Source organism: Calypte anna, chromosome 21, assembly GCF_003957555.1.
Source record: "Calypte anna isolate BGI_N300 chromosome 21, bCalAnn1_v1.p, whole genome shotgun sequence".
NCBI classification, from domain to species: Eukaryota; Metazoa; Chordata; class Aves; order Apodiformes; family Trochilidae; genus Calypte; species Calypte anna.
Window position 1 is genome coordinate 660,790 of NC_044266.1, and position 136,466 is coordinate 797,255.

A 136,466-nucleotide genomic window follows, 5' to 3' on the forward strand; every position below is an offset into this window, starting at 1 on the left:
GCTCCTCTCCTGCTCAGCCTAAACCCTCCAGAATGTCTGCAGATGAACAGGTCTGCAGGCACCCAGCCAGGCTGTAGGGCTCAGCCAGTTCCAGTGGGTTGTGGATGTTGCCGGTTTGATGAGTGGGACTTTACAAAACTGTTGTGAAACTGCAACCCCTAAACAACAAAGCTTCCCCTCTGTCCCCTTCTAACCCCTTCCTTCCCTCAGTCTTTTTCAGACTCTTGGTTTCTTGACAGCATTTACATAACCTGGCTGAAAGCACTCCCACAGCCCATGAAATGCCTGCTAGGAAATCCAAAGCTCTGATTAAAAGGATGAAGCTTTCCAGGGCTGCAATATTTGCACAGATGGTTAATGCTCATGGCTTGCTCTACAGAGTTTCAGAAAGTGGCATTTTCTTTAGAAGTACATCGAGCCTGAGCTCTCCCATGGGAATTGCTTGTTTTGTTCAGATTATTATTTTAAAGCTATCATCTGATGTGATCACCCATTGGATTAGAGGAAGCTAAAGGAGATGATCAGATAATCCCTGAGGCACAAAGCATTTTGAGTTGGATTTGGAGGGAGCTGTCACCTATGGTCAACTTGTTTAGCTCAGGGTGCTTCTGTCCTCCCCTGCATCTTTCTGGAAACACTTGTTGTCTAGTGGCTGCAGACCTTTAGAGATGTGAGGCCTTGTAGTAACTTGAACTGGCTGATGTGGCATCTCCTTTTCAGAAAAAAAAAAAAAAAAAAAAAAAAGAGATAGAGAGAGAAAAATGCAAAAATGAATAGTAGCAGGTAAATATACAAACTCAGCCTTGCCAAATCATCGAGACATCCCCTTGTCATCTGCTGCATGGAAATCTTTGGCAAAGAGAACATCTGGTCCATCCCAGTCAGATGAGCCTAAGGATCTAGTCAGGCTGAAAGCAAATTACTAGATGGCAGAAACTTGGTCAAATCTTTCTCAACTAGACATTCCCATATTCACTATTTTAACCTTCTCCAGAGTCCTCACTGTCAAAACCTCAGAAATTGCCAATGTTCCTCAGGCAGGAACAAGCACATGAGGAAGTAATTAATGAGAGCAGGAGAGAGAGAGGAAAAATAAAAGAATGTGCTGAATAAAGGCAAAACTGAGACTCAAATCCCTCATCCCACAGGCTGCCTCCTCAGTCCTCCAGATGCCACCAAAAGACATTCCAGCTTCTGACAAACAGCCTGAAGAGATGCTGAAGTATGTAAAAGTATGTAAAAAACCAGCTGGGCAGGGATGCTCCTGATGCACACCTTCTGTGGAGTGTCCTGAGCACAGGGTATGTGAGTCAGCAACAAGATTACCCCTGGTCCTACAGGCAAAGAGTCCATGGCAGACAAAGGCTGCCCAGAGCATCATATATTATTTTTAAGGACGAGCTAAGCAGTAAGTCTGCAGTAATTAGTTAATTCATTAAGGAAAGCAATGTTTTCTGGAAGCTGTGCTCAGAGGCAGGACTGTTGGCCAAATCACCTGATTTCCAGTGGGCTGTCTCACCCTTGTTCTGGCAGGCACCTCAAAAACCATACAAAATCCACTTAAAATGCTTGAAAAAAAAAAAAAAAACCACCACAAAACCCAGCATCAAACACTTACTTACTTTGGATAAATCAGAACCTCATAGGAATGCTGTGCCTCAGTTTCCCCAAGTTAAGGAATGCCATTCAGCTATTTCCCACCAGTACTGTAAAGCTCATTTGATTAATATTTATAAACCTGTGCATGACTCTTAGAGGGGAATTGCTGAAGAATTAATTGTTATGGTTGCTGCTTATTCCCCAGATGCCTGAAATATGGAACTTGGCAGAATTCTGGAGGAGCTGAGATAAGAGATGAGCCAACCTGACAGTTGGGCTGCTGGTGCAGGCAAGGGGTCTTAAATAGCAAATTTCAGCTCAGAACATGGGCAGAGCTCCAAAGGTTCTGAAATACTGAGTTACAGAATGGTTTGTGTTGGAAGGGACCTTTGAAGGTCACCGAGTCCAACCCCCCTGCTGTGACCAGGGACATTTCAGCTCCCATCAGGCTGCTCAGAGCCCCATCCAACCTAACCCTGGATGTTTCCAGGGCTGGGGAAATAGGATTTTTCCCTCCTGTTCCTGGCTATTTGCTAACAACAGGGCTGTGCATCACACACCTGGATGGAGGCAGATGGGCTCTGCCAGAGGACCACAGCCCACTTCAAGGGCAGAGAGGCTCTGCTGCCTACAGCACTGGGAAAACCCTAACTCATCCTGCAGCCTTCTCTCTGTGCTGTCCTCATGCCTTGATCGGCTTTCCCAAAAAGAAATTCCTGCTTTTTAAAAGAAAACAAAAATCAAACAACAAAACAACTCCCTGAGGTTTTAATTTAATCATTTGAAGAGCTCAAGGAGGGTGACAAAGATGATGAGAGGGCTGGAGCACCTCTGCTATGGAGACAGGCTGAGAGTTGGGGTTGTGCAGCTTGGAGACCTCCGGGGAGACCCTCGAGCACCTTCCAGAACCTAAAGGGGCTTCAGGAAAGCTGGGGAGGGACTTCTGACAAGGATTAGGATCGATACCAGTTAATTAGGAAGGAATTCTATGGTGTGAGGGTGCCGAGTCCCTGTCCGGGGCTGCCCCATCCCAGCAGTGCTGCAGCTCGGAGCAGCCCGGGCTGGTGTGCGGTGTTCCGGGGCTCCGTGGTGTCCCCGGTGTCCCCGGTGTCCCCCTGCCCACCGGAGGGCGGGCTCGCCGCAGCCCGGATGCCGCCGCCGCCGATTTCCTGGCCCGATTCCCGGCCCCGGGGCCGCCGCTTCCCCTCGGGCTGCGGGCGGGGAGGGGGCCCAAGGGCTGCTTGTCCCGACGGGTTATTTTTTCCGGTCGGTGCTGCCGGGGGGGTGAAAGGAGGTGGGCAGAGCCAAAGGCGGCCGTACCCCCTTCCTGCCCCCCCCAACTCCCCTCCCCTCCGCTGCAGCACATGGGAAGCAAAAGTTTTCCTCCTCCTCCTCCTCCTCGCCTCTCCCCTCGCCCCCCGGTCCCCCGGAGCGGTTGGCAGGCGGAGGATGCGGCTGCCGGTAGCCGGGCTGCTCCTCCCCGGACACCGGGGGTTGTGTTGCTTTTCTCTCCGTTGGGAAATGAGGAATAAAATCTTGCTGGAGCGTTTTCGGCTTCTCTGAAGGCTGGGAAAGAGAGAAGGCGAGACTTTGATCGCATCTTGCGGGAGGGATCTGCCAATTTGCGGAGGAAACGGGCTGGTGGGTAACAAGAATCTGATGGTTTAGCCCCGGCGGGGAGGTAGCGCCCACCCCATCGCTTTGCTCCGGCCCCAGCATGGGCACGGGAATGTGTTCCAGGAGGCAGAAGGGGCTTCTGCAAACCGGGTTTTGTCTGGTGACTGTGGCGTGTTTGGGCTCGGGAGTTTTCATGTACAACCACTTGCAGCAGAAGGTGCGGAACGCCGAAGCCCTGGCCCAGAAATACAAACAGCAGCAGGAGGCTCTGTCTGCCCAGCTCCAAGGTAAGTGATGGGCTCTGGGGTGCACCCACTGTCCCCCTCTCCCCCCAGCATCACCTCCCGGGGGGTTTGCTGCACGGCCCCACCACGGGCAGGGTGCCTCGGTGGGGTGAGGTCCAGCTTTGGGCTTTTAAAGGCTTTCAGAAGATGTTGTGGCCAATTTCCTTCCCCGTCTCCCCTTTGCTGCCTGAAATTAGCACAGCCTGGAATCGGAGGTGCTGCTAATTGCAGGATGGGGACTGTAGTGTGCTGGGTTGGTGAGCTCAGCTGCGTCACATCGAGTCCATTGCTTCTCCCTGTACTTTCCCTTCGGTCGTAAAGATTAATCCCATCTCATCCTAAACGTGAAGCTGTAAAAATGCAAATAGGGCTGAGAGAGGCTCCCAGCTGTGGCTCTGCTCTCCAGCCTGCCGGAGCATCTGTCTGGGAAGGGAGCAGAGAGAGAGACAAGAGGTCCTGGAGGAAAGTTTGTTGTCATGTTGGCCACTGCCTTTGCCTTTGATCTTCTCGAGAGAGACTGATCTGTGACTAAAAACTGGCCTCTGTGGGGCTGATAGGTGCTGCAGCACAGAGCTAAAAAAAAAAGGGGGGGGGGAGGAGGGAAAAATGGCTTTTCTGAGCCCACTGACCAGCACTTGGTGCCTTTGGCAAGTGCTGCCAGCAGACCAGGAGGCAAACATCATAGGGATATTACCCCTCTCCCTTTCCCTCTTCACTTGTCCTTCTTGCATAAATGAGGAAAAATGACATTTAGGCCCATGGGAAGGCTGAGGACACATTACTGCACTGCTGAACTCTTACTTTCTGGTTTATCATTCTGTCCTCCCTTCCCAGCACCTGTCACTAGGTTTCCAGTCTCTAGAGGGATGTGCAGAGAGGTTTGGTGGGAATCCACTCTTGGGTAGTCAGCAGCTGTGTGGGTAATGCTGGAGGACAAGTTGGGTCTGCAGGTGCCCACAGAATGGTTTTTATGTGGACAAAATATTGCTTGCCTGTGGATTCGGTGGCTCAAGGTCAAAAGATTAATTTGACACTTTTTCTTCAAGGCAATGGGTTTAGATGATGGTGTTTCAATCCAGAGCTCTTTCTCAGGCTAAAATCAAACCTGGGATACCTGTGCTGACCTCTGGTGACATCTCCAGCAATGCTGATTCTGGGGAATTCTGCACATCCTTGACTCAACGTATTTAGGGTTGAATCTTCCCTGGTGGTTTGGTGTGATGCAAACCTAACACTGTACAGAGGTTTCTTGTGCTCAGGGCAGGGCATTTCCACCTGTAAACCAGGAAAGCAGAGTGTGGGGTGTTTTGTCTCTGAAGGAAACATGCTTTAGGAAAAAAAATCAGTCTTGTGAATTGATCTAGTGTGTGTAAATATTTATATATGTATATAGGTTCCCTGCCACTGTGTTACAGTTTGTTTCCATTTGTTTTTAATCAGTGCAGTCAAACAGCTCCTGGTGTGTTGCAGTCCCAGGCACTGGGATTTCCACCTTTGTCCTGTGGTTCTGGGATGCAGGGATCAGCAGGGCAGAACTTAGCCCACATTCCTTTCTGGTGTGTCAACATCTCTTGCTTCTCTGGGAGAGAGGAGCTGGTTCTGCAGAGTGGGATGACAGTGGTGGCCTGAGGGAACCCCAGTTTGGGGAACACCAGGCTCAAGCAAACAACTGGGACAGCCTCATAATACTTTTGCCACCCAAAACATTTGAGTGTCAGAGCTGTGCCTGTTGCTGGGGTTTCTAACCCTCGTGTCAGTCCTCCCATTCCTAAATACAGTTGTTTCCATGGATACCCATTTTATTTTGAGAAGACACTTACTTGTCCAACAGTTCTAACAGAGGCAGAGCTTCTTTTTGGGTTTGGCTGGTGGAGAACCCTGGCCACGGGTGGGCAGGAGCCATGGTCATGGCAGTGTCAGTCACCCCAGTGCTGCTGCCAGTTCAACTGCTTTGGTGCTGAACCCAGGAGAGGTCTGAGCTCCATCCCTGCCCCTCTGCTGCATGCCTGGAATTGGCCTCTGCAAATACAGCCTGGAAGTGAAGAGCTGGGCCAAGAGCTGAGTGAGCAGCACTGCCTGTCCCATCTGCTGCTACTGCTGCTTGTGCACAAGGCAGTGGATCTCATCTTCTTCTCTCATCTGCTCCCTGCAGCCAGGAGGTTCTGGATGAAACTAGAGAGATTTTATTTTGGTCAGTTCACAACCAACCATCACTCTTTGAAGTGATGGGAAGGAAGGGTGTGTTTAGAGTGCCACCCATGTCTGTCTGAGGCTCCTGGTGTGGCCTGAGAGTGGCACATCACCCTGGAGTCTGGGATGGAGGGGTGCCTGAGCGTGAGGATGCAGCACTCCTGTCCTCACCATTGGGTGTCTTTTACCCAAAATGTCTTTCCTTTGCTGTCTCTCTGGATCAGGAGGGGGAGCTATGATGGGTCTGGTGTTCATTCTGCTCCTCTTGTCCTTTGCTCCAGATGATTCTTGAGCCCTGGTGCCAGGGGTGATTATCTGTGCTGTGACAGGATGGAGACTGGCAGGAGGGTTTGATGTCTCTAACATGGAGAGAGACAGGGGAGCAAGTTTTTTGTGGGTGATTATCAGTGAGGAGCACAGTGCAGTCAGTGTTCTGTGCCTGGCTCATCTCTGTGCCTGGAGCTTTAGGAGGGGCAGAGCAGCAAATGACACCTCTGCTGCCTTGCTCCATGGAAGCTGGGAGCCAGCATCCACCCCTGGCTTTCCCAGGCAGGGGTAAAGTGAAACCACTCCAACAGAAAGAGAATAAAACCTGGGACTTGGCAAGACTGGAATCACTCTCCCTCTATGGATCTCTTAAACTCTTCCTGGAAGATGTTTATCTTGGTACTCTGGGGGTATATGAGGCAACACCTTCCCACAATCACCCTGTGTTCTGATCTATTAAAAATGAGAATAAGTCTGTGGATGGCCTGACCTGTTCTTTTTTTCCCAAAGGCCAGGCACTGCCAGGGATTCCATTGTTTCAGCAGTTCCAGTTCTGTGTTTTTAGCTCATTTGGCAGCAGGTGACAGCTCTTGAGTTCTGGCTGAATTCCAGCCTGGATTTAGACACTGACCACCCTCCATTCTCTCTTGTAATTGCAAATTGTTAAAGACTTCCTGGCTTCTTGTCCTCTGCAGCTCTACAGGGCCATTTTGGTCTGCTAAGTTGTTGCTGTATTCCACACAAAGTAGGGTCACTTCTTCATTGCAGCACTTACTGACTGCTTTGTGTAAAGCTGAACCCACCTTTTCGGGGCTCTGGAGACCTGGAAAAATGGCAGGAGAGATTACAACTTCTCAGTTTCTAGTCACTGGAGGTTACTTCAGCTTGTCTTAAAAAAAAAAGTGTCAGGAGAGCCAGATCTTGTGGGATAAATTTGGAATAAACAGCCTCTGCTATGGAGCAGTTCCTGCTGTGTGGTGCTTGTGTGGGATTTGTGGTTCTGGGTGTCAGCACCAGCCCATTGCTAGAGATGCTTGGCTGTGCTGTAGCTTCCCCTTTACTCTGTGAGATCAGCAGCATCCCCAGCAGCCAGGACTTCTCATTGCTGGGGTCAGGTTCCCATCACATCAAAGCCTTGTCCTCAGGTGCTCTGCTAAGATAAGGCTGCAGGAAAGTGAGATGCTTGTGGCAGAAACATGAGTGCTTGGAGCTCACAGATCCTGTAGGAAGTAGCTGATGTTCTTAAGATGACAGTTTTGTTCAACAAGGCTTTTTAGCACGTAGTGAAGAAGCACCCACAGTCTCTTTATGTGCTTAGCTGGGCTGGGGAAGCCCTCAGGGTGACATCTGAGTAGTCAGTTGGGAAAAGTGGTTCTAAAAATAAAGCTGTTATGAAGTAGACACTTGGACAGCTGCAGTGAGGGGCTTGCTGCTTACCAGTGTGCTCAGCCAGGGAAAACGTCCTTCCTGATTGGAAACAAATATTTCTACAGTAATGGTTTGGAGAAGATGGTAGTTTCCTCACTTCAAAGGAAAATATTGAAGGGGCCCAGCCCAGGGGAAGCATCTTCACCACTGGGATGTCTGTGGTGTTCAACTGAGATGGTAACAAAGAGAAGGAAGGAGGTAGCAGGGCTGGTGACAATAGGAATGCCTGACCTAGGACACTGCCCCTTCCTGCTCCCTGAGGGAGGGCAAAAGTAACAGAGGGAATAAGGTGGGTGAGGAGAGACAGCCTGGAGGTGTGTGTGCCTGAAAACAGCTCCTCAGGCTGGGCTGGGACTGAGCCCCAAACAAAGTCTTTGTACCTGCAGTGTTTAAAACAAGCCTGGTCCAGGAAAAACAAACTTATCTGTTTGTGCTTTATTTCAGTACAGGAGGAGGCACAGGAGGTTCCTTTTCTCACCCCCCTGCTCTTGCCACCCCACTCACTCCCTGTGCAGAGGGGCTGGAGGAGCCTCTTGCAGCTGGGTGCTGGACCTGGGGAAAGCTCTTGGTCAGCATTCAGGCATCAGGGTGGATTAAAATCACCATCCATCAGGAAGCTTCTCTGGCACTTTGATTTGTCATGTGGCTGCTGCCCAAAGCAGCCTCATCCCTCTCCCTCCTGGCTCCTGTGCAGAGTACAGATGCTCTTTTGTGTGCAGTGGCTGAAGGAGCTGCTCATCTCCTTTGCCTTAGTGGCCTGAGGGGCCAGTTAATGGTTGGGTTGTGAAAGAGGAGAAAATGTCTCTTCTGTGTCCTGCTGATGCCTTTAAAGAAGAGGTGACCTGGAAAGCTTTGGCTACCTTGAACCTGGTAATGGCCTTAGCCTGCAAATACACAGCTCAGCCACTGGCATCTGCAGCAAGCCCTGAGTGCAGATACTCACAGGATGACAGTCTGGTGTGTAATATCAGGAATATCCCTTGTCTCCTGTGCAGCTGTCCCAACCCTGCTCCAGACCTTATCTCTTCACAGCTGACAAAGGAGTACAGAGAGCTTGTATCTGGCCCTGGCCCTTTCAGTGCTCAGGACATCAGGTATCCACAGGTATTTTGGGACTGTTGGTTTCTTTGTACTGGATTTTACCTGTGAGCTCCTGTGTCCTTTAGCCTAGGAACCCAGAGTGCTGCAGGCATTTTAAAGCAGAAAGGGTTCTTTTTTCCCAAATCTGCTCTCTTGGGTACTTGCTAGCCAGGTCCACAGCAGGATTCAGGGTCTTACATGTCCCCCTGGTGGCATGACCTGCAAGAGGCCTGTTTTGGGGAAAAAGTGGGCAAAAATGTCAGGGTTTATCTCATGCTCTGCCTCTTTCTGCTTCCCAAGTTGTGTATGAGCACAGGTCCCGGCTGGAGAGATCCTTGCAGAAGGAGAGAGGGGAACACAAGAAGACAAAGGAAGGTGAGTGCTGACAGCCAGCTCCTGGGGGAGAGGTGGGTGTTGTACCCAAAGGCTTTTCTGCCTCCAGGGCCATGTGTGTGTTACTGAACATCCCTTCTGCTTAGAGGACAGTTACCTGACATGGGCACTGCCCAGAAGGTGCTGGGAGGTGGGTTCTGTTCCCTTGTGTTCCTGCACAGCTCCTCAGCCTACTCTGTGAGTAACAGTGCCCATGATGTGGTATCTGAGTTACCTTAAGTGGTAACTAAAGCTGACAAGAGACCATGCTTTTTTCTTGTAAATATGAAAACTTTCTAATAAAAGTGATCTGCAATGCTGTGCTCTACAAGTGCTTCATGATGTGAGCATCACTGCATGGACAATCCAGACTGCCAGGTCTTTTAAAGCTGATGTGCAAAAGCAGATCTAGACATGCAGGATATTTTAAGACCATGAAGCATAAGAAAGTGGAGCTGTTTGTGTGATAAAGTAGGAAGTCCCCAATGGATTTGCCTGTAGAATGGGAAGGGAAGGACATTTGGGCCTAGATGGGTGGACAGTGCTCATGGAAAAACTCAGGACACTGAGTAGTGAGTGTCCTAGCAGCATCTGCATTTCAGCATGTTGAGCTCCAGCCTTCTGCTCAGCAAGAGGCTGGTTTCCTCCTTCCCATTCCCCCCCTCACCCCAAATTATAAACCAGATCCTTGTCAAACTCCAGCTGATTCAATTCTCTTCTCTTCTTCTGTGTCTAGATTTTTTAGTGTATAAACTAGAAGCTCAGGAAGCTCTCAACAAGGAGAAGGTAAGGTATGGCTTGTTCCTCAGAGCCTGTGGGTGTAGTAATGGTAAAGATTTTTCTGGTACCAGCAGAGTCAAGAGGCCAGGGCTGCTGTCTGGAGGGCATGAAAGAGTACAAGTGTGTATGGCAGGAGGTGAACTTTGGCTGACACCACCTTGCAAGGCTGTGGTCTGTGAGGATTTGCCTCCTCTTAAGGAAAGACTGTGTAGTGCTAGAGCTCTTCTGAGAGCAGGGGGGCCTGTGCTGCTGTCAGAAAAGAGAATTTCTGTGTCATGGTACAGAAGGGTCCTGGGGAAACTGGGTGCAAGGCACATCACAGGGGACAAGGAGGAGAAAGGCCTTGGGGAAAACATATCTATTGTTTTCTGTCTCCAGGGATTGTCAGATGGCTTCCACCAGCCTGTGAGTGGCAAAGTTGAAAGGGAGTGTGTTCAGGTGATGTGTCATGAATCCTCCATTCAGCACTGTCCTGGTCCAGGGCCAGGGGACATGTCCCTGCTGGGATGCACACTCACCAGCCAGCTGATGGCTCTGCAGGGCCCTGTGCACTCCAGGGCTAAGGGAAGCTCTTCCCAGGGCCCTGCCTTGTGACAAACTGGCTTGTCCCCATTTCTGCAGCTGAAATGGTGTCACCTGGCTGTGTCCCAAAGGCTGAGCTCCACTGCTGCTGGCCCTGGGATGTGAAAAGCCTGTGAAAGACAGGCACACAACTGTCCCTCCTCATTAGGTGGCCTGGCTGGAGTTTGCCTCCTGCCATTTACCCAGTAGCACAGGGAACAAAGCAGAATGTTTTTGGTTAAACAAAAGTATTGATGCTGAAATTAGTGAGGATGGGGCACATTTGAACAAGAGCAGTATCAACAGTCAAGCTGTGAGGTGGGAAATGCCAAGGCTCCTGGCTTCCCATTCAGCAGGGAAAAGGACCCTTCAGCAGAGGTGAGGAAGGAACATTTTGTCCCAACCTGGGACAACCTGGGAGTTATAATGCTGGTTTTTTTCCTTTCTCAGAGCATCTCTTGATGAGGTGCTGGAGCTGAGGAACTGCTCTTCCCCTGCTCATCTGTGGGTGAATGTCACCCAATTACAGAGGAAACTCATGGGTGAACATCTGAACACTTGATGGCTGGGCAGCTCCCTTGCAGCTTGTGCTCATTTGCTGAGTCCTTACCACATCAGTTGACCTGTGGGTTGGTTTTTTTTTTTTGTTAAGTGGTGCAGCTTTTGTGTGTAGGTGAAAGCCTTGGCTCTGGTGCTGCCTGCCTCCTCCACAGCTGCTGCAGAGTGCTCAGCTTGCTGGGGGGTTCTGTCCCAGTCCTGAGCCCCTCTTAGATAGAAAAGAGAAAGACTTGGGGAAAACTCCTGTGGATGTGAATCAGGAATGCTGTTAAGGAGCTGGTGGCTGGGTTATTCTGAAAGAGTTCCCCTCCAGCTGTGCTCAGGCTCATGTCCTGCTGGTCACCTTGGTGGGCTTGTTCCCAGTCACCCTGTGTGTGCCTGCCTGGGAAGGGGTGGTTGGTGGGACCTTGCTGGTGATGCAGTGCTGGTGAGGTGCTCCTCTGTGTTCCTCCCTGCCTTAGGTTTTTCTGAAATCTAACAGCACTGTTCAATCTTTTTCTTCCCAGCAAGACTCCATGAACAGATATGGAGCCCTCAGTTCCCAGCACAAGATCCTGAAGGTAAGGGAGGATCTGGTTCCACATACTGACCATTACAGAAGGGTCCTTGGAAGGAGAGTCCCTGTTTTCTATTACCAGGGATGCCCAGGAGAGACCCAGGGCTTCCTGCACCCTCTGCCAGCAGGGAGGGAGGGAGGGGACCACCCTGAGTGTTGATCTACATTCCTTCCTGACTATTCAGGTTCATGGGAGTTTCCTATTTATTCTGCTGGGCTTTGTATCAGGTTACAGCCTTCACCTATACCTCCTTTCAATGGCACCCTTTGTGCAGTTTATCACACAGGACTTCTCTTGTTCAGCATGTTCTATTCTGGGTCTCTCAGTGTGAAAATAGGTCTATTCATTGTAGTTTGCCCTTTGGGCTGATACAATATACTCCAGTCCATGTAAGTGGCTTGGAGGGGGGTGGCTGAGAGCATTTTATGGCTTATCACATGCCCCATCTGAAGCATATCTTGATGTTGGAGTTTGCTGTCATTAGAGCAGTGCAACTGTGGCTGGTGATGGTGGCTCTGAAGTGCTTTTAGTTAGAGGGCTGGCAGTGAAATGGTAATTTAATTCTGGGATGTAGAAAGAGGGCGAGGTTCCAGCAGCCCTCCTCACCACTGGGTTCTATTTCCTGAGCAGAGCTGGACCTCCAGCTGCCTGGCTTTTGGATTCAAACTTCGGGAAAAGGGAAGTACAGTTCTGTCTCTTGGGTATTATCCAGCACTGTGGATTCTGGGAACGTTTCACAGTTGTAATGTTCCTCTTCATGGCAACTGCAGTCTGAGCAGAATGCTCTGGTTTGCTTGTCTCAAGGGGACAGGGAGAGCATTTCATCCCAGCTCCCTTTCTCCTGCTTCCTTTTATTGTGAGGGGAAGTCATCTATATTTTTAACTGCATTTACAGCTGCTGAAAGACAGCACAGCCCTTGGGACTGCAGACTGGTAGATTTCAGTCCCCCCCCTCCTCAAAAAAAAGCAGTATTTAGCTCAACTTCTAACTATTTCTGAGGCTATGAGAAACACTTCTGTGTCTGGAGTAGGGGGGGAGATGTGTCCCAGGAGGCAGATTGCTGCCAGCCATGGTTTTGAGGTAGTCTTTTATTTTCTTCTTTGTCTTCCCCTGACCTAAATCCACACAGCTGAGTTGAAGGACTCCTGGTTTTCTCCTGGTTTTCAGAACACCAGCTGGCTGGCTTCCTGAAGGATACAAATTCCCCAGTTGCAGATTTGGGTGTGAAGGGTGAGGACCCTCACCAGAGTTAAGTTGCTTCTCTGAAAAACAATCACATGTAGCATGTTCCAGACCTCCTGTCCTGCAGCTACAATAAACTCCTACAACAACTACATCATCTTTAGACTCCTCCTGAGGTTTGCATGCATTGGTCACAGCCTTCCTTAGAAACCAGCAAGGGTGCTCCATGTGCTTCATGAACCAGGCTGGGCCTCAGGTGCTTTCTGTGACCTTGGTCAAGGCTCTTATCTCTCTCTTCAGCTTCCTGCTGCCATCAGAGGGTGAATATTCCCCCCCTTCCCCTGACTGTGAGCAGTCTGGGGACAGACATGAAGCACGTCATCTGCCAGACAGAACATGGGCTGGAAATTAATAGACCTGAGCTGATGAGGAATTAAAAAAAATCCTTGAATTTCTTAGAATTTCTAGCTAAAATAATTTCTCACTTGCTAACTTGGTGCCTTCTGAGGTGTTTAATATCAACATTATTTTAGGGATGTGGCTCCTCTGCAGTGCTTTTCTGCTGGTGGCTCTAATGAGAGCTGTAAGTACCTACTGTCTTTGCAAATCAAAGAAGCAATCTTTTATTTTCATCCTTTCCCTTCTGGTCTTGTGATCTGATTAACCTGACATCCTTGTCTCTCCTCTTTGTTCTGTCCCTGGGACCCCTCCATACTGATAGCTTTTCCCTCTACATTACATGTATTTTTTGAGCACAGTTACTGCTCTCCTTTGAGTGGAGGATAATCCCTCCAGGGGACAAAGCCTGGCCCACAAATGCATTTTTTTATGCTGGGAATAAATGCAATCATCAATAGCATCTAAAGGTTTGGGGATTTTTTATTTGATTTTTTTAAAAAAGATGGTTTTATACAGGAAGGCTGTTTGAAATTGCTGCCTGAGTGCTGAAGAGCTATTGTGTGGAAGGGACAGAGTTCACCTGGGAGCAAATCAATCTGCATACATAATTGGTGTTGACAAACCAAATGGGAAAGGACTCTCTGGGTTACCATGGGAACAAAAAAAAGGAGGTGAATTCTGGTTCATCAGGTCTGAGCAAAAGGATGCATCAGCATGTTTTGTTCTTGGGCTCTGCCAGAGGGGAGAGGAGAGCATCTCTTCAGCCCACTTCTATCTGATGAGGTTTTGTCCTGCTTGTAACAGTCTGGGGTCTGCTGAGAGGATTTGTGCAGTGTTCCACAGGCACTTGGTTTGCTACCAACAAATCCTACAGCCTGTCCTGCTCACACTGCAGGGGCTGTGCAGGGAAGTTGGGAAGGAGTCTCCATCAGGCAGGAGTGGACTTGCTACCATGTTCTGCCTCCTGTTTAGTGGCTTCCAAGGAGACCAGAGTTTAATTGGCATTTCACATCCCTCCTGAGCCACTGAACATGAGGAATATTTCACTGTATCTGGGATTACCAGCCTCATTAGAAGGCCAGAAATTTCTTCTATCTCCCCAAGCAGCTTAGTAAACAGAGGCACTAGAGTAGCAATTGCCAATAGTTACATTCTTCTGCTTGTACTGACTCTTTGTCACTTCTTTTGATGTTCAGAACCAGCATGAAGATGTCAAGAAGCAGCTGCTTGACCTGCAGCTGCAGCACAACAGCTTGAAACTGGAACATCGTAAGACACTGGAGACCCACAGCCAGAAATATGCCCAGCTGCAGCAGGAGAAGGACAGTGAAGTCACCAACTTGCAGGGTGAGTGCAATGGAGAGCTGAGAAAACACCTGGCAGAGAAAGGGGCAGAAACAACAGGCTCATCCATCAGATGATCCTGCCTCACCCTCTCCTTCCCCTGCTGAGTGAGTGTCATGAAGTCAGCAGGGATGCTTTTTGTGGCAGAGGTAAAACATCATGACATTTGGGCAGCCCATCTATTTCAATGCACATTTTCCACTTCTCTGTACACTTCTGACATTGGAAAACAATTCCTATACCACTGGAATCCTGCAAATTCTAGCACTTAGGCTTGGGAGCAAATTAAACATGCTTTTTGTAATTAATGATGTAGGAATATAAAATGCATTTAATGGTACAAGTATTACAAGGAGTGTTGATCCCTTTAATTTCCAAAGAGTAGTTGCTACTTAGCCTGCTGCTTAATTAGATTGTGGGGTTTTTAAGGTTCACATCTGTTCTTACTTAGATTAGGTCTGGGAAAGGGAAATCTGCTCTTGGTTAATTTGTTTTTTCCCCTCTTATCAACACAACCCTGGTGTCTGATCAGCACTCCTGGTTAGGAGGGGGGAATGGAGCACAAGCAAGTGAAGCTTAAATATTTCATTGTCTCTCTTCTTGAAATCAAATTCTGCCAGAGGAAGGGGAATAATGATCAGAACACTAATGCAAAGAGGAGAGCTAATCAGGAAGATCAGCTTAAAGCTGAGATATTAATATTCTCTGTCCCTCTTCCCAAGCTGCTGCTCACTTGCTGCCATCTCTCCCCTGTGCTTTAAGCTCAAAGCTGGCAAGTAAATCTTCCCTGAAGTGCTGGTAACCAGCCCACACAAAAAAGAGCAATACAGCCTCAGGAGGGGTGGCAAAGCAGGGAGCAGCAGCATTGCTAATGCCTCATTTTCTTTCCATGGTCCCACCAGTGCTTCCTAGAAATAACCTGTCCTCAGGAGACACATGTTGGAAGATGTGTCTGTTGGTGAGGGGAACAGAGAACAGAAGAGGTATCTGAGCAGTGGGCAGTGCTCAGGGCTGATAAAATGGGACTGGAGGAGTTTTTCTAGGTTCAGTTGCAAAAATGAAAGCATCACCCCAGGGTGAGGAAGCAGAAGCCCTCTGAGAATCAAGAGGGATTGCTTTACCAGGTGCAGCTGGGAGCTTCTCTTGGCTGTCCCAGTTGCTTTCCAGCTTTGGGGCAGCTCTCAGGGTGGTGACCCAGCTGTGAAGATGCTGGGGACAATGCAGCTGTGCCTTGTGACTCCATGGCTGGGCTTGGAGAGATCTACAAGGTCACGAGGAATTTATGGTAAGGAGAGGAGATACTACACTTGTGAAAACAGCTCTCCTATGCAAAGTTCTCCTTTTCTTGCAGACACAGTGTTTAAACTCAGAGAAGAGAGCAAGCTCCTTCGGAAGGCTCACCAGGAGGTCCACTCTCAGCTCCTCAGTGCCCAGGTAACCAGCACAGGGCTGTTAGTGGCCAACACTGGCTAGTGATGCCCAAGCCTAGGGAGCCAAGTGCTGCATGCACAGCTTGCCATGCTGGCCTACAGACAACATGACAGGTTTTTGATGGGTACCAGTTCTTCTTTCATCTAGCCTGTTCTGACTGGAAGCAGCCTCCTACTTGCTAGGGCTGTATCCCATGAACTGTTCTTGGCTTCCTTTTCCTCATTCCTTTTGTGTTGGCTTTGCTGAGTCGTTTTGTTGAGGTTTGTTTTGTTTTCTTAATGTTAATTTAAGGTCAAATTTCAGGGGAAGAATTGAAATCAACAGAGCCTGCTCAGGAATTAATTTCCTGCTAAACTTTCCTTGCTGCTTGGAAGCTTTCCTACTCTGCTCAGTCCCTAATTTGGTCCATTTCCAGGTACCCTGGCAAGCATACGAAAAGCTCTCGCCCCTCACTTTCCTATAAATAACAGGGGTAAGATTGGGAGCTTTTCCTAAGTAGCTTTTTCAAGCCTTACTTTTCAGGGTGGGAGATGGAAGAAATTAAGCTGCAGTAGAGAGAAAAGTGTTGCATTTGCTTAGCAGTCCAGGAGAATCAATTTTCATTTGCCTTGCAAAGTAAACTGAATTGTCAAGTAGGATTATACCAATTATTGTCAGCCCTGCTGAGATGAGCACATGGGTGGAGAAATGGCCTCCACAGGAGGAAAAAGCTGACCTCAAAGGTATGTGTGTGTGAGGCCCAGGAGGAGAAACCCAGCCAGAGCCAGGACACAGTTCTTGGGCAAAGGCAGGAGTTGTGTCAGTGGCTCATGCAGTCAGTAGCATCAGGCTAAGAATCAAAGTCAAATTCCAGCATTCAAATGAGCAATAAAATGAGATGTGAGACTGGCAAAGAGGGAATGCAGAAGATCCATGGAATCTGGAGGGAAAGCTGAAGACCAGCTTGGTCTTAGTGTGGTGGATTATCTCCAGCCTTTCATATCCATGGAATATGTATCTCCTTTAGGAGCTGGCCATAAGAGTGGTTGCTTCCAGCAAGGAGTTGTTTGACTGTGTTGCAGTGTGTGGTTCCTCTGTACCCTCTTATCCCCTCAGACCCAGATGGAAGAGTTCAGGCAGTTCAAGGAAGCTCTACAGAAGATGCCAAGCTTCAAAGCAGGAGCTGGGAAGGGGCAGCAGCAGCCTCAGGTGCTGAAGGAGCAGCCCATGGCACCACCCAACAGCCCATCACAGCTGGCAAGGCCGAAGGTGTGGTAGTCCCAGGAGACCCCCAGGAGGAGAGTTCTGCAGGGCTTCTGTGGGTCTTCAGCAAGGGGCTTTGATCTGGAGGGAACTGAGCTTGTTCCTCCAGCTTGCTCTTGTCCTCTCTTCCCTGCAGGCTCTTCCAGTCAATCAAGAGAATCACCCTGCTGGGAACCTCTTGGCCTCGCAGGTCTCTGGGCTTCAGAAGCAGGCAGATGGCCCTCAGCTGCAGGGCCACCAGCCATACAGCAACGATGGCCCAAGGCCACAGCCCAAGGTGCTCTTTACCCATCCAGCCCCACTGCAAGACACCAACTCCCTGCCAGGGGCTCTGCCAGCCTGGCCAGCAAGACACGGGGATGGCCACCTCATGAGATTCACCCGCACCATGAACAGTCTGCCAAATGGAAACCCAGTAAGCTCTGCACCCTGCCTGCTCTGGGTAGCTCCTGCTTTTCAAGCTCAAAAGGATGATATTTGTAATGGTATCACACTCCCTGGTGTGGAAACTCCTGGCCCGTGTTCTCTCTGAGTTTGTGGTTGAGCAGCAGACTGAGGTTCTTGTCCTGGGTCCTGATGGATCTGCAAAGAATAAATAACAGAAGAAGCTCCTTTGCCTCCTGGGGTGACTGGGAGTGAGCTTCTGGAAAGCAAACCTCTGAAAAAATGGCAATAATTGCAGCGTGGTGAGACTGTAATTGCTGTAACTGTTAAAATAGCAATGTGTGGGGTTTTTTTAGAAGTGGCTGTGTCGTTCCTCTTTTTATGGAGATTCATCTACCTTAGACAAGCTTGGGTCACATGAGATCCAAGTTATTTCCTCTTGGCTTTGTGGAAAGAGAAGGACATGTTTGACTGCAGGCTGGCTGGACAGGATTGTGGGTTTGTTCTGGAGTCCTTCTGAGTCTGTTTTTCAAAGGATCCTTCTGGTCCATGAGGTTGTCCAAGTGCAAGGGAGATGTGCAGGTAGCTGATAGGATTGGGAGCCTCATGTATGTCCTTGTGTGTACTGAGTATGGATGTGTCTCCTCTGCAGGATCTGAAGATGGTGATGCACATTCAGGTGAGGAGCAATGAGGAAAGCCAGGCTCCAGGATTGTCACCATCTGACCTGAAACAACCCTCTGAGGCAGAAAACCCTCAGATGCCAGACAACCACCATGCTACAGGGAGCAGAGAGGGGCAAGTGCAAAGGTTGGTGACACAAAACTCCCTTCTGCTCTCAGTGTTCAGGCTCAGAGGTATGGTACAGGCTGGCCCCTGGACTCTCTCTGAGAAAGCTTTTATTGTTCTTATTAACCTTTTGAGATTAGCTGAGACCTTGGTATCAGAATTCCCTGCAACCCAGGATCAGACACCCTCAGCACAGTGTGTTCTCCAGACCTGATCTGGGGGTAGAAGGGAGAGGAGAGCTGAGGGAATTCCCTTGAAAGTGCAGAGGTTCAGAGAAGGGTGTGAACCTGCCTGTTCCATGCAGCTCACAGGATGGATAAATTCTACAGAATGTTACTTGTGCTGCTGAAGGAGTCTAGCTGGGGCCCAGGATCCTGTTGCACTGGGTGCTGTGCAGGCACAGGAGAAAGTGTTCACTGCCTCAGCAGTGCTCAGAGGGTGGTTTGCAAAAGGAAGAAAATGTCTTTGTGGGGCTGCAATTCATCAAAGCCTGGCCAGAATCCAAAACCTGGCTCTGAAAATAGTGCTTCCTCATTTAACTTATTTATGTGTGTCTAGGTCATATCTGCTCAGTTTGCTGGAGCAAACAAATCCACTTTGTTTGAGCTGTAGAGGAGACTTCTGGATTTCATTTTAAACTCAGCCTCATTCTATCCATTCTCTCCTGCCATATTTGTTTGTTCTCTTTACCCATCATTTTCCAAGGTCAGGGATTGTGCTTTGCTTATTTAAAGGGCAAAGTCTTGCCCATCCTGCCCTGGCAGGTGACACCTGCATGGGCACACAGAGCTGCTGCAGGGGAGTGTTTTGGGGGTGTTCTCCCTCTCTCCCAGGGTTGGGATTTGTGTGGGTGTAAGTGAAGGTGAGGGTTGAAGTCCTGATGACCGAACAGCCTTTCCTCAGCTACAGGAATCAGTCTGCTCAGTGACAGGATGGTGTCACTGCCCTGTGAAACAGCAAATGCAAACCTGGAGTTGCTTGGCAAATGGTTTCTGCAAGGACAGAGCTTATGGGATGTTTGGTGTGTGCATTGTTTTTCCTTGATCTGTCATCAAGAAATGACTGAGCAGCTGGAGACTGTTACTTACACTGCATGAGATCTGTGATAAGGAGAGCAGAAACCAACTTTCTCTGGGAGGTGTCAATGCCAAGAACAATATCAGAGCCCAGCAGAGCACAGAAGAGGCTGAGCAGCTGATGCCAAGGGCTGTTGTGCTGGGTGGCTGAGACCAGCAGATACCAGATGAGCTGTCTTATGTCCAGTTTGCATTGTGAGGGTTTTATAATGGGGAGACCTAAGATGAAGGCTGAGTTACCATTTTTCTTACTTAAAGTTCCCTGTGGTGGCAGTATTCTGGCTTTAAAAAGCTTCAAGTGTTGACTTGGAATGCATTGTTGTGTGGATATGGTTTGGTATCATGGAAGTTATGTTAAAGCAGTTCTACAATAACTTGTGTTTATAAAGTAAAACTCATTTTGTACTGATGGGGCATGTTAACTGTTCTGTTTCAAGCAGATAACCAAAGCAATCTGCTAGTTTTGCCAAAAAGTTAAATTAGGACAAACTTCTTCATGTCTTGGCATTGTTCTTTTTTCTCTGCTTGCCATTATGAAACCTCTCCTGAGGGGGGTGTTCTGTTTTGTTTTCTACCCTCTCTGCAGCTGGAAAGACATAGTTAACAAAGCGAATACCCAGATGGATGAAGAACAAGTGCACAGTTACCCACAGAGCCTTCATCTGGACCCCAGGCCTGGGCAGGAGCTGCAGCGTGGCAGCCCCCAGCCTGCTGGTCAGAGGAGAGGGGAAGAGCATCTGAGAGCTCCTCAGGAGGGTGAGAAGGACAGGACAGATGATGAGGAGCTCGAAATGGGTATGATTTCCCTGATCCCGTGCTAAGAAAGCAGGGAGCAAGAATAGCTTTCTGCTTGTGTTGATGGAAACTTTGCAGCTCTTGGAAAATCCTTGTGCTTTTGTTCTCCTTGGTCATGTGAAAAGCCTGGACTGTTTCCCATCTTTGTTCCCTGTTGTCCTGCATCCTCACATTTCCAAGGCAGCAGGCTCAAAATCTGTGGAAGTTAAGGCAATTCCCTTTTCTTTCCAATGGGGCAAATATCCCTGGGTTTTGCCAGACTCCATCTCACCCTCCCATTGGAACTGATTTCATTTTTTTAGAAGTGTTTTTTTTCTAACTCGCTCAGGGCAAAAAAATTTCCAACTCTCCTGAGGAGGCTAAAAGCAAATGAATGAGAGGGCAGCTGGAGGTACTTTCCAGTCAGCCAGCAGAGCACTTAAAGCTCTCCTAAAGCCTGGTAGAGGCTGCATGTGGGCAGTGGGAGGCCAGCTCTTGCAATGAGGTGTTAGGATTCCTCAGATCCCTCAGGTCAGGAGAAACCTGTGACTTGCTGTAGAGTTCATCCATCCCACCATGAAACCAAGTCATGAACAACCCACCTGATGATGCAGGTGATGGCAGAATCTTGTCTCTGCCTCCTTGTCCAGTGTCAACATTTAGTAAACACATTTTGTTGCAGGAAGCAGCCTCTACCATCGATTTCTCTTGCACACACGGGCACAGCCTGTGAGATCCTTAGCTATTCCTTTGTCAAGAAGAGACACTGCAGTGTAAATGTGACTAATGCTGATTCTGTGTGTTGCTAGACTGAGGTGGAATGTTAAGTAGGTGGCTTTTCAGGTAGCTAATCCTCTGCTGTGGTCGTGGCTGCAGTAAGGCAGGGGGAGCTGGGAGCTGAGACTCCTGCAAGGATCTCATCTGAAATGCTGACTTGCATCCTATTTAACATGAATAAGATGGTCTCAGCCTGTTTCTTGATAGTAGATTTTTGGCTCTGGATTTGGAAGAGAGGAGGGACATCTTGGGGCAGAGATTAAAGTCCATGATTCTAAGTGCATCTTGGATGAAAAGGCTGAAATTGCCCAAGATGGGAGATTTCCTCCTGGGCTGTTGGCTCCATTCCCTCTCTGCAGGTGAAGTGCTCCCAGTTGGATAACACAAATAACTTCCATGCAGGTGCTGGCTGGAGAGGAGGTTTGGTGTGCCTGTGCTTTCCCACAGCTATGTTTAGCTGCTATTTCATGTTGTGCTTTAGCTGTTATTTCATGTCTTGCTGACCTGATTTTCAGCAGCTCCCCTTAGAGGAACTGGAATAATTGATTCACATCAAAGTGAATCCTACCCTGAAAAGGCCTCGTGGCAGGTACAAGGGGGGAGCCTGAGGACCAAAAGCATTTTTCTCTCATGCCACTGCTGAGCTTGGGCAGTGTTACAGCACCTTGATCTAGATTAGGGACTGAAATCAGAGCTGGGTTTTGTCTTTGTATCATCTGTGCTGTTCTCTGTGCTTCAGCACATGCTTGTGCCCCAGGCTGGGGGACAAGGAGCAGCTCTGGCAGCTGGGGGAGCTTGGTGCTGCTGTGCTGGGAGCACCCTGGGAGCCTGCAGGAGCTCCAGACAAATCCCCACGGGGCATGGAGTTAATGCAGCTGCTGCCCACCAGCAGGAATCTCAGCTGATGACACTGGCTGTTGAGAGCATGCACTGGTGACTCTTCCTTTTCCTGGCAGATGCAGGAGTGATTGAGAGAGAGGAGAACTTGGGTTCCCAGAAAGAACTTGTTGCCCAGGAGCCCATGGTAAGTGCTGCTGCCATCTGGGTGCAACCCCAGCTTGGAACAAGATTCCAGCTGTTCCTCTTGGGTGGATGCTTTCTCAGAAGTTTCTGTCACATCCTGGAGGGATGTTGTGGAGGGATTCAGAGGGATAACAAAGACTCAGGGGGGATGGTTGTTTTTAGAACCACTAACATGCTTGAAGAGAGGTGTGACTGGAGGGCTACAAACCAGCACCTCCTGCTCACTGGTGAAGGCAGACTCACCTTGGGGTGCCTCCTTGGTATTCACAAGAGACTTTTCTTGTCCAGATGCCAGATGATGCTGCAGATCCTGCCCAGGATCCCAATAACCAAGGTGAGGATGAATTTGAGGAAGCTGAGCTGGAGAGACCTGACTTTGAAGAGAAGGTGGAAGGTCTGGAGAAGTTCAAGGAGCCCAGCATGAAACAAGACTCTAAGGAGAAGCCACTGAAGGTGATTGACATGAGGGCGACCAGAAGGGGCCAGAGAGAGGTCCCCAGCTCTGAGTGGGGGGAGGCAGAAAGCTTAAGGACTCAAAGGAAATCCAGCCATGGTCATGGATGGATCCATAATCCCACTGCATGGCATATGGCAGGGCAGGAGAAACCTTCTGAGAATCAGTGGGTTGGTCAGTACCAGAACTTGTTCTGGCCCTGTCCTCTCTGCTTGCTGAAGCCAACCCTTCCTGTAGCATTTGCAGCACCCATCTGGCTGAAGAGACAGGAGCTGGCTCACCCCACAGCCCTGCCTGCTGTGTCTGTTCAAGCACTTGAGGGACCAAAACCAGAGCCAATAAGCCAGGGCTGTGCTCAGGGTCTAGTCAGGGCTGGGCATGCAGCAGCTCTTGGCAGCAGTGTCAACACGTGAGGATTCAGCCTCCTGGTTTGCCTGCTTGCAGATGGAATCCATTTAATTTGTAAAGTGCTCCTTGCTCTCTGAAGCCAGCCTGCATCAGGGAAATGTTAGCTTGTTTTGACAAGCAGCTGAGTGTTGCTTGTTTTAAAAAGGGGTGTTTTATCTGTCAAGCTCTAAAAGCATGGTTAATAGTCAGGTTTAAAAAATATATATATTTTAAAAATCCAGGCCAATGGAAGCAAACAAGAAAGAGATGCTGGCAGCAGCAGAGCAACATCTCCTCAGGAGGAGAGAAAATGTGGAAAGAATTAGTGACATGAAACCTGACTGTCAGATAGGGCTCCCTAAAGCTCTGCTCTAAGTAACTTGTAGATTCCCTGCAGCCCCTCTCTCCACTGTGTAAGGAGCTCTGGGTGGCTGCTGCCAGCAGGTGGGAGGAGAGGCTGGGTGGATAAAGGACAGATGGAGTCAGGGTGTCCTCATTGTCTCTCCACTGTCCCTCGGTTCCCGATGTGTAGTTCAGACTTGTGGCTCTAAGACCAGAGAGCTGTGTCCCTGGCATGGGGTGGAAGTGGGCTGGGGCACTGCCAACAGGGTCTGACTTTTGGTATTTTTCAGGATGCTGGCAGAGCTGCCAAGCCCAGGGAAGAGCCAATGGATGACTATCAAGAAGATCAGGAGCAAGAAATTGTACGACACCAAGGTTCTTCCTCTTTCCCTCTCTGGTGTGGTTGTTACCTGGGTGTGTTGGTAGCCAGGAGCTCAGTGTGCTGCAGCTTTTAGGGAGCCAGATGTGAGCAGCAACTTCAGTTTTGTCTCTGCCTGCTCCATGAGGTCTAGAACAAACCTGGAGCCCACTTACTGCAGCTCCCTTTTATTTTTCATGCTCTGTTCCCTCTCCTCAGTCCTTTCTTTCTGGGGCTGTTGGGTTACAGGCAGCAAGTGGAATAGAAGTATGGGGAGAGAAGAATGAGTCCCAGTCCTGAGGGAAGGGTTGGAGGTGGTGTGTTGGTTGGGCCACACTTGCCAGGAAGGAACTGCTCCTGTTTGGGTGCAAGCAGGTCCAGCTGCTGTGTGCCAGAGCCTCAGGACTTGTGCAGTCAGTGACAGGCTGGCTTTCCTCTAGGAGAAAAGTGAGAGCATGAGCACTAGAGAGGATCACCCTGGTGCCTTCTGGGGCATGTGGATAGAGGTGAAGGATCCTCTTCATCCTCTCCTTGCCCTTTTTGAGTGATGTTGCTCTTTTTTCTCTGCAGTTTCAGCGTGCTTGATGAGGAATGGAGAGTTGGGGCTGTCTGCTGGGGTGGGGACACAAGGGGTGGGCAAAGCTGATGGCAGGACCTGCCCTTGTCCTGTGTGTAGAACTTGGCTTGTACAATATTGGACCAAAACGTGCCAGTGGAGGCTGTGCTGGCTGCTGCAGGTCACGGGTGGGATTTGTTGCCCTGTTTGTGGGGGGTGCAGGGGACCTGCTGCTCGTGTGGCAGTGGCAACAGGGCTGCAATGTTAGAATTGCATTGTAGTGCCAGGGCATTAAATGTGCTTAAAGGAAAAGGCTGACTGTGGCAACACAGGCTTCTCACCTCTGTGTCTTGTCTTGCCTGAAGGTCCTCAGCAGAGATGGATTCTTCCCTGTTTTCCTAAGTTTCCAGGTGTGCTCCTAGGTAGTGTCTCCTCTTCCAGGCCTTGCTGATTATTTTTTTTTTCCATCCTGGCTGTTCCCTCTGCACTCAGGAGGATCATGGAGGTGAAGTGGATGACAATGATGACCTGGAACTTGTCCAAGACCAGCAGGACCATGCAGGCATACAGGGTGGCAAGAAGGATGACTACTACTGAAAGGTGCTGAAGGAGAATGGGATACACTAGGAATGAGGAGATGGGAAACTCCTCCTGGGAACTGGGTCCTGGATTCAACACTGCCCAGAACAGGCAAAGGCAGGAGGAGATGTCTGAGCAGGGTGCTTGCAGGTGTGCAGGACACCTACATTTTGGGGGCCATTGCTGCCTCTCCAGCCCATAGCATAGAAGTGCTCTCAGACTGTAGGAAAGATTTTATCCTTCTGCTTCTCTTAGAAGCACTTTTTGATTTACTGTCTTCTTCACCCTCTTGTTTTCCCTATCCCCTCCCAAGCTGGAGAGATTTTCTTGTTTGTTTAGTTGTTTTTTTTAATGCCTTGGTCAGCAGGGGGGTGCCTGAACTGATCCCTGCCCTTCCTCGACTGATTGCTAATACAAAGGAATCTGTCTTCATAAAGTATTTTGCTTAGTAGTGTTTCTTTAAAACATCTTTTGCTCCCATTGGAGTAAGGTGGAGAGGAAGTTACCCTGCTTGTTGTCTGGAGCTATGCCAGGGTGGTGGCTAACCAGGAGCACCAACAGAAATCATTGTGTGCCACCCAGTGTACGTGTGTGTGTGTGTATCAATTCCTGGATCCTCATCCACTGGCTCAGAGTAGAGTTCTCCTTTCCTTGGCTGTGAGCTGTGACTGTTCTGCTGGGCTCAGAGTCTCCCCTCATGCTCTGCATCTTGTCCTGGCATTGCTGGTGCACCCTGGGTTCCTGGAGGCATGGCTGGCCTGAGCAAGATTGGTTCTTCTGGGCTTCAGGGACTGCCACAGAAAGGATCACCCCATGGTGCACCAAGCACTCCATGGCACAGCTGGCAGTCCTTCTGCTGGGATTTTGTACTTTATTATTTCTACTTTCAGTATTTTGGTGGTGTGGATGCCCCCTTAGCTTTCTTCTGAATCAGAAATCCAGGAGTGACCCAGCTCCTATTGAAATGAAGCTATTTCATTTGAGAGCTTCAGCAAAACCCCAATTTGTGACTAGTTTTCAGTTCTTTCAATCTGTATCCCTCCCTAGAACAGACTACTTCAGGGGTAAAGCTCTCCAGGCCCCAGTGTGCACACAGATCTCCAGAGAGGACAAATGCTGTTCTGGGGGCTCTACACTCTTCATTCTGCTCAGTATTCATGGGCACAATAAGCCAAGAGGTGTATCAGAGGCAGAACAGCAGCCAGAGGCTGTTCCAAGGGGTCCAGGGAGAGGTCTGAGAGCCAAGTGCCACAGCTGCTCCTGTAGCCCACTAAGGAGCTCCCTGCAAAGCTCTGAAGGTGTGTAAGATACCCCAGGTTACTCACAGTGGTTAATGCTGCTTGGCTCTCTGTATCAGCACCCTTGCTGGGTGATGCAATGCTGCTCAGCCTCCACTGGCTGCTATAAATAGCAGTTTCAGAACAGATCAGCTGGAGTTGCAGTCACCAGTTCAGATGCATCCTGGTCAAAAAACGTCTCCAGGTCTCAGCAGTTCTGGTGAGATGTCACTGTCCCACAGTTCAGTGCAGGCTCAACAACCAACACATCTGTGAGCTGCAAACCTGCAGGTCCAAGCTGCCCTGCTGAGATAGGCAGCAGTTATCTCTGCTGAATTGCATGCACGGATGTTTCCCTCAGCCTGTGACTGGCCCAGCACTGAGGTTCAGACCTTACTGGAAGTAAAACAAGTGCTGGAAACAGAACCCCAGTGGGGGTGAGACTGTGCTGACTCAGAGGCTGCAGGAGCTATCTAAATTAGGAGGCAAATTCTCTGCTTTTGCATGGCTGGGGTGAGTAATCCTCAAAGTTATGACTTGGAGGGAACTGTAACAGCTCAGCCCTGAATGTAAAGCTCCCTGCTAGGAGGATGCTTTAGCAACCATATGCCACATGGTGCCCTCAGCTGAGAGCTGAGCATCTCTGCTCTGGGGATCGTCTGCCCTGGCTCCGTGCAAGACTAAAATTAGCAGAGTTGCATAAACTGTTAGCTGCAGGGTGGTTAATGCTCCCTTGTCTTGTCCCAGGGCAAGTTGCCCCCATTTTAATTCTAGTTCACCATTTCCTCTAACAGGAGATGAAACAAGAGACCATAAATCCAGTGGAGGAGAGCTGGAAAAGCAGAAAACCTGTAGTGCTGGGTCTGACTGGAGGTCTATAAAGCCATCTGGGGTGTCTCTGGGTTTGATGTGCTGCTCAGGGTTCACTCCTTAAAGCAAATACTGGTGTTTTGTCGGAGGGGTGAACTGCTGAAGTGAAATACAAGAGATGTCCAGGCTGAGATTTGTTGCCAACTGAGGCAGGGAAGAAGATCTTAGGGAACAGCTGGATTACCCAGAGAACTGCACAAAGTTTAAGCAGACACAGCTTGCTCAGTTTGGCTCCAGCCACCCCCTGACCCCTGCACATTTCTCAGGAAGGGCTGTCAGCTTTCTATCCTGGCTGGAACCTCCACAGGTAAGTTTGCCTCAGCCCCCAAGAAGTGCCTTCAGCAGCACAGCCCCTCCTTTTGCTGTGTAAGCATCACCAAGTGTTTTCTGAGGAGAGCAGCCATTCCTACAGCCTTACCATCCTCTTTCTGTGCTGGTCCTGGGTTGGTTTGTTGGGGTTTTTTCCATGGGTTCCTTTTGGTATCAAAAGAGATTTCTAGCAACTTTCTGTAGGCCAGCAGACACCTGCTCAACACTAAACTTGGTCAAAAGCTAGATGTGGAAATAACGTGAGATTTACTTGTTAAATGACTGTAAAGATTTTCTCTAGAAAGCATATACTTTAACAAGGCAAGTCTGTGAGACAGGGAAAGGTCTCCTGATATGAGACCATTCAGTCACATCCATGTTCAGTGCATCCAGAAGACAAAATATTTCAAGGAGTTCCATGTTGCTGCAAATTACACTTTGTATATATTCAAGTAACACCTTCAGTGAAGACCAAGGTGTATTATTTGGGTTTGTATTTTGTTTAGGCTGTGAAATAAAAACAAGTTTCAGAATCTTATTTTTGTTATTTTTAAACATATAAGACAATAAACTCTTATAAAGAAAACATATTGTCATCTGTAGTTCTTGTATTTCCAATTAGGTAACACAGTGAAGAAAAACTAAACTGATGTGTTTGGCACATTTCTAGGTTTTTAACATGATAATTGTACTACTCTCAGATGCTTATGTTTGGCTATTAAAAACCAGAACAGGACACCACGGCAAATCTGATGAAAACACAAAACAAAACAAAAAACCCACAATTGTTTGTGGGGGATGAAATCTGCTACTCAGAATAGGCAGGACTGAGAGCAGCCAGTTTAACTGTTCAAGAATCTCCAAGGATGTGTTTTGATCAGCGTTTCCTTAGAGCTCCTTTGTTTATGCATTTAGACAAGTTTGCACCTTAGGGTGAGTCCTTTCAAGGTCGCTCTGAAGGCGTTCTGGTGCAGCGCTGGGACTGCTGTCTCCTCTAGTGCTGTGCTGCCAGCCAAACAGCTGGCTCCAGATCAGATGGATGGACAGGGACTCGGTCCTGCTGCAGAGACACGAAAACAGCTTTTGTTCCGAGGCAGGAGGAAGACGAGGATCTTCTCCTCTGGTGTCCCAGGCGGGGCTGCAGGGAAGCCCCGCAGCTCTCGGCTGTCTCCCTGCACCGCATCTTTGCCGAGTTCTGAGTCTCAGCTCCCACGGGGTTAAAGCAGCTGAGAACCATTTAAAAAAAAATAAAATAAATCCCCCTAACTCTCATTTCCTCTGCTTCAAGTGGAGGGGAGCACTGTATCTTTCCACAACGCTGCTCCGGACCAAATCTCTGCCGGGGGCAGCAGCTCCCGGTACTTCCCAGCGGTGCCGGGACCCGCTTTGGCTTCATACCCCTCGGGACGCGGCTCCGGAGGCCCCGGCAGCGGTGGGACCCGGGGGAGGCGAGAGAGGGGTCTGGGGCAGCCCCAAACCGGGGGGGCTGCAGATCTCGGGGAACCCGAGCACCGCCTCCCCCGTGCCCCCCCCTCCGCAGCCGTGCTGTGCGGGGCTGGGGCCGGGTGCTCCGCAGCCCAGCGAGAGTTAACGGCGGAGCCGCCTCTCCATTGGCGGCCGGCGGAGCGGCTGCTGCCGAGCCCCGCGTTTATAACGGGCGGACGGGCCCTCCGCAGCCCCTCCGCCGGCACCGCGGCTCCGGCTCCATGCCGGGGGGTCCGGCATGCCCAGCCTGCTGCCTCCCTTCCTCGCCCTGCTCTGCTTCGGGGCGCCGGCGCCCGCCCTGAGCGCTGCGGCGGGGGTGACCGAACCGCCCGACAGGGCCGGGACCGGAACCGGGACTGAGGCTGGGACCGGGAACGGGACCGAGGCCGGTCCGGAGGCGGCAGCGGAGGATCCGTGGTGTCCCTACAAGGTGGGGGCCGAGGGGGCTGCGGGCGGGCGGCTCTGCTTCCGCACCCCCGCCCGCGGTTTCCAGTGCTCGGCCCGCTCCTGCCGCGCCCACCGCTCTCCCGGGGGGGGTCTGGTGGCCAACGTGCTCCGCAACGGCAGCGTCCTGCTGCAGTGGGGACCCCCGCGCCCCGCCGCCGGCCTCCGCGGATTCTCCCTCAACTGCTCCTGGGACGGCACCTACACTCGCTTCCCCTGCGACAGCGTGGAGCTGGGGGCGGCCTGTCGCGACTATCTGCTGCCCGAGGCTCACGGCAGCGTCCGCTACCACCTCTGCCTGCAGCCCCGCTTCGCCCCGCCGCGCCCCGCGCCCCCCGCACAGTGCGTGGAGTTCCGCGTGGAGCCGGCAGCCATGCGGGACATCGTCGTGGCCATGACGGCCGTGGGGGGTTCCATCTGCGTCATGCTCGTCTTCATCTGCCTCCTGGTGGCTTATATCACCGAGAACCTGATGAGCCCGGCCCTGGCCCCGCGCCGTGCCTAAAACGGGGCCGCCCGGCTGCCTGCCGCCTCTCGACAGAGAAGGGTTGGGTGGCTCGGGTCTGACTTGCCCGAATATTCCGTGATTTGGGAATACCTCAGGATTTAGAGCTCTTCTTCCTCCTAAGGTGGCTGCTCAGCCTGAGCCCGTAGGTGGTTGCTGAACTCACGGGGTCTCCGCAGATCAAAACCAAACCACGGCGAAGGTCCACAAGTGCCAGAAAAATGGCTGTTTGGACAAGGCCTGCTCCAGGAGACTCTCCAGAACACTCTTACTTCAAGCCTCTGTCGAAGTCGCCTTCCTCTAGACCTGAGCTTGATTTTTTCCCCGAGAGAGAAGGCTGCTCAAAGTCCACGGGAGAGCAGAGCGATGGAGCCACAGACCCCGCAGCTCCGTGCGTGTTGATCCAAAGCCCACCTAAATCTGACGACTTAAGTGGGTTTTGTATCGTGCCTTACGTTGTTCTCAAGTTCTGGGATCTAGACTGGTCACTGTCCAAAACAACGGGGCATCTTCTGGTCAGCTACCAACATCCTACCCCGAGTAAACTCACTTCTCCCTGTAGGACTGTTGTGTCCGTAGTTTCCACAAAGAGCAAGGGTAAAGGGACATAGTCTGAAAATTCCATATTGTTGTGCAAGTAGGAGCCAGTCCTTAATTTTAAAATCAGTGCAGTGTGGATGAGCACCATCCCTGCCCTCTGAAACCCCATCTTTTAGGCATGCTCTGTGCAGCCACACTGAGGTAAAAGCATCCTCAGCACAGAACTCGTGTTGTAGCCAAGTGTTTTGAGCCTAGAACACTCCCCTTAGCTGCTCACTCGATGCTGTAGTAAGGTTTTAGCCATAGAGTTTTAATTCTCTTGTGCCTTAGTGCTGAGAACTTGTCCCATTTATATTGGTTTAGCTGTTCCTGTAGTCTTCATAGACAACTGTACCTCCCTTCGTGGTTTTGTCTCTGAAATCGGTGGTTGTTGGTTTGGTTTTCCTTTTTTAAAACCCATAAACTTGGTCATTACTTGAACTTTAGTATGGGCACAAAATAGTCACCATCCCAGAGGTGTTTAGTTAGTAATCTAGTCTGTGTTTAGTGTGTTTGTGTGTAGCTGACAGCTGTAAGAGAAAATGACTTTGTGTCACTTAAACTGAGCACCTAGAGCAAAACAGGGGAACAGCTCTGCTGGAAAGGGGTGTTGGTACTGGAACACTTCAGTTTCCTCTGTGATCTGTTTGTGTAAATGTTTGTCACTGGTGAATGACCCGAGTGCATTCCTTTGTGGAAGTAGTTAGTGACGTGTGAACCTACTAGTAGAGGATAAATATAGAAAGTATTTGGAATTCTTGATAAAAGGCAGTATTTGTACTTCTAATCCCTCCCATCGTTTGAGAGTGGCTGGGAAGCTGAAGGTCTGTATTTCATCAGGCAGAAATACCTTTTATTTGTTTGTAATTCTTGCTTTTTCCTTTGCACATGCTGTCATTGCTCACATGACTCTAAAGTGCTCCCCTTTTATTTCCTTTCCTTCATACTTGATTTAAGCAGCCTGATGATCATCACAGGAGCAGAAAGCTGCTGTCAGTCATTGATACTGAAGGACAATGTCATCATTTTTTTATTTTTATTTTCTCCCTGAGGTGATTGACTGCTCGAACAAAAGGCAATCAGTTTTTAAGAATATTAAGATAACTCACACCCTGTAGTTTGGTTCAGTGAACTTGGATACAGAGTAAATTTGGGTCACTAATCTTTCAGAGGTTTCAGATCAGTCCCTCCTGTAGCCAGTGTTGGAGTGGCACTGATTCTGTAGATCTCTGTCAACCAGTGTTACTGTTTTGTTCCTCATCTTGTTGTGAATTGCCAGATGTGAAAAATCAAATGTGTAAATAATAAACCTTGTGCCACCTTAGCACTGACCTTAATAAATTAAGAGAATAATGAAAACCACAAATATTTCATGGTTTGAGATCTTCTTTGAGTCCAAGTGAGAAAATCTGCCCAAAGACTGTTCATAATGATCCTACATCACCTCCTGTGAAACCATGACATTAATGGGGAAATGTAAAGAGATTTCTTCTCCCAGTACCTTTTTGTTTTGTTTTGTTTTTGGATCACAGGGTAACTGAGGTTAGAAGGGACCTCAGGAGGTGATCTAGTTCAGCCTTCTGAACTGGACAACTTTTGTGCTTGGAGCCTATGCACATTCACATTAAAGGTGTTGGTTTCCTTTGTATTCTGCACTGATTACAGAGGTTTCCTTGTATACTCCAAGAGATAAACCTGGGAGTTTACTCCTAAAATGAAGAATTCCATGAATAACCATCACAGAAAGCATCATCACTTCTTGGCAGAGGGTTCTGGGCACAGAGGAGGACATGGGACTGATCCCGTGTCCGTCAGACACAATTCACTTCTCTTTAAAGGTGAAGGCCCTAAAAAGGGTCTCATCCAAACGCTCTTCTGATCTGCATGAGCTTCTGAGCTTCAGGGCTCGGTGGACCCACTCCAACATTTGGCTGCCACCTAGTGCTGAGAGAGAAATCTAGCAGGGAGATTCTGCTTTTCAGGAAAAAAATCCCTCGTTTCAACCACATTCTTCTGAAAACAAACTCATGGAGGACATGGCTTACCTTGCCAAGGAAAAAGGAATTAGGTGGGCGTGAAATCTGAAAGTGAGGCAGAAAGACTGAAACCTTACATTGTAATGTTATTTCCAGATGATGAAAACTTGCCTGTCTGTTAAATAAAAAGCCTAGCAGTGAAATGAGGAGCTTGGGGGCCATGAGACCGTATCACTGCTTGTGGTCACAGAAATATTACATTTGTCTTCTGTTTGGGACACATAGATTAGACTTAATAACACATATATGTGTCAGAACCCTAAAAGAATCACCCAGAGAAGCTGCTCTTGGCCCTGCAGAACCTCCGAGCTACTGAAAGAAGACCTAGAACCAGCACAAGGCCCTGTTTAGCTGTGGCACAGCTCAGCTGGCCGGGGATCTCATGGTTTATCCTCTCCATGCCTCTGAACTTCTGCTGGTATCCCCAGGTAAGGTCAATCAATAAGCTGATTGATAAGGAAGGGGTAACACCCAGCCCTGCCCAGAGGGAGATAAAGGGGTGTGAAGAGGAGCACCAGTGACCTGGAGCGTGGTGAACAGGAGCAGCAAACAGGGCAGGGCAGTTTGTGAGGCAGTTGGCACAGGCAGGGCCAGCAGGAGGGGCACAGCAGATGGAACCCCTGAAGAGGGACAGCAAGAGGGACGTAGCTGTTCAGGCCTCTGGCTGTGTAGAGTGTCTGGTCCTGGTGTTAGCACCTGAGGACAGTGTGAGTGGGGTCTGTGTGTGATGCCAGCAGGTGAAGGACTTGCTGTGCCTGGTGGCAGAGCTCAGGGAGGAGGTGGAGAGACTCAGAAGTATTAGGGACAGCGAAAGGGAAATTGACTGGTGGAGTCACACCCTTTCTGACCCAAAAGAAGTCCAGAAGGAGATGGTGAAGCCCTGCCCGTCCTGCCATCAGGCAGTTGGAGCAAACCAGGTGGATGGGAGGGAATGGAAACAGGTCCCTCATCAGAGAGGCAAAAGAATCCCCTGGCAACACCCAGCATCCCCCCGGGTGCCCTTCTTGAACAGAGATGAGGCCCTGGACTCAGAGAATCAGGCAGAGGACAGACAAGAGGAAGATCTGTCTGGAAGGTCTCCTGGTCACCCCCTGTCTACCAGACGGGTTACAACTCCAGCTACAAAGAAGAAAAGAAGGGGAGTTGGAGCTGGTGACTCCCTTCTGAGGGGAACTGAGGGCCCTGTATGTCAACCGGACCCATCCCACAGGGAGCTCTGCTGCCTTCCTGGGGCCCGGGTGAGGGATTTCAGCAGGAGACTCCCCCAGCTAATCCAACCCTCAGATTTATTATCCACTGCTGGTAGTCCAGGCTGGCAGTGATGACATTAATGGAAGTACTAAGACAACTAAAAAGGACTTCAAGGCGCTGGGTTGATGAGTTGATGAGCTGTGACAGGAGCACAGGTGGTGCTCGCCTCAGTTCCTGCAGTAGCAGAGAGGAATGAGGGGTAGGAAAACCTATCATATCAATAGGTGGCTGAGGGATTGGTGCCACTGGAGGAACTTTGGGGCTTTTGACCATCAAACCTAGTCTCTTCAAACCAGATGGGCTTCATCTATCTAGCAAGGGCAAAAGGACTCTAGCATATGAGATGTTGGGGCTGATAAGGAGGGCTTTAAACGAGGTTTGAAGGGGGATGGGGTTCAAACCAGGCTCTCCAGAAAGGAGCCCCAGGGTGGACAGCCCAAGCTAAGAGCCAAATCAGCAGCCCAGCTGAAGTGCATCTACACCAATGCACACAGCATGGGCAACAAAGAGGAGGAGCTGGGAGCCATCGTGCAGCAGGAAAGCATCGCGGAAACGTGGTGGGATGACTGCCATGGCTGGAGTGCTGCCATGGGTGGCTACAGGCTCTTCAGAAGGGACAGGCAGGGCGGGAGAGGTGGAGGGGTAGCTCTGTATGTTAGAGAGTCTCTTGACTCTGCAGAAGTTAAGTCAGTAACGATAAGGTTGAGTGCCTGTGGGTCAGGACCAGGGGGAAGGCCTGTGCCCAGTTCTGGGCCCCTCAGCTCAGGAAGAAGACTGAGGTCCTGAGCGGGTCCAAAGGGCAACTGGGCTGGTGAAGGGACAGACCTACAGCGTTTAATGGCGATTAATCACAACTTCTTGTCGGCTTTTCTCTCTCAGGCAGCGGCTGACCGAATCAGGGCGTATTTAACAGCCCGAATGAGGGGTCTGGACCCTTTGCGGAGGACAACCCTGGGCCTGACCATCCCTGCGCCATCCCGCCACAGCCCCTCGGAGCCCCCCGGCCCGCCTGTGGGGACCCCAAAGCCTCCAGAGTTGCCCCGGGATCCCCTTTCCGGCTGTCTCCGCCCTTCCTCTCCTTTCCTCCGCCCTCCCGGAGCCGGCTCGGGGGTTGGCGGCCCGGCCCTGTGACTCGGCGCCGCCGACACCTCCGGGCCCCGCCCGCCGCCGCTCTCCCGCCGCCATTTTGTGCGAGCCGCGGGCCGGGGCCGTGCGGGTTTGCGGAGCCGCGGGGAGGGAGCCGGGCTCTTCCCCACCCCCAGCCCCCCCCGACATGCCTTCCTCACCGCTCCGTGTGGCCGTGGTCTGCTCCAGCAACCAGAACCGCAGTATGGAGGCGCACAACATCCTCAGGTAACCGGAGATGCCCTCCCCTCTCCTGCCTGACGCGGGCCCCGCCGCTGCCTCTCCTCAGGCCCCGGCGGCCGCACCCCGGCCCTGAGCCCGCGCTGCTCCCTGCGGGGCTGGCAGGGCGGGAAGGGCAGCGGGGAGAGGCCGTGCCGAGGGTCCCTGGGCTGAGGGAATCCACGGTGTGGAGGTCCGGGCCCTGCCCCGGGTTGGAGCGGCCGGGCCTGCTCCAGATCCCGCTTCGGATCCTGCCCCGGATCGTGCTCCCGGGCTGCAACACACGAGCTCTCCAACCCCACAGCAGCTCCCGTGTCTCGGCAGCTCAATACTTAAACACTGCTTTTTTGGTTTCTTTGTTTTGGTTTTTTTTTTTTACGCATCCGAAGAGCGCATCCTGCAAGGGAGCCTTTTCCTGTTGCAGGGAAATCTGGACCAAGTGTTGGAAATGTTTGGTGTTTCGGGGTGTGGAATGCCTTTGAGGTTTAGGAGGTTCATCTCTTCAGCACCACAAGTGTTGTCAGCTTGGCAGAATTCAGAAAGGGAGGTGGGGATGGGCTGATGGACAGGAGACCCGATCTGCCTGGAATCATGTTGCTAAATCTACCCTCTGCACATAATAAAGGGTTATTTTTTATTATTACGAAAAGAAACACTGAAATGAAAAAATGCACGTTGATAACACAGTAAGCTGAACACCTGTGTTTAAATTGTGTGGTACATTAAATAAAACATCAGTGACAGGTAAACCAGCAGCCTTGAAACGAATAAATAAGAGAATAAGACAGTAATGACAGACAAATAAATAAAAACAACAGCCTTGAACAAGTGAGAGAAGCATCTGGTCTGGCAGCCATCTTACTGAGAGCTGTATTTGTGCTGCATTGGATGCTGAAAATGCTTCAGCCTGGCATCAGATGTTACCTGTGGCATTCTGTGCAAACACCTTCCTACTCATAGGTGCTGGGGAGGAGAAAGCTGTGTTGCTCTTGCTGGAACTGAGATTTAGTTGAAACCTCAGCCTGGAAGACGAAGTTAAATTCACTTCTCTGGACACATCATGTCCAGCCTTTTTCTTCCTCTCTGTTTTTTCAGAAGAAAGAAATCCCTCCACATGTGGCTGATGTTTTGCTGGCAAATGAGGCAGGGAAATGTGTTTGAATTTTTCTCCCTTAAAATTCTAATTATAATTTAACCAAACGGATGCGTTTGGAAAATATTAGTTTTCCAGTAGCATGATTATAGCAAGAATAGCATAAATGTCAAAGGAGAGATGAGTTGCTGGTGCTGTTCTAAAGAAATAACTACCCCATGTAATGACAGGGATCACTTGCCAGTAAACCTCAGGAAAATGCTTGCGTGTGCTCAGAGCCAGCCTGCTTTACCAGTTCAGGGCAATGCCTTGCTGTATGTTGCACTACAGTTTGGAAGAACACATGATTAAAAGAGGAAGTAGAGTTAGGAAGCAGCTGAGGTATTGTGAAACCTTTTGAGTGTTTTGTTAAGCAGTTACAGGATTTAAAAGAATACAAATTCTACAGAGTGTCAGGTAACTATTTGAGAACAGTCTGGAAGCCAGTCTTTGATGTTGAACATCATGAACATTCATAAACAGTTCTTTGCTATGTGTAGCCTAAGGAGGTGCATAAGTATTTTTTTAATATCTATGCTAGGAAATGTATTAAAAATTTTTGTTGAAGCTCGTCTTACATTTGATGAGTTTTCTAGATTATTGTGATGCTGGAAGTCAGATTTCAGAATTATTTTTTCTAGTCTCATCAGTGTTTTAGTGAGTTCCAGGTTTTAGTTAAGCCACATTTTTCATGTAGAGCTTTCACCAGTAACTTTCCTTATTCCATTCTTCATTTTATAAAGAAAAGTATCTCTCTGCAAGGCAAGCTTTTGTTTTCCAAATGTTAGGCCTACCTAGCACATACTGAAACTTGAGATCATTTTGTGCTGCTTCCTTTTAAAGCAAAATGCTGTTGCAGAAATACCTGCCTTTCAACTTCTGATGCATTTGTAAAATACAGAATTTAGCCCTGTACATATAATATTGAGGTGAGATGTTCAGTTTATGTGGGAGGCTTCTGTTTGAAGTATTCACAGTCCACTTCTTGCCTTTGTGTTTCTTCTGAGTAGTTTATCCTTCTTAATGCATGACATTATGCTCAAACAAGCTTGAATTAACATCTTCATGTACTTGCATTTTGTAACATCCTGCTGTTCTCTCTTTTGGAGTCAAGAAAGCAAAACTGACAAACTTTCTGTCCCTTTAAATTGCAGCAGGTCATTCCAGAAGGGTTTGCAAGGAGTCTCACTTGCCAGCCTGAGTTTCTTATTCATCCTTGCAGTATATTGATCCTTCTACGCTGACACTTGGACCCCTGGAACATGCCCCAAACAATAGGGTTTTTTCCATATTTCAGCCATCATCCACCAGTTTCTGGTGTTACCGTGGTTCAGGACAGTTCTCTGTACTGAAACTGCATGTTTTCTGCCTAAGCAGGTTCTAAACCTTGTGTTCTAATCTTCCAGCAGAAGTCAGGCTGAAGCTCTGTTGAGGTTTGCTGACAGACCAGGTCCTGTCACCACAGGGCTGCTGTGGGACACAAAAGCAGTGGAATACAGGAAAGGCAGTGAGGATGCAGAAATAATACTTCCTTAAAAGCTGTCAGACTGGATGGCTGTGACCAGCCCTGCCTGAGTCATCCTGCTTGTCTTGCTTTTGCAAATACAATCTGCCTGCAGGACTTCCCTTTTCCTGTCAGAGGATGCAGACTTGGCCATGGTTCTCCTTCCAGTGTTGAAGGGGAACACTTCTCTCATTACCAAACCTTGTTATCTTCACCATTTCCATTTGTGTGTGTTTATTTGGTAGTACACTGGTGCCCCTCACCAGTCAGTTAAATACTGATTAAATTACATAAAATAGTTGTGAAGTGGTCTGCAATAGGGCACTGTTGCTGATGATTTTCCTGCTAAATGTTGAGGAAGGGGATTATTAAAATGGGTCATTTGTCTCCTGAAAATCTTTACCCCTGCCAGCTGCAGTGGTACTGCAGGATTTTTCTTGGATTTGCTTTAATGTTTAGGGTTAGTAATTAGTGGCCACTGTAAGAAGAGAAGCTGTGTTGTTACTACCTCAGTGTAAGCTGAAAATACCTTCCTGGAAGCAGCGTGACACCCCAGAACAGCAACAAAACAGAAGAAATGTGTGACTGAGAAGTTCATGTCCCAGTCTCATGGATTAGTATTATTTCCTTCTCAGTGCCTGAAACTCAGCTCTGTCACGGGTTGGGGTTTTGTGAGCTCAGTCCCACACTGGTCTCAGCAGTTGTGTCCCAGATGAGGCACGTTGCCATCAGCTCCAAGATTCTTTGGAGGGAAAGGCAATGATTGTTTCCAGGTCCTTCAGTTAAAAGTCTGTGAGCTCCTGGGCATGTGGTTATTTCACATGATCTTCTTGTAATGAGCTTTGGGATTAAACTGAGGCGAGCATGACTTGCTGAAGATCAGATCTATATACTGGCTTCTGTTTGCACTTAGAATATTGGTACTTGACATACCTTGGGATTCATAAAAACAGCTTCCTGAAATTCCACAACATTTAAAGGTCCTTCAGTGTTGAAGCTTCACATTTTCAGAAATCAGTGCTAGGATAGCAGATGAGTATCCCTTACCCTTTATGGTAAAGTTGAAGCTCATAATTTTCCATCTTCTGGGTAGCTTTACTAGGTCAAGAACAAATTCTTGCAATAATCTTTGCAAGAAAGATGTCAAAACATATTCAGAATATTTCATAATAATGCACCTGGTGCATAAACAGTGTAAAAGCTGTATCCTGGCAGCTGCTACTGTCAAAGCATGAAACTCCAAGTGAGAAAGGTATATTCCAGCTGTTCAAGGAAGCAATTTTCAATGGGTCATGTGCAGTGGAAGCACAGACTTTTGATATGTGGAACCTCCAAATCACTGCTGGAAGGAAAAGGAAAGCAAGGAAGAGAAAGGAGGTGCAGTGTTCCAGTAGAGGAAATTGAAGAAAATAACACTCTTGGTAGTTACATAGTGGTGTGTGAGCTTGGAGCAAAGCTTGGTCACAGTTAATCTCTGCACAGAAGCTTTTTGGATCACTTTAAGGACACCATCTGAAGGCAATAAGGTTTGAATAGGTGTGTCTAGGTTAATAATTTGGCATTGCTCCTAAAAACATGCAGGTTCCTGCCTCTCTTTTATGTATATATTTTAAAATTACAATTATTAAGTTGTTCATGAGAGAGGAATGAAGCTGTCCCTGGCTTACCCAAGAGTGTTTAGATGCCAATGCGTGCCTCACGTCTGTAAAGATTATGACACAGTATTAGTTCTCAGTCCACTTGAGAAGAGCAGGAGGCACAGAAATGTTTGTACTGGGCTCAAGAAATTACACCAGAGGTAGTTTTGGCAACATAAGGCAGGGATTAGTGTAATTAGTCCAGCAGCATTAGCAGAGTACCTAAGTGTTGGTCAGGTGGTATTGTTACCTTCTTGTGCCTATACTGTGTAGTCCAAGAGTGAATACAAACCACATGCTTGCTGCAAATTCACAATGCCTGAAAGCAAAAGAAATTCCTAATTTTAAGAAAATTTTACTTAAAATATATGCAGTCCTTTCAGCCTGGTGTGTGAGTGCTGGTGGTAACTGCCAGGGAGTGCTCGGCAGTTCAGAGCTGCCCTGCTGCTTGTGACTTGGCTGACTGCTAAGAGGCCTTTTGAAAATTGGTGTTTTAAGTCCATCCAGTCTAATTGCCTTTTTTTTTCTCCCCTTTTCCCCTCTTGTCTTTCAGCAAACGAGGATTCAGTGTCCGATCCTTTGGGACAGGGACTCACGTGAAGCTGCCAGGACCAGCACCGGACAAGCCCAATGTTTATGATTTCAAAACCACATATGATCAGATGTACAATGATCTGCTTAGGAAAGACAAAGAACTGTATCCCTGGGGCACGGCCTTTTTAAAAAATCCAATATGGTTCATCCTTGCAAGGTGTAATTCATTATTTGGCATTATGCATTAGAAATATAGCTGCTTGACTGGCAATCTTAAAATGTTTTAGGGTTATAGGAGGTTGGGGTTTTTTGTTTTTGTTTTTTTTTTACAGTGGGCCTCTAATTCTCCCTCATAGATTGCTACTGAATTCCAATGCATGCATTCCAAATGCTCTTTTGTAGAATGTAATGTGTTTAGCTCTTGAATGAAACACATTAATATGCTCACAGATTGTTCGTTGCCTTAGCTGCACTGTGGATGACATTTTTGCAGTGCAAAGGCTGTCCTGATGCTGGATATGTGAAGAGCCACCACCTCCACTTTAATGTTATATTTAGCTCAGACATACTAACAGGTAAGGCTTAACAGTATACTTTCTCTGGGAGAGAGGATACCTTTCATTAAAGAGCTCACCCATCTCACTGAGAACTTCTTGATACATGATTTGATCTGGGAGGAAAGGAAAAAAAGCCTGTAGCATATAAATCATAGAACCATTTAGTGTGGAAAAGGCCTTTAACATCATCGAGTCTAACTGTAAAAGAATGGACACAGGAGAGCCCAATAACATTTAATCCTGGAGTGCAGAGGCAGTCAAAACTAGGAACACTACTTAGAACCAGGAGAACATCCCTATTGAAAGTTGACTTTTCAGTTGTTTTAAGGAAACCCACAAACATACAGAATTGAGGCACTCATTCTAGGTAGTGTTTTCTCAACGTGGGAGCTGATTTTTTTTTTCCCGTTAAGTATGGAAGTTAAAAACCCTAAGCAAGGGATTCAGAATATGCTGAATTACTGCTTAGAAGAGAGGACCCTTTTGAGTGAAACATCCCAGAAGTGAGTCTTGGTAACTCAGTAGAGCAGTCTCTGCATTTTTTCAGTGGTATAAGAGTTTTTACAAAAATCCTTGGACATGGCCATCTGAAGATCCTGCAGGAATGTTAACATGATATCAGTGCCTTAATTATACTCAAACAGCCCAGGTTTCTTGCATATTTTTTTAAATAAATAGGAATTAAGACTAAGCAGGTTGTCAGACATCAGAGAACATGGACTGTGGTAGAAAGTAGATCAGACTGCTACCCCAAGGAGTCAGCAAACTTAGTAATGTTTTGAAAGATAGTTCTGCAGTTGTTTGGTAGCACAGACTGTACTGCAGCTTACTGCTCTCAGCAAATTCTTTGTTTCATTTGCTGGCCAGAAATAGCAAATTTGAGCTCCCTGAGACCCCAAGGATAGCAGCTTCTTTTGCTGTGGGTACTGAAAGACTTCTGTTAAGAAGGGCTGGGATGTTTGATTAAACCTGTACAGCACAGTGAGAACTGAAGAAATGTGGGAGTACCTCTCTGTGTGGTGTTCCACACAAATGGTATCCCTTGCAGGGGTATTTGTTTCCTTAATATGCAGTTAGAGATCCCTTTTTTAAAAAAAACCATTGAAAACGTCAGGAATCACATGTGTGATGTGCTGGGGTTTGTGGGGGGTTTGTATCTCTTTGCCTATAGAGAAAAGGAGAATCTTGCAAACCCACTATGATGAGGTATGCCCTGTTGTCATTTAAAAAGTGTCACTTCAAAAGAAAACTGAGTTGACAGACAGTTTTAACAAACACTAACAACTTGTGATTTCCCTGTTGCATTCCTTATTGCTGCTCTATGAACATGGCACCACTTTTAAGATAAAACCAACAGAAAGCCTCCCTAATCCCCTCAGTCAGTATTCTGTGGAGTTACCATTTTGGTTCTGCTCCAGGCTGGAGGCTGTTGCTGTTTTCTCCAAATGTATTTGCACTGTTAGATCTAAACCTTTTCTCAAGGTAAAAGAGAGCAAGGTTTAATGTTAGCTGTGGCAGGGGAAATGGGGCAAGAGCAGCCTCTACATCTTTGCATTTTTGATTCTCAGAGAAGTGAACATTTTCAGAGTGAAGCCTGTCAGTGCAGAAAGCAGCTCCATTTCCAGAAGTGGGTTTGGAGGGTTAAGGCTTGCAGGAACTGAAACTAGATCTACTCTCATCAGAGATTCTTGGAGTAGTTTTTCTGTGAACCAGGATCACGTGGGCTCTCAGGTTTTTTGGGTGAGCATTGCTTCATGAGGTGATGGGCATGGGGAGGGCGGGAGGGCCTGCTCTACTGGTGGGCACTGGGTGTAACTGGGATGTGGAAACAAGGTGTTGTAGTGATAACTGAGGTGTTTATGATCTGGTGTTTTTCTCTGTTACTCCATAGTTCATCTGAACAGCCATGTGTTGTTCTTTGTGTGATTGTTGGTGTGTGGTGGTTGGGTTGGTTTTCTTTTTAATAGTACCTTTCACATTCAGAACAAGTGGAAACAGTTTCTCCTGCCAAATTCAGTCCACTTTGCCAGTAAATGTTCATAGCATTAGGGTCTCCCCAAGGCTGACATTTGTCCCTAGTTTATTTCCCCATCTTCCATCCACCTGAGAAGATGTGCACTGGTAAGATGCATTGTGGTAGAACAGCATCCTCTTCAGAGGGTCTGGATGAACAAAAAGAAATCTTTATTTCCCTGCAGAAGATGAGAGAGGCCAACAGGAGTACATGGTTGAACTAAGTTGGCTGCACCGTAGAACTCTGCAGGAAAGATTCTGTGCCTTCCTCAAAGCTTTACAGTCCCACCTGAAGCACCATCTCCTGCACCCATGAAGAGAGAGAAACAAAGATTGGGACAGGCTGAGAAGAGGGGGCACACAGCAGCAGGGAGGCTGTATTGAGGAGTAATTTCTCTGTCTTGATAGGCTGGTGATAAAGTCTTAGTCAGACATCACTGCTCTGTAGCCATTTTTTTTTCAGAAAAACTTCATTTCCCATCTTGAAGTCACACTCTGCTCCATGGCACAGTACGATTTGAGTAGTAATGGTCATCTCTTCCAGAAAGTTTCCTCTGCTTTTCCTTAGCACCAGGACTGGAACAAAGGAATCTGCTTCTTGTGCAGTGTCTCTCAGCTGTAGTAGAAAGCTGCAGTGCATCAGGCACAGAACTGATAAGCTGTGAGCTGGAATCCTGCCTGTCTGTGGCAGTGTGGGTGTGCTGCTGGGTTCTGCTCAAGGCAAGAAAGAAAGCTGCCTGTTGGACCAAGGTCAGGCTGTCCTAGAGGTCAGTAGGGAATCATTCTCTGTTCAGTCTGAAGGGTGGAGTCGACAAGAGATGAATAATTTAATCTTTGACTAAAACTGAAATGGAACTGTCAAAACACACCTTCTAATCAGCTACAGTTCTGTAAGTATGCAGCTAGTCCAGGATTACATCTGCCACATTCTCCAGACTCTGAGGTAGTGGTACTCTGATAGAGCCTTGGCCTTAGTCATTTGGAATTCCTGGGTTCAGTTTGTCAAGTTCTTGAGAATTCTTGTACTTGACCTGATCAGTTTGTTCTAACATAATCTTCTAGGCATGGGAGTAAACTGGTGTGGAGAAGCCAGTTAATAAATTGTGACTTTGCTCCATTTTCTTAGCCTGGTAAGTGAGGGAGCAGATACCAGGATTTCAGTTTCTGATAGGGTTCCTCTAGAGCAGAAACTGGATTTTTTTCTGCCCTTCAGTTCTCTTGGATTGGTTCTGTGAGCCCTTGTTCCACTGGGTTTGGACCTGCGTTTTCTTGAGAGGGGTGGGGTATCAAATAATATCTTGGGTCTTGCTGTTCCAGTTGTGATTTCCCACTTTCAGAAGTGTTCTGTAATACTGGTAGCCAGGTGGTTTGTGGCCTGAGATGGTGGAGAAAGGCTGTTGAAAAATGACAGAAATACCTTGCTCTGAACCACTCCACCAGTGCCTTTGGAATACTCTTTGTTGTAGAAACAAAACTCTAGGATCTGTAATTCTGTAGTAATTCCTGACATTGCTGGATCAATGAACTGCCCTAATTCATGGAACGTTTATACTGGACTTGACTGGAGGCTGTACAAAGCAACCTTGAGTTGTTTCATGGGGAGTTTCCACTGCATGGGTGCACAGGAGGACTAGTGAGATCTGCAGAGCATCTGTGTCCTGCTTGGTGGGGCCACGTAGCTCAGTCTTGAAGAGTAACCTAATTAAATTCCACTTCAGGTAAGCTCTTCATGCATGTATTTATGTTTTCATTTGATTTTCTTCATGAGTCCTGGACCAGTTGTCAGCTTTTGTTCTGAGCTGTCATTCCAGTGGTCAGTGGGATAGTTCAGGTATCTCTGTAAACCAGTTTGGGATGTTTTGTTTTAGGTGTGTTTGAGGAGGGGTTTTGTTTTGGTCTTTTTTTTTTTTTTTAATCTGTTTCTTTTTTCTTTATTTTCAAGCCTGACCTTGCAAAAGCTAAAAATGTTTGAAGTTGTAGCCTGCTGCATTCAGTGACAAAACCTCTTGATTGCAGTGCAACAGAAGCCTCATTTCCTTTTTTAATGTGTTTTTCAAAATCCTTTAATACTCCTAGAAATAGAGGGAAGAGCTGAGGATGGAAAGCAGTGTTTAAACTGGATTTAAGCAATCTTCTAAGGGCCCGTTGCTGCAAATCTATACACTTCAGCCATAAACTGAACTCAGTCCCTTTCTCTCTGTGAGGGCTCGTAAGACCAAAACACTTCATAAAATCTCAAGTCTTCTGCCATCAATCACATTAAAAAGGCAATATTTAAAATTGTTGACTTATTGATTCCAAAGCAATTTCTATTTTCTGAGTAGTGACTATAATTTCTTCAACTCTTATTAGTTGCAAGATAGCAAAAGCTCTGTGTCTGACTTCTGGTAATGCCATTTTTCTTTCGTATGCAGAGAGACAGTGAAAACATTTAGCAGCTGGGCTGAAGGGATATTTTCACATAAACTTGGCAAATATGTTGCCCCTTCTAATTCTTTACTCTTACCTTTGTACCTGGAGATACCCATTTTGTTGCCAGAGCATTTTACTTCACAGGGTTTTCTGCTTAAACTTTGTGTGTGGAGTATTAGTGTCATGTCTGCCACCTTCTAAAATGGTAGCTTTTAGATATAAATCATACTTAATTCCATGTAGCTTTCTGGGAAGAAATAAATCTTGATGGTTTTAGCAGTTAGTTTTGATGCTTTTAATTCTAGGGCAAGCAGGTTATGTTCATTTAAGACAAACCTCTTAACACTGCTGGGTATGGAAGAGGAAGTGAAAGCTGATGCCTCCTCATCATTTTTGTTTAATGACTTAAAGTTTTCTAAATACTGCTGAAGGTGCAGCTCAGAAACGGAGTGAACTGTGCCAGATTTTTCTGTTAATCTACATCTGTGATGGATTATGTGTTGGCTGCTTCTGTGAAGCATTTTTAAAACTCAGTTCCATGTAGCTTGCATATCCACTTAATACAGCACAGGAGATCCTTCAGCTGCTTATGGAGGAGCATTTTGAAAACTTCTAACAGACAGAAGTGCAGGATTGTTTGGGAACTGGATGAGTTTGCAAACGCCTAACAATAACCATATCTTGGTAGAAGGAAGATGAGAAAAACCTGACAGGTAAGAGAAGTCTGAACAAGATGGCCATTGCTACCATTTTACACTGGTCTTAGAGCACCCAGGTGTCTGCTGGGATGTGCTTCAAGCATTGGCTGAATTATTTGCACATTATTTTGTTTTGAGAAGGGCTGCACGTGTCCTTCTATGTATTTCACATACAATTGTTCTGGCACTTGAGGATTCAGGTGCCAGATTTATTCAGCTAGAGTAAACAAGATTTCAGCACTGGACCAACATTTAAGAAGTATTTAGTAGTGCTGTAAACTGTAAGTGTAGCTTGGAAAGGTGTGTGTCACTTTCTTACATTGATCTCAGCAGTAACAAATTGGCTGATACAACTGTATTTACAAAATCTCAATACAGAGAACAGTTACTGGCATGGATTTTTGTTGGAAAATCTTCTTCATGCAAGCTGCTGATGTACATGGGAGAAGTGTCTGAAGGGCTTCACATGCCAGACAGCTCAGTCAGCACTGTGAAAGTCTCAGGTGTAAAGAGCTCTTTTCAGAAATCTTTAGTAGACTCCTTGGAGAAATTCAGCAAAAGATGGAATCTGGTATGAGTAGCAATATGCATTTAGATGCTTACCTTTCCCAAATGTGATGCTGTTACTTTAGGATACTCATTTTTGACTGGTTTGATACCAAGTAGTGGAGGCACTGTTAAAACCAGAAGTATTAGTGAAGTCCCAGTTTTCAGGATTTGTAAAAAAAATCCACACCATCTTGCTGCCATCTACCTCTGATTGGTATAGCATAGGTATCATCTCAGGAAAAAACCCAACAGAATTATTGAAGTGTTGTCTTTTCAAAAGAAAGTAAACTGTGGGGGATGAGGAGGGGAAGGGATTCTGACTCTGTTGCTGGCTGCTCAGAATTCAGCACAAGAGCAGACACATCCTGATGAGCAGTGTGAGAAGGGCTTATTGTGAGAGGTGTTTACCCAAGGCACGTGAGTTATGTGTACGTAATCTTGGAAAATTGCTGGTTAGTCAGGGGTGACCACATTCCTGTACTTAATATCCTGTTTGGAGTGTTTGCTGCAGAGCTCACCCAGCACAGCTCCTGCTCTGCGTGCAGCTGGTTAAAAGTGGTCCTGCTGTCCTGATGAAGAAGTGGTCCTGCTGCCTTGATGAATGTGTTCTCAGATTTCCTAAAAGTGTGAAATGAAAGGGCTTAATTGATTTCAGTCTTGTAATAACTCCTGTTCTGCTTTATCAAAGTTACCCCACCCAGTTGTAATTCTATTTAGCTGGAAATTACCTTTGGGTTCTGCAGTACAAAGCAACAACAACAACAGAAACTAATGGGAAAATAGTTGTTGCAGCCCCTGTGTCTCAGAGCCATGAAGTGGAATGACTAATCCTTTGCTCACAGGCCTCTCTCTCACAGCTGCTTCAGAATTCTTCCCCCCACCCAATCCTGTGACATTTGCTGCTCATCATCTGAAAACTGGCACTTCTCTAAACCTGAGAAGAGCATCCAAAAGTAACATGTGATACTTCTGAATCCTCTTGTGATTCCCTCTTTCTTGCCTCCTGATCCTGATGTCTGTATGGAATTCTTACATATCCTTGTCACCTGTTGACATGGTGTCCAGGTCTGCCCAGGACTTTCAGCTCTTGTCAAGTGACCAAGGCCCTGTAGATGTCAGCAATCCCAGTCCAGCTCCTCTTGAAGCACACATCTGGATGAACTGCACTCAGCTGCTTGGTGTAGTCAGACATGTGAAGCCATCTTCTCTTCTGTCTCTGGTGTCCTTGTCTTTCTGGCAGTCCTTGATGTCCCTTCTCCAGCTCTTAGCCAGTGGACTTTGACACTGGTCCTTTTCTTTTCCCCTTTGACACCTTGCATCTCTCCAGTTTCATCCCAAATACAGTGACAATACAAGTTATTGTCTGGCACTTGAGCTCTAGGCTAAATCAAAGCTTTCCTTCTTCCATACCTCACCTTTAGGTCTTGACTTGAGACAGGTCACAGCCAGTATTTTACTGTGGTCATGCTTTCTGTTTCTGAGCTTCCCTTCTTCTTGCAGTCCTCTTGTCCTTCTCCTTGAGAAGTGTGTTTAGCATCAAACCTTGCTGTCTGGGAAGTGTGAGGCTGGGTTAGGTGTGTTGCATAGATGACATTGGAGGGGAAGGGGGCAGAATTCTTCTTAAAGGAAAGTCAAATATGATGGATTTGACTATTAGTTTAAGGGAAATTATTTAGTACTCTTCCAGGTGCTGGCAGTCCACTTTAATATTGATGTATTGAGGAAATTAATCTCAATGTGTAGTTTTTTAGGGAATATGACATATTTTAACCAGGAGCTATTCACTTAAAAAAAAAAAAAAAAAAAAGAAAAAGGCACTGTCTGTCCCCTCCAACTTTCCTACTAGATTGTGCTGTTTGGTGTGAAGAAGAGAATGCCTAGACACCCTTTAACTCTTCATAGACAAATTACCAAGTTGTTCCAAAGACCATCTTTAGTTTCCTAAAAAGTTGGCTTCTAAACCAGAACTTGGAATAGCTGCCCTTCTCAAATATGGCTAAGCAGTGGAATGAGTGTGTTGTTCACAGGCATAGATGGGGAGAAAGCACTGACATTTGAGTCATTAAATAAATGACACCACGAGTGCCTGCATATTCTTCCAAAGAACAATGCTGTGTCTGGTGGAGAAACTCAACTTGTATCAAGTCTTTTTATATTGAGCCTTTCCAGTACTAGTGCATGAATTTCATTATATTGTGGATCTGATTAGCATAGTTGTTCCAATAAAGGTGATACAAATTGGACTCACTGTAAAAATGTGATGGATTTTGTAGTAGTTTGCAAATCTTTGCATCTTCACAAGTTTTTGTTGCCTTTCTGAGTGTGGTAGCCTTAGGAGAGCAGCTCTGTCCAGACAACCTCACAGCACCTCCAGCCAGCTGAACAAGGGTTTTGAAGAAGTGACAGCTGAAAAGACAGATGCATAGGATAGAGAGGATGGAGTCAAAATGTGCTGGAAGGAAAGCAAAGTCTGAATTAAATGACTCAACATCTGACAGGAGAGTGGAAGCCATGAATAAGTTGTAGACTCTTTGCCATCACCTGAGCTGGAGAGGAGCAGGGAGCTGGGTTATGGTTATGCATTGAGAACAGTCATGCAGATCACCCCCTCTGCTTGCTGAAGGGATGTTGGTTTGTTGTTTGTTTTTTTTTTCCAGGTGAAAAAGATTTCAGACAACCAAATACGAAAGTGTCCTGAATCTTAACCACTTATTTCAGTCTCCTTTTATAGGCAGATGGACCCTCAGGAAAAAAAGGAGAAGCTGTAAGTTGGCAGCAGCAAGCTGGGCTGTGTGGGTTTTTTGAATATGCGTAATTCTGTCTCCAGGCTCAGTCAGGAAAGCTAGGGGACAGATGCCAGCAACATTTTATCCTAGAAAGGGAAAAAAAAAAGCCCTAAAAAGTGTGTGGGATGTGAGTTATTTTTTTTTTCCCCCCCTGGAAGTGCATGATGTAGGAATAGGGGCTCAAACAGAACAAAGCAGCACGGCCAGATGTTTACAGGGGTTTTGCAAATGGCTCTTGGTGTCCTTTTCATGCCTTGCAAATAACCAGACATCTGAAATGGCTTCACTGAAGTGGATTTTTTTTCCAAGCCTGACAAACCCGGGGGTTCTGTGAGGAAGCAGTGGGTGCTTGTGTACAAGATCTGCATGTGAGATAGATTTGGGTTATTAAGGATAATTCTTTAATTATACAGGGGAAAATCTTTTGGGAAAGAAGGGTGGTAAAAGGCTTGGGGGTGGCCTGGAGAAAAACGCAGTAGAAGTCAGTTGGCTGAGAGAGAATTGGCAAGGTGTTTGTGGTAACATAGCCTTCCATTTGTGGTGCAAAACTGAAATTTTCTCTAGTCAAGTACTTAAAGTGTGATGATGCAGATGCAGACACAGAACTGAATATCTTTACCATATAAAGTAGGGTCCTATAGAAAGATGGGTTTAATTTTTAATACAGCTTAGACACTTGAAAGGCTTAAAAGCTTTGGAGGCTGTTTGCTTGAGAAGTGTTCAGGAACCCTTTGAGGCACACAGATGGGCAGGTGTAGGTCTGGCTACACAGAACAGTAGAACCTCAAGTACCAGAGAGCAGCTGCAAAAAGGCAGGCAGGAAGTTGCTGGTCTTTTGTTAAAAAGGATTAGAACTGTTTTCTGAAGAGGCTTAAGATACCTGCTAGGTATGTATGTGACCTTTTCAGCAAAGAAAGAAGCCAAGAGGACTTCTTAGGTACTTGCTCCTAATGATGGGAGTTTTTTTGCTTGGGATCCTTCTGTTACCAAGCAGTTACAGACTGTTATCCTCACTGCTGTGTTCATTTAAAAAAATATATATATATATTCTGATGGTTAAAAATACTGCTGCTTCCAAGCAAGGAAGAAGTGCCTCAGTTCCCAGGCTTTCTTAATTTAAATCTTTCCTGGTATTCCTAATTTGCCCTTCTACAAAACTTTGCCTTCAGAGGGAGTTTGGTTTGAGTCAAGTGAGGAGATTTAAGTGATAGTCAACCCTGGTGTGCTTCTAATGAAACTGCATGCCCCCAAAGGCTGCGAAGAAAGTGGGATGAGTGAATCCTGTCTGCAAGGGGGATACAGGATGTAAATTTGAACCTGAAGGCAACAGCACCCACATAAATATAGCACCCGAGCAGCAGAACAGATTCCTTTCACACACTGACTGCAGTTCTGACAGGCAGAAAGTCAAGTGCTCCTCTTCCTTCCCTTTTATATACCTTGGGTATTTTTAAATAATGGTGCTTCTCTGTTTTATTTAAGTTTCTTTGGCAGTTCAGTTGCTTAAACCTGAGGGGGATGTTGTGCACATGTACAGGGGACACTGGAGACCCCAGGTCACTGCAAGACAGAGGCCCCTGGCCTGGGGGGCAGTGGCTGCAGTGAATGGGGGACATTCTGCTCACATCACCACTCCTGTGCCTTCTAAACATGATGGACATAAAAACAGTTGCCCAAGAGAAGTTGTCCTTCTGAGGAGCTCTGCTTTATGGGGGCCTTTCACAGCTGTCTCTGCTGTTGCACTGAGGACAGTGACAACCTCCAGAAACCAGAAGCTGTGTGAGTGGCCCTGATGGGAGCTCGTGCTGCCATCTTAGCAAGCTGAGCAGTTATAAGACACAGTTATAATTTAATTTGTGCTGGTTGTTTGCTTGCAAACATGACTTTTCTTAAAGCAAAGGTACTTAACTCAGCAACTTCAGATACACACAGAATGGGATTTTACACATGTTGGACAGAAATAAGAGAATCAAGCCACGACCAGAAAGATTCCAGAACTGCAAAGATGTTTTTGATTTGATCCTAACGTGTGAAGAAAGAGTCTATGATCAAGTAGTAGAAGGTAAGGACCTTGAACTGATTAACTGTTAACTTTGAGTGCTTTTTTCCCCCCTTCCATCCTTGAAATCCTTCACAAATCTGGAATCATCTCTGTCTCCTCTGACAAGTGCTGCTGGAACACCAGCAGGGACAAGAGCTCACAATCCCTTAGTGTAGAATCTATGTACCAAAGTAGTGATGGCTGCATATGAATTTCTGAAAGGTGCTGGCAGCTACACAGGACATGTGTGTATTGTCATGTTAAGGGCTGGCATGAGGGAGCAGCAAGCATTTGGAGAGACTCAAATACATGTTTGGTTTCTAAATGCTCACAGATCTAGCAGACTAGCAAGTTGTATGTGCTGGGCATTTCTTCACCTTGGGTGAGAAACTGAGCTGTCTTCCCTCTGTCATTCCCTTCCCTTCTCTGCAGAAGAATTCCTGTGACCTGCCAAGCAGTTTATCCACAACAAATACCTCCTGTACAGGTGGAGAAACTGCTCTTGAGTGTGGTTAACACTGCAAGTGGTGCAGCTCTGCCCTTCAATGAGTAAAAGTGAGATATGCCAGAGGAATCTCAGCTGGGACTTGGGTTCTGTGTGGCACAGAGCAGCAAGCTTGGTGTGAAAGCTGTGGGATTTCAGCAGGGACTTGGTTCCTGGGCAGAGAACTCAGCCTCTGCTGGACTAGTGTGGGTTTAAAAGATTTGCTTCCCATTGAAACACCAGCCAGATGAACTGGTATCCAAACCATCACTTCTGAGGCTGTTACATTGCCTTTTTGGTCCTCGGTGGTCATGAGAAAATGTGTTTGGGCTTCTGCAAGCTGAGTACTTAGTGTTCTGAATGCTAAAGTGAGGTGTTCAGCAGTGTTGGTAACTTCTGAGAGCAACTGCCCTGGTACTTGAATGGATCTTCAGCAAGTTCAGCACCTTTCCCAGAAAGCAGCTTTCATTGGGATATTTAGGCAGTATCCTGAGGCTGTCCTGAGGAGAGGGCATGAGAAGAATGCTTTGGTTTTCCCCCCTCCTCTCCTCTCCTCTTCAGTAAGCAGAACACATCACACTAGAATTTTCTATGACTATCAGTGCTTAACTTGGAGGAATTCACCTTGCAGTTTCATATTCAGAGTCTTGGATGTAGAGTGTTTTGGGTTTTTTTTAAATGTGCAGCTAAAACTCCAGGTAAAGAAACCCAAAATCATTCTTGCTTGGCTTTTGAGAATCTTGATCTTTGAAGACTGTCAGAGGTTATGCTGAGCACTGATTTGACCAGGGCAAATAAACTGTCATGACCCTTCCACAGAACTGAATCCTTTTATTTCACAAACAAGCGATGGATTTTTGGAACCAAGAGGGACTGCTGTGTAAGCCTATTAAATAAACAATTCTGTAAAACCAGGTTTGGAAAAGGCAGAAGTGGACAATGTCCATGCATTTTTAGAAGACCTGTGAATATCCTATGTAAAATATGATACCATGGCACCCAAAGCTTTGCTGTCACACATGTTTTGTTTTCATCTAGATTTGAATTCCAGAGAGCAGGAGACATGTCAGCCAGTACATGTGATCAACGTGGACATTCAGGACAACCATGAGGAGGCAACCCTGGGGGCTTTCCTTATCTGTGAGCTCTGCCAGTGTGTGAGTAGAGACAGATCCTTGCCCATGGTGACAGCACAGGGGCTGGGCTTTGCTTGCTGCCCCTCAAAGGGGCTGCACATTGCCAAAGCAGTTTAATCCATGTCAATGGATGCAAGTTCCCAAGTTCTGGTGGCTGTTTTTGGAGCTGTTGTGTAAAGGGATGAAATGTAACTGTGCTTGTGGCTTCCAAAATGGATTCTGTGTGTGCGTGGGTAGCTGCTGGGAGCAGCCAGCAGCACTGCACAGCACCACATACACCATTACACATGTTGAGCCCATGCTCAGAGCACCATTTATGGCAAAACAAAAAAATAAAAGAGGTCCATTTCAAAAGCAGTTAAATTATGTGGGATTGAAACACCAAGAGTTGCATTCTGGATCATGATGCCCTTGAAAAACATCCTCTGTAGGTGTGTTTCCTACCACCACCCTGGTGCAGGGGTGATGTGGAAGATACAACTGGTGCCTTCTGTCACCCATCTTCAGGGGCCCAGCCCCTGCAGTAAGGCTGAAAGCTGTAGGGAAGGTGAGGGTGGCTGTCAGGAGAGCAGAGAAAGGACCTGTGTCCTTCTGTGGAGTTCACCTCTTGCAGCGTGGCAGCAGGCTCTTTGGTTTTTTTAACTCCAGCCTGTCTGATCTATTCTGGTCTTAAATCCTTTCCAGTTTCAAAAAGCCTAAGAAGGTTCAAGGACTTGAAATTTTAGCCATCTGTTCAGTGTGCTTGTAGCTATTCTGAAGCTTCCATTTGTTACCTAGTGAGGATGGCTGTTGCCTACTCAACAAAGTACAAGCTGAGTGCCAGTTCAGTGGGTTGGGGAAGGAAGGATCTGCAGATAAACACGCTGTGGGAATGCTGGGGAGCTCAGCAGAGCACCCAGTGGGTACAGCTGCTGCTTTGGGTGGTGCAGTAAGCACAAAGAAATACTGATTTTTTTTAAACTACGTCGTATCCTTGGAGCCTGGTTGCTTAATGTTTTTATTCTCTTTTAGATACAGCACACAGAAGACATGGAAAATGAAATAGATGAGCTGTTACAGGAATTTGAAGAGAAAAGTGGAAGGACTTTTCTTCATACTGTCTGCTTTTATTAAAGCACATCTGTCTCCTAGGCCTTAATCCAGATGAGGGAAGCATGTGTTTAAAGTTTTGGTTATACTGTATTTTCCTGGAAAATGAATATTGATATTTTGTTTGTTTGTTTGTTTAAAAACTCCTTTTCAGTGTCTTTTTGTTTTGTTTCAGGTATTCTGTCACAGGTAGGCAGAGATCCTGCTTGAGGTTGTACATATGAGATGATTAAAAGTATACACAAAGGCCACCTATTTAAAACTGAAAATCAAGATTTTCTTTAAATCCTGCTTATAATTATTGCAAGTAGGTTTTTAATTATAAAGAGAATGTTTCTTGAATATAAGTTTATAATGTATTTTTCCAGCTTACAAATTTATTTTATTTCAGTTGTCCTTTTTTTTTTATGTTAATGTGACAGAATGGCTGAACTAAGTGAGGATATGAATGGAGCAGTGAAAAACGAGTATCTGTATATTATTAGATATAAAGTTGGAAGCATCCAATAAAAATGAAAAACCTGTAAGTTTGTCTGGCTTTGAAATAGAAGCTAAGAAAGTGTGACTGTCAGTGGGAAATAGTTGGAAGATTTTTTTGTTTTTTAAACTGAAATATCTTTTGAACAGCAGCATTTTCTCCCCATCCAGAAACAAAAACAGCAAAAGGCTCAGACTTGTTTTTGCTGGAACTGGTAAAAGGTAAAACAAACCAAATCATTAGACATTCAAAATGTAAATGGTAAAGTGCTGCAGCTTACAGGCTAGAGAAGATCTTAAAATTGGTTTGTTAGAGGAACTTGTGAATGATTCTGTGGTTCTGGTTTGGAGAGATGAGGTCTGAGTGCTCTTTGATACTTTGGATATGTGAGGACAACTCTTTAAACACCCTTTAAAAGTGTAGTAGGATGAAATAGGGGTTGAGGCTTCCCTCTCATTCTCTCACTCACCTGATTTTCCTAACTTTAATCATTTTCACATGCAGGAGGTTAGTGCTGGGCACTGCCAGTTTAGGGCACTGCTACCCATCACTGCAGACACCTCTGGCAAACGCTGTTTGACCTCCTCAGTGAGCACACCCTGGGGACATTAAAAGGTGTCTGCTGCACTCTGAAACCTGCAGTGTCCATCTCTGAAAATAACTTCCTTGCAGTTACAGGTCTGGAACTCAGAGCCAGGCCCCCAAAGAAACCTTATACCAGTCTGCTCCTGGGAGCAGGGGATTGGCTGTGGTTTCCACTGCCTTGTGGGAGAACACAGACCTCTGCCAGCTCAATCTGTGTCCTGGACAGTGTCCAAATGGGTCATTGCATCATCCTTGGGTCGCAGGAATGTTTAATATCCCCAAATTACCTGTGCAGTTCTCCTTCTCTGTTCAGAATACTTAAGATTTTTGTGGAGAATGAATGAATGAATAGATCAGAACACTTAGGGGATGGGTGGGGAGTCCAGGCAGCAGCTGTGGCAAGGCTTGCAGGGTGTGTGTTTTCAGGCTGGCTTGTCCTGTCCCATTTTGTTTCTGAAGATTTTGTATTTGAAGGGTTCCATTCAGCCCCCTCTGCTTCTGCTCATGTGTCTGTCTGATACCATCGCTTGTTACCATGGGGATATTTACAGCCAAAGGAAGATGATTCTGTAAGGGATGAACTGCTTCAGTTAAGCTCTTTTTAAAGACATTTCAAGCAAGCACAGTCCTGGGTTATTTTGAGCAGTTTTCTTTCCCTATCCAGTATGGGTACTGAAGCCTACTCTGGCAAGGTGAAACTTGGAGAGTGTTTGGAAATGTTTTCTGCTTTGAACTTAATTCATCCTAAAGAGGGCTCTTTGTTTTTATTTTACAGAAATAACTGTTTTACAGATGGGGTGTTTTAACCCATGTTTTTTGTGTATCTGGAGATTTACAGAAGTGTCCTTTTTATTACTTAAAGATCATAATTTTCATGTGCTTGACAGGCAGAGAATTCTGGTTGCTGTAATGCTTGGTATGGATTAATGGGCAGAACTTCAGTGCACTGCATCTCCTCACCTGAGAAACCTTGGTTTAGACCCATGGTGTAGAACACAGGATTTTACAGGATTTTTCTTTACACTCCCAACATTCTGTTCTAGAGCAAAAGCAGCACTGGGAGGGGGTAATTTGTAGTTTTTTTATTTATCAGCACACAGAGGATGGTTGGATGGATTGATGGACAGACCTGGATGGATGGGCAAGCATTCTGTGTGATCCACGAGATACTTCAAAGCACTTCAAGTATCTGTGAGCAGAACTTGTTCTTAAGCCAAAGCTGTTCTTACCCTGACACATTAGTTGTGGTTTAACTTACAAAACAGTGGAAAATACGTGATGATACAGTTACATCGTTTTCAGATGCTTTCTTTGCATTGAAATCCACAGTGAAGCTCTGCTTAACAGGAATTTTACAGGTTCCTTGTCTTGTTTGAAAGAGATGTGTATTTATAAGTGTGTATTTATGCATACACACAAATATATATGTAGCTATAAAACAAAATAACCCCAGTTTGTTAGGCCAGCAGAGGTGGTTTGAAATGCAGATCCTCCCCTCTAAATATAGTGACAGTTTTGTCAATATTTCAGTTTTTTGACTTTCCACTGATTGAATATTTAATATTGATTAATGAATAGTATCTATTGAAGTGCATTTATAAGGTTTTGCTCTCTTGTTGCCATGAAGTTGATGCTACCTCCTGTGTGGGCAGATCTTTGCCAAGAACCTCCTGAGGTTTCCAGCCCTCTGCAGATCCTGGCCATAAGGCAGAGCCCTGTTGGCTTCTGGTTTGCAGCCTGTTCTTTCACGTGTGATTTTTCTGTGTGTTTCCTGCATTTTCAGTCTCAGTTAAGACCTTTGTAACCTGAATATTCTTCTTTCTGTCAGAGACAGCAGCACATCTTTGGGATGGGTTTATGTAAATAAAGAGCAATATCTCCCCAAGGTTCTCTCCAGATGATGTGATCAGTGATCCTGGTGGAAAAGAGAGCTCTTCCCAGGTTTCCATACTCCTGGATCTGGCTGTACAAAGAGCAATGATCCTCCCTAATTTCCCCCAGTGTGGCAGCCTAAGGAATTTGTTGCTAGGCAGATTATCCAGCTTTTAACTTTTATCTTCCAGAAATGCAGGAGCTTAGGAGAAGGCATTGGTAAAGACAAACACGGGAACTGTGAGAAGAGCAGGGGAATAGAATCCAGTTGGTGGAGCACAGGGACAGCTGAGTGGGTTCTTATGGAGAAGAAAAAAAACATGGAAGAAGGAGAGAAATGCTGCCTCTAGGTGTTGACTCTCCTCCTGAGGTCTGCGCTGCCTTCAGAAGCAGAGGGAGCCCCTGAAGGGCCAGGCTGGCCCTGGGGTTGCTGTTGGGGCTCAGGCTGTCAGCAGCCACGAGTTCAGCATCGTGTGCTGAACCAGGGCAGAAATGCTGCTGGTGGTTTGTGTCTGCAAGAGCAGGAGCTCTGCTGCTTTTCCCAGGTTCATCTCCAGTCTGATCCCAGCCCTGGTTGCACAGAACGTAGCAGAGTGGTGCTTGGCATCCCATCAGCCAGGACTTTCTGCTCCAAAAGGACAAGAAGATGGGTCCCCTAGAGCTCTGCTGAGGAGCCTGGCTTATACCTGAGCCCATCTTCCCTCAGCACCCAAAGCCCAGCTGAGAGCTGACCCAGCCAAGAGTCACAGCTTCAGGTATGCAGAAATCCCTTGAGACTTTGTCTCCAAATGGTCTGTTCCCTCCTGTGATTTTTTTATTATTTGATTGTTACTTTTAAAATGGTTTTAAAAAAAAAAAATAACCAAATAAAACCCAACAAAACCCAATTCATGTTTCCTACAAGTAGCAAAGAGCCTGAGCTCTGTGTTGCTTTTACAGAGGTCTGCAGATAGATGGTAGAAACCAGCTCCTAGCTCTGTAAGAACTGAAGGAGGGGACATGAGTTGGGCAGGGCTGGGTGAGAGGCACCTTCCCAGCCTGGCTGCTCTCTCCATGAAGTGCCTGGCTTAGCAAATGTTTCATGGGTGGGGTTTCTTTTTTTCTTAAAAAAAAAAAAAAAATCAATCTGCACTGCAATCTGTGCTCTAATTTGAGGACACCATTTAGTGATTTTAATTGTGTGGCAGTATTTTGGTATTTTCAATACCCAGTAGTAGGTTAATGACTGTTCCTTGAAGAATGGAGTTTATATAACCTGAGTCATTACGTAAGGAGCTGGTTGTGGCCCGAGGAACCAAAGGAAAACAAACAGGGAAGAATGCAACCCCCAGAACAGGCAAACTCTGCTCCTGTGGCCCTGAGAAGCCTCAGAAAGAAATGCTCCTTGGGTTGCAGCAAGGTGACACTCACCTTGAGGGGAGCTGAGGGCTTGGAAGCACGGCAGGAACCAGCAAGCTGTCTGGTGGCTCCCAGGTGGTGGCTGTCATCCTCTCTGTCCATCCAGGTTTAGGGTAAAAAAAACAACAAACAAACCAGCAGAAAGTTCTTGGCTGGTCACCTGTTTTTTACAGCCAGGGCCTGGCTTGGACTGGTGAAATGGAAGTGTGGGAGAACCTGGAGCACCACAGCTTTTTGGTGGGACCTCCCAGCTCAGGCTGGAGAGATGGGAACAGAGCTGGAGGGGATAATTGTATTTCTGTAACAAAAATAAGGAGGGGTGTCCCATATCTGCACACACACCCCCCAAGCTTCTCTCTGTGGACAAAGTCCTCCCTGGCAGAGGTGGGAATTGCTCCCAGGATGCCCAAAGAAGGGATGGGCACCCACAGATGCTTTAGATGCCCCTCGGGGCACCTTCCCTGGGACAGGGGTGAGCAGGAACCCAGACCCAAAGAGGAGCTGTTGCTTTCCCAGTGGGAAGCAGCAGAGGAATTAGTGATCCCCAAGCCCGGGTCGGTGAGGCAGCCCGGTCCGGTCCGGACCCCCGGGGCTTTCCCCCCGCCCGGGGCTTGGAGGGTCGGGGCTGTAGGGTCTGGGCTGCGTACCCGTGTTCCCCCCCTCTGGGATGCCAGGAGAGATTGGGCCGACCCCGGGCGGGCTGAAGGGCGGGGTGAGGATGGCGTGTGGGACTCCGAATGCGGTCAAACGCCGGTGCCGGGGCTTTCGGCTGGGGAAAGCGGCAGCGGTGCGGGGGGAGCCCCGCAAGGTGCAGGTCCGCAGAGCTGCTGCCACCGCTCGCAATGAGCCGCTCCCGGAGCACCGCCTGCCCTCCTAGGTAAATGCCCGGGGTTGGGGAGAAGGGGGGCGGCCGGTTCCGCCTGGGTGCATCTCCCCGCTGCATCCCGCATCCCTCCCCCCCTCCCCGTGCGGTACCGGAGCCAGACGGGCCCGGGGAGGGGCTGGACCCGGGGGCTTCCAGCACCGGGGGCTGAGCAGCGGGGACACGCAGCCCCGAGCCGGGAAGGGGGTGGGTTGGGTTTTTTTTTTCTGTTTATTTATTTATTTTTATTTGGGGGTGGGTGGGTGGTGTTTTGGGCTGTATTTTTTACGCACCCTTCGGGAGGAGGCTGATTTTGGTGGGGAGGGTCGGGGATGAGGATGCGATGAGGCTCCCCCGGACTGGGTGATTTTTTTTTCCCCAATTTTTTTTTTTTTTTTTTTTTTTTTGCAGCCTGCCTCCTCCTCCCCCCCCCTCTCAACCTCCCTTTCAGCCCCCCCCTCCCCCCCTTTCGTTTTTGGCTGGCTCGCTTTCCAGTTGCTGCATGAAGGGCTGTGCTTGTGGCGGTGTGTGCCCGCTCCCGGAGACGTGGCGCATGTCCCTCGGCTGAGGCCGGGCGGGGGGGGCGAAGAGGAGGAGGAGGAGGAGGAGGAAGAAAAAGGGGGGGCGGTTTGGGAAGGAAAAAAAAAAAAGGAAAAAAAAAATAGGTAAAAAAATCGGGGGATTTTTTTTTTTTTTTTTTTTTTTTACCTGTCGTATTTGTCCTAGAAAAATAAAAAAATAAAACGGGCAGGGCGAGGGAGCCCGAGGCATCCCCGTGCCGGGGGAAAGAGCGCGGGGGTGCGCGGGGGGGGGTTGCCGGGCCGCCCCCCAACCCGCAGCCTGCGGGCAGCGAGCGCGATGCGCCCCGGGCTCAGCTCTGCGGAATAGCGCGGCCGCCCCTCGCTGCCCGCGCACCGACCGCTGGCCAAGCCCCCCTTGATGTCCATGAATGCAAACACCATGATTTTCATGATCCTGGGCGCCTCTATCGTTATGGTAAGAGATTTATGCTTATTTCCCTCCCCTCCATTCCCACCCCCCCTCCCCATCATCATCATCCTCCCCGCACTGTCCTGTGCACCCCTCTGTCTGTCTGTGCACCACCGAGTCTTTTTTTTTTTTGGTTGGTTGGTTTGTTTGTTTGTTTTCTTGATGACTGCTTCAGCCTTTGGCAATCAAACTCGAGACAATGTTTTATTCCATCATCCAGAGTTGACCAGATGCCTTGGTTATGGGCTCTTACAGGCAATAGCTTGCTTGATGGACATGAATGCGTTGCTGGACAGGTTTCACAATTACATCTTACCGCATCTGCGAGGGGAGGACCGGGTCTGTCACTGCAACTGTGGGAGGTAAGTTACCTGCAGGAGACCTGGCTCACCTGGCCATGTGTGTCTGTCCCCCCCCTCACCTCCTGACCAGCTCCTTCCCACCCCATCTCCCTGGAGAGGCAGAGGGAGGTGGTGGCCAGGGCCAGGCTGCTGCTGGCTGGGCTACCATTTTTGCATTCTGGCTGTGTCTCACCTTCCTCAGCACCTCCTGCATGAGCACAGGGTTGACTTGGGAATTCTTGATAAGGTTTTTGTTGTTGTTCATTTATTTTTTTTTTCTGGAAGAAGAGTTTTCTGTGGGCCTGGAAGCCCATTTTTCCTTTGTGTGCATGCCCGTGTCTGTGAGCCCTGGGGAAGTGAGGAACTTTCATTGCAACCTTTGTCATTTTCTGCCTTTGCTGTCAGCAGGCTGTGGTGGTTCTCGGGGTGCCTGTGGTCTGGGGTGTTGCAGTTGGTGGTTGTGTGGCTTTGGTGGGATGGGGTTTGGAGAAACCAGAGGATCTGTGCCCAGGAAGGAGTGTGGCTGTGTAGGACAGAGTCACTTTGAGGCTTTGTAATCTTCGATCAGCTTTTAATTCTCTGTGGCTTTTCTCCTGGGAGTTGTGATGATGCTGGATGGAGCACACTGAAGGAGCTGCTCTGTGCTTTTGTGGAGTGTTTAGCAGCATCAGGGTGGATTCCATGGCAAGAGTGATGCCTTCGGTGGGGTGTTTGTTCATGAGTGCACAAATACCTTCCTGTCCCCATGGCTGTTTGGCAGAGCTTCCTGCCCTTCCACAGTGGAGCAGTTCCTGTGTCCTGTGTGAAAGCTTGTGGCTGTGGTGTGGGTGCTCTCCATCTTATAGAACCTGGGTGCTTGAGTTCTGGGGAGGGGAACTTCTCTCCTCTCCATGGGACTGCTGTCAGCCATCCTTCTCCTGCACTCCTGGAAGCCTCATGCCCCTCCTGGGCCTGGTGGAGAGTTTCTTGTCCTGGGGGCAGTAAAGCAGCAGGAGGCTGTGCCAGCTAAAGGACATGTTTGGGGATCCCTCCCCATTTAGCTGGAGCTTTTACCCCTCTTCGAGCCACCTCTGGACCCAGCTCATCCAGATTGTCACATCCCTCTGGTGCCCCTGGTGTGGCAGCTGAAGGTGGGCGGTGCAGGGAGCTTGGTGATGGACAACAGCTCTGCTGCCCCACTCTGTCACCCAAGGGGATTGTTACCTTCCTCCCCATGGTTCCTCCTCAGGATCCTGTGGCAGAAAAACAAAGAAGGTACCAGCAGCTCCTCTAGGGCCAAAAGCAGGCAGACCCCATGGACCTGGCTCCTTGGGCACCTCCAGCACAGTTGGGAAGACAATGGACAAGAAATGTCCACAGTGGCTTTGATTTTTTTTTTAGTGAGGTTTAGCTTTCTCTCAGGTAATTTTTTTTTGAGTCTTCCTGGTGTTTTTCACTAGTTTAAGAGGTTTTTTTTTCCTCTGCCTCCTCAACTTAGCTTTCTTTTTAGTTGTCACGCCTGTGTAAGCGTGGTGAAAACTGGCTGCTGGTAAGAGACCTGAACATCACCTGAGGAGTGCCAGGTCTCACTGGTGGTGCTGGTAGAGTGAGCCAAGGTTGGGGAGGTGGCAGGGGTAGTCCTCTCCCCTCTAACTGTGTGTCTGCAGAGATGCTGCTGAGGCAGATAAATCACCCATGGCTCTCCCCCCAGATGTAGTTAAGTCATTTCTTAGACAGTGCACAAAACAGCTTCCAGATTGTTGAGCGTGGGTCTGAGAGGAGCAGAACCTTACTGGTGGCCTTGGGTGTGGAGAAGCAATGGCTCTGCCCAGCAGCAGGAGCACAGCAGCCTCATGAGCATTGTTTCCATCATGGTCCTGCTCATACAAAGCAACCATGGGGCTGTGCATGGCCTTGGGCTGTGGTCCTCACCTTCTCCTGAGAGCTGGGACCTGCTGGTGGGATGCTGGGTGCTTTGAGCTGGGTTTCAGAGGCAGGTGATGCACCCAGCCCAGGTGCTCGGGGTGCAGGAGCTCTGAGCTGTGGGTGAGGATGTGTCCTGGAGCTGTTGATATGGGGGGGGTAGAAGACCCCCAACTCCCCAGTAACCAAAGGGCATCTTTGGAGGAGGAAGCTGGCTGCAGGTCAGGGTGTTGCAGGGAAGGGGAGAAAAATGAGTAAATGTTGCAGAAATGGGAAGGAAGGAGGAACTGGAATGTGCCATGGGCTGAGCTGCCCTGCTCACTGCTCCTCCCTCCTGCTCTGGCTCAGGTTGTGGCCCAGGCAGTCACTGAAATGGTTTTTCCTTCCCCTCTCCTCTCCTGGCTGTGCCATTACTCAGTCTCAGAGTGGATCCCTTCCTCAGGAATGCTCTGCCCACCTCCAGGCTGGACCATGACTCTGGGCAGGATGAGCTCTCCAGAATCAGGACCTTGCTCAGAGCTTCTGCCCATGCGAGGGGCCAGGAGCTGCTGCCCTGGTGCTGGTGGCTGTGGACAGTGGACACAAACTCCATGTGTGGCTCAGGTGCCACCCCAGGGGATCTGGGCTCTGTGCCCCCTTCCCACCTCATCCCTGCAAGGCCCTGGGGACATTCTGGTGTCCCTGAGCTCATTGGACTCTTCTGGCTGACTCCTCAAAGGGCTCTTCAGGTTGCATGGAGGATATTGCTGGGGTCACTCCTCATGGACAGGTCTGTGTCCTCTGCTCCCTGCCTGTCCTCCTCTCCAGCAGGAGCTGTGCCCAGCAAGAAGGTGCCACCTGATGGCACCCTATCCACTCCTCCATAAAATGCCCTCTGCCAACCCTTGCCTCATGAATCTCCCACTGTTGGGGACCACACTTTGAGGTTGTTTTTTTTCCCCACGTTCCTCAAGCACTTGGGGTGTTGGTGGTGACTGAGGATAGTCACTGGGGTCAAGGCATCTGGGGAAGAAAACCAACCCCATCTGCAGGGGCTGCTGAGCATGGGACACTTGGCTCTGTTGGGCTGATGTCCACCATTGCCACATCATTGGGGTCACTGGGGCTTTTTGAGGCTGGAGCTGCTTTCTTGGCACTTTATGTTTGTGCCATGGCAGTGATTTGTTGAGGCAGGAATGAGCAGGGTCAGAAGGGACTTGTGTCCCCTTGCTGGGAACAGGAGAGCTGAGCTTGTGAGGGTTGTGTTGTGCCTGCAGGGTCTGGACAGCATCAGGTGGTGTCTGGAGGTGGCTGTGCCTCTGCCAGGGCAGGGGTGGCCATGGCTGATGTGTGTGTGTGCAGCCTGTCAGGGGGAGACACTCCTGAAGTGATCCTGGGGTGGGCAGTGCCTGTGCCACAGGAGAGGTTCCTGCTCCCAGGGCTGGGGTGGGAGTGAGTGTCCCTGTTGGTGCTGGTGAGGTGCTGCTGGGCTGGGGCTGTCCCACTGGGCTGCCCCGTTGGTATCAGCAGAGCCAAGCTGCCAGGAGCTCTGGAGACCATCAAAGTTCACCTACAGCTGATGGGTGGGAGAAGAGCTGCTCGGGAAGGGAGTCTGGGGGAGTCATGGTGTGAGAGCATCAGCAGAGACAGTGCTGGCCCTGGCATCTGCCTCATGGCAGGGACTCTTCCCCTCTCAGCATCTTCCTTCTTGCTGGAGGAAGAAGAGTTCTGCTCCTGGGGAAGCCGTGGAGCAATGTGCCTGCTAGAGCAGAGCCTTCTGTGTCCTCAGGCTGTCCGGATGCTGCTGGCACACAGGCAGCCCCATCCCTCTGATCTGACCTCTGTGGGACGTCCCAGTTCCCAGGAGAGATGATGGAGGTGTAGCTCTGTCCCAGTGTCTCTGTCCCAGCCAGGAAAGGGTCCTGTCTGGAAGCAGGGAGCTGGCAGCAGCTCAGGACTTGGGTGATGTCATGCAAAGGAAAAACACCAAAGGGCGTCCATCCCTGGAGGGTGTTCTGGAGATGACACCTGCGTGGAGCCAGGACCCTCCAAAACCACCCTCAGGAGCTTGGAAGTTCCCTGCCTGGGCAAGAACAGGGACCTCAGGAGCTCTCCCATGTCTTCTCCTTGCCACTGACCTTCTGAGTGACCTTGGGTGAGTTTTTCCCTCTCAGGCAAAGTCTGTCCCTGTGAGAGGGGTCAGGAAGGTCTGAGGACCATCAGCATCACCTGGGTGCCAAGACCTGCAGCAGAGCTGGGGACCAACCCTCAAGTCAGCTCCTCTTGGCCAGGGGACACTTCAGATACTTCTCCAGGCTCCAGTCCAGGAGGGAAAGTCTCTGGGCAAGGCTGTGCTGGATCTCTCCTGAGCCTCTGGTGTGCCTGGAGACCTTGAGAAGTGCCATGGGTGGGGATGTGGGAGGTGTCAGCTCTGCCCTGGTGCCAGGGGGCACAGGGAGGATGGATGGTGGGGCTGGATGAAGTCCAGCAATGTCCCCTGGGCTCTGGCTGTGAGGGACCAAACCCTGCCCAGCACTCTCAGAGGAGGGACAGGCTGGGGCTGCTGGCAGGAGGCACAGGGAGGGGACATCTGGAGTTTGTGTCCATTCCTGGGCAAACCATTGAACCTCTGCGTTCCCAGATCCTCTCATGGATGTACTGAGGAGGTGCTCATTGCTCAGAACTGGACACCATCACCCAGCCTCCTGTGGGGTCCTGGGGGCTGTCCCCCTGTGTGAAGGGTCCTGGGGAGGTGTTTTCAACCCATGCCACGGTGCCAGCAGAGGGGTCTGCACCCTGGCTGTGGTGGCACCGAGGTGGGGCAGGGGTGCAGAGCAGGGGTGCTGGTGGCCTTCTGGAGGAACACCATGTCCCCTCCAAAACTGTGACCCTGAGGAGCAAGGGGTGAGCCCAGTGGGGCTGTGACAGGAGCCTGGGAGATGTCCCATGTCTGCTCCCCACCAGGACAAACGCCAGGAGGGAGCTGAGCATCATCCTGACACCATCCCAGCAAAAGGAGGGGGGGTATGGAGGCAGTGAGAGGCTGGTGTTTTGGGTTGGTTTTTTTTTGATCTGGTGGTGGTTATTGGTCTGGTGGTGTTTTGGATCTGGTGGTGGTTTTCGGGAGGTCCCCATGCTGGGCCTGCAGCAGCAGCAGCCAGACAAGGTCACTGGCAGGGACACTAGCGCTGTGGGCAGCTCTGGTGAGGTGTCCCAGCCCTGCTGGCCCAGGCTCTGCTCCAGCCCACTGCACGCCCTGGCAGCCTGGCTTTGCTTTTTGTTTTATTTTATTTGGTTTATTTACCTTATTTGCTTTTTTTATTTTATCCCCCTCACTTTGTCACAGGGATGGGGAAGGGGTGAGGATGCCCCAGCTCCCCAGCACCGTGCTCCTCCAGTTCCTGACTGCTGGAGAGGGCTCAACAAATCCAGAAAATCTTTAGCAGAGCAGCTGCCTCCTGCTGCTGAGGACATTTCTGGCCTCAGGCACGGTTATGTATATATATATATATATATATATTTATTTTTTTTTTTCCCTCCTACAATTACATCTCCATCACACCCGGGTGAGGTGTGGCTGTGCAGAGGGTGGGTAACTGCTAGGAACAGCTGAGCCTGAAGCTGCTGTGATTGATCCACCAGCTTGACCTGGCCCTCTGGTTACCTGGTCCAGCATTTCCCTTGTTCAAGAGGCACAGATTTACCTTCTGAGGAGCACCACAGGCACTTGGTGGCAGCTCTGGCAGCTGAGGATGCACTCACACCTGTGTCTGTCACCTGGCTTAGGGGATGAAAGGCTGAAGGAGATTTATTTATTTTTGTTTATTTGCCTGGTGAAGCTGACACAAACCTGAGAGTGATGTCAGCCCCTTGATGGCCACAGTCCTGCCAGCAAGGTTTGGGCAGAAGCAATTGCTCTGAGGAGCTGCCCTGCCAGGGCTGCACCTCCAGCCCTCCTGGGAGGGCTCTGGTGTGGAGCTGGTGGTGGTTTTGCTGCACCCAGGTGATGCTCAGCTTAGAGGTGACACTGATCCCTGGCTGGATCCAGCCCCCAGAGCCATCCAGGCCACGTTCCAGTTTCCAGCTCCCTGGATGGGGACCCTGCACCTCTGCACTATTAATAACTGCTGGGTCACCCCTGGGACACCCCCAAGGACAGAAGCCTTCTGGGGGGTCTGTCCCTCTTCTCCCCACCTCAGCAGGACCACTGGATGCTGGCAGCACGAAACAAAGCAGCAGAACCCTCCCAGCTCAGCTCTCCAAGGGTCCAAACGAGCTCCAGACCCAGGCTTGTTGGGTGGGGGAGTCTGGAGAAGAAAAGGCTCAAGATGTTTAAATGCCCCCTGAGGGTGGGCACCCAGCTCTGGATGGCTCTGCTTGAGCAGGGGGTGGACCAGGACGTCCAGAGGTCCTTCCCACCCGGGTGACAATCCCTGCTGGTGCTTGGGGGAGAGGAGACAAGAGTAGGTCCTGCCCTTCACCTCTGAGGTCACTTGGAGGTGCCACCAGAGCTGGCCTGGAGGAATCTCCATCTCCCAGCTGGTGCCCCAGCCTGCTCCCTGGGGAGCTGGATGTGCTCCCCATCCTCACACCCCATCCACCCCCCCCAGCAGCCCCAGGTGCCTTCATCTGCCAGGAGCTGGTCCCTGGGGTGCAGGTGAGGTGAGGGCTGTTTTCAGTCGGTGCCTTCAAGTGTAAATATTTGGACGTTTCTCAGGCATGATTATTGAGCAACCTGCACCTCATGCATATTCAGAGGCCTCCAGAGATTGCTCCCTCTCCAGCATGGGCTGGGGCCATGGCTGTGGGAGGGACGGGAGGGGTGGGGATGCTGCTGGGGGTGGGCACTTTTGGGGGAGCCCATGAGACCATGTCCTGACCCTGAGCAGTGATGGTGAGCACAGAGCCTGGGCAGCTGGTGGCTCTGGGATGCTCTCAGGGCAGGTGAAGAGCCAGGAAAAGCAGATGAAGCAGCTCCAGGGCAGCTTGGTACTGGTGTGACTTTGCCTTCTGCATCCCCATCACTGAGATCTCCCCTCCAGCCCTGCCTTGGGTTTCCTACTCCAACCCCATCCCTGTCCATTCCCTTCTTGTCCTGAGTTACCTGGGGGTGTCTCAAGCAGCTCAGCATCATCCCAAGCCTGGCCTCTACCATCTCACTACACAAAAGGACCCCAGCACCTTCTCATTTCACCCCAAGAGGTGGGACAGGGAGCCAAGGAGCTCCTCTGGAGAGGCACCATGAGGATGCTGTGCCCTTCACCTCTTGGGGGGGGGGTTGACCAACCCAACCTCATGCTGTCCTTCACCTCAGCCTCTGTTTTACAGAGGAGGAACATGGGCATGCAGAGCCCTGGCAGGAATGCAACAGGAGCTCCAGGCATGGGCTCAGGTGGCTCTGCTTTTCTACCTCCTGCCACAGGCACAGCAAAGCCAAGGCAGCACTTCTGCTCCTGGGGATGGTGGGAGAAACTCTAAGGGGTGGTGTAAAACCAGCCCCTGGCCCCAGGAGCAGGGGTGGGATGGGAAACAACTCTGGTTTTCCCCACTAATGATCTCTGCTCTTCCCCACTGATGCTCTCCCCTCCTCCTCTGCCCTGCTCCAGGCATCATGTCCATTATGTCATTCCCTACGATGGGGATCAGTCGGTGGTGGACTCCTCAGAGAATTACTTTGTGACTGACAATGTAACCAAGCAAGAGATTGATCTGATGCTGGGACTTTTGCTGGGCTTTTGTATAAGCTGGTTCCTGGTCTGGATGGATGGGGTCCTGCACTACGCCGTGCGAGCCTGGAGAACCAGCCGACGGTATGGTAAGTGCAGCCTCCTGGGCTCCCTGCTCCTGCCCTTAAATCCTGCCCTTTCCATGGCTGGAAAAGACTTCTAAGATCACCCAGGCCAACCATCAGCCCAGAGAAAACCAAACCTGGTTATTCTTTGGGCTGGTTAGCTGAGCATCTTGAGCCAACAGCCAGAGAAGGACCAGCAGCTGCCCCTGCAGAGCCTCTCCCTGCCCCTCTTGGCTCTCTCAGCATGGACATCTCAGGGACTTTCACTGGTGGAGGTGGTGGTGGGGGTAAAGACAGCAGAACAGTTAAACCAGTGAGTTACTTGAAATCCCATCACAGGGTCACTACAAACCCCAGTGTTTCACTCTGCCACGTGGTGTCTGTTGAATCCCAACCCAGCAAAGGGAGGAGAGAGAGAGTGAGCAGGAGAAAGCTTGATCTGTAAACCTGTAAGAAATTCTCATTAGGGAAGCAGATCATCTCTTTCTGAAACTCAGATCAAAATGATATTAATTTCTCATGAGCCTTCCCCAGTGCTCAGCAGCAGCCCCTGCACCAGGGCTGTTCTCTGCCCCAGCAGAAGGCAAACCCAGAGTCTGCAGCCAGATGGCAGCTGGGACTCCACTCCTGGGGCTCTGAGCTCAGCACCAGGGCTGGCAGGAGGGATGCTTGGGGGAGATGCTGTCAGAGCAGGGACTGTTCCTCAGAGCTGGTGCCTCTCTTTGTGGAGCTGCAGCTGCAGTGTCACCATCTAACCTGCCCTCCTGTGAACAGCTTCTGCCTAGAAATTTAATTTTAGTCCTTTCTATTTTTAGTCCCTTTTATTTTTAGCCCTTTTTATTTTTAGTAATTAAGGGTAATGCTAGTAATTAATTCAGTGTTTAAGCTGAACGATCTATTCTATTTCTTCTTTTTTTTTTTTTTTTGGCCAGTGGTACAACACACCCTGCAGACAAACCTTTTCAGAAAATTAATGCGGCCTTATTTTGGACCCAGCTTATTTATTTATTTTTTTTTCCTTCTCATGTTCGTGCCACAGAAGGCTGACAACCACTCTGGCTGGAGACGTTGTCCCTTGGTGCCATCTTGGTGGTGCTGCACCCACCACGTGAGCTCAGCTCAAACTGCTCCATCCCAGGACAAAGCTCTGCTGAGGATGTGTCCTTACAGACAGGCTGAAAAAGTCACTGGGGCAAATGGGGCAAAAGAATGAATGCTGAGGTTTTAGGGATTTCTTTCTATCTATTCTGTCATATCATCTATGTGAACCTCTCTACTTTCAAGGCAGCAGCAAGGATGCTCACTGCTTGTTGAATGAGTCCCCAAGGTGCAATTCCCTTTTGAAGAAGGAATTGGTGGTGCCTGTGGCTGTGAGATGGGGTTAGGGCAACACCAAACCTGGTACAGAACACTGAGCCCTTCCTCAGCTACAGGAGTAGCACGGCAGTGACTCAATGTCACCTTGTGTCCTGATCAGCTTCAGTTTTTGGTCCATTAGAATAATCCATAGCTCCTTCCTGATGGAAGAGATTTCCTAAAATAGCAAATACTCTGTAGCAGCTCGGGTGTGCTCCGTGGTGCTGGTACCACCCGTGGAACTGGTGCCTGGTGCTTTTGGGATGGGGCAGGAACAGCAGAGAGAAGTCAGGAGAACACAGAGCCCACCTTTCCTGTACCCTCTCACCCTTTCTTTCTCCTTTCTGTTTTCCAGACAATTCCTGGTCTTGGATTCCAAAATTTTGTAACCTAAAGGAGTTCAGAAAACGTCACCACAGGCAGTATGAGGAGGCAACTGGGAACATGGTGCACATCAAACAGAAGCTGTACCATAACGGGCACCCCAGCCCACGGCACCTCTGAGCAGCCCCTTCCCCTCCAGAGACTGCAGTGAGCTTTTAAAACAAACAAACAAAAAAAAGGACTTTGCTCTTCTTCCAGGGGAACAGCCACCAGTTTGCTCCTCTCTGGAAGCCAAGGGAGGACACAGTTTTACTTCTCCATCCTGTGTGTCCCCGTGGCACAGCACGATGCACAACTAAGCCAGTCCTGGATGCTACGCAGCCAAGACATTGCACTGTGTTCCACGTTTTATTGCCAGACTCCTGTAGATATGTAAAAAGCAAACAAAAAAACAAAGGGAAGAGATTTCCGTTAGACTTTCAAGCCCCTTTTCCTGGCATTCACAGCTGTCCTCCACATCCAGCTGCCCTCCAGGGAATGATGGAGGTGGGACACCATGAAGAAGACACAGAGTTTCTCACCCCAGAGCTCAAGTCCCTCATTTCTTTGGTCCTCTGGCTTGTTTTTTTGCTCTGCTCTCTGCCTCCTGTTGCTAGGATGGCTTGGCTGGCCCCAGGCTGGGCTGGGCACTGCTGCCAGCTGGGTGTGAGGGCACAGTGTCCCTTCTGCTGCTCATGGGTTTGGGAGTTGCTGGAGGGGAAAGGGATACAGAAGTGATTTGTTCTTTGCATTGCTCCACACTGAAACCTGCCTTAAAGCAATCTGAGAAATCCTGGTACCAGGGGAACAGCACTGGGAGGGATCAGCCCCTCCCAGGGGGTTGGTGCTGTCTGGTTTTCACCACTGGGGTCCTGCTGGGACCGTGCTGGTGTCAGGGCTGGTGTCAGCCTAGAGAGGAGTTGCTCCTGAGATGCTGGGACAAGTGCTATGGGTTGGATGGCACGAGATCTGATTTGTACCCTTGATCATCCCCCTCTGCTGCATAATCCCCCCCCCCCCCCAGCCCTTGTCTGGAGGAGAGGAGATGCTCTCTCTTCTTCTGAGAGGGGGACCCTAAGACCCTGGTTCAACCCCCCCCAAAAAAACCACCAACAATGCTGTGAGTGGGTCCTGGTCCCACTCTCACCCCACCTGCACATGTGCTGCTCCCAGGAGCTGCCCTTGCACCCCAGCAGCAGCCTGAGATTGGTTTGAGGGACTCAGAGGGATGTGGACCTGAAGCCAAACCCATCAGCAGAGCCAAATGTCCTCATGGTGGCTTCAGACAAAGTCTGAGGGTGCCCTAGGGTGGTTTCTGCCTTTGCTTCCTCTGGTCACAGCTTCAGTGTGGGTTTGAAGGTAGCTGAACCCACCCTCTACAGCCTGAGACCTCCTGCCCTTCCAGTCGGAGTCACCTGGGGTGGGTGGTGTTGGATGAAGCCTTGGAGCCTGGAGCTGAGCCCTCCAGGAATGTTCTGCTGGGGCAGAGCAGCCCCTCTGCCAGATGTGCCAGCTCTGCCAGATGTGCCAGCTGTGCCAGCTGCATGGGGTTTATCAAGAGGGACAAGGGCAGGAGATGCTGGTCCCAAGGATTCCAGGTGGCAGCTCTGAATCCCAGTCCTTTCCCCTGCATTCCTCATTTTATATTGAGTGGGCTTGTGCTTAAACAGGGAGAACATCCAGAACACCAGGGGGATGAATGTTGTCAGAAATTGCTGGGTTTTTTCTATGGATTCTTTGACTCTGCCAATACCCTCCTAAAGCAGGGAGAAGGACACCCCAGCCCCCTGCTCTTTTCCTCCCTGCTCCAGCTTCTGTGTCTTGGTTTTATTTTTCATTATTTCCCCTGCCCAGGACCAGGTCAGTTATTTACAAGGCCCAAAGCTGGCCAAGAACCAACCATTCCTGTTCTCTGCCATTCATCCCTTTGCTATCCCCTTGTGCCTCTTGTCTTGGAGCCCCAGTTTCTGTCTGGACCTAAGTAATTGCCCAGTCTGTACTTGTCTGTCTGCCACTCAGGACCTCCGATGGTTCTCATGTCTGCAGCCACCCATCAGTAGCTCCAGAAGGATTTTTCCTTCAGCATCTCGTTCAAAACCCCTTGGCTTTGCCCTCTCCTTGGCTGCAGGAATTCTGTCCCCATCCTCAAGCCAAGTGGCTTCAGCTCCTCCTCCAGTTCCTCACACCCTTCTGCCCCAGCAGATCTTCTGTTGGCCCTTGGGCCATGGCACACTCCTACCCCACAGCAGGGAGATCTCCTCAGATGGAACAGTTTGCTTCGTGAAGACAAATACTGAGGCTCTGAAAGGGGGAAAAAGGACTTTAAATAATCTTTCCTCTTGGTCTCTCTCACTTCAGGCAGTGACCTGAGCTTGAGCCCAGGTTCTGCCCTGCTCCAGCACCTGACCTTAGTTAAAACATCATTAAATGTGAAACCTACAGCTGGAAAGAGTGATGTGGTGGCTCACACTGATTAAAGCTGATCCACAGCAGAATTCCAGAGGAATACAAGGCCCTGGAAGGGGGCACAAAAATAAATCATGTATTGTACATGTTCCCCTGGTTTAATCACAGGGTTTTTTTTAAAAACAGATTTTGTAATCTGCTGTGGCTGCAGCCATTGCCCTGTGAGCCTGTCCCTTGTTTACACATAGCCAATTAAATTTATTGGGAGGAATTAATTGGTCTGAAACCCAAGGACAGGGGAAGCACCCTCAGAGACATGTCCCAGCACCCCCCACCCCAACAGGCTTCATCCTGGGGACCCATCCAGGCCTTTGCTTCTCACCAGAAATCAGGGACAAAGTCCCTTCTGTGCCACCAGACCCATCCCAGACCCCAAGGATCTGCTGGAGCATCCATGCCCTGCTGGGAGCTGCCTCCTCCTCCTGGGGGGCTGTCCCCCTGCACCAGGGCTCAGCACCCCCCTCTTGTCACCCCCATTGAGGAGGAGCAGCCAAGGACAGAGTCACCCCATGGGGCAGTGCAGGAGGTGCCCCTGGGTCCCACCAGGTGTGCCCTGGGCTTTTTGGGGATGGCAATGAGGACCCCAAGAGGAGCAGAGGGACAACTATGTGCAACCCCCCCCATGCCCATGGCAGCATCTGGTGAACCAAGCATCTGTGTCCCTGTCCCTGTCCCCTCAGCCCCACCAAGGCTGCCTGGCTCTGTGCTCTTGTGTCCCTCTGTCCCAGGGGGTTGCTGCTGCTTCTGGGATGCTCTTGCAGTGTCTGCTGCTTCTCCTCCTGTGCATGTGTTCGTTTTGCTCTTGTCCTGCTGTGGGGGTGTTTGCTCCTTGTTTCCCTGTCCCAGATGTGCTGGTGTTGACTTGTTTGTTGTTCTCTTGCCTCTGATCCAATCTTCACACCAAAAATACAAAAAAAAAAAACCCAAAAACCAAAACCCAAAAAAACCAAACCCAAACCAAACAACAAAACCAAAACCCAGCAAAAAAGCAAACAAAGAAAAAGGGTTTGGTTGGGAGAAAGAGACTTTGGCATCAGGGAGCTGACAGGACATGGTCAGGGCTGAGCAAGATGGGTGGGAGAGTACACATGGGGCTGTGCAGATCCATGGGGACCAGGAATGGGACTTGGTGGCACCCAGCAGGTGCTTTGGGGGAGGTCCCTGGGGGGAATCCTGTGCTGGCTCAGGAGGGGTTATCAGAGAGCAGAGACAGAGCTTAAAACTCCAACATGCCAGTTCTGCAGGGTGGGGTTGGCACTGGGTGTGTTCTCCTCCAGTTCTGGGGTGAGGAGCTGTGGGTTCATGGTGCTGGTTGGGCTCTCTTGCCAACAGGTGGGAAAGCATCAGAGAGCAGAACCTCACCAGTGCTGGCTCCTCCAGGACTGGGCATCAAATAACCCAGCCCAGTCTGGGCTGCTGGGACCCCAGGGAAGGCAGCAGAGGAGTGGGGTCGGGGGGGTGTCAGGAGGAGCTCGATGGCTGCTGCCTCCTGGGAGGCTCTCAGGACAGGAGTTCTGTGTCCCCAGGTTCATAGCCCTCTGTCTCACCACTGCTCACTGCATGCAGGTCCTCTCCTCGACACCTCCCATCCCTTTCCACTCATTTCTTGCTCCATGGGGCTCTCTGGGTCCCCTCTCCAGGGTGAGATTCCCACAGCAGGTGACACCAGGAGGGTGGCTCCATCCTGAGCACCCTCAGCTCATGCTGCCCAGGGTGGTGGAACAGGACAGAGCACACAGCTGAGGGAGATGGGCTTGTTGTTTTTCTCTCTTCTTTTTATTATTATTTTTTTTAAATAGTGCTCTGCAGTGAGAACACAACCACAGCCTTGCAGTGCTGGTTTCCCTGCTTCTGAAACCTTTTGGTTTTTTTTTTTAACCCTGCACTCAAACCCATTTTGCATGCAGGGGACAGGGAGAGGTACAACACCCCTGGGTACCAGCAGAGAAGGGTTGGACTCTGCTCCAAGTCTAAGCATGGAATCATCTCTACTGTGGTTGAAAAGCAATAATGGCTAATTTATTGATTTTCTTTCTTTTTTTTTTTTAATTAAATACACTTGCAGAGGCAAATGTCACCTGGAGGTTGTGGTGGGAGTGGTGACAATGGCAGCAGTGAGCTTGGGGGTGGGGGAGGCAATAGAGAAAAAAAAAAAAAAGCACACTGTGATTTTATTTGGGTCAATGAGCGAGTGTATTTCAGCCATTCCTTCCCTTCCCACAATCTGTTTGTATAATAGACAAACCAGTTCAGCTCCTGAAACCAAGCCCCTCCTTTGCTGTTTGTCAGTAAAATAGTTTTTTGCATGTTTTGCATCTGAGTCTTTCTTTCCAGGATGCTCCTGGGGCACCAGGGGGGTCCCAGAGGAAAAGGAACAAAGAGGGGTGGGGGGGAGCTGTGCCCAGACTGATCCAGGGAAGGCTGTGCCATTCCCCCCAGGTTGTGTGACACCAGAGGACACTGCCCCAGATTTTAATCCTGCTCATCTGCTGCTCCTTGGGAACATGGGGAAGCTCTGAGGTCCAAAACTGATTTAAAAAAAAAAAAAAAAAGAGGAAGATAAATATTTTCCTGCTAAAAGCAAGCTGTGGGGAGCTGAGCCTCCTGCCTGCAAAGGGCACCCAAGGACAGGTGGGTGCAGGAGCCCCAGGGCTTTGGCACAGAGGAGCAGAGGTGAGCTCATTTCCCACTCCAGCAGCACTGAAATCTGCTACTCCCAGCCAGCCCTTCCCCGTTTTTTCATTCTGTTTGGTTTAGTTGTGGTTTCTTTTTTTTTTTTCTCCTGGAACAGGGTCAGACATGCACGAAGAGAGCAAACCTGGCACTGATGGGGACTTCAGCTGCTGCTGCATGAGTTGTTCTACAAATCTGGGCACATCTTAGCTGGGGTTGGTGGGGATGTGATTAAAAAAACCAACAACCCCAACACCCAAGCAAAGAAACCCCCACAACAAGAATAAAAAAGCCACAGCAAGAGAACCAGGAAAAACCCAGCCAGGCAGCGAGGCAGGGAGCTGTTGTCATGGAACTGACTGAGAGTTGCAGGCACTGGCATCTCGAGTTATGTCTGGAGGGGGGAGAAAAATGGCCAAGAGAGACAAATGACCTGACTTGTGCTGAGGTGAGAACAATTAGAGGTAGGGCAAAAGGTGTAGGAGTGCCTAGGGACCCCCCTGAGCTACTCAGGTGCTGCTCCTCTTTGCACATCCTGTAAAACACTCATGTCACCTGCCCTGGGAGTGCCTGGAGCTTCATTCCAGGAGATGCCATAGAGCAAAAGGTACCCCCATGATCTGGTAAGGAACCAGGGGAAAAAGAAGGAGAACCAGACAGCAAGGAGACTGGTTTGGGTTTTTTTGTTTCCCCCAGATCACTCAAAGCAAGACCTGACCTATACAGGTCCTTCACCAGTTGCTGTTGGTGCTTGGTGAGAAGAGAAGTTGGGTAAAGCAGCCTGGTGGTTGCTTTCAGTTGACCAAAATCCTCTAGTTCCTGCTCAGATGAACAAACTTCACCTTATCCCATGGCCCCAGGGGTTGGTGTCCATGGGAGAGCTGCTACAAGGTCCCCCAGAGCACCAAGAGCCTGTGAAAGCACCGACCATGGGATGCACAGCCTGGAGGTTGCAAGAGAAGCAGGGTGGAGAGGAACCCGTTGGGGAAAGGCTCTCCTGGTGTCAGTTTCGGCTTGTGAACTTCTTGTGGGACAGCTGACCTCTGATTAATACTTCCTGAGGAGGCTCCCATCAGTCCCAGCCCATGGGACAGGCACTGGGAGCAGGCGTGTGGCATTCAAACAACAGAAGTTTTCCTCCCTGTGTATCACACTCAAAAGTCAAAATCTGAATGGGTGGCAGCTGGGGCTAGCTGGTTAGCTGCCCAGGGTATCAATCTGCCTCCCAGCTGCAATCCTGAGGCCCAGAGAATGTGTTGCAGCTGCTGGTGGCAAAGATGGGGAGTGATGGATTGCTCGCTGAGCCATCTGCTCTTGGTTTGCTCTCCAACACAAATTTCTATTTTAATAAAGTGCCATCAGCTCATAACTCAGTGTCACAGAGAGGAGACAACCTCAGTCTGGAGTTGCCACCTCCCCAGGGACATTGTCCTGTGAGCTGGACCTGCTGATGAGCAAACCCAACCTGCTGAGGAGGCTGGAGCAGTGACAGACCCTGCAATTAACTCTTACGTGAGGCAGGGTTTCAGAAATGGTGAAGTGGACATTCTTTTCTCCTTTCCTGTTGCATCCAGAGGAGCAGCAGCAGGGCCAGTGACTGGCACAGCTCTTCAGACTGCATGAAATCATCTGGCTGATGGCTGGGAGCAATGTGCCTAAGGAGAGGGTAAGGAATCTCTTCTCAAGGGGAGGATTGAGAGCTGGCAGCACCTGGGATGCAGTGAGGGTGCCCATGGCAGAGGATGTGAAGGAGGAGTCGTGTGCAAGTGTGAGAGAATGGCTGGAGAACCTTAGTCCTTGTGGAAATCAGGAATGAAGCTTCACCACCAAGGCAAAGCAGCACTTGCAAGCCTGGCAGTCACTCCAAAGTGCACTGAGAGCAGCCCGGTGCAGAACCAGTGGACAGAACCATCCATCCTTAAGTGGTCATGAAAAGCCCTTGAAAAAAACCCCAAACAACCCACTGCAAGGTACTTCTGAGAACCCTTCAGTCAGGAGCTGCCTCCTGCTGGCTTCCCAGCCACAGCAAGAGGCTCCTTATAGCCAATTGTCCTCCCAAGCCTCCAGTTCATCCCTGCTGCTCACACAGCAGCTGGGGTAGAGACTTCAGGAGCCTCCTGGGGACCTGATGCAATCTGCAGGAGGAATGGCATGAAACAGCTGAGCCAGCACCTGCCCTGCCTTTCCCCAGCAGCAAATATCACTAGCAGGCAAGAGGAAGGAAAGGAGAGCACTCTCCCCTTCCCCCAGCTCCTCTCCTGCTTGGTGGGGGTCATCATGGGAAGGTACAAAGGGGTATGGTACAGTTAAGAGATTTGATTCACACAGGATCAGCCTGCTCCCTCTCATAATTCATGAACAAGGGGATTTTTAGCAGAGAAAGGCTCTGCTTAGCTCCCTTCCCTCTCTTGGGGCTTAACAGAAAGGGAATTCTAGGAAAATCTTAATAGGGAGAGCCTAGAATAGATAATCCTCTAGTAAATCAGTGGACAACATACCTAGGCTGAAAGGGAGGAGAAAAAAATTGGCATTGAGGTTTATTTCAGCCCTTCAGAACATGGAAGTTTGCAGCTTCAGTTTATCCAGGGCTGTACAGCACTGGGTCTTGCACCAAGTGCTATGGGGCAGGAGTCTGGGCACCCATTGCTGCTGTGGGACACCCAGTCTTGACAAGGCTCCTAAAATCCAGCTTCAAACTGTCCCTGGGCATCCTGGGGAAAAGAGCAGAGCACTCTATTAAGGTGGCAGCCCAAACCAGTGATAATCTGCAGCTTCAACAACTATTTGTTCCCTGTGTCCCACCCAGCTGCCTGCTCCCAGGGACCTGGTGCCATCCCTGTTCTGCTCCAACATTCCCAAGCTCCTGTCAGGCTGCATCTCCCCAGCTCAGGAACAGCCAGCACCGAGCTGGACAAAGCTGAGAGTGCTGTCAGTTCTGGTGGGAGCAGAGCATCACTAGGAGGCACTCAAGGGCACTGATTTAGGTCAGACAAATGTGCTTGCACAGTGGAGTTACAGCAGAGTTCAAACCCAGTGCAAGCTTGGAAAAAGGAACAGAAAACCCAAAACAACCCCCCAAGAGATTTTCTGACCTCTTACACACACCGAGACAGAACAAATGGCACTGGAGTGAGACAGGCTGGTGTGTTGATGACTTGACACTGTCACAGTTCAGAACTGGTCCAGAAATGCAGCAGCAGACTCATGTAGCAAGTGCAGCTGGATGGCTGCACACAAGCCCTGCTCACGCTGCTCTTTCCAGCCCTTGCTGGACACTGCTGTGTGCCAGACAGACTGACCCAGCCTTCCCCACTCACCTCCTGAGAGAGATGTACCTGGGGAAAAGTCCCCCCTCAGGCTGGCAGGGGCTGCAGAGAGCAAACAAAGATGAGCTGTGCAGTCAGAGCAGACACAGCCCAGCCCAGGGAAGCAGTGGCTCCTGCTGGAGCTGGGCTGAGGGGCTGCCCAGCACCCCAAGCAGAGCTTTGGAGAATGAGCAGCTCCCCTGGGGTTCAGATAACCCACTGTGACCCAGGTTCTTCTGCAGTGCCAGACTGGAGGCCACAGAGACTGACAAAGGTGATGGGGTTTCCGCAAGGACATCCTTTAATACAATTGCTTCTGCCTTATGGAAACCTTTTGTTTCCCTGGTGAACTTCAAAACAGAAAACCCAAGGCAGGCTGTGGCAGAAACCCTCCCTGGCACCACCAGGGACATTTCTCTCAACACATGATTCCACCAAACATTTGCCAGGAGACCCTCCCAGTGTTCACCCATGTCCCCACACGGGCTGGTCCAGAGCCCATGGGCTGCTCAGACTGGGGTTCCCCTGGGGAAAGGCAGGAGTGGGTTTGTGCCAGCCCCTTTGCTGCCTTCAGCCCCCTCTGCTTTCAGCCACTCCATCTTCTGTTTATGTTGCTGCACAGCATCAGCCACCCGGGCATCAATCATGGCCTCAGTGAGAACTCCATCCTCTGAGGAGTAAGCTGCAGCCTGGAGAGGGAAAGGCAAGGGAGACACAAGTGAGTGATGGCCATTCCTAGGATCAGGGAAGATTTGACACTGCTCTCTCTTCTTTGGTTTTCTTTTCCATTCATGTTTGCCCCTGCACCACCTTAGCTCAACATCCAGTCTTGTTCTAAGCTGGTGGTGGCACCCAGAGCACCTTGGTGCCTCCCCATCGAGCTCTCCCTGGTGCAGCTCTGCCAGGGACTGAGCACATCAACTGCCCAAGCACACAGAAACATCACAGCCCAAGTCTTGCTCTCTGAGCTGCTAACAAGCACCTTTCCTACCTGCCTCTGGGCTTCACTCTTGTCCAAGCACAGAGGACAGCTGGGACTCCACTGATGGACATTCTGCAGGTGCCAACACAAGAACCCCCCAGAAGGAAGGGAAAGACACTTGTGCTGTGGCTGTCCCCATCTCCAAGGTAACAAAGCAAGTCCAAGCTGCAGATTCCTATCTCTGGTTACTCCCTAAAGCAAGTGTTTCTGCAAGCAACTCCATCCTGTGGCTCCTTCACCAGCTGTGCCAGTGATGGAGCCTGGTGGGACCCCCTTCAGCTTCTCCCACCCACACTGCCCACCCCAAACTTCCATCCACAGCCCTCTCCTTCTGCAGAGCTGTGGTGTCACCTCCCAGCCCTGCTGCCACCAGGGTGTTCCCCACCATCACAGGCAGGAACACATTCTTCTTCACCACCAAAAGGGGCAGACACAGGGGAATTATCCTCTCTGATGCATTCCCTTTTGATTTTTCTTGATTTTATTTGCAGGACACACCTGGGGATTTAAAGCTCAAAGGAGCATTTTGTGTTCACACCTCCAGCCAGGAGGGTCTGGTGGTTTAAAATGGAACAAGTGCTTTCCTGGGATGTGTGTTCTGTGCCTCCACAGAGCGGAGAGGATGCATTCCCTTCCTCCCTGCCACTGCATAGCCCATAAATTCAGCTGTGGAAACTCCTGCAAAGCTGTGCAGTTCATGCTCTGTTGATTTTCTCAATGACTTTCTATTTATAGAAAGCCCCAGGCCCTGGCTGTCAAGAAAGCAAATGGGAGAAGCAGCTGTCCCTTCTGGGAGCAGCTTACACACACACCAGAATGGTGCTGAGCTGCATTTATATTCATACCTCTGCCTCCTGCACATACAAATTTTAACCTGTTTTCTCCAGTGCAACCACTCACGTTTTAGAATTCAAATCCAATTAGGGAATAATCTGAAAACAAAGTATTTTGGTGAGAGGGGTGGGTGGGGAGGGAAGCACAATGGCCAGTTCAGCCTAGGTGACCTAATGGCTCATTCCATGGTTTATTTTAGCTTGGTTAAACCAATCTCCATCCTCTGAATCACATTTATAATGAACAGCCTGCTCAAAAATAAACCCCAAGAAAAACACAAGGACCCCCCACCTCACTTGCTTATAATGTCCTTCAGCTCAGACTGCTACAGAAACATTAAATCCTTCCCATAACTTGGGTCAAGATGATGATTTTCTTTCCTTTTTTGATATAAGCAAGGTTTGGGGAAAAAAAAAAAAAAAGCAGCATTTTATGTCAGTGGCATAAAAGGCAAGGAAATGGCAGGAAGCTCACCTCTGTCATTAACACTGGGACATAAACCTCCTGGGAATCCTTTTGAAGTATTGCCAAAACAATTTTCCAGCTATTACACCTTGGAATAGTGAAAGGTTGGGTGTTTGGGTGTTTTTTGACATTTTATCTAAAGCGTATCAATGGGTTTAAGTACAGGGCACAGAGGCAGAAAGGCTGCACATCACTGCAAACAGATCTGAAGGGAATTTTTAAGTGTGTAAACACAACTAATCCATGTTATATTTATAAAGTATTAGATATGGGGAGTGGAAAAGCACAAGGACAAAAGGGAAAGCTCAGTCTTCTGCAGAAGAGATTAAAATGGATTTCTAGCATGCAGACTATTAGCTGTGCCAGGCAGCATTATTTCTCCCAGCACTAGAGGTTTCACCTTCTGCTTTCCTGCATCTTGTTTTTTCTGTTTGGTAAATTGAGGACAAACTGAGCCAGAAACAACAGTGAACCAGAACTTCATGTAGATGGCAGCCACTTCACTTCAAACCCAGTGTAAAGTGGAATTAAGTTTAAAAAAAAAAAATAAAAGCTGCAGCTATTGCTCAGGCTTCTAGTTTAACTGAGATGTTTTTGCTACAAGGGAGCAAGCTTTTGCAGGGAGGGAACTGAGCAGGAACTGAGTAGGAAGTCTAAAATATTCACCTTAACTAGAGATAACCAGCTCCCTAAATCCTCAGGTTAAGCCTTTTTGTAGCTTCCTTACAGTTTCACACATTCAAGGTGGACAGAACTGTAGCTACCAAACTGCCTGAAATTCAGTTGTGTTCATAAAGGTGCTGCCCACATCAGGTTATTGCCCAGACCTTGGCATGCAGCACCTTGAACCAGAAGATCAGTCATAAAGGGGTTTAAAAGACCAACAGTTCAAGAGTTAATGGTCTTACTGTATACAACCACCTCCCAGCTGTTGCATCCAGCTGAGGAAGCCTGAGAAGCATCTTCTTGAGCCAGCTATGCTGGTTCACACAGCCCCTGCCCTTGGGTGTGCAGTTCCTTTGCTGTGCCAAGCTATTTTTAATTCCCAGCAGCTCCCTGACCCAGTTGGTGGTGCAGCAGCACACAGAGTGCCAGTGCATGGGCAGGGCTGGCAGGAGCCTCAACCCCTGCCTGAGAGAAGACAGCATGGTATCAGCTACCAACCTGCTCACAACCAGCTATCTTCTTCACCCAGGCCCCAGAATATTGATGCCATTCAAGAGAGAACTTGGTTAAACCACCTTTGTGATGGGCTCTGAGCCACAGCTACTGAAGCACCCTGCTCTTCATAGCCAGGCAAAACCCAAGGCTGGTGTCCACAACTTTTGCCCCATCCAGAAGTCCACGGACCAAGCCTGGCACAAGGGCATCCTTCTGCAAAGCTCTTGCCAAGCTCCAGGCAGTTCCAGTTCCAAACCCCTTGACCCAAGGACTGACAATGATCCCTGGGGTAGAGCTTGGGATCAGCAGCTCTGACAGGCAGTTCCCAGGGCAGTGCTCAGGACAGAAATCCCACCCCTAAGAAGAAGTGATGCCCTCACAAACCTGCTGGTGGACCATATGCACCCAAGTCATCTCCTGAGGGAAGAATTCCCTTTGTCTTGCCTCGAGCTGCAAAAAGCCTGAGTTATTTTAACACTGACCCGTGACACATCCCACTGCCTTTCTCCATCAACAAGGGATAAAAATCAAAGTCCTTTGTTCCAGAACACCAACAACTTTGATTTCTGTTTCCTGCAGCTTCTACATCAAAACAATTTGTATTTTTGCCCATCCTTTCCTGCATCTATTTTTTTTAAAGCCTTTTGATCGCTTTGTGACAGCAGAGAGGAACATAACCTCCTGCAATTTCACACAGAACCTTGTACCAGAACAGTTCTGGTGCTATGAGGTACATTTTAAAAAGTGATCAGGGCAAACCCACTAAGAAATTAGTCACCCAAGATCATCTAAAGGAGAAGTTATAAAAGCTGAGGTCATCTCCAGGGAGTAAGGACAAGCTAGGAGATAAGGGGTGATAAAAAGCAAAGCTGATAAAAGGCAAAGGATCATTTATCACAACTTTTTATTACAGGAAATGCCTGGCAACAAAGCCTCTCATACATGGCTAAGGGGTTTCTCTTCCAAATTCAGAGAAATAAAGAAATACTATGACAATTAATGTTCTGCTTTCCCTCCCACATCCTCATCAAGACAAACACCCTACGTCTTTATCCTGGGTTTCAAAATCAGAAGCTCAGAAAAAGCATAGCTGTGCTTGAACAAAGTTAAATTGGGATCCACTGGTTCTGTGAAAGACAGAATGGCCCAAGATTCTGGTATCACCTTCAACCTGTCAGGTCTCAACACACCCTAACTGCCACCTAATGCCCAGCAACATGTGCCACCTTTCTCAGTCTCAAATTCTTTTATGCATCTTGCTGAGCTTCCACATGAAACTTCCAAAGTGAGACAAGATTTGAGACTCCTACATGTAACACTTAAGCCTACCAGAAAGGGAAAAGCAACAAAGAATCCCAGTGATAAAAGCCCTCCTTACCTGCCATGCCACAGCAAGCTGAGAAATCTCTCGCCCAGACATGCCCTCTGTCAGCCTGGCAATCTCTGAGCACTTCTTCCCATAGTCAAACTGGGCCAGCTTCAAACGTCTGAAAAAGCAGAAGGATTGGTTTAGTGGTGGCCACATAACAGGAGGGTGAGGGAGTCAGAGGCAGGCTTTGCAAAGAGGAACACTTACAATGAAATGAAAGATCAGACTGGATCAGTCTCTGCAGAACGATCCAGCCTGAGTGCACAAGTTGTTCTCCTGGGCCCAGAAAGCCCAATTTTGTGGCACAAAGAAATGTGCATTCCTAGATTAAGACCAAAAAAAGTGCAAGGCTGCACAGCCACAAGGAAAAGAGTCACTTGGTCTGGTTTGTCTGTTAAGCCAAGCAAATGCTTGGCTACAAGGAATTCCAGCAGCATTCCTCCTTGCACTATTGCCTCCTGTGCAGTAACTGACCTCCTAAATTTTAAAGGCACAACAAACCATGGCATGAATTTGTAGGGTGGCACCTTATCCTGGAACAGGACAGCAAGAGGCATCTCTCCAACTTCACTATTTTTTAAAGTGGATTTACAGACAGTGTGACAAGATACACAGAAAAGGAGAGGATAACAACCAAAGAGAGAGGAAGCTACAGGGTGTGAGAGCTCTGCAGGGATACTCACTGTTTACCCTCTGTGGCTGGCTTCAGGACATGCCTGTCAAAATACAGCCTCACAAGTCTCTCCCTTTCTTCTAGCTGGGGCAGATCAAAGTTCACCATCTCATCTATTCGGTCATTGATAGCCCAATCAAACTGCTCAGGCTGGTTGCTTGCTAAAACAAGCATAAACCTGGGAACAAGGGAGGCAAGATTGAAAAACCCATAAAAATCAAAGTCAGTGGAATCAGCCTGGGCACTGGGAACTGCTACAACGGGTAGGAAAGATCTTTCATCACCTGATGTGCCTTAAGACTCCTTAGGAAGAGCTTTGTATCAGCATCTGACAGCACATTCCTGCTCCCCAGTCTGAGATCCTCACAGTGGGTACCAAGGAAACAAAGGTGCTTTGTTTTACCAAGCTTTGCTCCACAGTAGATATGCCACCTCCCAGGTCCTGATGTATTTTGAAGCCAGAAACTTCTTCTATAGCTTTGTAGCAATGCTTCTTCCCCATGCCAATTCTACTTTAATGCTTTAATTGATGTTACCAGCTTAATAGAGCATTATAATTGGAAACAGGCTTTTAACCACAGCTATTGGAATATTGACATTCTTGCAGCCTATTTAAACTCTGATCTACAGGGGGCTGTGTTCTTTGCTGTCATTTCTGGAGATAACTTCACCAAACCAAGACTTGCAGAGGCCTAAGATTGTGCTTTCCCCAGACCTGCTATTCTGCAGGCTGCTAAACCAGCAATTCTGCTGTTTAAACCAGCAGATCCCAGTGCTTAGTGACACTGGTGACAGTCCCCTGGTGAAGCCACAGCACTCCTCAGGGTCTCACCCAAATTTCCATGCACTGTTAAAGACTTATTCAAATTAACTCCCATTGATGGGTCCAGGACTTGTTACTGCCCAGAGCAGTAATCAGGCTGCTCAGAAGTACAAAGAAGCAGTGGATGAATCACAGGGACATGTGCAGTCTCCTAGAAATGGCTTGCAGTTGAAATTAAGGTTGAATTGAACATCTGACAAAATGACAGCCCAGCTGTTTTGAGTGGAGGCACCAGCACCAAACCAGCACCAAACAGGCATGCCCAGAGCTCTGCTACAGCAATTTAACATCAGGGGATGTTAAATTTATCACCTCCTGCCAGTCAACTGCCTTGCAGTGCAATCATAAATCTTGTCAAAAAACGTATCCTTGCTTGATCCACAGCAATTAGAGATTGCAAGGCTGAAAAGGACTATTTCTTAGAAAAATGGGAGGCTATCTAAAAGTAAATCATACACATCACTATTCTTAACAGTTCTGCAGTTCCATCTTGATCACCTTTTCCAGATACAGGGCAAAAGACATTTCTAGAGATCACCTGGGATCTTAGTCCTCAATAGCACAGATCATCTGTTTTCAATTTCCATCTGCACACCACAGACCCTTCACAGACTCTCTCCTCAATTCAGAGAAATCTGAGCTGCTGTAAGGGCTGAAAACTGGATACTTACTTGTTGCTGTGCTGCCCTGTCCTGTGCAGGAATGCATTTAAAGTTGCTCTAAGATCTTCACTGATTTTCTCCTGAAAAGAAGGTTCACTTTTAAAACATAAATCCTTTGTCCATGGGAAGATGCTACTGTAGCTTTGTTAATGCAGTGAAAAGCAACTCTGTTATGAAAACCTGCCAAGATAAATATCTGCTGGGACAAAATCCAAACCCTGCAGGGTACCAGGGTATAATCTCATCTTGTTTTCAAGATATGCCTCTTTCTCTCCTACTGCCCAGTCACACACAAAACCTCCAAGAGATGATGTCACCCAACTCTTGCAGGAGGAATTCTCAAGTCAGCCTTGAGCTGCTCATTCCGTTCAGCTGACAGACACGAATGCTCTGTCTCTGTATTGCTGAGTTGAGTGAGGAGTGAGGCACCTGCCTGCTTGAATCTTGTTCCTGCTGCAGGTAGCTAAGCAGGTTAATAAGGAAGCTGTGGGCTGCCTACCTGTGCAGCACCCACAGAAAAGAGACACAGAGCACTTACTGTCGCCCTTTTCCGCAGGAACGCGTCCGCTTCATCCACAAACAGCAAGAGGCTGTGAAAGGAAAACACTACACAGTAACAGAAGAGAGGTAAGTCAGGCTCAAACAGCCCCAGGCTCCTCCTTGTCCCACCAACAGGCACCTGGAACTGTGCCCAGATGTAAACCCAAAGGATTACAAAAGGCAATTCATGTCTTAAGGCAATGTTTCTCAGCTAAGCTACACACGCTTGGCCCATCCCGCCACAAAGAGGGAGGCATTAGATTAAGACAGACCATAATAAACCTGACCCCAGGTTCTCTGGAGTTTTGTTCCTCAGAAGCAGACTGAAGAGCAGCAATTTTAGGCCACACGACCATAACCTCCTCCAGATTTTTTAATCTGGATGGGAGTTTTCGTGGGCACAGCCCTGGCAATGGGCTGGTACCCAGCAGTGCTGGGATGCTGCTGCCAAGCTGGAGCAGATGTTTGAGATTTAGACCAGGCTCCCCAAAGATCTGTGAGACTTTTTTTTTTAGCATTCCTTCCTATTTAGAGAAAAGTGTGCACAGGTACAAGACAGGTCAAGCACACAAGAAACCATGGTGACACTGGCATCTTCCTGACATTTTTCCTCCTTTCTGTTCTGAAAACCTGACACCAGAGTCCTCCACTGCAACTTGCTTTCTCATTTTGTTGGGTTTTTCCTTTCCAGACCACACTAGCAATAATATAAAGGCTTTACTACCTGTGGAGAAGTGAATTAATAAAGCCAATGAATAATTCACACAAATAAATTCACTTCTAACCCAAGGGTAGTGCTCTTCCCAAGAGACAAAGCATATAGAGATGTTATCAATAACAGCACCAAGCTGCTCATAAAGCTGTCACAGCTTCTTCTGCCTTCTTGCCTAGCTTCAAAACCAGGTTGCTTTCAAGGGACTTCAGGTCCTATTAACATCTTTTACACAACCTCAGTTTTTCTGCAAACATTCCCAACTACAGCCTCTGCAGAGAAGTGTCTTCAGTCACAACAGCTTTCAGCTACTGAAGGCAACACAGTCCTAACACTGCTGGATAGCCAGAATAAAACCTGCTTAAATACCTGAATATCACTGAGGCTTAGAATATCCAAAGACACACAAGTTTTCATCAAGACTTCAGTTTTTATCACCTTTAGATGTCACACCTGGTCAGTGTTACCTCACCTGTGTGAGAGCACCATCATTCAACAGCACACAGAGATGAAGGGGCTGAGCCACACACGTTGCAAGGAGGGAGTTTTTTGAGCAAGAAACCAAAAGGAGGATTTGGAGGAGCCTCTACTTACCCCCTCCTGCTGGTGTTGGCCCAGTCGAAGAGTTTATGCATGGCAGTAACTCCTTCTCGCCCCATGGGGGCAACGTCACCACCGGTCATGATGGCATAATCCATGCCCGAGTGCACAGCCAGTTTCTGGCAGGGAACAAACAAACACTGAGTGAAGCCCTTTCTTCCAGTGCACCTTGCAACAAGCAGCCTGTCAGAATCCTGGCAGCGTTTTACCTTGGCAAAGAGTGTCTTCCCGGTGCCAGGGGGGCCATACATAAGGATATTCCTGTACAGGCTTTTATTCTTTTTTGTGTTTCTTGTTGCTATGGCAATGTCTCTCACACGTGCTTCTAACTGTGGCTGCAAGGAAAGGGTTAAACTTAAGAACAGAAGGTACCAGGAGACTTCCATCTATCAGCTTCACAGCTCAGTACCAGCAAGAAGCAGGCAGGACTCTTACAGCCTCAAGCTTTTAAGCCTTAACTTCAGCTGCCTGTTACTTCAGAGCAGGGTCATTTACCCATTAAGTCAAGATTTACTCAGTTTCAAGCTCTGTCCAAAATTATTGATACATTTGTAGAGGTACAGGGAGAAGAAAGTTGTTCCTGCAGGAGTGTTTTCTCTCAGCAGCCTCAAGAAGCACTTAAATTTGCCTGATACCCAGGAATCAAATTCAGCAGTAAATACACAGAAGCAGCACCAATTAGCAAGTTAAAAACCATTCACAAGATGGGCAAACTTGGGCTTTTTGGGCTGCAAGCTGAACACAGGAGCTTGCTTATGGCCCAGGTGTCCCAACAGTGCTACCTTTCCAGAATTACTGGAATTACAGCTCTTTTTGTTCATACCTGTAAAGAAACAGCCTTTATTATTTAGATAAAGTCATCCCTAACAGACAAAGATAGGAAAATAGAATACTCACACTGAGAATGACTCCTTCAAGGGCATCCTGAGCCTTGCTGGTGAGTCTCTTACCAACCTAGAGGGGACAAAGTCAATTCATGGAGAAATCAACCATGGCTGTGCCAGCTCACCAGGACAACAAGGTGACACGAAATGACAACGAGCTCAGCCATGCCATGCCCACCACTATCTTTAATTCACATTCACTGACTCCAGAGAGCTGCAAAAGGAGTTCTGCAGCCTCCCAGCTGAGTGCAGCACAAAACCCAAGCCAATCTTTACCTTGATGGGATGCTTGAGTGCTTCCAGCACGGAGATGCGTGAGGTTTCTCTCACCAGGGAAGGTTTGCCCAGCCTGGCCTCTATGTAACGCCCAGCCACTGCTGTGGCATTCTTGGCAGAGTAAACACCCACTGCCAGCAGGGTCAGGCCTGCAACCTGCAAAGAAGAGGGAGAAGGATCAGGAGAAACACTTGGCAAGGCAGCTCTACTGTGTGTAGCACAGCCTGTGGTGGGAAATTGAGATTCAGGCCAAATGCTGACCAAGAGGGGTTTATTTTTGGTAAGATGTTTTACCTCTGCTCAGGCAGTCAAGGTCTCACAGTCCCTGTCCATAGGGCATTCAGTGCTCTTGCAATGGGCAAGGCAGAAGCCTAAGTAATTCATATTGTCATGTAGCCAGCAGTAAGTACTCCTGCTCAAGATGTGTGTGGCTTTTCAGAGTTTTTAATGAGTGAAATCTGTATTAAGACAAACAGCCACCTGGCTTTGCTGCAAACCTGCAAGGAGGTGTAAGTCTCCTCTGAGAAAACAATACCTCCCATAGCACAGAGGCTTTCACTTCCAGGGGTGTGAACACAGCACATTGGGAAAGTGATGTGGTTTGGGGTTTTTTTCAGGTGTTCTGTGCAGGCAGGTAAGGAAAAGAACCCACAGGAACCAGGTGCTGTCTGCCAGACTACCCCTCACCACCAAAGAAAATGTATGCTGAATTAAAGATGCCAAGATAAACATCTACATGGTGGCTGCCACCCAGGCAGCAAGACAGGAGGGAATAAAAAGGACCAGCCAGGGTACACCAGCTGAAGGTGAGCAGCCATGCCAGACCCAACACAGCAGCAAAACAGGTACTCAAGAGGAGCTTCAAAGCCAAAACCAGCATGGAAATTACCAACACTGCATCAGGGACTGCTCTTTCAGAAACCCCAGAACAGGAGACATCCCCATCAATTTCTCAGTGAAGCAGAAAAACTCCAGACTTCTCTGTGGTTTATGGTGCTGTTCAGCACTGTGTTGGCTCAGATGAAACCAAGAGCCCTGCAGGCAGCTTTTTCCACCATCACGAGCTGTCAGAAGAGACAAGGAGTATGCTGACAATGCTAAACACACTCCAGGAGGTTGCTAAGAACAAGATTTCAGGATAGGATTTGAAAGCAAGACTTCACAGAAACCTTCAGCATCTGTAAGATTGTTTCCTTAGTTCTCAGAGACTGATGGCACTGGTAACTTCTGTAAGAGTTTCTTTACTTAAAGTGTATCAACACCAGCCTCCAGTTCCACCTGCCTGTACCTGTGTGAATCAGATTTGCCATAAGTCCTGGTCACCTGAAAACAGAAGGGAACAAGGGGCATTACTTCTAACCTGAGAGATGTTTGGGAAGAGGCCAACTGTTCCACCCTGTTCTGAGTAATCAGTTGTGTTCAGCTCACAGCTCCATGCCAGCAATTCCTATCTGAGCAAGCCCAGAGAGAGGAAAGAGCAAGCTGCAGCAATTGCTTTGAAAGCAAGCAGCTCTTTACTACAAGTACAGAATAAGGACAAAAGCCTCAAGGACAACAAGGATGGCATTGTTCAGGAACCCAGGAGCCACCATCTGTTCAGCCTCAGTCAGTGTGTGACATCACCTCAGCTTGGGATGGAAACATGAACAGTTCAGGACTGCAGGCTCCAAGATGTGAGGAATGAGATGATTCTTACACCTGATTCAGCTCAGGGTACCAGGACATGAGAACACAAAAGAGACTCCACCTTTTTAGTAGCCTCCCTCTAAACACAAGGTCCTGTGACAAAAGATCTCATGCACCTGTACATCACCTGCTTCAGCAGCATCCAGTACAGCAAAGTCAGAGGCTGCTGGGTCAGCCCCAGCCAGGCAGAGACAAGGATTTCAGGTTTTTGGACTTCACTGAAGTTCATATTACAAGATACAGAGAAACAAAGCTTTGAGACTGGCAGCTCTGTATCACAAACTCAGCTCTGACAAACACAGAACACAATTCCTATGCCAACCCCACAAATCAGTCTGATTCGTGTCTACCTGTTTTTCATGAAGTAGCTGGTCAAGGAATGAATCTCTGACTGAAAAAGCAAAGTGCATTCCCCTAAAAAACCCACAAAAAAACCCAAAAAACTTGGAGCAGAATCTTTGAGGAATAGGCAGGAAAAGAGCAGCCCTTACAGTGGGCAGGAAGAGCTGCAAAGAGAGGGCTAATTTAGAGGAACCCTAAAATAACTGGCTAGTTCTTACCTTTAGTCATTTTTCAAAGCAACAGAAAATACAAGTTCCAGCTGTGTTATCTCCTTTCCAAAAATACACGTACTTCTTTCTTTCTGTATAAGCTAAATGTCCCAAATTTACAAGACAAGAGCTTGTCAGAAGCAAAAATGACCATAATGCATAAAACTTATCTGGGTCAAGAGAATACTGAGCTAAAAGCACCCAGCTCTAAGCTGCAGAAGGTTCTGAATACCACGAGCACTCCAGGTACAGCCTACAGATTACAAAAGGTTCCACTCAAAGAATGTTTTGTTCTCCTCAGAGAATTCAGGCAAAATGGTCTCTGTGTCAGCTTGTGACTACAAAGCCAGAGAATGGAGCAGAGGGTGGTGAGTGACTTAAAGCAAAACGTCCACTTTAATGAGCCATGCTACTAAAAATATAATTTCACTGTCAAGTTTTGCTGTAAGCAGTACACTGAGAAACAACTCAGTGTCCACAAGAAGCCACTGCCATGCTCTTTTGTCCTCTGAAACAATGCTGGCCTGGCTTTTAATCAACTTATTTAGCACACAACCATTCTCTGAGTGCTCTCTGGGCTACATCAAAATTAGATAAAAAGGTGTGAGGTGTGTTTTAGGTCGTGGCTTGCCAGGTCTTGAAGCTGCAGAACAGACAGACTGCACACAGAAAGGGAATTCTGCAGATTCCTCTGTGGCCTGCAGTTAATGTACCTCAATATTGTAATTTAAAACCAAAACACTACGGGACCAACGTTTTGGTTTAGAGGGAACAAAGGTGTGACACACACTGACAGACAGACTTTTCTGGAAGCTCTTGACACGTGTCAGAGTCTTACCGTGGCTGTAACCTTATCCCAGTCTGTTACAAAAGCACGGAATCCTTCCCCAAAAAGCACCCCAGCTGTCCTAAGGAGAGCAGGAGAAGAGAAAGAGATTGTTAAGGTTGCACTGGAAGCATTTACAGCAGTTTATAATGCAAATAAAAAGTGACTGAGGTCTCAGCTCAGAACTGACACATGAAGAAGCCTGGCAAACACATTTGTTATTGGGTGATGTCTCTAACCTGACTGGGATCAAACACAAAAAAGGTTTTGGCACCAAGATGGTGTAAATTTCTCTCTTTAATACATTATTAGTGGTGGTTGATAATAAAAGGTGTTTAATTCTAAAGCTTTTGAAATGCAAAATCTCAAATGCCCCCAAATTAACAAGCTAAAAATCTAAATGCCTTTTGGAGGACTGCTTCAGAGCTTGTGGCATGTGTTCAGAAACTGAAAGAAATGGAAGTTTCCAGAGCAACTGAGTCTCCATCTTAGTGACTGAGGATTGAAACAACCTGCTAGAAAAACTGTATAAAACCCACAGCTGCCTGAACAGGGCTCTTGGCTGATCAGAATGCAGCCAGAGCAGAGAGAGAGGGTTCCTTCAACACAGCTCCCATCCTCCCCAGGACCAGAGCACACAAACCAACGTCCCCCCTCCTCAGAGGAGCAGGGAGCCCTGCAGGATGGGAGGGATCTGGAGGAAGGAGGAGGCCCTGGGGTGGCACATACTTGAGTGACTCGAGGACAGTCTGCCTGTGCTCAGCAGCCTTCAGGCGGATCTGCTCCCGGATGATGTCTGCGTTCTCCCTCTCGGCCTTGGCCCTGGCTCTGGCCTCTGCCTCCACACGCAGCAGCTCAGTTTTGTGCCTCAGCTCCATCTCTCGTTCAACAGTGGCTTGAAAAACAAAAGAGAAAAAGAAAGAGGGGAAATCTTTTCAGGCTGGCTTAATGCCAGGTAGCAGGCAGGTGGGCAATAGTTGGGGTTGGTTCACTTGCTGGCCTGGTAAGAGCTGTTGTGTTGTTCCTCCAAGATCCCAGTTTGTAGAATCATCAAGGATGGAAATGGCCTCTAAATCCTTTTGCCCAACTGTCCACCCTGCAACCTGTAACCACTGAACTAGCTCTTCATCTGTCTTCTGAACCCCTCCAGGGATGGTGTCCCCACCACCTCCCTGGGCAGCCTCTTCCAGTGCCTCACCAATTCCCTCTGCAAGAGGAATTATCACCTTACCCCGTCTCATGGCCTCCTGCTTCTGCACAGACTCCTCCTGCTTCCTCAGGTTCTCTTCATTAGCAAGTTGCTGCCAGCAGAGATGACAGCAGAAAGTGTGTTAAAGCTGCAGAACTCAGTCAAGAAGGCATTTGTGCAAGCTTAGCTACTACCAATGTTTTCAGGGAGCTAGAGCTCAGCTTGCAGAGCACTCCTCCTCCCAGATTCACTCCTAATCCCATGCTCCCAGCATTTCTGCCCTAATTCCTGACAGCCAAGCAAACAGCAGAGCTGAATGCAGCTGCCTCCAGCACCAGCCACCTGGAAAGCAGGGCAGGGCACAGTCCCAGATGACACTTTGGGCTTGTGAAAGCTGCCACCCAGTTGCCAGGGGGGTCAGAGGAGGAAGGTTTCATACCTGCTGCCTCATCTGCTCCTCGTAGCGCTGCCTCGCCAGCTTGTCCTGGTACTGGGCCCTCTTCACACACACACACAAAAAGGATTCAGAACATATTAGGCACTTCAGAGAGAAGCTGTTCCCAAGGGCAGTGGGGTTTGGAACATCCAGGGGGAAAAAAAGCAAAATAAAATGAAAAAAACCCAACAAACCCACACAAACCAAAAGGGACCCCGGGTTTGAAGAGGAACAGAACAAAGCTTGGGGCAAAACATCCTCAGGCAGCACAACAACAGCTCCTCTGGGCTGCACTTTGAGGTGCCACAGATATAAAAGCAAAGAACAAGTGTTCCTTGGCCCAGAAAATAGCCTGAGGTAGCAGATCAGCTTGCAAGGTCTCTCCCCAAGGACTGCAAAGCCTGGCAAAGAGGGAAACCATGGCTGGGTTGTTGCCCCTGTGAACTGCAGGAGTCCAGGAGCCATCTCATGGCCACAGCAGGTGAGCTGCAGCCTGGTTCCTGAGCCAGCCCTGTCCAAAGTCCAGACTCTGGCAGGACACAAAGCAAGCTGCCAAATCAGCAGTTTTAGCTCAGGCTACAGAGATAGCTGGATTTTAGCATTCTCCTAATTTTCTGTGCTCTGGAGGTAAAAAGTCACCACATGGAGCTACCAGCATGGCAGCTGCCTCCCATTTCCCTGATGTCACTCTGACTGCCTCTCCAGGAACTCATTCTGCACCCAGCACAGCCTCTGATCCTCTCAGATTTCTATCACTTCTCCTCTTAGGTCTGTCTTTCTTGTCTAAAAGATCAAACTTGTAACAGAAGAGGGCTGCAGGCTACTTAAAACTGAAACCCCAATACCTGAGAGACACTGACTGCCCAGCTAACCATAACCTGAGTGTTCCACCTCCAAGGCCACGAGCTGCTGGACACAAACCAAGTGTATCTCAGCACCTTCACACCAAGAACCTTTAGGAAGAGCAACAGCTACTGCCAGCCCCTTGGGGTCTTCAGGAACCTGGCAACAAAAGCTCAAGGCCACAAAGCTGCATCCTGCCTCACAGCTGCCCTCCCACAACCCTGCTCCCCAAAAGGGGCAGCAGTTGTTGGCTGTTCCATGAAGAAGGACACAAAGCAGGACACCCAGCACTTGGTTTCCCCCTCATTTCCTTACTGCTTGATGCTGCTTTGTTTCCTCACTGAGGGTTTTTCTTCTCTCCTCTGCCTGTACCCGGATCTGTTCATTCTTCAGCTGCTCTATGGCAGCTTCATACTCCTGTTGGGATAAGGAGATCATCAGCACACAGAGCAGGAAGTGCTCCTGACTCCTACATTCCAAGAAATCCATCTGTCATCAGTCTGGTATCCTGCAAGGCTGGCCAATGGCACAAGCAAGCTAAAACAGGATCATAAGAATCATGTAATCAGGATTAAACCCAGTTTATTACCCAAAGCAACACTCAAACAATCCCCAGATTCCTCTGTCAAAGGAACAGAAGTGTGTCTTGTGTCTTCCACCCAACTGTTTGATTGGGCTCAATCAGCTCCCCTCAGAAAACAAAACTGGTGGTGATGTTCCAGGAGTTACAAAACCACCACAAAAACTGCAAACAAAGCCCCCAAATACACCTGAGAACAGCCCCAGATCTGCACTGCCCCTGCCAGCACCTGAGCTGCCACAGCTGAGCAGCAGCACGAAACACTCAGCAGGCTGCTGGAAAATGAGTTTGACTTCTGGTCCCCACAGGGCTGGCTCTGCCACACGTGGGGAGCCCCAGCTCACCTTCAGCTTGGTTTGCTGCTCCAGCTGCAAGGTCTGCTCCTGCATCTGGGCCAGGCTGAGAGCATCTTTGGCATGGCCTGAAACGGAGTGGGAAGAAGCTATGGACAGCACACGGGTCTTGTGTCAAGTGAGAGGGGGCTCAGACAGCTCAGTCCAGCCTGGCACAGGGTGACACTGTCAAGCACACAGCTCTGAAGCTCTGTGCCCATCCCTGACAGATGCTCAGAGATCACTGAGTGGTGGGGGTGGAAGGACCCCTGGAGATCACCCAGTCCCAGCAGGTTCCCCAGGGCAGGCTGCAGAGGATGACAGCCCAGGGGTTATGAGGATTTCCAGGGAAGGAGACTCCAGAGCCTCCCTGGGCAGCTGCTTCCACTGCTCCCACCTTCAGTGCCAGGAAGTTTCTCCCCACGTTCTGGTGGAACTTCCCACGGTCCAGTTGGTGCCCACTGCCCCTCCTCCCGGCACTGAGCAGAGCCTGGCCCCGTCCTGGCACCCCCTCCAGGTATCTCTCAGCACTGACACGATCCCTCTCGCCTTCCCCAGGCTGAGCAGCCCCAGGTCTCAGCCTTGCAGCGGAGCAGAGACCCCTCAGCCCCCTCGCAGCCCTCTCTCCAGCAGCTCCTCTGCCGTGCCCTGGCGGAGCCCAGCACTGGGCACAGGGCTCCGGGTGAGGTGCCGAACCTCCACCTCTTCAGCCACCAGGGCTGCCCCCGCCATCCCGGCCCTTCCTCCCCCTCCACAGAACCCGCTCGGAGGCCAAAGGGGCCCCGGGCCCCCCCAGATCCCTGACCCGGAGCATCGATCCGGGCCGAGAGCTGGAACCTAACCCGCCCCGGGTTCCGGGGAAGGCAGCAACCAGCCAGCAGGCTCGATCCCGGCTCCCTCCCGCCACCGCCCGGCCCCTCACTGACGGGACGCGTCCAGCTCCCGCGCCGCCTTGGCCGCCCGCTCCAGGCCGGTGGGGTCGAAGTTGCTCCATTTGTCCTTGGGGGTTTGGCGCTCCCCAGCACCGCCTCCCGCGGCTCCGGCACCGCCCGGTAGCGGGGGCAGGGTCAGCCCGGTGCCCCCGGTGCCCCCGGGTCCCCCCTCCCCGCCTCCCGCCGGGGCCGCCCCGCGGTTCAGCCCGAAGAGCCACGACATGGCGGCGGCACGTGGGCCCGGCGCCGTCGCGCTGGTGTGACGTCACGGGCCCGGCGGGGGAATGCGATTGGCTGGGACGGGGGGAGAGGCAGGGAGGGGGCGCGGCCTGAGGGACGGCGAGTGGAGAGGGACAAACATGGCTCCGTAGCAACGGAGCGCGGCGGCGTTGCTAAGGGGAGGGCGGGAGATGTGGCGTGACGTCACGGTGACGTAAAATATCACTTGAGGTGGAAGTGCGTCATTGCACAGTGACGTCAGCCGCTCTGGGACACGGAGCAGGCGGTGGAGCAGGCGGTGCCGGTCTCAGGGTGTCCCCCCCGGCTTCATCTGCCCGTTTCTGACTGAATAGTCTTTATTTGCTGATGTAAATCATTCCCAGCTGCTACTGAACGTCCTCAGGTCCCCTCTGAGCCCGGCTGTGGAGCCATGGGGTGTTCAGCTGTTGGAATCTGGGGATGAACACAGCGCTTGGAGTCCCAGAACCTTCTGCTGGGTTGGACCCATCAGAACCACCCTGTCCCAGTCCTGTCCCTATGGAGGCACCTCCAGGACCACCCCACGGGGCTGGGACCACCATCCCAACACTGCTTCACCACCTCGCTGGGGAGGAAACACCTCTGGGTGTTTGGGGTGAAAAACCCCTTTCCCTGATACACAACCTCAACCAAAGCCCAGTGACCTCAGCTGCTCCTCACCCCTCCAGACCCTTCCCCATCCTCGTTGCTCTCTCTGAGCATCCCCTGGAAGAGAACAAAAGCTGCACCAAACACCCAGGGCCACCAGAAAGGAGGTAATGATCCAGCAGCTCTTCTCTTGGATATTTAATGGTCATCAAAGGGACACGTTCCAACCGGGGGACACGGTGGTGACAGGTTAATGAGTTAGTGACCTCTGCAGGGAGCTGTGCAAAAATTAATTGCTGCCCTAGAGCAGGGAACAAACGGGAGGATCTTATGGCAGGGGGGAGTCCAGGGGCTTGACCTGCCCCTCAGCACAGTCCCCAACAAGATGAGGGATAAAAGCTCATGACAAAGGGCACCAATCACGGGAAACCTTCTTACCACGTTAATGAAGGACTCGTTAATGAAGGACTCGTTAATGAATGACTCGTTAATGCACAACTCCCCTCCCTCCTCTCCCAAACACTCCACGAGTGACAAACTCGGGGACCAAGTCCCTCCCAGCACCTTTAGGAAGTGCCAGAGGTGATGGAGGGGCTGTGGGGTCCCACAAGTCACCAGTGCATTGCAGACAGAGCGATGCTGAGGGAAGCTGTGCCCTCTGACAGCACCAGAACAGCCAGCACACCTCCTCACAGCCCTGCAACCTGCAGCCAGGCTGAGCCCACACCAGGAAAAACCAGATTCCATCTGGGATCTGTGTGTCACCGGGTCACCAGCCTCCCCCCAGGCAGCCTGGGGCTTTGTCCCCATCTCCTCTCCACACTCAGACTTTTTAACATCTTCATTCTCCTCTTCCTCACACTTTCCCCTCCCATCCCCCAGGCTCTGGAGTTTTTGGCTGCCTCCTCTGAGCTCCTTCTGGAGGGCACTGGGTGAGTTGGAGGAAAAGCTGCTCCTGCCATGTGTGTCCATCCCAGGGGCTGCTGGCACCAGGGCTGGAACTGGCCACACCGGAGCCCAAAAGGAAAGGGGAGAACAGCCCAGAACTGACCATGCTGCAGAGACAAAACTGCATCAACACTTCATAAATAGAGAGCAGGCAGGAAGCAAGCAGTAGTGAGGGTTCATCCCTTGGGCCGTTTGTTCCTTATTCGTCAGGAGTATTTATGGAAAAGAAGGTAGAGATTTGGGATTTATCGGTTGGATTGGTTGATCCAGCCAAGCCAAACCTTGAAGCTTTCTGAGAACTTGGCTGAGGTTTGACAGCCAGGACACCTCCATGGACAGAGCAGGCTGGAGATGATCTCTGAGCTTTCTGGTCTCCTCTCCTGTCCCCTCCTCTTTGTCCAAGCAAGATTCCTCTCTCTGCCTGGAATCAGTTCACTCCAGAGTCTGTCATGCTCTCGGGTTGTGTTTGTATCTCAGGGCTTCTGTAGCTGAGAAGAACATGAAAAAAAAACCCCAATAAATTCAATGTCAGCTTCCTCCACCCATGCCCCAGACTGGGCCCTCCATCCTGGGAGGCTTTTCCCTTCCTCTGGGGAGAAGGCTGAGCTCCTGCACTGCCCTCAGCTCTCCCTTCATAGAATCCTAGAACTGGCTGGGTTGGAAGGGACCTCAGAGATCATCCAGTCCAACCCTTGATCCACTGTTGTGGTTCCCAGCCCATGGCACTGAGTGCCACATCCAGGCTCTTTTTAAACATCTCTTTTTAAATATCTCCTTCAGCCTCTCCAGAACCCCAGGACACCAAGCGTCTCCTGGGGACAGGGAGGAGGTGGGGACGGTGCCCCAGGAGCTGTGCAGGTGTCACCATCTCCCTGCCCCGTGGCCAGCCCCCGGGAAGGCAGGAGCAGTGGTGATGCTCTGCCTGCCCCGCTCAGCAAAGCTCCCGTTAGGAGGAGCATTGTCCTTAAAACGGGGCAAAGAGCCCGTGTGGGGCAGCACCTCTGCCAGCTCTGTGGAAGCCCAGAAGCCGTGAGAACCTCCCCCCATCCCGGGTCCCAGCAGGACCCTTCCCTTGCCGACAGCCCGCAGCTCACCCGGCTGTGGCTGCACCCTGCGGCAGAGCCCTTGTCCGGGCTGATTCCTGTACACGGGCTCCACGCAGACTCGGGTGGGGGTTCCTGGGGGCAGGTCTGTCAGCAGCACGCTGTGGACCTGGGGGGAGACGCTGATGACAGAGGAAGGCCCGATGTGCCGGCGACATCTGACTCTGTAACCAAGGACAGGGCCATCAGCAGCATCCCAGGAGGCTTTCAGGGTGCTGGGACCCATGTCTTCAAAGCGAAGGTGCCTGACTCGGGAGCCCTCTGGAGAAAGAGAATTCATCTCACTGTGAGAGTGCAGTGGAGTGGTCCTTACCCAGCTCCTTGTCCCTCCTGGGGGTGCTGAGAAGGGGTCCCCAGCCAGGCTGGTGCAACAGCCAGAGGTGTAACAGCCCCTCAGCCTCCACCTTCACACTGGAGGGGATCAGTCCTCCTTAGCCCTGTCCTGGTACCAGCACCAAATACCTGTGCTGGCACTGCTGGGCACTGCCTGGCCACCTCCCTCACCCTCTGCTGCTGTCCTGCTCTGAGCCCCCCACTCTGAACTAGACTTTGCCTCCTGAAATATCCTGACAAGTGCCTCATCAGAGCACAAGCATCTGCTGAGGACATTTTCCACCCCTCTGATGCTAAACCACCCCGAAAGCACAGACACTGCATGGGACAGGAGGGAAAGGAAATTTTTTTCCTCCTTTAGGGAGGTTCAGGGACCTCCAAGGCCACTGTGCTCATGGTTGCACCAGCAGCTTGGCAGCCCACACCCCCTCACAGCACTCAGATTGTGCCTGCTTTCCCTTTGGATGCCTTCTCCATCTGCCACATCCTGGTGGCACATCTTCTGCTCTCCTCCAGCACCTCCAGCATCCCTCTTTCCCCATCCCTCCCCAGGTCACCAAGCCTGACCGAGTCCCCTGCCTTCACCTAGAGAGGCAGGATGGTCCATGCAGGCAACCAGCCCCACTTCTGAGACCTCTGTGTGCCCACCAGTTCCTCACCCTCCTGCGTGCAGGCTTTTGCAGAAAGGGATTTCTCCTTCCCGGACCTGTAGATGGCAGTCACTGTCACCAGGTAGGTGGTGTTGGCTGCCAGGTTCTCCACCACGGTTCCATTCTGCTGCCCATCCACCTCCAGCAGCTTCACCGAGTTGCCAGGCAGGGGTCCATACAGGACCTGGTAGCCCATCACACTCTCTGGGGTAGGAGCCCAACTCACCTGGAAGCTGTGTGGCCCAGATTCTGAGATCAGAACCTGAGCTGGGCTGATTTCCTCTGCAAGCAACAGAAAAAGGTGGGAGATGAGGATGGCATTCCAGCACCTGAGGCTCAGCAGGGTGTTTCCCCCCTGTGGATGTTTTACCTGGCAGTGTGGTCACCCTTGCTGTCTGGGGAGGGAAGTAGTGGATGTTGGATTCAGGAACGAGTGCCACCTCATAAGTAGTTTCTGGTGCAAGGTTGCTCAGCACGAGGTCAGTGTGAGCTCCAGAGACTTGCTTTGTCCTCTTCCTTCCCAGATCACCCACGGGGCCATACTCCAGGGTGTAGTAGCCAGTTTCTTGGGAGAGGAGCTTGGGCCACAGCAGATGGAAGCTGCTGGAGGTGACATCCACGGCATGGAGGCGGTTTGCTTGGATAACATCTGGGAGAGGAACAGCAGTGAGGAACCCCTGCTGACACTGACACTGACAGCCCAGCCATGCAGACCCTTCTGCTGGGACACGGAGCACACAGCAAGCCTGGGTGGCAGCTGAAGTCACCACCTCACAGCACCTCAGTGAGCAGCACCCTCTGGGGAAGGTCCAACCTTTGGGTTTTCACATCACTCCTGCCCCTCAGAGCAGAGCTCACATGTACATGTCCCAGCTGGAATCTGGGGTCATTCCTACTCCTAGCCAGTGGCCAGGCAGCAGCTGGGCACTGCTGACATTCATCCCAGCTGAAGTCACTGCCTGCCTGGGCTGACAGAGCTCCATTGTGCTGTGACATTCAGCACTCAGAGCCACTCTTGTGCTCCCTCTCCTCTGCACTCAGGATTCTCCTCAAGGCTTCTGCTACCTTGGAGTCCCAAACCCCAAATGCCAGACACCAGGACCTCTTCTGAGGCTCTGTGTGCCCTCAGATTCCTCTGCTACTTGACTGTCCTGACACCTGTGGTCTCCTGAGCCCATCCTGGGCAGAATTCCATCGTTCTTTGATCTTCCTGGGAACACACAGGACTTTGCCCGTAGCTCCAGGGAAAGTGGCACACAAAGATGTAGACAGAGTGCCACTCCTGAAAGCTTCTGGTATTACCTTTCAGCAAGAAGGAACAGGAGCTGGCCTTGCCCAAAGGATTTGTCTTTTAACTGGGAGAAGATCAGCTCTCCTCCTCTGAGCTGCTCCAGATCCCTGCCAGCTTCCCCAGCCCCAAGGAATCAGCCTCAGTTTTTCCTCTGAGCTGTTCCTTGGCTCTCCCAGGCAGGCAGGAACATTTCCCATCCCTGTGCCCTGCCCATCCAGGCTGCCAGCCAGCATCACTCCAGAGCCAGCTCCAACCACCCAACACAGCAGGAGCCAACTGCAGAATTAAACTGCAGGATTTCCAACGGAGAGAGAACCTCCCAAAAATGAATGGAAAGCCTGCAAAGTCATGGTAACTCCCTCAGCTTTCCAAACAAATCCAGGGGCACCTGGGAAGCTGAGGCCAAGCCCCTGCTTTGCAACCTCGGGCACTCCCACCCCCGTGGCATCCAAGAGCTGGAATGAGAACAGGGCTTGGGGCATGCAGATCAGCATCAGGCATTCCTCTTGGCTACCAAATGCCTGTCTCCTGGCCCAGATGCTAGCTTCTGGGTCTCCTTGGACCCTTTCCTGGATGCTTTTAGTAATACAAGGCTGCTGAAAAATCAGCTCTGCTGCCTGCCCAGCCATGGCCACAGCCCCAGCAGCAACAGGGAGGCAGCAGTTGGGTTGCTCAGCCCAACAAGTCAGGGCTGGGATTTGCTTCCAAGAACTGTGCTGGCCAAGTCTGGCTGTGGATCTGGCAGCTGCAGGACACGTTAGAACAGGGGATTTAAGGAACAAAAGGCATTCCTTTCCTGCAGCCTTACTGCTGGTTGCAACCACCATCCTTAATTGCTTCTTGGGAGAGAGCAATGCCAAGTTGTGGGCAGGAGCTGGGTATCCTGGTGCCTGCCAGCTGCTGTGCCTGCATGGACAGGATGGAAGTCACATCTGCCCCTAGAGAAGGGTCTGAGGAAGCTGATGGGACCAAAGCCCTCCCAGGGCCCTGGGGTTCTGAGGATTCTCACACTCCCTGCCCTGCAGAGCCATATCCAGCCCTGTGCCCACAGCCCAACCCTACCTTGAATAGCACCTCGTAGCTCCTCTGTGATGATGGTCAGGTCATCCACATCCACAAAGTGCAGGTGCTTCTCAGGAGGCTGGCTGGCAGCAGCAGACAGCTCCAGGTAATTCCCTCTCCCAGTGCTGACGATGAAGACTGTCACCCCCATGTCCTTCAGCAGCTGCATGGGCCCAGAGATGTCATCAGTGTAGAAACCATCAGTCACCCACACCAGAACCTTGGGGACACCTGGCCGGGCACCAGCTTCATTGCTGAAGAGTTTCTCCTTGGCATAGGAGAGAGCTTTGCCTGTGTTTGTGTCACCCATCAGCTGCTGAGTGTCCTGGATGGCTTGCTGCAGGGTTCTGCTGGACTGGTACCGGTCAAAAGGGAACTCCATGGTGGGTGTGGTGCTGATGTGGATGATGCTGGTCTGGACATCTTTAGGGCCAAAGCTGAAAGGTCGTAAAAGGTCCCACATGAATTCCTTCACTCTGGAAAACTCATAGTAGGAGACACTGCCCGAGCTGTCCAGCAGGAAGAGGAGGTCCCCCTGGGAGTTGGAGATGGGCAGCTGGGAACCTGGCAGGGGAAAAGAGAGGGAAGTGGGTGAGGGATGTGGTGTGAGCCCTTCCCTGCCCAGGAAAGCTTGGTCTGGTCTGACTGGTGCTGGGTACAGCCCCAGCTGCAGTGCAGGAGGGTGCCCTGGGCTGGCAGATCCCAGTGCTTGCCATGGGATCAGTCTCCCTGTGGGACCTCAGAGCTGCTCATCCTGATCCAGAGGGTCAGAACAGCCTCCTGTGCCTCTGAGGACAAAGCCAGGGAGGGGAAAGGAGAGGCAGGTGAGATGATGGAAGAACTGGGATGAAACAGGCACTGGACCTGGCACTGCAGGAGCTGTGGGAGATCTTGCTCCTGATGTGCCAGCACTGCAAACCCCATGGCAGCCTCACCAGGAGGGTTTTGACCCTCTGCAGCCCAACTGGAAGGTGGAGAACGTGGGAAGGAGCAAGAGCTCCAACACAGGAATCAGGGGAGTGCTCCAAATCCAACCCACAAGCTCTGGATCCTCCTCTGACTTCTGCAGGAAAAAAAAAAAGCCTCAGAGCTACCCCAGCTTGCACTGACACCTCTTGTTACACAACATCTGAGCACTTTCTGCTCCAGGAGGAGGTGGTGGACATGTTCCAGGAGCTGGGAACATTCCTCAGCAGCCTGAGCCAGCAGGTCAGCCCTGTCCCCTGCCAAGGAGCAGCCCCTGCCACCCCAGAGCTGCTGCAATCATCTGCAGCAGCCCCAGAGGAGAGAAAAGAAAGAAAGAAAGTGGCAAAGTGGGGCTCACAAGACCCAGGCTTGGCAATGGCCGAGGTCAGCAGCAGCTTTTGGGTCTCAGACAAGGGGCAGGTTTCTGGCATTTCAGGAGAGTAGCAATGCCTGGGAGAAGAATGAGCTGTCCTTGGGAAAAACAACAAAATTATAAAGAAAGCTGATGGGAGGAACTGCTGGAGCTGATTTCCCAGGGGTGGTGGCTGCTCCTTGGAACTGTGTCCACACAGGACCAGCAGAGAGCTCCCTGATTTACACCCCTGCTGGCAGGGCAGCCTGGAGGGGAGGGACTCCTCCCAGGATCACTTTTCCAAAGCTGCCTAATTCGATGTTTTCTTGCTTTTTTTTTTTTTTTTTCCTTTTTCTGAATAGATGCTGAGCTCCTTTCCCAGGCAGCCTTAGAAGCAGCACCTCAAAGGGGCTCTGGAAGATGATGTTTGGGAAAGAGCTGCCCAAACCCATTTGTGCAGCAGAAGGCTACGTGTCAGGAAGAACATGCTTCTGAGGGTGTGTCCTGTCCACTTGACCCATTTTCTTGAAATTTCAATGAAACTGCTGTGTGGGAAGCACAAACATAGAGGGGACTCCTCCTCTTTCCACCACTCTCTGAGCTTGGGAGGTTTACAATATCTGGAATACCACTAAGGAATCTGGAATTCTTTCGACCACCCTCTGACAGATTCTGAGGTGTGAGAAGGGAGGAAGAAACCCTTGGACCAGAGGTTCTTCCTTGCCCTCCTGAAGGGATGAGGAACGTGGGGTGCTAGAGCAATGTGTGCCCTGGTGCCAAAGCCTCCTGTGGAGCCAAAACCCCAAAGCAGCAGCCAGAGGGGAAGGGCTCCTGTAAAGTTAATGTCTCCAAGGACACAGCTCATGCAAAGCTGTGTCAGGGCAGGGCCAGCAAGGAGCCTGGCAGGGAGCTGCTGGGGCACTGCCCCCAGAGAGGGACAGGAGGTGGCAAAATGAGGAGGACACCCAGGAGAAAGGGCCAGGTGGCAGAATGCTGCACACCCCATCTCTAAACACACAAATAAACACCAGACCCAGCCCAGGAACCACTCTGCTGAGCCATACCCCATCCACCACCACGAAGCATCAGGAGACATCAGATGGAGCCTTCAGAAATTAAGAGCATCAAACCCAGTTGGGGGTGACTCCAGGAGGAGTGGGAGCTCCATGGGTTACAACCAGCCCTGTGCTGCAGACAGACAGACACACAGACAGACACACAGACACACACCCCCCAACCTGGCATCCAGAACCCAGCAGAAAATCAAAATAAAGCCCAGAAAGCTTTCCTGCCTGCCCACAGCCACGTGCAGTTTCATCACCACCTCCCAAGGCAGAGCTGAACCTGTGACCCATGGGTCCTGCCATGGGTTCCTGGAGCTCCTGGAGCAACAAGGGCTTGGTTTGGAGCTTCTGGCTGCATGAAGCAGGTCAAACAGAGGCAGCCACAACTCCCTGCTCTCCCCTCTGCTGGAAGAAGTACAAGCCACCAACTTGGCTGGCCAGCCAGGTCTTGGCATCAGGATGACCTCCTCCCAGGAGGAAAACAGTGTTCCTCTGCCCCCCCTTCTTGCTCCTCACCAGTTTGAGGAGTGCCAGTCTTCTCCTGAACACTGCAACCAAGAGCTGTGAAAGCTTCTGGCCCTGGCAGGGATCAGTGGCCAAAGGACACAAGTGGTAAACAAGATGACAGGGGCTGGGAGGCTCTGCAAGGCAGGGGAATTGGGGGTGCAGAAGGAAGGAGCAGTGTGAGCAACACCCCAGGACCTGCACAGGGCCACATGTGGGGGGAACCAGCACAGAACAAAGAGAGGAACAGCAAAGCTGAGAGCCAAGCCCCTGCCAAACTGCACCTTGGACTGTACCCTGCAGCTCCAGAGAGCTGGGAGTAATGCTGACATCCTAAAAAGTACTGGTTAGCAACAAGAGCTGGTTAGTGAGTGGTTAACAGCAGCAATAAGCCAGGTACATGGAACTAAGAGGATTGCCTGTGGGTGGGACAGAGGTTAATCCTTCATACAGGGAAATACCATCATGGTTGCCTTGCCTGAAACCTCAGCCCTAAGTAAGATGGAGAGAAATCCCTCCTGTGTGGCTTTTCCCAGCAGAAAGGGTCCATCAAGTGAGGACCTCACTGCAGAGGAGCCTGGGGACACTCACAAAGTGCCTGGACACCCCATGGCCCTTCCCTGCAGGTTGAGGTTCCCAGTTTCCTCATCCCTCTCCCTGCTCTTTGTCCTTCCTCCAACACAAACATGCCATCCCTGCCAGAGGTGGGGCTGCAGAGATTCCAGCCCGCAGCAAATCCCAGCCTTACGCAAGCGGCCGAGGTTTTCAAGCCCTTTCCCTGCTTTATGGAGAAAAAAAAAATAAATAAAAAAAATTTAAAAATCAAGTAGGGCAAGATGCCAAACCAAGATTCCTCATTTCCAGCCTGAGAGAAAGGGGCACTTCCCTGCCCCCTGAACTGCCAGAGCCTTTGCTGCTGAAGAGCTGAGAAATAACTCTGCAGACCTCACAGCCTTGGGAAGAGCAGAGGAGAGAGGGCAGCATCCTGTTGTCACCCTGGGATGGACAGGAGACACAGCAGTGGCACAAAGAGGTGTTCTGAAGGGTCAGCATGGGAGCAAAGTGTCATCAGGGAGTCACTTCTTCTCCTTGTTTTTGTTTTTGGTTTTGTTTTCCAGGAGAAAAGCAGCTGCTCAGACCTCCCCAGGCTCCAGTGAGATGCTGACAGGAGACATCAGCTTCCAGAGGTCCCTTTGCTGGGGACCTGAACACATGCTGACTTACATGGAACTTGTAGAGGACAAAGGCTTTAGCAGCCAAAGAAAAAAAAATAAAAAAAATCTTGTCCTGTCTTGGTTAACTCTATTTTAAATTCCATCTTTGTCTTCCCTCCTCTCTGCTTGGCTGCACAAGGGAAAAAAAAAAATAGCTGTGCTCTAAGTGGAGGCAGGTTTGGAGGCTGGAGAAGGCAGCAGATGAGGCTTCCCTGGGGCCCCTCGGGATGGCAGTGAGAGGCAGGAGAACACCACTGCCTCTCCCAGGAAAAGAGGGGTCCCAGCAAGCCACCCAGGAGGGCTCTGACACTCACAACCCTGCCCCAGGGGTCCCTGTGCCATGGGAGGTGCCCACCCCACCTGCCTGGCACAGAGCTGAGCAGCCTGGGGTGACTCAGAGCCCACACCACCTCTGCAGCTCATCAGGATCCCAGGCTGGGGCTTCAGAAACAGCCCCTCCAGCAGGAAGGAAGCCAGGGTGCCACCTCTTGTGATCCTTGTGGCCATTTCTCTGTCTCAGCTGAGCCTCAGGAGTGCTGAAATGATGGAATTACCTCGATTCCTCACTTGCTGCACCCCTGGGGTCACATCCCTGTCACTGGCTGCTGATGCTGGCCCAGAGCAGCAGGTAGTGGGAACTTACATTTCATTTATTCAGCCCCCAAGCTGGTTGGACCTCATGCTGCTGCAGAGATCTCTGGACCCAAGGAGGAAAACAGTCATGGAATGCTCTGCCTTGACTTTGTGCCTTGGTGCATGAAGTCCACAGGCACTGCCCTGCAGGAGCTGATCACTCCTGAGCTGCACAAACACATTCTGGCCACCCAGCAGCTTCCTTTGTCTGCTCCAGCTGAGAATAAAGCCACCATCACTCACATTCTGTCAGGTCCCCAGGAAACAGAGTTATGAACCCACACCCCTGCCTCTCAAACAGTTCCTCTCATTGTGTGTTCCTGGCACACCCCTAGGCAAGCACTAGCCCATGGCCAGTAGCCCCCTAGGCTGGCTGCTTGCCCTGGAGGTCCCCACATCAAAGCTGCTGGGGATGGGCACCTTGCCCACCCTCAGGTTCGTGTCCTCTCGGGGTGCTGGGCAGTGTGGAAGCCCCACTCAGTGTGACAGTGACACACCATGCCAGGCACTGGCCAGGGCTTGGCTTCCCCACCTCCTCTGGAGCCTGGGCAGTGCCAGATGCACTCCCTGGCAGAGCACAGGCAGGACAACAGCAATAACCACTGTCCCCATGGGCAGCCAGCACTGTGACAGTGCCACTGGCAGCTGTGCCATTCCTCAGCCACCTCTGTCACCCTGGAACTGGATCCAAGCAGCCTGCCCTGCACACCAGCAGCCTGGGCTGAGTCTGAGAACCTCCTCTCCAGCCAGACCAGAGGGTCACTCCTCTTCTCCAGCTGCTCTGCATTTTCCAGGTGCCCTGAGAGCCAGATGCAGCCAGCTCCAGCCAAGGAACAGAACCTCTTCCCATTTGGGAACAGGAGGCAGAACTGCAGAACCTGCATCAGCTGAGCCAGCATGAGGCTGAGTCTGCCCAGAACCAGGAATGAGACCTCCATCTCCTCCCTGCTGTCAGTTCTGTGAGACTGACCCACAATCATTTTCCTGGAACAGGATCGAAGAGAAAGCATCTTAAAGGGGAAATGCAGTGATCAAATTACAGAGATTAGCAAAAGAAGAGCAGAACAGGTACAGGAACAGGATCCATCACTGTCTTTACTTCTCCTGCTCAGTGTGTAGGTAGCAGCCAGGAGTCAGGACTTTTTCCACATGATTACACTAAACTCTGCAAGTTTCTGAAACACTTTCCTTTCCACTACTGGAAAAAAATAAATTACCAAAGATCTTTCTAATATGACAATTTTAGAAAGGTTTTTTTTGGTTTGGTTTGGTTTGGTTTGTCCTTGTGCCAGCAAAGTGATATACAAGTAGAGCTACACACCTAAAGCAGCAACAAAACTTCAGCTTTTATTCTGAAAGGGGTTTATGAGAAGCTGGAAGGACGAGGAGGTATTAAATGGGGGAAAGTAGGAAGACAAGAGCTTGCCTTTCCAGGCACTCACCTCTCTCAGGTGTGTTCTGTCCAGCAGCAAGCTGCAGCCACAGAGCAAGAGAAATCACCATCGTGGCCAACATAGCAAAGCCTGGTCCTGGGCAAGCTCCCTTAAATCCAAAAGCTGGGCTCTGTGAAGGCAGATGGAAGGCTTCAGATCACTCATATTCCGTGGAAGGATCCACCAGATCCCAAGGTGCTGCCCATGCCTGGAGATCCAACTGCTCCTTGACGCGTTTTCTGGGCTGTGGTGGAAGCTCTGCCTCCTGAAGGCAATTTTCCTTCCACCCCCCCCTCCCCTCGACTCCTTTTAAAGTCATAAATCCATCTTGACAGGGGGAGCTGGAGGAGAGGCACAGGCAGCACCCCGGCTGCTGCTGCTGCTCCTCTCCCTGCCCCGGGATCACTCGCAGGCAGCCTGCTTGCAGCTGGGCTGGCCTGAAAAAATAGATCCCTATAGATAAAACCTTGGCCTTGCGAGGAACAGGCAGAGGGCCAAGTATCAGAGTGTGTGTGTGTGTGTGTGTGTGTGTGTGTGTGTAGGAGGAAAAAACAACGCTCAGAGAAATCCAGTGCTGCTTTGCTCTGGAATGAACGAGAAGAAGGAAAAAACACGTATATAAAGAGGAAAAAAAAAAAAAAAAAAAAAGTAGAAGAGCTGGGGAGAGTGCCCTGCCCTGGGGATATTGGCTAATCTGCTGGGAGGAGGCAGGCTGAGCACTGCCCAGGTCCCAGCACAACCCAGGGGTTGGGGTAAGGTGAAAATCAAGCCCGGAGCAGCTGCCGGAGCCCGGGGTGGAGCGGAACCCCTGGGGAGCATCCCCGGGGCAGGAAGGGGCTCGGGCAGAGGATGCCCCGGGGCAGGGATGCTCTGCCTGCCCTCTGCCTGCATCTCCCTTCAGCCCGGCCTGAAATGCCCTCTCAAGGCTCTCAGATACACTCACAAGCCCAAAGACAAACCTGTGACAAGGTTGTTGGTGATAAAAGAGTTTGGCAGTGACCCTCCAGCCTCTGTGTGCAGGAGGGTTTTTTGGCAGAACAAATAACCTACCAGACCCAATTTCCCTTCTCCTGGCTGTCCTGCTGTCCATGGATCTGCTTTTGGCTCCTGCTCATCAGGTGGAGGTGGCACCGGTCCCTTTTTTTTGACTCTAGGCTTCAACATGTGCTACTTCTTGGACAGATCCAAGATGTTCCCACTAGAGAAAAGCTGGAAAGTTACACCCAGTCAGGAAGAGACCAATCGTTTGCCATCTCCCTCAGCATGGGGAGTGACCAAGGAGTCAGGCTAAAAAGAAGCAAAGGAAGAACGTGGAGAAGCCTGTGAGATTTGGGGAACTGGTGAGCAATTATTTCCTCCAATTTGACTCTTGCTCTCCTGGGAATGGTAAAAAAGATAAAATACAATTTTAAAAAGTGAACAGGAGTTAGGGGCCAAGAAGCTGTGCAGGGTGGAAAAAAAGTTGTAGCCAAGCTCAGTGACCAAATGGAAAGTCACAGCAGGCACAAGCAGTCAGATCCAACTGAGAAACCATGGATTCAGTCACCTACTTACACTTCCCAGGGACTTGCTTGTGTCTGCCCTCCCAGTTTGGTACCCAGTGCAGCATGAAGGAGCTTTGGGGCTTCACCCCCAGCCTGCTGCAGGCTGCAATTTATCCTGGTCCCAGGACACCCCTGCTCCCATACTGAGTGACCCACCTTGTGAGACCCCCTCCCAGGTGGTACCTGGCTCCTGGTGCAGTACCTGCAGTGACCAAATGCAGTTGCTGTCTGCTTTCTGACACATAAAGCAGAGCTTCCTACACTGAAATAAATCTGGATCTCAGCTGCAACTGTGCCTGACTCTAGGCATGGGGAGGGCTTGATCATCCCCTTGAAATCAAGAGGAGAGTTTTTGCTCTGGCTCAGGGTGGTTTGGGTCTGTCCATCAGAGCTGTGTGTCTTTCTCAGCACCCATGAAGCTGTCAGGAGGTGCAGGTACTCCAGCAGGGAAGCTGTCAGCTTGTAGTCCCATTTGCCAAGCAAGCCTCCAGGGGACAAAAAATAAAAAAATAAAAATCACACAGCAAAGCAAATCACACCAGGGTCTAATTCAGCCATCAGAACAAATTCCTCAGTTCTCATTGCACAGACTCACATTCGGTTGAGCTGCCAGCCAAAAAGGCAGAAATCTTCCCAAACCATTGCTGGGTGAAGGACCAGTCCAGTTGCATCCTTGTTCTCTGTGCCCTACTTGTTCTTCTCGTGCTGTTTGTGTTCTGGAGCTGGGATGTGGAAGCGATGGGCTGGAGGAAGCCAAGTGCTGCCCCAGTGTAAACCATCTGCATCTCATCACCTAACCCAGACACCCATCTGCCTTGGTCCTGCCTCCTGCCCCGAGGAAACAAAGACATTGGGCTACAAATGCCACAGGTCTGGTTGCCAGGGCTCAGAGATGCAGGTTCAGAGCCCCTTGGCCAGGGCTGGTGGGTCTATGGAGATGGTTTCCTTCCATTACTCACTTCCCAAGGAACTCTTTCCATGAAAGTGTTACTCATCTTAAAATAATCTCTTTTATTGTCAGTCTACCAATGTAATGCCATCCAGTCTCACACCCTGGAGAGGTTTCAGCCTTTATCTCCCTGCAAATCCAGCTGGGATATGTGGAAGCAGGAAAAAACAGCTTGGAAAAGAATTAGATCTTACACAATTTTGTTTTTCTTTTTAAACTTTACTGTAATTGGCAGATCCTGTTTCCAGTAAGACTCTGCACGCACACGTTGGTTCTCCCCTGGCTGCATCCTGCCCTGCAGCCAGCACTTCCCACCCCAGATTTGCTCCTGTTTAAAGGTGACCAGAACCTGGATGCAGGTCCCAGCTTTGGCTTAGCTCCCTGTCACTGCTGCCCTCACCTTCTCCACCTGACAGTGCTTTGACCAAAACGCCCTCAGGTCGGTCACCTTCTCATCCCCCCAGCTTACAGAACAGCACAGGCACAGGTAACAGCTGGAAAAACAGAACCAAAAAAAAGGAAAAAAGAAATCCCTGCCATCCAATCTCCTGTGCTTTGAATGGGGTGTCCCCAGGGTCAGACACTCACACACACAGCAGCTGCTGTGACATTCTGGGGATGTAAACAACAATACACAAGTTCTGAAGAGATGCAACATCCTCTCGGAGACAAATGCCAGCAGATGGGACAAACAGACTTCTGGGAACACAGCTCTACTTCAGAGTTTTTATTTGGAGGGGCCTATCCATCTCTGCATGGCAATTTGGAAATTCCTTGTTTGGATGGGACACAAAGCAGCTCTGCAGCTCTGGAAGGAGATGGGTGGGAGCTGCCTCCTGAGCCCCAGGGATGGTTTGTGCAGCCCAGCAGAGGTGGGCACTGCCCTGTGGCACCAATAACCAGAGCAGGCTGCATGTCCTCAGCCCCCTGCCAGCCCAGAGCTCAGCTGGATGCTGCCACAGGGGATGCAGATAGTGACGGAATCACCACCAACATCCCCAGCCAGGGCAGGTTCTCCTCCAAACACCACCCAGCAAGGTTCCCCTGCCCACCCCACTGTGCACACAGAGAGGGAGCATGGAGAGCATGAACTTGAACTCCAGTGACTCCAGGAATGCCATCCTGCCTCACAGCAGGAGGGTCAGGCCCCTGAGCTGTCAGTTCTCAGCTAGCAGTGTGTCCTGCAGGCTCCAGCCTCAAGTCAGCTCTTATTTTTGTTTGACTTGGAAGACAAATGACAAAAATAGACATGTTTACTCCCTGCATCCACAGGCTTTATTTTTCTTCAAAGTTGCCCACAGTGAGGGGAGGTCTAGCCTGTAGATCAACTCTTCCATCCCAGAGCACCCTACAAAGTCACAGCCACTTTTGGGGTGAACTGCTGTGGCTTTCCAGCTACCTGCAGCAGGGTTACACTAAAGCACAGGACACATGACAAAGCTTGCAGGACAGATAACTCTGGAAACATGCAACCCCCCAAGTTAGTGTCAGGGCATTGGGGAAGGCTGCTTCCCATCCTAATAGTGAAGGACTTTTAAGCATCCAGCATTTTAGACATCCAGCAATAAGAACCCAGGTCAGAAGTGGCCAACACCTCTGGCCCTGTGTCTCCAGGGACTGTCAAGGCTCCTCTTTCCTGGCTGACTGAGTCACTGTTGGGATGTCACAAAGCATCCTCCAGCCCCACCCAGAGATGCTGCTGGCTGTCCACACACATCACCTCCCCCAGAGGAGCTCTTTGCTTCACTGCTTCTGCCCCAGGCTCCCAGATCAGCCCAGGACCAGAAGAGACTGGGAAACACCAACCTTCCAAATCCATAGGCTCTGCCCCAGCCTTGTGTATTCCAAAGCCCCAGATTGCCCCAAACTATGTTCTGTCAGTGCAGTAACCACCACCCAAAGATTCATATCAAAGGAGGGGGGGAACAGATGGACAAAGCCCAATTGACTTCTGGAGCCTGAGTCTTTAAGAACTGTGTTCCCAACCCCTGCTTTGCAATGACCATGTTGCCATAAATAAATGGGTAGAAGTTACAGATGGGCAGAAGTTACTTCAGACTCCTGCCTTCCTTTCCTTCACAAGACAGGATTTTTCTAAATTTTTCCCAGTCTCAATTTCCTTGCCAGGAATCAGAGTAGCTCTGGACATTGGACCCACTTCTAAGCACTATAAATAAGGGCTGGATACAGCAGGCTGTTTTTAACCAAGGGCTATTCTTTGGAGTGGATCATTTTCCTTATTGCTTGACTTTTATCCCCCATCTCCATCCTGTTAGGAAAGCCCTGTCAGTTGGGAAAAGCCAAATTTAAAAGGACCTCCTCAGCTTTCCTGAGGAATTTCCAGCAATGCAATCAGCTGCAATTTCCCCTCCAGCAGCAAATCCTCAGCTCCAGAGCTCTCAGCCTCTCTCAGTAACTGCAGCCCCTTCTCCTGTCAGCCTGGGAAAGGGAAGGCAGTTTGGAGCAGCCCTTAGGCACACAAACAGGAGCAAGAAGTGCCAGAGAGGATTCTCTACACCTGCAAAGGAACCTGATGCTCTTGGATCATCCCCCTGGGCTTGTTTGTCTGCAGGGTGTCTAAGGGTAAAGAAACAACCACGCCAAAGGACATCAGCTGCTCCCCCCCAGGAGACTGACTTGCCCTCTAGTTTGCTTATTTCAGCTTCTGCACCAGATTTCTTTCAGTTGCAGCAGTAATTGCTAAGACAGCTGAACAGCCTCACACCCCGTGCACCCCCACAGGCTCCATCAGCCTGCTGGGAAGTTTTGGAAGGTTTGAGTTAACTCCATCGTGACTTACTTGGATGGCAGCACTGTTGCATCCATCTCTGGGCACAGTTCAAGCAGTGGCTGCATAGGGAGAGGCCATCAGGATGCTGCTTCCCCCCCAGGCTCATGCCCTGGTGCTGGGTCCTGTTCACAGTCAGGAAGGGGCAAACCAGCAGCACAGCTCCTCTTCCTAGCAGCAAAGAGGCTGAATTTCAGGTGCTCTCTATTTATAGAGGCTTGTCTAAAACCTTGGCAAACTCTGAGCTTGGCAGGCAGGGGGGAAAGCAGGCAAAGCCCTTGCTGAATATTCCTCCAAACACCCCCCAGCCCTGCAGCCAGGCAGAGGAGGAAAGGGAAGCAGAAGGTGGCTTTTAAGTTCCTCTCAGCAGTGACCACCTGGCCCCTGCTTGGAGCCCAGCTGCAGCAGTGCTGGCCAAGCTCTGCTCTCTGCTCACAGCCTGCAAATGAGTCTGATTTTCCATCAGTCTCCATACCCAGGTGATGGGCAGAGCCTCCCCACTCCCAGCCCTGCAGGTCTCCGATGGAGGCAGGGGAGCAGAGGCACCAATCTGCTGATGGTACCCACATGGCAGCAGCTTCTGAGCTGGAGAAGCTTGGTTTCAGTGTGATGTGCAGTCAAAACCTGGCATGGAGCAGGGCCAGCACCTGTTTAGCTCCACCAGAGGAGCACAACAGGACCAGCCTGGGACAGGGATTTCCAGAGTCCCACTGCAGAGGTCCAGAAAAAGGATCTGACCTCCAGTTTCAGGGTTTGGAACTAGACTGCCTCTAAGGCAGGGACTTGTTTCTCATCTGGAGCTTTTCACCCCCTTGCAGTGATCAGGCAAAAACATCCAAGCAGGAACGAGGCTTTGAGGATGGAAAACAATCCCCCTTTTTGTCTGAACCCAGCAAAGCAGCTGGGGAGTGGGTGGGAGGGAAGGGAATGACTCCCTGGGCTGTCAGCAGGGATCCTCCAGCCCAGCTGGGACACTTGGAAACTTGTCCCCCCCATGCTGCTTCATCTCAAAGTGGGGATTTTCTCTCCAGCCTCCACACCAGCCCCTGAAAGCCCTCGGTTCATGACTCTCCTCCTGCCTTTCCTTTTCATAGGGATGAGCTCCAAGTCCAAGATGAATTTCTCCGTTTCCCACATGTTCAGTGAGTTCTAGAGCTCTGCTGGGAAAGGCCTGACAGCTTCTCCTTTCCTTCTTGTAGCTCCTGCCAGCCCCATCCTCCTCCCACGTCAGCCGAGAAAAATAGTTGCAATTCCAGCAGTCCCCACAGAAATAGGTGACTTGATGCCTGCAGAGCAATCCAAACAATTCCCATCTATTTTGGGGATAAGAGACTTTTGTTCTAGAGCTGCAGTGCCCAACCCAGGGATGAAAGAACAATGAGAGCAGAAATATTCCCCCTGCAATGAAGTGGTGCCATTAGACAGAAATAATCCACTCTGGTCTCCACCCTTCCACAGAGACACAGGCTCCCTCTGGAGAGGATTTCCCTCCGGAGAGATGGTTTTCTGTCTTCAGCCAAGAACGGAGAGGAGGGGATGTGACTGCAGGGTCCCATCCAGCCATGGAAACATCACCCACTTGCTCCCTCTGCAACAAGAGCTCCTCTTGTTCAGCAGGCTCCATCCTTGGCGTTTCAGATCTCACCCTGGTCCCTGCTCTTGGCTTCCCACAGCAAAGGTGGTCAGCAGCCCTGGGCTTTTCAGGAATACTCTCCATAAGCCACCAGACATGTAGGAAGGTCTCTGCATCCTTAATTTAAGGGCAGAGGACAATTGCCATTGTTCACCACTTTTCTTATGACCCTGGGAAGCTTGTAAACACTGGGGCACACGTTCCATAAACACCTGGACATGGAGTGAGTTGGAAAAACTGGGACTGGGATTGCAACCCATGGCAGTGGAGTACTGCACCCAGCTTGCTGCTCTCAGTCAGCAAACCCAGTAATTTATTTACATTTAATTTATTTACACTTCCAGGGCTTTGTACTTTAGTTTTTCCTATTGGTAGGACTATCCTGTCACAGTTACACTCCTTGTATCTATAATTAGATCTTGCATATGGTCAACTTTAACAGCAAATTACCCAAAGCTCTGCCAGTAGATGACACTATCTCAAGAACAGATCAAAACCAGCTCCAGAGAAGCAGCTGAACACACAGGAACACAACCCCACAGCTCTAGACATGCTTCCACTCACATCCTGCTCTTTACTGAAATGGTGAAAATCTGCAGTTCCAGTTATTCCTCCCCAGCTGCAGCACTGAACCAAGTGAGAAATGAAGCAATACTTACCTCTCCCACAGTCATTTTCACTCCTGACTCTCAGTCAGGAGAGGAGCTGTGTGCATGTAGATGGGATACAGGGCAGGAAAAAGGGGGGCAGTGATTCCCCCCCTTCCCACCTTTGGTCAGATGGGATTGCTGTGATTGTCTGCCCTGCTCTGCCAGGGGGAGGAAGTCTGGCAGATCCTGTTCAGCAGAGTTCTCCCACTCGTGGGGCTCTCTCTGCCTCTGCACTGCTTCCTGGCACCTGTCAAGGCTATCTCTGGGCTGATGCTTTCCCCAGGAAAGGCACAGGGCAGTCAGTGAGAGATCCTCTTTTTCCATGTGCTCTGCCTCTTTCCTCATCCCTGTGCCTGACAAGCTTGTCAGGAATGGAGCCCATGCATGGAACATGATGGAGAGGTGACACAGAGGGGTGAGGGAGAAAAACCCAGAGAACAGAACTATGAAATTGGGGAAAAAAAAGGGCTTTTTTTTTTTTTTTTTCTGTATTCCCTGAATTTAAACATTTTCCAGTATTTTAGATCAAAAAGCAGACAGTTTTAGTGCAGTGATTCCTGGACTCCTTCTGGTTACAGCTGATCATTAATCAGTCCTGACAAGACTTTCCTGTGTTGCAGTTTTGGAAGCAGCATGAAAGCTGCAGCAGCCCCAAACCCTGCTGTAGCAGACAGAACCCTGGGGAAGGGGGTGCCAGCAGGAAACAAAGGCAGATAAATCCCATGGCAGACCATGGGGAGGCAGCCTGAACATGAGGGGTCTCAAACCCACAGAAAAAGTTTTTCATTTCTGGTTGTGAGTGATGGAGACAGTGGGAGGAACTCCAACACTGACCTCATGGAAGTGTCTTGTGCCAGAGAAACACTTGGCCAGGCTTTGGAGAGTGTTTTGTTTTGTCTCCAGAACGTTCATGGGGTTTTTCTGCACAGCCCTGTGCAGGACTGACAGTGAGATGCTGCATCTGTCCTGAACAATCTCTGCTCTCTGTGCAAGCTGCTTCCTGACGTCCTTCTAGTCCCTGTTGGGACAAGAAAAGGGACTTGCTGGTCTCCAGGTTCTGACTGTGAGATGGTTCAGAATGTGTCTGTGTTGCTCTGGAGAAGACTTCTTCTGGAAGTGGAGTTGTTGTGTGCATGCTGATCACCAGGGAAGGGCCAGCATCCACCCCAGCATCTTCCCCAGCCCGCAGTGCCAGGAGACCCTGCTGCTGGAGCACCCTGCAGTTTGGGCTCAAAATGAGAGAATTCCACTGCTGCAACGTTTGTACTCCAAGAAATCCCAGACAATATTCTTCCAGAACACATCTAATAATGAACTTGGCTCTCAGTCTCTGCTGTCTTGATGAGACAACCCCAAAGGTGCAGCACACCCTTTGGCCACTTCATTTCGCGTGGTTAAAGGAGGGAGAAGTGAAATGATGAAGACAAGCACCAAAAAGCCCCATCACCTGAAAAAGGAACCAAGCATCTGAGGTGAGTTCCACTCACAATACCTCCACAGTTCTCACACAAACCTGATCTGCCAAGTGCTAACAGGATCAGTGGAGCTGGGGCAGATGAGCAGGCACCAAGCTGTGCCCAGCAACTGAGAACAAAGTAGAAAAATGCCAAAGTTACCCACACCCTGTTCAGCTGCATGACACCTGTAATTGCATCAAGGCAACAGGGTTTTATCTCCTAGCCCTGCTCCCTCTGTTTAGGTAGGATGTGTTTAAAAGGACCTCATCATTAGGAATTAAACCAGAAGGATGAATGAGCTCTGAACCTGTGCTAAAAACCTCTTATGGGCTGAATAAGTCTGACTGATTGATTTCCTTACTGTAAGTTTGGGGTTTTTTCCCCGCTTCTGGATTCCCAAGTATCTGGAGTGCAGCTGTGGCTTGGAAGCAAGTGCCAGAACATCCCCAGCAGTGTTTGCCTGCTGCATGTGGCTCAAGCAGGGTCAGGAAACAGGAGCAATGGCTACAGAATGGCTGAGTGAAACAATCATTTTTATTCTGTGGCAAGGTCTCAAGCTCCTAATAACTATTCCTGGTGTAAAACTTTTTCCTTGCTCCTTATCTCTCCCCGAGGTCCACACAAACCCCCGAAAACCAATCCCAGCCTCGCACATCCTGGCTGCTTTATACCTGCTGGAGGATTTCCCACTGAGTCTCGAGGGGCAGAAGCACATCAGCATCTTCTGGCCTGAGCCAGTGGTCCTTCCCAGTATGGTTTGTTTGGCCCATCACTTGTGCTGAGACTGAAACAAATTGCTCCATGCATCCTGTCTTTCAAAGTAGCCCCAGAGACAGGATGTCAAAACAATCCTCAGCACTTAAAAGGGCTGGGAAAGGCTTTTCAGCTTCCCCAGTAGGATACATTGTGCCAGTAGACCTGGACAAAGCCCCAGGTTTCCACAAGGATCTGCTGAAACATCCTGGGAAAAGAAAAATGCTTCCCCTTCCTCCTCCCCCAGTGTCTGTCACAAAAAGTCACCTGTGATGGTATAAAGGGGGACCCACAGCTGGCCTGTGCCTATAGCAAATCCTCCACAGATTTTAATTGTATTCTGCTCAGCCTCATGCCCTGGGGATGCCAGAGCTTTGCTGAGCAGCTCCCCAGCAGCAAGGCTTTTGGAACATCAGATCCCAAGTGCTGGTTGCTTTCATTGTGACCCCCAGCAGATCCATGTCCTCTCCTGAAGACAAGGAGCTCAGAGCCAGCTCCCTTCACACTGCTGGCCACCTGCCCTTTCAGTTCCCAGGTCAGGCCTGTCACTTTATCATTGTGTCATCTAAACCCATCTTCCTCAGGCAGGTTCTCACTCCTTTGCACAACCTGCAGGGAGACAGGATGGGTGCAGGGGTTGGGAAGCTGTGCTCAGCCCCTTGCACACCAGCTGCCAGCCTGCACAGGGGGGCAGAGCAACCACAGTGTTATTGCAACACCCCACAAAAGGCTCCAGCATGCTCCAGCAGCCTCCTAATTGGTGCCAGACAGATTAAAAAGTGTTGACAAACTTTAGCACATGGGCTTGTTACCCAAGAGCAGGAGCAGAAGGATGCTTTCAGGTGAGTGGGAGGAATTAACCTTCCTGCTCAGCATTGAGTTGCTGCTGAATTTACAGCCACAGTCGGGTCCAACCCCACTGCTTGCCCACATCATCTGCCACTTTTTCCATGAGCTCATGTGCTGGCAGAGAGGGTAAATGCAAAGGAAAGCCATGACAAGCAGCAGCAACATCCCCTGTGGCACCGCGTGTCCAACGTGGCCAAGTCATGGCTCTTCTGATGAAAGTTGGCTCTTGTGCTGGTCCAACAAATGTCCCTGTTTTTCCCACTGAGAGTCAGGGCTGGAAGGATGGGGTGTAGCCACCACAGAACCTGGGAACATTGCCCAGAGCCTGCCTCTGCCCTGCTCTTAGGAGATGGGGACAATGGCAGCCCCAGCACTCTTGGTGCCACCAGCAGCTCTGCAGGGGTGGTTGGGCTGAGGTCAAAGGGAAGGCAAAGACAAGAGCCTTGGGAGGTGATTGCTGGCAGTCACACAGAATGTCTGCATTGTGCCAGCACACACTGATCCCCTTCAGCTTTCCTGTGTGACGTGACCCAGAGTTTCCATGACAGATCACACCACCCATCATGTACTGCCCCCCCGCCTTTGCCTTTTTCAGCCCTCACCAGCTACATAAGATCAGATCTGGCCAGAACTCCAGTAACAAATGCTTTTAACCAGAAATGCCCTTGCTTAGGCTGAAGGGATTCAGCCCAGAAGCAGCACCCATGGGTGGAAGGAGAGCCTGCAAGATGGCCGTGCTGAGGAACCAAGACCCTGATCAAACCCTGCATGCTCCGTGCCACTTCCACCTTGTCCCATGGTTTTGTGGGTGCTCAGTCTGGACACAAAAACTGGGAACCCAACTGTGTATTGCCTGCCCAGCACCCGTGGCTGTAGACACGGGTAGTAAAGAGCAGCATGTCCAGGAGCTGCTGTCCCAGAGCTGAAGGTCTCCATCCAGCCTGGATGGAGCAGAGTTCACCAGGATCCTCCAGGCTCAGCCCCACAGCACCATCTCGAGGTCTGGGCACACAGGAGAACAACAGAACAAACCAGATCATGCAAACAATGTAGGAAATTGAAGGAAATTCCATCCTGGAAGATGACAGCCAACCAAAGGGAGACCAAAAAACCTGCAGCCAATCCAGCTATGCACTTCCAGAGGTGAACCCAAGAAACACCATGGTCCTGGCTGGCCCAATCCTGCCTCCTGGCCCCACACCTGGAGCAGCATCTCACAAAACCACAGCTCACACTCCTCTGGAGTATTGCTGCACAAACTCAGCTGAGGGTCTTGTGGCACAGGTTACTGCAGATAATCTGAACCTGAGGTGGGGAGAATGTGGGCATTTTTGATGGGAGGAGCAAGTTTGGAAAGGTGTGGATCTGGTGTACCTGAAAGCCAGGTTCAATTGCTGCTTTCATTCTCTCCTGTGTCCCTTTCCTCTGCACAGCTCTCATGGGTAGTGCCCCATCCAAGTCCCAGGGGAGTGTTCCTGGGAGAGAGATGCAGTCTGTGTCCCATCCTACCAGCATTTATGTACTGGGAAGTTCAGGGGACAGAGTGGAGGAGCCCTTGGCAGGCACTCCCTGATTATTCCTTCCTTTAATCACTTCCATTCATTCTAACCAAGTTTTGCAGCAGAGCTGGAAACAATCAGCAGAGAGCAGAGAGAAGGGAGGTGAAGGAGGACAATGGAGATGTCCCCAAAGGCGTTCAAGTTACAGCTCAGCAGTCAGCAACAGCAACACAGAGAGAAAAAGAAATTGTCCAGCACATATGTCATTGGAATGAGATTAACCCTGCAGACCCCTGCCAAATTATCCTGGAGAGTTATGCACATCAAACCAAGCACATGGGGAAGGAGACTGCCCTGGTGAGATGGAGAGGAACAGCCACTCTCCTGAGAGCACTTTGCAAGAGGCTTTTGCATTTAGGAAGAGCCAGAGCCCTCTGGGTGTAGTGCTTGCAGTTTGCATGGAATTTGGCTGCAATGCACCCTGGAGGGATTATCCCAGGAACAAACCCAGAGCCCCAGTCCCTCCTCGTTGTTACCTGGCTGTAAGTGGGATCCTTCTCACAACCAGCCTGGTGTCTGCAGCATCCCAGAGCTGGCAGGGCATCCCTGAGGAGCAGGCAGGGCATCCCTGAGGAGCAGGCAGGGTGCTCATTCCTCCTCCTGGCTCAGCTGGGGTGAGCAGGCAGCCACAGCCTCTCCCTTGGCTGGGACAGAGTGCACTCAACTCCTTCCCGTGGTCCTTCCAGCAGGTTCCAGCTTCCTTTCCACTCACTCCCCCCAAAGGAGGAATTTAGCATCCTTCCAATAAATGTTGTGTTGTCCTTGGCTCTAAAAAAATCTTCCTGCTTTCAGCTGAGTTTGACAGATGGTTCTTATTTGCACTGCCCCCAGCTGAGGGCTCCAATAACTGAAGGCACCAGAGGACCAATACCCAGGTGAAAGACATGAGAAATGGATTAAACATATCAGCTAAAATGGCCTAACCATTTCATTTTTGCCCGACTCAGAGGCTTCAGCTAGCAGAGAACTGATATCATAGCTTATGTGTGGGCTGGCACAGGTGTGAAGGGCTAAACATGATTAAACACCACTGGGACATGGCATCTTTCTAGTGATTTCATCAGCTTTGGGTCTGTGGTGATGAAAAGAGGAGCAGGGAAGCACAAATCAACACTGTGCCTGACCAAGACCTTGTTGGGTGGAAATAGATTTTAGTGTCTTCTGAGGTCCATCAGTACCAGGTTATTGCCATGGCTTTGAATCACTGACAAAATGCTGCAGAAAAATCAAACCCACACATAGCTGGACCTTAAAAAAACCACACAAACAACCACAAACAAACAAACAAACAATTAAAATATCTCTATTTCTGTCCCACTTCATTACCTTGCCCAGCAGAGCTGTGCTCTGACCTCTGGGCTGGAGCAAAGCTCTGAGGGGGTTTGGAGGAGGCAGGGCTGGCTTGGCACCTCCTGTCCCCCAGCATCTGTGGGCACAGTCCCTGCCTGGCACACCAGCTGCCCAACAGAGCCATTCCAAGGCTGAGGTTATCAAGGATGTCTCTGTGCTCTCCACAGGGAATTTAGGATCATGCCAGCTAAATGAGAGGCACAGCACCATGGGGATGGGTTATTGTGCTCCCCGCCCCTGCCAGGGGGGTCCAGACAGGGCTGTGTGAGATGAGGGATGTGCTGCTGCAGGGAGGACGTGTGCTCACAGGTAGATTCATTTCCCCCTTTTTATTAAATCTCTCTGTAAAGCCAAATACCAAATTAAATGACTGAATTTTTGTTCTGTTTTGTTAGGAAGGCTATTGCCAATAACTCTTTGTTTCTTCTGCAGGGGCTGCCATGGGAATGGTTCACTACAATCCTTGTGCCACAGCTAGGTTTAGGAATGCTTGCCCTGTAAAAGCAGTTAGATGAGATGACAGGAGGGCAAAAGGAAAACCAGCTCCAATCAGATATCTGTACCCAGCCAGCAAGCATTGCCTCCAGGCAAAACCTTATTATCCTGTAGCACAATACCTCCTTTTCATGAAAAGGAACGTTCTTCTGTTTTTCCTCAGCCTGTCAGACACTTATGACTGTTTTTCTCCTTTTAATTCTTCAAGATGAGACAGAGACTGACAGCAGAAGTGGAGGGAGGGAGGGGAAGGCCACCCCAAAAGACAAGAGCAGCAAACACAGCTGGCAGTGTGAGCAATTGCAATTTATTTTCTTTTTAATGGATGTCTCACTTCGCATGGGCTGAGGCACACGAGCTGATCATGTGCTCCTGACTCTGGGCTGGCTCTTCATGAAAGGAACTGGCTGAAGAAGGACTGCTCTATTAGTCCTGTGGATCCAGAGCAGCTGGCTGATGCCTTCTCCAAACTTTTCCCTCCTGTGTGTGTCCTCCATACCATATTCCAAGCACACCTGCATACCATCCCATATATATACCATACCACCTCCATACCATATTCCAAGCACACCTGCATACCATCCCATATATATACCATACCACCTCCATACCATATTCCAAGCACACCTGCAAGCCCAGCACCTGGGGAACACAGCCATCCCCCAGGATCCTGTCACTGTAGGACACAGGGGTGTCAACAAAGTTTCTTTGAGCCTGGATCTTTATTTTTAATGAAGGACACACCAGAGACAGGAAATTCAGTGTTTTGGGGACCTTTCAGAAGGTGGTGTTTGGAAGCACTGTGCACAATAACCTGCAAGGTTCTCTGGGAGGCCATGAAGAGGCATGTGTCACCCTCAGCTTGTTTTATGTTTTTGTTGCTAGGAGATAATCAGCTAATGCACTGCTCTCTGTGTCCCACGGTGAAGTGGGGATGTAAAGTAGAGGCTTTGCCAGCCACTTCATCTGTCAGCTGCAGAGCATTTACAGAAAAGAAACTTTTTCTTCTTGAAGCATTCAGAACAGTCATCATTTTAGGGAAGGAAGAAGTTTCTAGCCTAAAGAAAAGAAGCTCAAACCAATTACTTTCCATTTTCCAGCCAAGCAATCCACTGGGCTCATAGGATGGGCCTGAGCAAATGCTGATTCCTTCCTGCTCTCCTGAATGCCAGCAGAACGATCTGGTCAGCACTTTCACCCTGCAAAAACCTAGAGCCATGGTAAAGTATTAAAATACAAACTCTGCATTCCTTCAGCCACTCAGGTCCTGTGATGGGACAATTTTCATTCCTCTTTGGTACATGGAGACATTAAGCAACAGTTTAAGCAGATGAAAAAGAGCAGATCAGTGGCTGTCCCCTGTCTGGTTTAGTGGCTGGACTGAGTGAACCACTGTCCATTCCCTGTGTTTTTCCTGCTAATTCAATTCAGTTTCATCACTGGTTATTTCTCTGGGTGGGACCAGGGCTCTTGCAGGCTCCTTGGGTTGGATATTCAGTCCTCAGAAAGAAAACAGAAATTCCATTTTAACATCCAGTGATAGGTGCTGTGGTAGCCTGGCCACGAGATGTTTCTGATGTGCTTTGAGACAGAACAGAGAGAAAACCTCCCCTAGTGGAGATTTGGCACGATCTTTATTTATACATAACACTTGAAATGGGTTTATCTGGGAGAGGGGAAAGCCAGGCAGTGGGAATACACAGATCAGGAGCACACAGACCCCACCAACAGAATTCTACAGAGACCCACAGAGATTTGAAAGAAGAAAATCCTGCATCTACCTGCTGTGTTTTGCCCTCCCTGCCCTACCTTCTTCTTTTAACCCCAGAATAAACAACCTGACCACAGCAGGAAGGGCAAGGAGCTTCTTGCTGGTTGATTACCAGCAGCATTACCAGAAAAGCATCTTTCAGAGCAGCTGGCAAGGAAGAGACCCAAAGATAAGCATTCATTTCCACAGCCAACCCAGTGGCCTGGCTCAGGAGCACCAAAAGAAGCGTAAGCACAGCTCTGGACATGGGAAAGAGGGGCTGCCAAGCAGGGACAGAATATCTGATGTGCAGGGATCCCAAACGTCACGGGGGCAGTGACCTACAGACACCTTTGCAAGAGGTTAAAAGCACTGGCAGTCCAACACTCAGGAAAAGCACAGCTGCTTCCTCTAGGCAAAGAGACCTCTCTGAGGCGTGCAGCAAGGGCAGCAGCTGCTCCCACCACCCTTCCATCCCAGACACATCTGCTCTGTGTTCCACAAGAGGCAGAACACATTACCGAGCCTGGAAACAGTGCTGTGCTCTGGATGCAACAGGCACTGGGAAGGGTCCCTCTTCTTTTAGGGCTGAACCTTCTCTTTACTGTGATTTGTGTTTTCTGTGTTTCCCAGCAGGCAGAATCCCAGCCACTCACAGACAAAGCTGCAGAAATTCATGGAACTCCCTTCCTCTCACAACCACTACTACACAGCCTTCATCTGCAGACCTCAGGATGGTGGCTCTGGGGGGTGATAGTGGGGAGAGACAGGGCAGGGAAAAGGGGGTGCTGGCTAAGAAAGTGCCTCTGGTGCTGCAAACTCACACCCAGGCCTTGACTTGAGTGTTCCAGCCCTTGGCACAGCTGCACAGAGCTCCCTCCTCGTACCAGCGCCACTTCACCCCCTTGTACACAGCCCTGCTGCAGGGCTGGAAGCACAGGAAGAGATGGAGCCTCCTGGCCAGGCTGCAGTAGGTAGCCATGGCCACCACAATGAGAGGGGACATGATGATGAAGCCGAGGATGATGAGGGCAGAAGAGCTGTTGTCATCCAAGATGCTCTTGCAGTAGCCAGCAGCTGAATGCAGCACCTGTGGGTAGAGTGAGACAGAGCTTGTCAGTGGTGGGGGACAGGAGGGGTGGTAGGAGAGGGGACCTTTGAGTTTATGGTGCTCTCACAGACAGACACAACCCTTTCTTCTCTCCAAGCTGAGCTCAGTAATCCTCAGGCTGCATTACATGACTGATTAGAACACGTTTTAATCAAGCTTGCAATTATTCCAGCACCACTGAGACAAGAGTGCTGGACACTGATCCTGAAGCAGGAAGCTCTCATCTTTAGTAAATCATCAGAACAGCACAGCTGAGCATTTGAGAGGCAGAAACCATGAACAGGCTTCCTGCTGCTGCATCGATGTGGGTGGCACAACACACTGGAAATCACAACAAAATAAATAAAATAAAGCAAGATGTCAGATTCTGCAGAGAGAGGTTGGTCATCCTGCAGCTACCTGCTGGCTGGGGGCTCTGCAGACTCCTGCCCTCTTTGTCACCTCTCTGTGCACACACTGTGCTCCCTCCTGCCTCCCAGCATCTCTTTGCACTGCCAAATCTGCCAGGAAACCTCATTCACCCCAGGATGCTGCAAAGCACCCAGCACACCCACTGGTCCTTGCTGAGTGGGATTTAAAGTCCCCTATTCATCCTGGCAGGAGGAGAATTGAATCAAGCCACTCAGTTCTCCATCAGCAAATGCTCCAGGCAGCCCTCATGTCCCTCAGGCTCCTTCACTTTTCAAAACATGACCCATCATTCTAAAAAAAAAAAAAGAATAAATCTGCCTAATGGGTCTGCAGTGCAGAAATGAGCCTCTGGCTACTAGGAAGGCACAAAAAGCAGCAGCCCAAAGAGAAAGGACTGCACTTGTCAAGCCATACTGCCCCGGTTCCTCTCTATGCCTATTAAAGAAAAACATTTCCAGCTCACACCAACATAGCTGCTTTCAATCCTCAGGTACTTGGCTGGACACAAAAACCTTTCCCATCTCCTCAGAGCCCTCAGCTGGAGAGCACTGGGTATGCAGAGGAGAATTGGAGGTTTTCAAGGTGAGGGTCGAGCAGGTTGAAGCTGGAAGGGTTGATTCTGGGTGGCAATCCTCAGACTTTGTCCCTGTTTGGGTCCAGTTTTGGGGGGTCCAATATTTATGACTTTCAAGGACCAGTTTCAGATCATAGGAAAAATGAACTTAGAAGCTTTACAGGCAACCTCCTCCTAAACCTGCCCCAAGCCCCCTCCTGTCTTACAGAATCTGCATCTGCTCTGCACCCATGGAGACAGACCAGACACTTCACAACAGCCCCCACTGCACTTTCTCACCAGGAGAACTGACTAGGTGATTTCTCCTGAAGACTCACTCTCCCACAGAACAGAATTCACTCTACACCCTTGCCTTTTTATATGGGAAAACCCTAACAGCCACAGACAGGCAAAGGAAACTGCTACAGCTCACAGTGAAGGGCTTCAGGACTGTTCAGGACCCCTCCTACCCACTTCTGCTCACTGTAGCCCTCCCAGAGCCTCCCTCTTTACCCTGCTGGGCATCACACACATTTCCATCCCACAGGAAAACATTTCCAGAAGGTACCAGAGCCACAGTGGGAATTTTCTAGCCCAGGCATCTTGCTGTGAATTCTGTTTCACTCCAGCAAGCAGCAGCACTTGTGCCTGCCCTGTTCCACAAAACAATTACTGTGACAGATGTCTCCCTGTTCATTAGTTTGCAGGATCAGGAAAAGCTTTTCAATAACAGCAGCTATGAGATGACAGAGATGTCATCATTTCAGGACAATAAAAACTGAAGCCAAAAATCCTCAGACCAGCAAACAGATCAGTCCTGAGAAAACAATAACAGCACAGTCCCTCTGCCAGGGAGCTCTGAGACAGGGAGCTGTGGGGTGTCAGCTGAACAACACAATGCAATGGCTTGATTGGAAGCACATTCCTAGTCAAAGCTTTAAATGCTTGTAGTCAAAATGCTGCTGTGTCCCCAGGGTTAGAGGCAGCAAGTGAGCAAACTGGGATTCCACCTACAGGATAAGCACCTTCACAGCTCCCTGGAGAAAATATCAGCAGCACTTCTAGAAGTGCAGGAGCAGCTCCCCCAGAGCCTGGTGACAGTTTCTACACCTGGGAGACAGGCACAGGAGGAGTCTCCATCCTTCGTGATGGAGTGAGACCTCCACAGCTATCTCCATGCACAGCTCCACAGAAACCAGCACAGCCTTACTGGGTTAAACTGGAGGATCTGCTCACTCACCCAGAGGTCCCAAGCATGTGTGTGGTCAGATAGCATTGCAGAGATTTCATTAAAAGGAAGGGGAAAACCTTTCTTCTTTCAATATTTCCCAGGTAAATCCATCAGTTTGAGAGGAGTTCAATCAATCATCTTCCCTCTAGTTCAGAGTTTGTGGAATAGGGACACCAACAGCATCCACATTTTGAGAAGGTACTACAGTGTGTGGGGTTTTTTCCCCAAAAAGGACTTAAAATAGCTCTTGTTGAGCTGTTCAAACATTACTGCCTGTGAGGAAACCAGGAGAAGTGCTTGTTCACAGCTTCACTAAATCAAGTGATTCTAACAGTATTTATAGAAATACACCAAAAAGAAGTATTTGAAAGTAAAACAAAATCTGGAAATCAAGAGGACAGAAGCCACCAGGAACAGCCATGCACACAGCCAGAGCCCTTCCTGACAAAGTCAGCTGGTGTGTTGGTGTGAGAAGCTGCACAGCACTTTTGGGAACACATCTGAATGTCAGACTGGCATAAGAAGGGGATTATAGACCCTGTTGGACTTTACAAGTGGTAGAATTAGTCATTAGGCAGATCAAACATGACAAACACTGTGCAGGGCTTCCTGGAATGGGAATAACAAGCACTGTCAGAGCCCACACAGGACTTGTGGGAGCTCCAGTGGAGTTCAGGTTGGCAGCTTTTGGTAGCAGAGGTCACAGAAAAAGGAGGAATATTCTGCCATTCAAATGCAAACAGCAGCTCTGTCAAGCAGGAGTGTATTCACCTGCCCTGCCTGCTTCCTGGTTTCACAGGAATACAACTTTATTGCCCAACCAAGCTTCCATTTCCTGCAAAACTGGCAGAAGGGAGGGATAAAAATGTACCTAGCTCATTTCTGTGACCACCAGCCTTGTACAGCCAAGAGCCTTGGGTCAGCAGGAACTGCCACAACCCTCCTCTTGTCAGCACAGTCTGTACACAACACCTTCCCCCATCTGGGCTGAAACAAACCCCTAGGGATGGCTCTGCTGAAGAGGTGGCTGCTAGCAGCCAAAGGCAGCAAGGATTACTTACCTGAGAGTGGCACTGGAAGCCAAAGTAAACCACCACAATGGTAGGGAGCAGCACGATGGTGAAGATAACCAACAGCAAGAGCAAATTCATCAAAAAGACCAAGGAGTTCATGGTGACTACCAGGAGGGTCCATGCCAGGCAGCACCCAGCACTGCGTGGCTCCCTGGGAAGGAGCTGGTCATCTATGTCATATGGTGGCAGGTGAGGAATCATCTGAGACTTCTCTGAGAGGTTTTCTGCTCCAAAGTCCTCAATGTCCTGGCCAGACATTCTTCAAGAAGGGTCCTAATCAACTCAAGCTCTTATCAAAAATGGCTTCTTTGCTTGTGGCAACAGGGAAGTTAACTGCAGAGGCTCTTCTTGGCTCTTCCACTCATGGAGAAGAACACTTAACCAGCGATCATAATGGAGCAAGGAGGGAAAGTCTTCTTTTGGCCACCTGCTTCCCCAGGACTTCCCCAGCACAGGCTGCTTCAGAATGTTTTCCAGTAGTGTCCCAACCTCCGTTTCAAAGCAGATGTGGTTGCTGGAACCTGGGCAATAGCTGCTGCTTTGCTTTTGAATCCCTAGCACTCCTGAACTTCTGCTTGTTCTTCCCAGGATTAAGATCCCAAGAGATCCCAAACATTTGCTGTCTTAGCTGTCTTAGGCTGCTTGGTTCCAGAGAGCTCCTGGGTTTAGTATCCTCCTCCACCTTTGAGCACTGCTGTTTGCTGACACTGAGCTTAGGCACTTCCAGGCAGTTCTTTGGCTTCCAAGCATCTCTTCATGCTCCTCACCCTGTCCCCAGCCAAATGCTCCTTCCCAGCTCCCATACAAACGCAGTGATGGGTGAAGATGATGAACAGCAGCAGTGTGTCCCCCCTCTGCCTTGCTGGAGTCCTTGCCCACACCTTGCAGGGCTGGAGCAGAGCGTGGTGTGGCTGTTCAGCTGCCTGCAGTCACTGGCAGTGTCTCCCTTCCCCAGCTGGCTCTCAGAGCTCTGCAAGGCTGCTCTGTTTACACAGGTTCTGAAGCTGTGCTCAGGGCTGGCCAATCCTTTACATCCCTCTCCCTGCTGAGAGGGATGTAAAGGGGCTGAGCAGTGGCTCCCTGAACACTGATGCCTTTTCAGTTTTCATTATTCTGCCTTTGATTCATTTTCTACAAGTTATCTCTAGATTAAAAAAACAAAACCAACACAAAACCTCAGAGAAATTTCCAATAATCACTCTATGCCTCAGAAATCTCCTGTTCCCTGCAGTCATCCCTGTTAGTGTGTGCAGAACATATTGATATTTCTGTAGTGAAGGCACAGAAATTACCAGTTATTTCCCTTGCCCCTTATGATCAGTATTACTTCAGAATTTCAGTGATACCTGCACATTTATTGATCCTTTAGAGACATCCATATACACATCAGCATGGCACTGCAGGGGGGAGAAAACTTCCTTAGCTCCAGAGGAAACTGTGTCCTGCCAGAAAGCCCAGCTCCCCTCTGGCAGGAGTCAGGGATGCTGAGGAGTCCTGTGTTCCACATGATCCTGGTTTCCTCAGAAAACCCTGCCCTGAGAAGAAGGCTATCAGGAAAACAAGGTTCATGCAATGCTCAGTGTAAAATGATTTGATAGTGCAGGTGGGTGCTAGCTTCCCTCCAGCCAATGCTTTTGGGGGAAACTGGACATTTTGGTGCCCATTCCCCCACTGGTGTTGGTGTTTTACTCACTGATCTGCTCCCTGGCAGGAGCAACATGCCCAGCAGAATGAAGGCTGAGACACCTTTCTCCAGGGACTTGGACAGTCCTGATCATGAAGTGTTTTCTGGTGGCCCCTTAGAAGAGCTCTACCAGATGCTAAATGTCTCAACAAATTTCTCCTTTAAATCAGTGATAAATTCATTTACCACAGCTCTGCCCTGCAAATCACAAAAAACCCAACCAACCAAAAAAACCCCAGAAAACTGTGTCCCAAATATGAAGGTGTTCTTCTGCTTCTTCATTTTTGAATGCCAAGCACTGAAATCTTTGTGAAAGGTGTACCTTGTAACTAATAACTAACTGTACTAACTAATCCAAACGTTTAATAGTGATTTCAAAAGCACTGCAGCTGACAGATCAGTTTTGGCTCTAACAACACAGTAACCCCCGAGGCAGCAGCTCAGTTTGGACAGTCACTGTCCTGGGAGAGGGGGAACAAACTATGACATCTTTTTTTCAGTAATTAATGCACGAGAGAAACAGATATTGAAAAATACAGAAGCAGTCAGCAGAGAATGAAATTCTATTCTAATTCTCATCCCAATTCTAACCCCAATTCCAGTTCTAACTCCCACTCTAATTCCAATTCCAATTCCAATTCTTCTACCAAGCAAGTGAACTTCATGTCCAACAAACCCCAGTGATGGAAAGAGAGATTCCCCCAGCTTCTAACTCTGTGAAATTTCCCCATCCTGAACAAACACCTGCACAGAAATGGGAAAGATGACTCGATGCAAGTTACGGAGTGTTCCTGACAGGAGCATCACTGCTTTGAGACGCAGAAATCAACCAGAGAACTCATTACTTCTCTGCCTGCAGACACACTTGGTGCTAAGAATCATTTCCCAGCAGTCTGTGATGGCAGCACCATCTCCTGGTGGGACCTTGCGTTTTACAGCTTGGGATCAGCTTCTTCCCAGGACAGGGTTTGTCAGAGCCCGGCCAGGCTGCCTCACCGGAGGGTTTGCCGGACATGTTGCTGTGGTGCTGGGGACATGGGGCAGTGGTGGCCTCGGTGCTGCTGGCAGAAACGTTGTACCTGATGCTCTTCAACCTTTTCCAACCCCACAATTCCCACCGCCCCAAAGCCATGCGGAGCAAAAGAGCCGGGGTCGGGGCCCTCCTCCTGACCCCTTCCCCTCCTACACCCCTTTCCCCCCACATCCCCTTCTACACCCCCCTATGTACCCTCTCCCCTCCTATATCCCCTGTCCCCCTATATTCCTTCTCCCTCCTCCATATCCCCTCTCCCCCCACCTACATCCCCCTCTCCCCCTCCTTTATCCCCTCTTACCCTCCTATATCCCTTCTCCCCCCTCCTATATCCCCTCTCCCCGACCCATATCCCCCTTTCCCCTCCTATATCCCCTCTCCCCCTCCTACATCCCCTCTCCCCCTCCTATATCCCCTTTCCCCCTTCCTATATCCCTTCTTCCCCTCCTATATCCCTTCTCCCTCCTCCATATCCCTTCTCCCCCCTCCTATATCCCCTCTCCCCCTCCTATATCCCCTCTCCCCCTCCTATATCCCTTCTCCCCCCTCCTATATCCCCTCTCTCCCCTCCTATATCCCCTCTCCCCCTCCTATATCCCCTCTCCCCCTCCTATATCCCCTCTCTCCCCTCCTATATCCCCTCTCCCCCCTCCTATATCCCCTCTCTCCCCTCCTATATCCCTTTCCCCCCTCCTATATTCCTTCTCCCCCCTCCTACATCCCCTTCTCCCCCCTCCTACATTCCCTCTCCCCCTCCTATAACCCCTCTCTCCCCTCCTATATCCCCTCTCCCCGACCCATATCCTCCTTTCCCCTCCTATACCCCCTCTCTTCCCTCCTATATCCCCTCTCTCCCCTCCTATATCCCCTCTCCCCCTCCTGTATCCCTCTCCATCTCCCTCTCCCCTCCGTATCCCTCTCTCCCCGCCCCATTCCCCTCTCCCCGCCCCGTTCCCCTCTCCCCGCCCCGGAAGGTTCCGCTGGGTCCGGTTTGGTGCTGCGGGGATGGTTCTGCTGAGCGCTCGGTGTTGGCTGCGCAGCCGCTTGACCGATCGGTTCTGGAGGGTGCAGGAGGTGCTTAAATATGCGCGGGTGAGTGTCCCCGAACCCCCCGGTTCCGGTCCTGCAGAACACGGACGCGGTTCCGGGCGGAGGCCGAGGAGCGGGTGTGGGGGGTGTGGGATCCCCTTCCCCGTGAGTGTCGGCGATAGGCTGGGGGCAGCACCCTAAAATAATCAGAAAAAAGGGAAAAGCCGGCGATCGTGTTGGAAAGAAGAGGAGGAGGACGGGAGGAGCTGTAGGGGAGTGCAGGTCGGGGGTTCTGTTGGGTTTTTTTCTTTACCTGAGCAAAGAATCAGGAAAAAAATAAACAAAAGCAAAGTGAGCCTCACTCCCCAAGTGCGATTCGGAAGGTGGAAGGGAGCTGTGGTTCCTAGGCTGGGCAAGAACCTTCTTCAAGGGCACCTCGTGCTCCAGGACTTGGGGTGGAAAATGTTGACACTGGGGTGCCCAGGAAACCAGCAGGGATTATTCCCTCTGATTCCCCTCCTATTCCCCTCTGATTCCCCTCCTATTCCCCTCTGATTCTCCTCCTATCCCCCTCTTATCCCCCTCTTATTCCCCTCTGATTCCCCTCCTATTCCCCTCCTATCCCCCTCTTATCCCCCTCTTATTCCCCTCTTATTCCCCTCTGATTCCCCTCCAATTCCCCTCCTATTCCCCTCCTATTCCCCTCTTATTCCCCTCTTATTCCTCTCTGATTCCTCTCATTCCCCTCTTATTCCCCTCTGATTCCCCTCCTATTCCCCTCTTATTCCCCTCTGATTCCTCTCTGATTCCTCTGCCTGTGCAGCTGCTGTTCCCTGCCTCACCTTGGGGTGATGTTGGTTGTGGCCCCAGTGATCTGATCTCTGTTTCCAAGGTTTCTGACATACCCGAGGGGTTGGGACTGACAAAACTGAAAGGGATGAGAAGAAATCTGTGAGTTTGGGGTTGGCTGAGAACACTGAAAATAGTTTTAATGGGACCACAGCCTGAAATGAGCTCTGGCTTCAGCTCCCTCTCGCTGGACTGAATCCTTTCAGCTTCAGGGCTATAAACCAGGAATATTTGCTTTGTGTGAAGGTTTCACTGGTGTTTGGGAAGCATTTTTTGATCCTTCACACAAACAAGCATATTTAAGTATGACCCAGAGGGTTTCTCAGCCCCAAAGACCACTGAAGCAAGGTGATTTGTGGGGTTTTTCTCAGCATTTTCGTGGAAGGAAGAACCGGTGCTACAAGCTGGCAGTGAGGAGTGTGAGGAGAGCTCTGGTGAAGTCCACGAAGGCCAGGAGAGAGAAGAAGAGATTCCTCCGAGGGGTAAGGAGCCAAAAGCAAACACTAACTGGGAGAGGAGCAGAGCTGAAGGAGCCTTTGTGTTTCTTGGGGTGGTGTCTCAATGGATCTGTAGCTGTGAGTGAAAAACAAGACTCTGGAGTCAGCAGAGTCCCTCTGTGTGACAGCTCACACCTGGGTGTGTTTGCACATCAGTGTCAGGAGCTTTTACTTTTAAAGATGTTTGTCATCCCAAATGCTGGTTTTCTTACACTTTCAGCTCTGGGTCACTCGGATTGAAGCAGCTTCTCTTGAACATGGTTTGAAATACCCTTCTTTCATCAGCAACCTGCTCAAGGTGAGAGTGGTGCTTGAGGAGTTACTTTGGAACCAGAAACTGGAGAAAATGTCTGATAAGAGTTCTTCTGAAGTGCCAGCCCAATTTCTTAAAACCCTGAACTCCTTTTGAGTCGATGTAGTCTGACAAAACATCTCAGAGGTTTGCTGGCTGCTGTCAGGATGCAGCTGCAAGGAGCTGAGGGCTTTGGAGAGCACAGGAGGGTCTGGAAAACTTCTTGTCAGACTGAGCTTGTGCCAGCACTCTCTGCCTTCCTGGCTGTAGCCATGAAAGGACTTCTGCTTATGAGTTTCACTCACTTCAGGAACTAAGTTCTGCCCTAAACCTGTATTTTGTCCTTAAATGCATAATCCCCTTTTACCCTGGTGAGCACTGCTGCTCTGCACCTTGTTCTGAACCCAGAACTCCAAGAATTGGGACTGTGAAATGCTTTTTGCACTGGTTGCTGCTGTGGGCATGAAGTGGCAGCTGCCTTTACTTCAAAAAGTTCTAAAATGCAAAGTTTGGGTTAGCAAAACCAACCCTCAGAAGTCTCTGCTCTGCCCATGCAGAGTTGGTGCCATTGTCCCTTGGTCTGGAACATCCTGGGGAACTGGATTTAATTCCTTGGTGCCAGCACTGTAGAATTAAAACCTGTTTATCTTGGCTGGGGAGGTAATAACAAGGTGATGTTCTGCTGCTTGAAGGGGAAGTTCACAGAAATGCACAGCAGGTTTTGAAACGTTCCATCTGCTGTTCAAATAAAGAGGTGACTTCCCAGGCTTCCTTTGAAGTGATGAGCTTCTGAAATTCATGCAGCCCCTCTCCTCATCACTCTTGTGACACTGCAACCCACAGAACCAGGCACTGCCTAAAAGCTAGCTCACTTTTCTCTCTTCCTCTTTATTTTTCCCCTCAAGATGCCTCCTGTCCCTTTGATTCCTGTCTCAGAGCAATGTTCTTAGTTAAAAGATCCAAAAGAAGCCAAGTGATTGAAGTAATCCCTCCCTTTTAGAGTGTGCAGTGAGCTGTGCCCTGCCCAGCCTTGCTCAGAGTCTCTGCCCCTGCAGGATTGCTTTCTCTGCTCCAGGGCACATTTTAAGATCCCAAGCAGCTTCTGGCACAAGTAAACTTTAATAATGTCCAAGAACTGGGACAAAGCTGGAACGTGTGGAGCTTCTTCAGCTCTTGGTTTCTATCAGACTTGGAGAAAAGTCAGCAAAGAGACTTTACACAGTTCCTGAGGCCTCCTCCTGGCTGGCACTTGTCCCAAGAGTCCACACTGTAGGAAAGAGGGAGTTTGCCTGAAGCCCCGGGGTAATCACAGAGAATTGTTGTGCTCTTCCTAAGGATGACACAACCAACAGTTTTTCTTGCTTTCAGTCCCAGGTGGAGCTGAACAGGAAGATGATTGCTGACCTGGCTATTTATGAGCCCAAGACATTCAAGTCCCTGGCTGCCTTGGCGCAGAGGAGGAGACAGGAGGGCTTCCTGGCTGCCCTGGGGGATGGCAAAGAGCCCGAGGGGATATTCTCCCGGATCGTTCGGCACTACTGAGGTGAAGCCCTGCAGATCCCTGCAGATCCCTGCTGCCTCCTGGAACTTGTCCCGGGAAGTCCTCCTGTTCCCTGCCTGCTGCTGGAGTCCTGGCTGGGGAACAGAACCCTCCAGGGAGGCTTCGTCCCCTCGAGTGGAGGGGCTGAAACGGGTGGAGATGAGAAGCTGAGTTCGAGGTCAGCGTACAGAGTGCCCGTACACCTCCTGTGCTGCCAATAAAACCTTGATTGCTTTTTGGGTTTTTTTTTTGGTGACTGCTACGGGAAATCCAACTGGAGAGGTGACTGGTGGTGCTGACCTGCCCCGCCGGGAGGGCTTCCCGGGCTTGGGGACATGGCAGCGGCGGTGGGAAGGGGGCTGTGGCTGTCCCTGTCCCTTCCTCTGTCCCTGCCCCTATCCCTGTCCCTTTCTCTGCCCCTATCCCTGCTCCCTGCCCCTATCCCAGTCCCTATTCCTGTCCCTGCTCCCTGCCCCTATCCCAGTCCCTATCCCTATCCCTTTCTCTGCCCCTATCCCAGTCCCTATCCCTTCCCCTATCCCTGCTCCCTGTCCCCGTTCCTGTCCCTGTCCCGGGGGTCCCTGAGGGAGATGGCGCACACCGGAAGTGCCGGCGCACACCGGAAGTGCCTCGCGCAGCGGAAGCCCCGCCCCCTCCGCCGCGTTCGAATTCCGAACGGGTGCGTCACTCTCGGCCCCCGCGGGACGGCGTCTGACGTCACAGCCGCCGGGCCAATCGGCGGCCGCCTCTCCGCGGCGCTCCACCAATAGGCGTCGGGCGGAGGGGCGGGGCCGGGGCTGCGGCCGGGCGGGGCAGGAGCGGGGCCCGGGCAGGCGGCGGCTGCACAAGATGGCGGCGGGGCCGGGCAGCGCGGCGGCCGTGGCGGCGGTGGGAGGCGGCAGCGGCGGCGGCGGCCCGGGCGGGCCTCAGGCTGCCGGTGCGGCGGCGTTGGGGCCCGTGCCGACGGGCAGCGGAGCTCCGGCGGCGGGTCCCGGGGCGGTGCTGATCGGGGACCGGCTGTACTCGGGGGTGCTGATCACCCTGGAGAACTGCCTGCTGCCCGAGCACACGCTGCGCTTCACCCCTTCCATGAGCAGCGGGCTCGACCCGGACACCGAAACCCAGCTGCGGGTCACCGGCTGCGAGCTCATCCAGGCGGCCGGCATCCTGCTTCGCCTCCCGCAGGTAGGGCCGGGCTGCGGCCTGCCCGGGAGGCCTCGGGGCCTGGGGGCCGGGGTCTGCGCTTCCCGGCCCGGAGGAGCTGTGTTGTGCCGCCGGGAAGGGGGCCTGGCAGCCGGGGAGCCGCGGGGCTGCGCTTCTTGTCGGTTCTGGGGAAGGGAGAACCGCCGGGGCCTTCTGGCCGGGGCTGCGGCCTTCCCGTCCGGCCGGGGCAGGGAGCGGGTGATGTAACCAGGCCGGGCCGGGCAGGGCGGGCGCTCCCGCAGCGCTTCGGAAGGGAAGGTCGGGGCCTGCGGGGAGAAGGAGCTGTGGGGCTCCTTGGTGTGGCACTGACCTGGGCAGCGGGGTGTTTCTTGGGGAGCGCCGGTCCCGGGCTCTTGGGGTGTAAAACTTGCCAGGTTCCTGCGCTGCCGAGGCTGAGTTGCTCGGATTGCTGTTAGGATTATAGAAAAGCCATGCTGTGGTTATCTTCCTCTTAACTTCCACGCCGAAAAAGTGGTTTTTATCGCGTGCTGTGGTTACTTGTAGTGTTACTGGGTTCCAGTGTTTGTGTGGGGGTTTTTTTCCATACTTATTTAATGTGGAGCACTTTCTTCCATACATCTACAAGTTTACCATTTAATGTATGTCTGTGACCTGAGTGTAGGGCCTGTAGTGTTCATTCTGAGCAGCTGAACTGGTTACTGATGGTTTTGTTAGAGACTGCTGAACTTACCCTTAGCTGGTCCTCTGGGTTTTAAATCCACTGGAACCAGGTGGTTTCTCTCTGGGCTGGCAGCTGTTGTGTTAGTGCCTGTAGGGTCATCTCTGGTCTGGGTTTGTTCTCCAGGTGGCCATGGCTACAGGACAGGTGCTGTTCCAGAGGTTTTTTTATACCAAGTCTTTCGTGAAGCATTCCATGGAGGTAAGAAATGTTAAAATGCTTTTATGGCTGCAAATAGCATTTAATGTTTGATCTGCCTCAGCAAACTCTCAGCATACACATCCCAGAGTGCTGGCAGCTCCCCTCCAGCTGCTCCTTGCTGATC

General features: G+C 50.0%; 9 protein-coding genes across 13 annotated transcripts in view; 6 read left to right on the forward strand and 3 right to left on the reverse strand.

Moving 5' to 3' along the window:
• The first annotated feature begins 2,806 nt into the window (after positions 1-2,806).
• On the forward strand, positions 2,807-27,423 carry LOC103537341 (Golgi integral membrane protein 4). 3 transcript variants are annotated; one of them, XM_030463774.1, is made up of 15 exons: positions 2,807-3,503; positions 8,766-8,840; positions 9,574-9,623; positions 11,243-11,296; positions 14,072-14,222; positions 15,571-15,653; positions 16,746-16,898; positions 17,029-17,307; positions 17,929-18,086; positions 19,728-19,936; positions 21,649-21,716; positions 22,004-22,168; positions 23,189-23,260; positions 24,305-24,412; positions 26,463-27,365. In XM_030463774.1, exons 1-14 carry the CDS (start codon positions 3,317-3,319, stop codon positions 24,407-24,409), a joined length of 1,809 nt encoding a protein of 602 aa, XP_030319634.1. In that variant the 5' UTR covers positions 2,807-3,316; the 3' UTR covers positions 24,410-24,412; positions 26,463-27,365. The 3 variants fall into 3 exon arrangements, with proteins under 3 accessions (XP_030319634.1, XP_030319635.1, XP_030319633.1); XM_030463775.1 differs by having other exon boundaries at positions 23,189-23,273; positions 24,305-27,423; XM_030463773.1 differs by having other exon boundaries at positions 2,808-3,503; positions 24,305-27,423.
• Positions 27,424-28,384: 961 nt separating this feature from the next.
• On the forward strand, positions 28,385-31,226 carry FNDC10 (fibronectin type III domain containing 10). Its single transcript, XM_030463818.1, has one exon. The coding sequence runs from the start codon at positions 28,571-28,573 to the stop codon at positions 29,279-29,281; it is 711 nt and encodes a 236-aa protein (XP_030319678.1). The 5' UTR covers positions 28,385-28,570; the 3' UTR covers positions 29,282-31,226.
• A 3,067-nt stretch (positions 31,227-34,293) lies between these two features.
• On the forward strand, positions 34,294-53,590 carry SSU72 (SSU72 homolog, RNA polymerase II CTD phosphatase). Its single transcript, XM_030463871.1, has 5 exons — positions 34,294-34,500; positions 39,318-39,461; positions 50,236-50,375; positions 51,877-51,995; positions 52,986-53,590. Exons 1-5 carry the CDS (start codon positions 34,421-34,423, stop codon positions 53,085-53,087), a joined length of 585 nt encoding a protein of 194 aa, XP_030319731.1. The 5' UTR covers positions 34,294-34,420; the 3' UTR covers positions 53,088-53,590.
• A 5,607-nt stretch (positions 53,591-59,197) lies between these two features.
• On the forward strand, positions 59,198-69,121 carry TMEM240 (transmembrane protein 240). Its single transcript, XM_008503615.1, has 4 exons — positions 59,198-59,254; positions 59,504-59,610; positions 67,077-67,285; positions 68,973-69,121. Exons 1-4 carry the CDS (start codon positions 59,198-59,200, stop codon positions 69,119-69,121), a joined length of 522 nt encoding a protein of 173 aa, XP_008501837.1.
• Positions 69,122-77,702: 8,581 nt separating this feature from the next.
• On the reverse strand, positions 77,703-94,940 carry LOC103537344 (ATPase family AAA domain containing 3A). The gene is made up of 16 exons (XM_030463863.1): positions 94,775-94,940; positions 93,861-93,937; positions 93,252-93,353; positions 92,097-92,156; positions 91,700-91,769; positions 91,198-91,363; positions 90,481-90,550; positions 87,406-87,561; positions 87,143-87,199; positions 86,455-86,580; positions 86,240-86,364; positions 84,932-84,983; positions 84,403-84,473; positions 82,919-83,086; positions 82,245-82,353; positions 77,703-78,113 (listed from the first exon to the last, which is right to left on the reverse strand). Exons 2-16 carry the CDS (start codon positions 93,903-93,905, stop codon positions 77,934-77,936), a joined length of 1,557 nt encoding a protein of 518 aa, XP_030319723.1. The 5' UTR covers positions 93,906-93,937; positions 94,775-94,940; the 3' UTR covers positions 77,703-77,933.
• An 875-nt stretch (positions 94,941-95,815) lies between these two features.
• Positions 95,816-107,668, reverse strand: VWA1 (von Willebrand factor A domain containing 1). 2 transcript variants are annotated; one of them, XM_030463867.1, is made up of 6 exons: positions 107,189-107,668; positions 101,014-101,577; positions 99,031-99,309; positions 98,670-98,942; positions 97,669-97,938; positions 95,816-97,062 (listed from the first exon to the last, which is right to left on the reverse strand). In XM_030463867.1, exons 1-6 carry the CDS (start codon positions 107,259-107,261, stop codon positions 97,022-97,024), a joined length of 1,500 nt encoding a protein of 499 aa, XP_030319727.1. In that variant the 5' UTR covers positions 107,262-107,668; the 3' UTR covers positions 95,816-97,021. The 2 variants fall into 2 exon arrangements, with proteins under 2 accessions (XP_030319727.1, XP_030319728.1); XM_030463868.1 differs by lacking the exon at positions 95,816-97,062 and having other exon boundaries at positions 97,681-97,841.
• A 15,826-nt stretch (positions 107,669-123,494) lies between these two features.
• On the reverse strand, positions 123,495-127,756 carry TMEM88B (transmembrane protein 88B). The gene is made up of 2 exons (XM_008503618.2): positions 127,324-127,756; positions 123,495-124,046 (listed from the first exon to the last, which is right to left on the reverse strand). Exons 1-2 carry the CDS (start codon positions 127,591-127,593, stop codon positions 123,777-123,779), a joined length of 540 nt encoding a protein of 179 aa, XP_008501840.1. The 5' UTR covers positions 127,594-127,756; the 3' UTR covers positions 123,495-123,776.
• Positions 127,757-131,002: 3,246 nt separating this feature from the next.
• Positions 131,003-134,497, forward strand: MRPL20 (mitochondrial ribosomal protein L20). Its single transcript, XM_008503619.2, has 4 exons — positions 131,003-131,144; positions 132,302-132,412; positions 132,648-132,725; positions 134,088-134,497. Exons 1-4 carry the CDS (start codon positions 131,058-131,060, stop codon positions 134,259-134,261), a joined length of 450 nt encoding a protein of 149 aa, XP_008501841.1. The 5' UTR covers positions 131,003-131,057; the 3' UTR covers positions 134,262-134,497.
• A 611-nt stretch (positions 134,498-135,108) lies between these two features.
• The window catches only part of CCNL2 (cyclin L2), an 8,767-nt gene continuing 7,409 nt past the window's right edge, over positions 135,109-136,466 (forward strand). For both annotated transcript variants that reach the window (XM_030463866.1, XM_030463864.1), the window contains exons 1-2: positions 135,109-135,444; positions 136,268-136,342. In XM_030463866.1, coding sequence (XP_030319726.1) covers positions 135,109-135,444; positions 136,268-136,342 — 411 coding nt within the window. The remainder of the gene's footprint in view (positions 135,445-136,267; positions 136,343-136,466) is intronic.

What these genes read in the sequence shown, in the direction of transcription:
- TMEM88B (XM_008503618.2), bottom strand. Translation starts at nt 127,593, where the DNA reads ATGTCTGGCCAGGACATTGAGGACTTTGGAGCAGAAAACCTCTCAGAG. An exon ending in GCTTCCAGTGCCACTCTCAG is followed by an intron (nt 124,047 to 127,323) that starts GTAAGTAATCCT and finishes CTCTACCCACAG; the next exon opens with GTGCTGCATTCAGCTGCTGG.
- LOC103537344 (XM_030463863.1), bottom strand. Translation starts at nt 93,905, where the DNA reads ATGCAGGAGCAGACCTTGCAGCTGGAGCAGCAAACCAAGCTGAAG. An exon ending in AAACAAAGCAGCATCAAGCA is followed by an intron (nt 92,157 to 93,251) that starts GTAAGGAAATGA and finishes GTGTGTGTGAAG; the next exon opens with AGGGCCCAGTACCAGGACAA. An exon ending in CACTCAAGCATCCCATCAAG is followed by an intron (nt 87,200 to 87,405) that starts GTAAAGATTGGC and finishes TGTCCCCTCTAG; the next exon opens with GTTGGTAAGAGACTCACCAG.
- TMEM240 (XM_008503615.1), top strand. Translation starts at nt 59,198, where the DNA reads ATGTCCATGAATGCAAACACCATGATTTTCATGATCCTGGGCGCCTCT. An exon ending in TGGGCGCCTCTATCGTTATG is followed by an intron (nt 59,255 to 59,503) that starts GTAAGAGATTTA and finishes GGGCTCTTACAG; the next exon opens with GCAATAGCTTGCTTGATGGA. An exon ending in TGTCACTGCAACTGTGGGAG is followed by an intron (nt 59,611 to 67,076) that starts GTAAGTTACCTG and finishes GCCCTGCTCCAG; the next exon opens with GCATCATGTCCATTATGTCA.
- VWA1 (XM_030463867.1), bottom strand. Translation starts at nt 107,261, where the DNA reads ATGTTGGCCACGATGGTGATTTCTCTTGCTCTGTGGCTGCAGCTTGCT. An exon ending in GCTACGAGGTGCTATTCAAG is followed by an intron (nt 99,310 to 101,013) that starts GTAGGGTTGGGC and finishes TTCCTCTCCCAG; the next exon opens with ATGTTATCCAAGCAAACCGC. An exon ending in AAAAGCCTGCACGCAGGAGG is followed by an intron (nt 97,939 to 98,669) that starts GTGAGGAACTGG and finishes CTCTTTCTCCAG; the next exon opens with AGGGCTCCCGAGTCAGGCAC.
- MRPL20 (XM_008503619.2), top strand. Translation starts at nt 131,058, where the DNA reads ATGGTTCTGCTGAGCGCTCGGTGTTGGCTGCGCAGCCGCTTGACCGAT. An exon ending in AGAAGAGATTCCTCCGAGGG is followed by an intron (nt 132,413 to 132,647) that starts GTAAGGAGCCAA and finishes TTACACTTTCAG; the next exon opens with CTCTGGGTCACTCGGATTGA. An exon ending in TCATCAGCAACCTGCTCAAG is followed by an intron (nt 132,726 to 134,087) that starts GTGAGAGTGGTG and finishes TCTTGCTTTCAG; the next exon opens with TCCCAGGTGGAGCTGAACAG.
- LOC103537341 (XM_030463774.1), top strand. Translation starts at nt 3,317, where the DNA reads ATGGGCACGGGAATGTGTTCCAGGAGGCAGAAGGGGCTTCTGCAAACC. An exon ending in ACACAAGAAGACAAAGGAAG is followed by an intron (nt 8,841 to 9,573) that starts GTGAGTGCTGAC and finishes TTCTGTGTCTAG; the next exon opens with ATTTTTTAGTGTATAAACTA. An exon ending in TTGTTGCCCAGGAGCCCATG is followed by an intron (nt 21,717 to 22,003) that starts GTAAGTGCTGCT and finishes TTTCTTGTCCAG; the next exon opens with ATGCCAGATGATGCTGCAGA.
- SSU72 (XM_030463871.1), top strand. Translation starts at nt 34,421, where the DNA reads ATGCCTTCCTCACCGCTCCGTGTGGCCGTGGTCTGCTCCAGCAACCAG. An exon ending in GAGGCGCACAACATCCTCAG is followed by an intron (nt 34,501 to 39,317) that starts GTAACCGGAGAT and finishes CTTGTCTTTCAG; the next exon opens with CAAACGAGGATTCAGTGTCC. An exon ending in TCTGTGAGCTCTGCCAGTGT is followed by an intron (nt 51,996 to 52,985) that starts GTGAGTAGAGAC and finishes ATTCTCTTTTAG; the next exon opens with ATACAGCACACAGAAGACAT.
- FNDC10 (XM_030463818.1), top strand. Translation starts at nt 28,571, where the DNA reads ATGCCCAGCCTGCTGCCTCCCTTCCTCGCCCTGCTCTGCTTCGGGGCG.